Source organism: Trypanosoma melophagium, assembly GCF_022059095.1.
Source record: "Trypanosoma melophagium isolate St. Kilda chromosome Unknown ctg4segment1, whole genome shotgun sequence".
Lineage (NCBI taxonomy): Eukaryota > Euglenozoa > Kinetoplastea > Trypanosomatida > Trypanosomatidae > Trypanosoma > Trypanosoma melophagium.
In genome coordinates, this window is record NW_027125179.1 from 1 (window position 1) to 137,836 (window position 137,836).

The 137,836-nt window shown below is 42.5% G+C and overlaps 47 protein-coding genes across 51 annotated transcripts; 24 read left to right on the top strand and 23 right to left on the bottom strand.

Annotated features, from left to right (window-relative positions):
• Positions 1-10: 10 nt before the first annotated feature.
• LSM04_005917 (uncharacterized protein) lies at positions 11-1,840 on the top strand (the record flags this gene model as incomplete). Its single annotated transcript, XM_067338861.1, has 2 exons — positions 11-654; positions 829-1,840. The coding sequence occupies 2 exons, from the start codon at positions 11-13 to the stop codon at positions 1,838-1,840; spliced, it is 1,656 nt and encodes a 551-aa protein (XP_067187912.1).
• A 415-nt stretch (positions 1,841-2,255) lies between these two features.
• LSM04_008335 (uncharacterized protein) lies at positions 2,256-6,080 on the top strand (the record flags this gene model as incomplete). The annotated part of the gene is made up of 2 exons (XM_067338862.1): positions 2,256-3,525; positions 4,045-6,080. 2 exons carry the CDS (start codon positions 2,256-2,258, stop codon positions 6,078-6,080), a joined length of 3,306 nt encoding a protein of 1,101 aa, XP_067188025.1.
• Positions 6,081-6,607: 527 nt separating this feature from the next.
• On the top strand, positions 6,608-9,217 carry LSM04_001019 (Diacylglycerol kinase; the record flags this gene model as incomplete). Its single annotated transcript, XM_067338863.1, has 1 exon — positions 6,608-9,217. One exon carries the CDS (start codon positions 6,608-6,610, stop codon positions 9,215-9,217), a length of 2,610 nt encoding a protein of 869 aa, XP_067187715.1.
• A 628-nt stretch (positions 9,218-9,845) lies between these two features.
• LSM04_004310 (uncharacterized protein) lies at positions 9,846-10,145 on the top strand (the record flags this gene model as incomplete). The annotated part of the gene is made up of 1 exon (XM_067338864.1): positions 9,846-10,145. The coding sequence occupies one exon, from the start codon at positions 9,846-9,848 to the stop codon at positions 10,143-10,145; it is 300 nt and encodes a 99-aa protein (XP_067187853.1).
• Positions 10,146-11,864: 1,719 nt separating this feature from the next.
• LSM04_001842 (uncharacterized protein) lies at positions 11,865-16,715 on the top strand (the record flags this gene model as incomplete). Its single annotated transcript, XM_067338865.1, has 1 exon — positions 11,865-16,715. One exon carries the CDS (start codon positions 11,865-11,867, stop codon positions 16,713-16,715), a length of 4,851 nt encoding a protein of 1,616 aa, XP_067187756.1.
• An 893-nt stretch (positions 16,716-17,608) lies between these two features.
• Positions 17,609-19,798, top strand: LSM04_005034 (Glycosyltransferase 61; the record flags this gene model as incomplete). The annotated part of the gene is made up of 1 exon (XM_067338866.1): positions 17,609-19,798. One exon carries the CDS (start codon positions 17,609-17,611, stop codon positions 19,796-19,798), a length of 2,190 nt encoding a protein of 729 aa, XP_067187879.1.
• A 429-nt stretch (positions 19,799-20,227) lies between these two features.
• LSM04_006848 (uncharacterized protein) lies at positions 20,228-24,043 on the top strand (the record flags this gene model as incomplete). The annotated part of the gene is made up of 1 exon (XM_067338868.1): positions 20,228-24,043. One exon carries the CDS (start codon positions 20,228-20,230, stop codon positions 24,041-24,043), a length of 3,816 nt encoding a protein of 1,271 aa, XP_067187948.1.
• Positions 24,044-24,424: 381 nt separating this feature from the next.
• Positions 24,425-26,590, top strand: LSM04_004226 (Glycosyltransferase 61; the record flags this gene model as incomplete). Its single annotated transcript, XM_067338869.1, has 1 exon — positions 24,425-26,590. The coding sequence occupies one exon, from the start codon at positions 24,425-24,427 to the stop codon at positions 26,588-26,590; it is 2,166 nt and encodes a 721-aa protein (XP_067187849.1).
• A 1,483-nt stretch (positions 26,591-28,073) lies between these two features.
• LSM04_005331 (LSM domain) lies at positions 28,074-28,505 on the top strand (the record flags this gene model as incomplete). The annotated part of the gene is made up of 1 exon (XM_067338870.1): positions 28,074-28,505. One exon carries the CDS (start codon positions 28,074-28,076, stop codon positions 28,503-28,505), a length of 432 nt encoding a protein of 143 aa, XP_067187897.1.
• A 356-nt stretch (positions 28,506-28,861) lies between these two features.
• Positions 28,862-29,758, top strand: LSM04_009555 (protein of unknown function DUF218; the record flags this gene model as incomplete). The annotated part of the gene is made up of 1 exon (XM_067338871.1): positions 28,862-29,758. The coding sequence occupies one exon, from the start codon at positions 28,862-28,864 to the stop codon at positions 29,756-29,758; it is 897 nt and encodes a 298-aa protein (XP_067188082.1).
• Positions 29,759-30,160: 402 nt separating this feature from the next.
• On the top strand, positions 30,161-35,716 carry LSM04_001805 (uncharacterized protein; the record flags this gene model as incomplete). 5 transcript variants are annotated; one of them, XM_067338872.1, is made up of 2 exons in its annotated part: positions 30,161-34,528; positions 34,584-34,616. In XM_067338872.1, 2 exons carry the CDS (start codon positions 30,161-30,163, stop codon positions 34,614-34,616), a joined length of 4,401 nt encoding a protein of 1,466 aa, XP_067187748.1. The 5 variants fall into 5 exon arrangements, with proteins under 5 accessions (XP_067187748.1, XP_067187750.1, XP_067187749.1 ...); XM_067338874.1 differs by lacking the exon at positions 34,584-34,616 and having other exon boundaries at positions 30,161-33,287; positions 33,332-33,372; XM_067338873.1 differs by lacking the exon at positions 34,584-34,616 and having other exon boundaries at positions 30,161-31,307; positions 31,355-31,428.
• A 732-nt stretch (positions 35,717-36,448) lies between these two features.
• LSM04_000705 (Cullin protein) lies at positions 36,449-40,543 on the top strand (the record flags this gene model as incomplete). Its single annotated transcript, XM_067338877.1, has 1 exon — positions 36,449-40,543. One exon carries the CDS (start codon positions 36,449-36,451, stop codon positions 40,541-40,543), a length of 4,095 nt encoding a protein of 1,364 aa, XP_067187706.1.
• An 814-nt stretch (positions 40,544-41,357) lies between these two features.
• LSM04_006903 (uncharacterized protein) lies at positions 41,358-44,861 on the top strand (the record flags this gene model as incomplete). Its single annotated transcript, XM_067338878.1, has 1 exon — positions 41,358-44,861. One exon carries the CDS (start codon positions 41,358-41,360, stop codon positions 44,859-44,861), a length of 3,504 nt encoding a protein of 1,167 aa, XP_067187951.1.
• A 767-nt stretch (positions 44,862-45,628) lies between these two features.
• Positions 45,629-46,615, top strand: LSM04_004600 (Cyclophilin-type peptidyl-prolyl cis-trans isomerase domain; the record flags this gene model as incomplete). The annotated part of the gene is made up of 1 exon (XM_067338879.1): positions 45,629-46,615. The coding sequence occupies one exon, from the start codon at positions 45,629-45,631 to the stop codon at positions 46,613-46,615; it is 987 nt and encodes a 328-aa protein (XP_067187865.1).
• Positions 46,616-46,931: 316 nt separating this feature from the next.
• On the top strand, positions 46,932-50,438 carry LSM04_008384 (Calcium-dependent channel; the record flags this gene model as incomplete). Its single annotated transcript, XM_067338880.1, has 1 exon — positions 46,932-50,438. The coding sequence occupies one exon, from the start codon at positions 46,932-46,934 to the stop codon at positions 50,436-50,438; it is 3,507 nt and encodes a 1,168-aa protein (XP_067188030.1).
• Positions 50,439-51,470: 1,032 nt separating this feature from the next.
• Positions 51,471-53,120, top strand: LSM04_001683 (Mu homology domain; the record flags this gene model as incomplete). The annotated part of the gene is made up of 1 exon (XM_067338881.1): positions 51,471-53,120. The coding sequence occupies one exon, from the start codon at positions 51,471-51,473 to the stop codon at positions 53,118-53,120; it is 1,650 nt and encodes a 549-aa protein (XP_067187744.1).
• Positions 53,121-54,047: 927 nt separating this feature from the next.
• On the bottom strand, positions 54,048-54,296 carry LSM04_008665 (uncharacterized protein; the record flags this gene model as incomplete). The annotated part of the gene is made up of 1 exon (XM_067338883.1): positions 54,048-54,296. The coding sequence occupies one exon, from the start codon at positions 54,294-54,296 to the stop codon at positions 54,048-54,050; it is 249 nt and encodes an 82-aa protein (XP_067188049.1).
• Positions 54,297-54,842: 546 nt separating this feature from the next.
• Positions 54,843-55,748, top strand: LSM04_008513 (uncharacterized protein; the record flags this gene model as incomplete). The annotated part of the gene is made up of 1 exon (XM_067338884.1): positions 54,843-55,748. One exon carries the CDS (start codon positions 54,843-54,845, stop codon positions 55,746-55,748), a length of 906 nt encoding a protein of 301 aa, XP_067188040.1.
• Positions 55,749-56,434: 686 nt separating this feature from the next.
• LSM04_008528 (WW domain) lies at positions 56,435-58,453 on the top strand (the record flags this gene model as incomplete). The annotated part of the gene is made up of 1 exon (XM_067338885.1): positions 56,435-58,453. The coding sequence occupies one exon, from the start codon at positions 56,435-56,437 to the stop codon at positions 58,451-58,453; it is 2,019 nt and encodes a 672-aa protein (XP_067188041.1).
• A 539-nt stretch (positions 58,454-58,992) lies between these two features.
• Positions 58,993-60,549, top strand: LSM04_006942 (uncharacterized protein; the record flags this gene model as incomplete). The annotated part of the gene is made up of 1 exon (XM_067338886.1): positions 58,993-60,549. The coding sequence occupies one exon, from the start codon at positions 58,993-58,995 to the stop codon at positions 60,547-60,549; it is 1,557 nt and encodes a 518-aa protein (XP_067187954.1).
• Positions 60,550-61,761: 1,212 nt separating this feature from the next.
• Positions 61,762-63,018, top strand: LSM04_006124 (Coenzyme Q-binding protein COQ10; the record flags this gene model as incomplete). The annotated part of the gene is made up of 1 exon (XM_067338887.1): positions 61,762-63,018. The coding sequence occupies one exon, from the start codon at positions 61,762-61,764 to the stop codon at positions 63,016-63,018; it is 1,257 nt and encodes a 418-aa protein (XP_067187922.1).
• A 594-nt stretch (positions 63,019-63,612) lies between these two features.
• LSM04_006176 (uncharacterized protein) lies at positions 63,613-63,975 on the top strand (the record flags this gene model as incomplete). The annotated part of the gene is made up of 1 exon (XM_067338888.1): positions 63,613-63,975. One exon carries the CDS (start codon positions 63,613-63,615, stop codon positions 63,973-63,975), a length of 363 nt encoding a protein of 120 aa, XP_067187925.1.
• Positions 63,976-64,388: 413 nt separating this feature from the next.
• On the top strand, positions 64,389-65,117 carry LSM04_007610 (tRNA-binding domain; the record flags this gene model as incomplete). Its single annotated transcript, XM_067338889.1, has 1 exon — positions 64,389-65,117. The coding sequence occupies one exon, from the start codon at positions 64,389-64,391 to the stop codon at positions 65,115-65,117; it is 729 nt and encodes a 242-aa protein (XP_067187992.1).
• A 620-nt stretch (positions 65,118-65,737) lies between these two features.
• On the top strand, positions 65,738-66,907 carry LSM04_003290 (Glycosyl transferase 64 domain; the record flags this gene model as incomplete). Its single annotated transcript, XM_067338890.1, has 1 exon — positions 65,738-66,907. The coding sequence occupies one exon, from the start codon at positions 65,738-65,740 to the stop codon at positions 66,905-66,907; it is 1,170 nt and encodes a 389-aa protein (XP_067187821.1).
• A 799-nt stretch (positions 66,908-67,706) lies between these two features.
• LSM04_003854 (uncharacterized protein) lies at positions 67,707-68,477 on the top strand (the record flags this gene model as incomplete). The annotated part of the gene is made up of 1 exon (XM_067338891.1): positions 67,707-68,477. One exon carries the CDS (start codon positions 67,707-67,709, stop codon positions 68,475-68,477), a length of 771 nt encoding a protein of 256 aa, XP_067187836.1.
• Positions 68,478-73,770: 5,293 nt separating this feature from the next.
• Positions 73,771-75,726, bottom strand: LSM04_006847 (uncharacterized protein; the record flags this gene model as incomplete). Its single annotated transcript, XM_067338892.1, has 1 exon — positions 73,771-75,726. The coding sequence occupies one exon, from the start codon at positions 75,724-75,726 to the stop codon at positions 73,771-73,773; it is 1,956 nt and encodes a 651-aa protein (XP_067187947.1).
• A 1,328-nt stretch (positions 75,727-77,054) lies between these two features.
• Positions 77,055-78,236, bottom strand: LSM04_001235 (uncharacterized protein; the record flags this gene model as incomplete). Its single annotated transcript, XM_067338894.1, has 1 exon — positions 77,055-78,236. The coding sequence occupies one exon, from the start codon at positions 78,234-78,236 to the stop codon at positions 77,055-77,057; it is 1,182 nt and encodes a 393-aa protein (XP_067187725.1).
• A 1,115-nt stretch (positions 78,237-79,351) lies between these two features.
• LSM04_008618 (uncharacterized protein) lies at positions 79,352-79,879 on the bottom strand (the record flags this gene model as incomplete). The annotated part of the gene is made up of 1 exon (XM_067338895.1): positions 79,352-79,879. One exon carries the CDS (start codon positions 79,877-79,879, stop codon positions 79,352-79,354), a length of 528 nt encoding a protein of 175 aa, XP_067188045.1.
• Positions 79,880-80,848: 969 nt separating this feature from the next.
• Positions 80,849-82,306, bottom strand: LSM04_001248 (uncharacterized protein; the record flags this gene model as incomplete). Its single annotated transcript, XM_067338896.1, has 1 exon — positions 80,849-82,306. The coding sequence occupies one exon, from the start codon at positions 82,304-82,306 to the stop codon at positions 80,849-80,851; it is 1,458 nt and encodes a 485-aa protein (XP_067187726.1).
• Positions 82,307-82,887: 581 nt separating this feature from the next.
• LSM04_007537 (Ubiquitin-fold modifier 1) lies at positions 82,888-83,196 on the bottom strand (the record flags this gene model as incomplete). The annotated part of the gene is made up of 1 exon (XM_067338897.1): positions 82,888-83,196. One exon carries the CDS (start codon positions 83,194-83,196, stop codon positions 82,888-82,890), a length of 309 nt encoding a protein of 102 aa, XP_067187986.1.
• A 636-nt stretch (positions 83,197-83,832) lies between these two features.
• Positions 83,833-86,214, bottom strand: LSM04_000328 (Stealth protein CR3; the record flags this gene model as incomplete). The annotated part of the gene is made up of 1 exon (XM_067338898.1): positions 83,833-86,214. The coding sequence occupies one exon, from the start codon at positions 86,212-86,214 to the stop codon at positions 83,833-83,835; it is 2,382 nt and encodes a 793-aa protein (XP_067187695.1).
• Positions 86,215-88,476: 2,262 nt separating this feature from the next.
• LSM04_000722 (Protein kinase domain) lies at positions 88,477-89,985 on the bottom strand (the record flags this gene model as incomplete). The annotated part of the gene is made up of 1 exon (XM_067338899.1): positions 88,477-89,985. One exon carries the CDS (start codon positions 89,983-89,985, stop codon positions 88,477-88,479), a length of 1,509 nt encoding a protein of 502 aa, XP_067187707.1.
• A 914-nt stretch (positions 89,986-90,899) lies between these two features.
• Positions 90,900-93,269, bottom strand: LSM04_003602 (uncharacterized protein; the record flags this gene model as incomplete). Its single annotated transcript, XM_067338900.1, has 1 exon — positions 90,900-93,269. The coding sequence occupies one exon, from the start codon at positions 93,267-93,269 to the stop codon at positions 90,900-90,902; it is 2,370 nt and encodes a 789-aa protein (XP_067187831.1).
• Positions 93,270-93,758: 489 nt separating this feature from the next.
• On the bottom strand, positions 93,759-97,547 carry LSM04_006937 (uncharacterized protein; the record flags this gene model as incomplete). Its single annotated transcript, XM_067338901.1, has 1 exon — positions 93,759-97,547. One exon carries the CDS (start codon positions 97,545-97,547, stop codon positions 93,759-93,761), a length of 3,789 nt encoding a protein of 1,262 aa, XP_067187953.1.
• A 429-nt stretch (positions 97,548-97,976) lies between these two features.
• LSM04_006751 (uncharacterized protein) lies at positions 97,977-99,869 on the bottom strand (the record flags this gene model as incomplete). Its single annotated transcript, XM_067338902.1, has 1 exon — positions 97,977-99,869. One exon carries the CDS (start codon positions 99,867-99,869, stop codon positions 97,977-97,979), a length of 1,893 nt encoding a protein of 630 aa, XP_067187943.1.
• A 314-nt stretch (positions 99,870-100,183) lies between these two features.
• Positions 100,184-101,419, bottom strand: LSM04_001798 (uncharacterized protein; the record flags this gene model as incomplete). The annotated part of the gene is made up of 1 exon (XM_067338903.1): positions 100,184-101,419. One exon carries the CDS (start codon positions 101,417-101,419, stop codon positions 100,184-100,186), a length of 1,236 nt encoding a protein of 411 aa, XP_067187747.1.
• Positions 101,420-101,837: 418 nt separating this feature from the next.
• On the bottom strand, positions 101,838-102,494 carry LSM04_008971 (Snf7 family; the record flags this gene model as incomplete). The annotated part of the gene is made up of 1 exon (XM_067338905.1): positions 101,838-102,494. One exon carries the CDS (start codon positions 102,492-102,494, stop codon positions 101,838-101,840), a length of 657 nt encoding a protein of 218 aa, XP_067188062.1.
• A 7,861-nt stretch (positions 102,495-110,355) lies between these two features.
• Positions 110,356-110,872, bottom strand: LSM04_007414 (uncharacterized protein; the record flags this gene model as incomplete). Its single annotated transcript, XM_067338906.1, has 2 exons — positions 110,356-110,520; positions 110,660-110,872. The coding sequence occupies 2 exons, from the start codon at positions 110,870-110,872 to the stop codon at positions 110,356-110,358; spliced, it is 378 nt and encodes a 125-aa protein (XP_067187980.1).
• An 11,758-nt stretch (positions 110,873-122,630) lies between these two features.
• LSM04_003257 (3-hydroxyacyl-CoA dehydrogenase) lies at positions 122,631-123,464 on the bottom strand (the record flags this gene model as incomplete). The annotated part of the gene is made up of 1 exon (XM_067338907.1): positions 122,631-123,464. The coding sequence occupies one exon, from the start codon at positions 123,462-123,464 to the stop codon at positions 122,631-122,633; it is 834 nt and encodes a 277-aa protein (XP_067187819.1).
• Positions 123,465-123,747: 283 nt separating this feature from the next.
• LSM04_000007 (uncharacterized protein) lies at positions 123,748-125,322 on the bottom strand (the record flags this gene model as incomplete). Its single annotated transcript, XM_067338908.1, has 1 exon — positions 123,748-125,322. The coding sequence occupies one exon, from the start codon at positions 125,320-125,322 to the stop codon at positions 123,748-123,750; it is 1,575 nt and encodes a 524-aa protein (XP_067187679.1).
• A 668-nt stretch (positions 125,323-125,990) lies between these two features.
• Positions 125,991-127,547, bottom strand: LSM04_008413 (uncharacterized protein; the record flags this gene model as incomplete). The annotated part of the gene is made up of 1 exon (XM_067338909.1): positions 125,991-127,547. One exon carries the CDS (start codon positions 127,545-127,547, stop codon positions 125,991-125,993), a length of 1,557 nt encoding a protein of 518 aa, XP_067188032.1.
• Positions 127,548-128,216: 669 nt separating this feature from the next.
• On the bottom strand, positions 128,217-128,765 carry LSM04_007173 (uncharacterized protein; the record flags this gene model as incomplete). The annotated part of the gene is made up of 1 exon (XM_067338910.1): positions 128,217-128,765. One exon carries the CDS (start codon positions 128,763-128,765, stop codon positions 128,217-128,219), a length of 549 nt encoding a protein of 182 aa, XP_067187969.1.
• A 34-nt stretch (positions 128,766-128,799) lies between these two features.
• Positions 128,800-129,774, bottom strand: LSM04_003381 (uncharacterized protein; the record flags this gene model as incomplete). The annotated part of the gene is made up of 1 exon (XM_067338911.1): positions 128,800-129,774. The coding sequence occupies one exon, from the start codon at positions 129,772-129,774 to the stop codon at positions 128,800-128,802; it is 975 nt and encodes a 324-aa protein (XP_067187824.1).
• A 473-nt stretch (positions 129,775-130,247) lies between these two features.
• On the bottom strand, positions 130,248-131,183 carry LSM04_007033 (uncharacterized protein; the record flags this gene model as incomplete). The annotated part of the gene is made up of 2 exons (XM_067338912.1): positions 130,248-130,817; positions 130,893-131,183. The coding sequence occupies 2 exons, from the start codon at positions 131,181-131,183 to the stop codon at positions 130,248-130,250; spliced, it is 861 nt and encodes a 286-aa protein (XP_067187960.1).
• Positions 131,184-131,282: 99 nt separating this feature from the next.
• LSM04_006102 (uncharacterized protein) lies at positions 131,283-131,796 on the bottom strand (the record flags this gene model as incomplete). Its single annotated transcript, XM_067338913.1, has 2 exons — positions 131,283-131,546; positions 131,620-131,796. 2 exons carry the CDS (start codon positions 131,794-131,796, stop codon positions 131,283-131,285), a joined length of 441 nt encoding a protein of 146 aa, XP_067187920.1.
• A 1,515-nt stretch (positions 131,797-133,311) lies between these two features.
• On the bottom strand, positions 133,312-135,624 carry LSM04_006496 (uncharacterized protein; the record flags this gene model as incomplete). Its single annotated transcript, XM_067338914.1, has 1 exon — positions 133,312-135,624. The coding sequence occupies one exon, from the start codon at positions 135,622-135,624 to the stop codon at positions 133,312-133,314; it is 2,313 nt and encodes a 770-aa protein (XP_067187936.1).
• Positions 135,625-136,224: 600 nt separating this feature from the next.
• Positions 136,225-137,229, bottom strand: LSM04_003009 (uncharacterized protein; the record flags this gene model as incomplete). Its single annotated transcript, XM_067338916.1, has 1 exon — positions 136,225-137,229. One exon carries the CDS (start codon positions 137,227-137,229, stop codon positions 136,225-136,227), a length of 1,005 nt encoding a protein of 334 aa, XP_067187807.1.
• Between the last annotated feature and the right edge of the window lie 607 nt (positions 137,230-137,836).

Here is a 137,836-nt window from a genome sequence, read left to right on the forward strand (position 1 = left end):
CGAGTTTGAGATGCATCCGAAATTCAATCAGCCCACATACCGAGGCCTCTTCCAGAAGGCCATCAGCACCTACCCCTCCGCCAAGGCCGTCATGTACGCCAACATGGACATCCTCTTCACTTCCTCACTGGCGAGGACCGTTGACAAGGTGCGGCGCGTTTACGAGACGAAGAAGAAAACCAAGCCATCACTAAAGGGGTGGTTTGTTGTGGGTCAACGAAGAAATGTAGATGTCCCTGCAAACTGGTCCATGGATGGTGGGCGGTGGGAGTCCAGGATGGAAACTGAACTAATGAGATCTGGACGAATGTTTCCTTCATATGGTGAAGACTACTTCATCATGAACCCTGAGCTCTTTAATTGGACTGAGATCCCTCCCTTTGTCGTTGGTGGTATTGTGTTCGACAACTGGCTGACAACACAGGCAGTAAGGGCGTCCCTTGAAGGTGTGTCATTATCTGTTGACGGTACAAAAACACTTGCAGCAATCCATCAGAACCATGATCAGGACGTCTTTGCGAGTCGTCATAAGCCAAAATCTCGCTTTAACGTTCATGTGATGGAGCAAAATGGTGGCAGGGATTATTTTCGTACTAGCGATTGCCCGTGCTTCTCGTTTACACGTGATGGTGTAGGCATTGTTTGTCGTGCGCTGTAAGTATATTTTCTCTTTGGTTTGTAGCTGACGTGCAGGCGTGGGTGGGTGTTCTACACACTCCGTACCGATGCCACCCCTTCGGAGCTGTGGAGGCCCCAGTACTTCCCCGATGGGACGTTCGCTCTGCTGTCGCTGGCCACCAAGCGGTACCTTCGTGTCCGGAAGAACAGACTGTACTGTGACGCCGAGAGCAGTCGCGATGCCGCAAAGTTTGAAGGTCTCAATACCATGGCCGTGCAGAGTGTGTGTTCAACGGTTAATACAGTGAGTGTAACAGATGCTGTTGCTGCTGCCTGTTGGTCTGCTATGGGGGAAAGATCAGCCACAGACAAGGTGGTACTGTTTGGCACGCTGAAACCGTTGAAGCGACTTGGTCCCGCCAATGAATCAGACATGTACGACTCCTTCATCATCGCGAAGAGAACACTCACGAACTGGGCGAGGCTCCCTGGCGTGAAGCCTGTGGTGATGGCCGACGATCCGCTAAACCACCAACTGATTGAGGAAATAAACGCTGTCCACGCGGGACGACCCGACTATTCCCGCATCGACATCATCAGCGAGTTTGAGATGCATCCGAAATTCAATCAGCCCACATACCGAGGCCTCTTCCAGAAGGCCATCAGCACCTACCCCTCCGCCAAGGCCGTCATGTACGCCAACATGGACATCCTCTTCACTTCCTCACTGGCGAGGACCGTTGACAAGGTGCGGCGCGTTTACGAGACGAAGAAGAAAACCAAGCCATCACTAAAGGGGTGGTTTGTTGTGGGGCGGCGCACAAATGTAAGTGTCCCTGCAAACTGGTCCATGGATGGTGGGCGGTGGGAGTCCAGGATGGAAACTGAGCTTCAATCAGCCGGAACTCTGTACACCGCGACGGCGCAAGACTACTTCATCATGAACCCTGAGCTCTTTAATTGGACTGAGATCCCTCCCTTTGTCGTTGGTGGTGTTGTGTTCGACAACTGGCTGACATCGCTTGGGGTGGTCATGGGAGAGAAAGGTGAGGCCCTGACGGTGGATGGCACCAAATCGCTGACTGCGCTGCACCAGAAACACGCCGATAAGACACTTAGCAGCTCTAAGCCGAAGTCGTTCTACAATGTAAAACTCATGGTTGACATGTGGCGGGGGCATGGCCCGAATATTCACGACGTTCTGTCCATACTACACCGTTGAATGGCGTGGGGGAAGAGATGTTGCGTTGCTGCGCAGGAGCAGAATACCGGGAAAGTGGAAAATGCCCATAATACGACTACGGAGAGCTAATAGAACAAGAGTTAGCTGTGACCACAGAGATGTTGTGACACCGTCTTAATAATGGTAGTTTGTACTACTATATGTCATTTTTGTTTCTTTTTTCCGCACTACACTATATTGTATTTTTTGGTTAAGTTATTCTCTTTATTACGTTCAACTCTATTCTTGGAAGCATCCGCTCGTAGAACACAGTATTGCATTCTGCATCCTTCTTGTTTTGGCTGTTGCTCTTTTCAACATGTATTTTTCTTCCCTTTTTTCTTAATTGCATTTCCCCACTGCCACCCATAGTCTATATAAATACGCCTCGGTTGTTTAATATTACAGTATAAAGATGGGCTATTCAATGAGATATTGGTTCTTTTTTTTGGTGGTGGTGTCTATTATTGCTACTGCAGTGTTTCACGTCTCTCAACCAAGAAGTGAGGGCCATTTGGTGCAAAGGAAACCCACTGGATTCTTCCAGCTAAAGTTGTATGGCTCCACAGAGCAGTGGATGGGTGACACGGGCGATGTGGCACGTAGTGGACGGACACTGGCATTACAGTGGGATGATGCCTTTGACGCAATGTCGGTGCGGAGCGGACGCAACTCGTACCTGACGTGCAGGCGTGGGTGGGTGTTCTACACACTCCGTACCGATGCCACCCCTTCGGAGCTGTGGAGGCCCCAGTACTTCCCCGATGGGACGTTCGCTCTGCTGTCGCTGGCCACCAAGCGGTACCTTCGTGTCCGGAAGAACAGACTGTACTGTGACGCCGAGAGCAGTCGCGATGCCGCAAAGTTTGAAGGTCTCAATACCATGGCCGTGCAGAGTGTGTGTTCAACGGTTAATACAGTGAGTGTAACAGATGCTGTTGCTGCTGCCTGTTGGTCTGTTATGGGGGAAAGATCAACCACAGACAAGGTGGTACTGTTTGGCACGCTGAAACCGTTGAAGCGACTTGGTCCCGCCAATGAATCAGACATGTACGACTCCTTCATCATCGCGAAGAGAACACTCACGAACTGGGCGAGGCTCCCTGGCGTGAAGCCTGTGGTGATGGCCGACGATCCGCTAAACCACCAACTGATTGAGGAAATAAACGCTGTCCACGCGGGACGACCCGACTATTCCCGCATCGACATCATCAGCGAGTTTGAGATGCATCCGAAATTCAATCAGCCCACATACCGAGGCCTCTTCCAGAAGGCCATCAGCACCTACCCCTCCGCCAAGGCCGTCATGTACGCCAACATGGACATCCTCTTCACTTCCTCACTGGCGAGGACCGTTGACAAGGTGCGGCGTGTTTACGAGACGAAGAAGAAAACCAAGCCATCACTAAAGGGGTGGTTTGTTGTGGGGCGGCGCACAAATGTAAGTGTCCCTGCAAACTGGTCCATGGATGGTGGGCGGTGGGAGTCCAGGATGGAAACTGAACTAATGAGATCTGGACGAATGTTTCCTTCATATGGTGAAGACTACTTCATCATGAACCCTGAGCTCTTTAATTGGACTGAGATCCCTCCCTTTGTCTTTGTTGTTTTGTGTTCGACAACTGGCAGACATCGCTTGGGGTGGTCATGGGATGGGGCGATGGGGCGAGTGGATAACAATGAGAGTAAAAGTGTTGTTGGGTGGTTTTTGTCAAAATAACGGTGTGTTTATACTGTGCTTTGGTTTTGCATGGGATTTTTTCTCCTCTTTGAGTTTGTTGTTATGATTCTTTGTTTGTTTGTTTGTTTTCTATCTTTTGCTCTTCTTATTTTTTTTTTGTGTTTTTTGTCTATTTTCAAGCTTTTGTTGCTTGTATTGTGTGTATTTGTGTTTATTTTAGTGGTGTCGATTGTTTTCCAAACTGTATGTACATGCTGTAGAGCTTAAATTTGAATGCTTTTGTGTTTTTTTTGATTTTGTTCGATACTGTATATATTTTTTTTTTTTGTTTGATTGGTTGGTTTGTTTTTTTTTTTTTTTTTTTTTTTTTTTTTTATTGTAGTTTCACGGTTGATTTCGCATTTTGCGGTTTGTAGAAAAAACGTGGGGGTCAAAATATATTTTTCAATTTATTTCTTTCTTCACCTCAACTTTAATATTGAAATTCCACTCCCCTGTGGCAGCTTCTATCATTGATTGGCAGCCAACTTACGTAAAAGTTGCTCTGATGCTTCATCTGATTTTGCTTCCTCTGCAGAATGCATTTCTTCTGCTGTTGCTACTACTATTACTACTAGTGGTGGTGGTGTTGTAGTGGATAATTTCAGACAAGCATCTCGTAGTGAGCGAGAGGTGGGAGAGGGAGTGCGACGTCGTGCACAACTTTCTTCCTCTGGAAGTCAGTGTTTGTTGGATGGTTCTGTGGCACATTTGCCAGAAACTGTTGGGAATAGGGGTCGTAAAAATACTGGTGTTGATGTTGCGCTCTCTGATAGACGTATTGGAGCTTTGACAGAGAAGGGGTCTCATATTATCCCACGATTTCACATGAATAAACGTCAATTACTGTTGAACTCTTACGCATCTATGCCTCTTGTTTCCCGTGAAAGTCTTAGTATAAATGCAGGATTGTGTGCGGCTTTAGGTATGACAAATGATGTTTTCTCTTCATCTGCTGTGTCTTCTATTTGGCGTCCGCTATTTGATGCAAACGAGGTTCTTCAGTTAGAGTGTATTTACGGACAAATGCAGTGGGCTCTTGTGATAAATGTTGTTTTTTTCTCATGGAGAACTTCATCATTACCGCTTTGTGAAATTATCGGTATAACTCCAACCACAGATTGGTCAATGCAAGCAGATAAACTATTGATTAATTGGAGTGGGTTTTGGCGTCTCTACGTACGAGGTAATAGGTCGCGTAGCAACTCGCTTCTCTCTATGAACTCACCTGCGGAGCAATACACTCCAAGTGTAAATATAGACAAAAATGAAACTGAATATGCTCAAGGTTCACTGAATAGCGTTAAGAATAGTATCGGTACTACTAGTACTACTTCTACTGTTACTCTTGTTGCTTCTAGTGGTTCTTCTTCGGCTTTTGTAGGTGATATTGAGGCAGCTAGAAAAGATGAAGAGCAGAAAGGTGGAAACTCAAAGAAAAATCATAATGATTTTTCACGTGAAAATAACGATAATAACACCAGCAAAGGCAAGAATAATATTGACCGAAGCAGTATTGCTAATATTAAGAATCTAGTCGAGAATTCCGATATCGGAGATATCGCTTCCACTGGGGAAAGTATTAAACTATCTGGGAAAGGTGGAAATTCCACCAATATTACTTTTGACTATCGGGGAAATAAAGGTAAGGCAACTTCTACCATAGAGTCTATAAATACGCCTAAATGGTGGCGTCTTGAAGAACTTCGCTGTGGTGCCGGATTTGCTGTAAGAAATGATTTAGCTAGTGGTGTAAATGTGTACTTTGGTTGTAGTGGTCACTTTGGTCGGGCTTTAACGTTTTCCTCTCACGTTGATGCCCTTCGTCGTGCGTGTTGCTCTGTAACATCCACTACCGCGTCGTTAGACCTCGCCGCACGATTGCGGATGAATCTCATTACATGGCACCGCACAGAGTTGGACACTGGTGTTGGTTGGCGTCCATTTAAAAATGCCCCTGGTATAACGTGCAGACTCGCCCACTCTATGGGTCGTATCTCCATTGGTGTTAGTGTAAAGGATGTAGCGGCTCAGTGTAGTAATCTCCGTTGTTGGAAAGAAGGTTGTTGGTGGTGGCAACAACAAGAGCAACATGACGCCGATGGAGACAATTCAAGTGATAACAGTATAACGCATAAAGGGGTGGACACAAAAAAGAATGTTTCTGTTGCTCCAATAACACCACCACCAACAACAACAATAACAACATCATTAGCAGGAGAGTATTCTTCTTGGTATAGTCCATATGTCGGCTGGCTGAGTTGGTTAAGTAGTCCGTTTGGTGGTGGGGCTGCAGTGTCTGCCGTTCCTGTTTCAACGGCTTCTACTGCGGATGCGGCGAGAAACGTCTCGGTAGATAGACTTGGTTTCCGTGAGCGTCTCTCGCAGGCAGTGCGAATCGGACTTAATTACACCGGTAATATATTATCCCAGACAGAACTTGACCTCACGGTGGGTATGGCGGCTGATCGGCCACAGTCAGGAGCACTAAGAGCCTTTGTTAGTCTTTCATCCCATTAGACATACGCAAAAAAAAAAAAACTGGGACAGGTGGGGGAGAAAAAAAAGAGGGCGAAGTGTATGTGGGGGGGGGGGGGAAGTGCGAGTCAACGAGAGGAATATATATATATATATTTGTATGGTTTATTTATTTTATGTATAGGGGTGCTCGGAAGCCTTACTGAATTGGAAAAATCTTTGTCATTCATTCTATCACGTTTATCCCCTTGCTATTTGTTATGCTTTCTTTTTTTTTTGTTGTTTGTTTCTTTTGAAAATTATTTCCTTGTGTTTCTTCTGGTACTAAACCCCATAGTGAGTGTCGGATTCTCTTCGTTTAAGTGTTTGAATAATATATATATATATATATATATATATATATAGAGAGAGAGAGAGAGAGAAAGAGAAAGAGCCGCAAGCGAACAAAAGAAAAAAAAAAGATCAAAAAATTTGTTTAAGTACAAAAGATTCCAAATAAATCTAAAAAAAAGGTAAGCTACATTACAGAGCAAGTGAAAGAGAGATACATTATCTGCAAACCACTGAGAATGAATGCGGAGTTTCGCTCCCCTGACCTTCGCTCAAACGCTTCTAGACGAGCTAGCAGTGCTAGCCTCCACAACACTAACAGAACCACACAACCCATATCAGAGAGTATGTACTCACCACCAGAACCGGCGAGTACTGAAGGTACTCCATGTGGAGTTCCAACTAAACATGTTACTACGAATACGGTTTCTACAAGTAATTTTATTCATGGTATTGAAAAGGACGACAACTGCGAAGGGCAAAGGTCCGTATTATACCCCAGACGTAGTACTTGTCAAATTAATGGGTGCTTTAATGGCAGTAGTAGTAGTAATAATGGTCGCCGTGAGTTTATGACATTGCCTTCTGTTAAATCTGAAGAAGAGTTTGATTATGTACTTGGTGTGGTGAATCCCGCATCTGGTGAATGTGATGCGGCACAGTTTGTACTGCGTTCTATGCGGATGTTATTAGGTGGCGATCGTGTGGTGATATTAGATGGTGCACTCTTTGCAGATCCAGCACCACTGCATGAGGCGATACGCAATCACGCCGTGCGTTTTATTCGAGAAGGGAATACTAAAAGGGGAGACACAGCGACCTACACTAACGGAATTAGTAGTAGTAGTAATAATAATAATAATAATAATAATAATAATAATAATAATAATAATAATAATAATAATAATAATAATAATAATAATAATAATAATAATAATAATAATAATAATAATAATAATACTGATAATAATAATAATAATATAAGGAGTTCGAGGAGTGTCCTTAATGGCGTTGAGAGACGTGGCACTATCATTGTCTCTGGTGGTGATGGCACAGTATCTTTTATAATGGAACAGCTAGATGTTGTAAGTGACTTAATTAAAAAAAACATTGCCACTTCTAAAGCGTTTAATCCAGATAACACAGAATTAAATAATAATAGTAATAACAATAATAATATTGATAGTGATAGTGATAGTGATATTAATAATAGAGGGATGCGTTTCGTACTTCCTGCTGTGGCTGTTCTTGCACTTGGTACAGGCAACGACTATTCGAACTGTGTAGGCTTTGGGAGGGGATATACACAGTATAAAGCCTCTGGACTCTGCTGTTGTGCGGAAAACCCAATTGAGCCTCTCATTAGAGATGCCATTTGTGCACCTGCAGTTCCCTTTGATCGCTGGATGGCACAACTCGCCCCACTTGCATCCATCTGGGAACAACAAAGACAAAGAGAAGGAGAAGAAAAACAACAACAACAACAACAACAACAAAATCAACAAAATCAAAGGAAAAGAATAAATAAAGGTGATGAAGAAGAAGAGGAAGAAGAAGAAGGACTACTACATTCTACTCTTGAGGTGGCAACAGTTGTGGAAGAGACGAAACTAGATGCTTACTCTATTGATTGGGATGCTCTAGTGCGTTCAGGGAAATGTTCCAATTTCCACTTTATCAATTATTTTAGTATTGGCTTTGATGCATATGTGCTGCAGAAAGTTGATGCGTTTAGAAGAAAATACCCGAGTTTCTGTAGAACACGATGGAATAATAAACTTGTATATGGTGTGTATGGAATTAAGGCGGCTTTTAGGTGTGGATCACTGCGATCATCTATTCCAGCTATTTGTGTACCAACAATGCCAGAAAATACCAGAAATACAACACACGGAGGAACATCAGTGGAAGCAAAAACTGTAGAAAGACAAGAAAGATTAGGAAAAGGAGATATTGAGCAAACTAATATTACTTCTACTACATCCAATACTAGTAATAATAATAATAATAATAATAATAATAATAATAATAATAATAATAATAATAATAATAATAATAATAATAGTAATAATAATAATAATAACTCTAGTCACCGAATGGCGACTCTAACATTACCCCACGGGAGTAAGACAGTGTTGGTAACAAATGTCAATTCCTACGCGGCTGGTACAAGACCATGGAAAGAGAAAAAGGGAGAACTATACCGTGATAAGCCCAATACACATCCAATGCTTATTACCCCTGTGAGTGTAAATGATCATAAAATGGAATTACAGGCCATTGATGGTTTCGTTCAAATGGGAATGCTTCAGTTAGGTATAGGCAGCGGTGCATCTAAACTCGCACAGTCACGTGAACTATATATATTTATTCTCTGTAAACCTACAGATATCTCTCGCCGTCCATCTACACAAGAACAAGAAGAGGTAGACGAACGACATGGGGAAATAGGTGTAGAAGCGGATAATATAAATGGAATAAGAAGTAGAAAAGAAAAGAAACATGATACGACATCATCTCACACACCTCTTAGTGTTCAGATTGACGGTGAGGCAGTTCTGCGTATTGAGCGGCCTACAATAGTGCACATAACAGAACTGCGGCGAACTCGCGTGTATGTGCGATGTCGAAATCCTAAAGTTGTGCGGCACACGTTATATGAGGAAGAATTAGAAGAGGAGGAGGAAGATAGAATGGAAGTGAGAGAAAATGGTAAAAGGCATGGTAATAGTAATAGTAATAATAATAGTAACAATAGTAATATTAATAATAATAATAATAATAATAATAATAATAATAATAATAATAATAATAATAATAATAACAAACGTAGTGGTGGTAGTAGGTAGTATCCATGGGGGAGGTGGAGGTAGAGTAAAATAGGATAAAGACACACTTTTTGTTTGTTATGTAAAATAGCAGAAATAATGGAAAATAAGAGTGCAAGGGGCTTGTAAGCTTCTGAAAAAAGAGCTGCTAGTCCCTATATATATATATATTCATTTAGGGATGTTTGTTTTTCTCTTTCTGTCTCTGTGTGTGTGTGCGTGTATTCGTTTGTTTGTTGGTTTTCCTTCACTGTTGGACCCAGTTGTTGTTTTCTTTTTTGTCTTTTTTTTTTCCAGTGGAGGGAGATATTTCTTCCTCTTGGTACCGACAAATATATATATATATATATATATATATATATATTTTTCTTGCTTGCTGCTGCTAATACTATTGTCACAATTATTCCACTATATAAGGATGCCCGTATATATATATATATATATATATATATATAGTTTTCAATTTTCTCTGTGTACGTAATGTATTTGCAAAATATTGGTTTGCATGATATACTTATTTGACATTCTTTTTTTTTTTGTCTGTTGTTTGTTTTTTCCCTTTTATTCTCTTCTATTGTGAATGGAAATTGTTTCTCTTTTTCTTTCTTTCGTTCTACTATATATATATATATATATATAGCTTCGCTTCATGGCATTCCAGACGCCATGGATCTTCATCACAGTTGCGGGAGTGCCGCTCTTCATGATTTACACAAAAGCCAAGCGAATGGATGCGAAGGAAACACACGAAATTCAAATGCGTGTGAAGTACCGTGCAGAGTTTTGGGCTAAAGGCAACGAGTTTGTGCGTCTTCACAGTGAAAAGGTGCAAAAACAACTGCAGAACACAACAGATGCGATGATTGGGAAAGAAATTACGGCAGCAGAACAAACAACAAGAGATAATGGTAGTAATAATAATATACAGACATGGTGGCGTTTGTTGTAAAAGAAAGAAAGAAGGAATAAAAGAGAGAAGGAAAAAGAAAAAGCCTAAGAATGAATTATGATGATAATAAAAGAAGCAGAAGAGGAGTGAATCATAGGTGTAATACGGCGTTGTCTACGTTTCTCTTTTTTTCTTTGTTTGGTATGTTTGTTTTTCCTTATTCTTTGATGGGAAAAGAGAAAGGAATCAGCAGGGATTGTGTTTGTTTGGTCTAATAATTGCAGTTTTGCTTGTTTACCGCTTTGTTATGAATATATTGGTTGGGAGTGGTGCTGTATATATATTTTATATACATATATATATATATATATATATATATATATATATATTGAGAAGATGAGATAAGATTGGTGAAGAGAAGAGAAAAGTTGAGTTTCTCTGTTTTTGTGTGTGTATTTATTCTTCTATTTATTTATTTATTTATTTAATGCTGTTGAAACAAGAAGTAATTCCATCTCACTGCTTTTTCTCTCTGCGCATCCATTTACATGTACACATTCTTTCTTTTTCTTTTTTTTTTTCTTTCTCTTAATTCACATTATTTTACTTATTTGCGTACATACTAAATAGGAAGAGGAAAGGGGAAAAGGCGGTAGTACTGGTATATTATTATTATTATTATTTATATAGTAATAATAATAATAATAATAATAATAATAATAATAATAATAATATACTGTACGGAGCACATTGCCTCCCATTCGAAGAAGGAAAAGAAGAAAAAAGAAAGTTGATTAATTGCGATAGTTATTATTATTAAAGGGTGAGAAGAGGTGAAGGAAAGAAAGAAAATAAAAAAAAAGAGTGAATAAAAAAGGGAAAAAAGAGAAGAGAGAAAAAAGGGGAAAACCGTGTAAAAAAAAAGAAATAAGGAAAGGAAGAAGTAATTAAAAGGAAAGTGGTGTGAAGTACTTTTATTTTATTTTTTTTTTGCTTTTCACTTTTTTCTTCACTGACTATCTATTTATTTCTCTTTTTCTCTTGTGTGTGTGTGTTTTTTTTTTTTTTTGCTAAATTCCCTTGGTAGTATATATATATATATATATAATTTATTCTATAATTTACTATATAATAACATAGGGAGTTGGTTTAACATTTACAGGCAATTATTATTTCACACGAAGTGAAAATAATACTTAAAAAGAACAGGAAACAAAAAGACGGAAAAATTATTACTATTTATATTATAAGAAAAGAACAGAAAAGAAAAAGGCATCATCCCCATCCTGAAATCTGGTGGGAGAGACGTTTCGCTGAGAGGGTGCCTGTGTACAGTAATTATCGTATAATTCACATTATTACCATTATTATTATTATTATTATTATTATTATTATTATTATTATTATTATTATTATTATTATTATTATTATTATTATTGTGAATTTAAAAATTTATATTCACAAGTGTATCTATAACCACAAAACAGTGCGTTGTTGACAAGAATACAAACAAACGCCCCCTTTTTAAAAGAATAGCCAGAGGCGAGCGTGAGAAGAAAGAAGGAACACACACGCGCGAATAAGAAGAAATAGAAGACTTTTTTTAAGAAGAGAAAAGAAAGACTGAAATCTTGTAAGTGAGTATTTATAGAGTGGTTCTTCTGTTAATAATAATAATAATAATAATAATAATAATAACAGAGATACTAAAGAAAGCAAAGAATAATAATATCACAGGTAGCAATAGTAATAAGAAAAAATAAATAAATAAATAAATAAATGGGTTGCCGTAACTCCGTGGAAGCTCGACGTGGAAATGTAGAGAAATCTGAACAGCGAAGAAAAGGCGAAAAAGATCCCGCTTGTATGAATATGAATATGATCTCCACTCCAAAAGAATCCATTGCAGATCCACACTATAATGAACCACCATTAACACAAACACCATCAGGTGCGGCGGCGGCGAATGAATATACTTCCATTATTGCTGCAAAGGCCGCCCAACACCAGAATAATAATAATAATAATAATAATAATAATAACAATAATAATAATAATATAAATGAGCAAAAACCAGGGAAAACTGGAAAAAGTGTTCATAAGCCAAAAATAAATTTTGCCATTTCACACGCGGAGCTACTAGGGCGTTGCTGGGACTCACGTAGTGCGGAACGCCAATCCATTTCCCTTATGTACACCGTAACAAGTAATTTCCATGACGCTTTAACGAACCGCAGTTTTGGTCGAGTCTCTTCAACTCACGATAATGGACTGGCGGCCTCTACATTACTTCTTCCTCCAGTAATAACAACAACAACTATTACTAATACTGGTGGTGGTGGTGGATCTCCTTCAATGGGCGTTTCTTCGCCTGATATGGCTACAGCCGCTTCTGTGATTTCTTTTGAGGGACGGAAGAGGCAAACAGCACATGGAAATAATAAATATCCACGGCATGTGCGTTCGCATTGGGTATCACTTATTAGTATGTCGCAATTAGCCGCAGCGGCAGCGGCAAAACGAAAAGGAGGCATTAGTGTTGGTGATAGTGAACATAAACAACGCCTGAATGGTCGTAATAATTGTAATAGTAGTAGTATACAATGTCAAGGTAATCATGGAATCGTAAATGACTCGACGCTCTCGTGTAATAGGAACAGTGAAGCCGATCTTAATAAGGAAACTAAAAGAGAGGATGAGTTAGTATTACAACAGTACTTGCAAGATTTAAGTGCTGTGGGTGCAAAAGATGTTTTAGCCTTTCGTATATCACAGGAACCATCTGTTATGAAGAATGCATCATTTCTACGAAAATATGGAATGGATGTTGGTTTGGGTGTGGATGTACGTCGTTGGAATCGTGTGGAGTATTTTTGCCCAAATATTCATTCCGTAGCTCTCGCCGTGGTACGAGCACAATCAATGTCGGTTAATTCCTCTTTTTCAGGTGTATTAAGTTCTTCCTTTAATGTCCCACGAAATGAGAAGGTGGTGACCCCATCAGGTTGTGCCAATAGTAGTAACAATCATCACAATAATCATAATATTAATAATATTAATATTAATAATATTAATAATAATAATAATAATAATAATAATAATAATAATAATAATAATAATAATAATAATAATAATAATAATGGGCAAAGTAGTGTATATCATGGGAGTAGTAATTTTACGAGTCATTGCGTTGGTATGGAATCACCGACAGCTTTCCACTCTGAAAGTTTCTACTCAACAGCTGGACGTTCGTTATTACTATACAGTCAACCCGCTGTTTCTCCCACAACAAAAAAACCAACATCCATAACAGCCGGCGATGAGCCAAATTCACGGTTTCCAGAAAGTAGTATCTTCTGTCATTGTTTAGCTCTTCCCCCACATCGTATACAAGAAATGCAAGGAGTGCAGGAACTAATGTTATCTCCACTAAACTCACGTATGGCATCAACACCGGATGTGATGAATTTCTTTGATACACATATGGGAGGTGTAGAAACACAGTTAACCCGTCATCACTCGGCTCCAACAGACTCTTTAGCTGAAATGATATCAGGCGGAAATGTAAATAAAACACAAGTAGAAATGGTGCGTAATAAACAATTATCATATGATTATTCAGCATCTGTTACTACTCCTACTCCTGGTGCTTCTGTTGTGGGTCCATCTCCACATGTGCCATTATTTACGGGTTCATTACCATTAAGATCTTCCTATGTTGCCTCTATGGAGAATTCACCACCCAAGACTGTGGTTTCGGGTATTGTTGTTAGCTGTTTTGATGTTTCTATTAATCCATTTGAGTGGAAAGAGAACAAGTATCACCGCACGGCGATTAACTACAGAGACACGAAGTCATCCGTTCGTCAACGGTATGGAGAGGGAGTTGTAACAAGTGTTATGTATGGTGGTGTATGTGTGGTGGAGTGTTCTTCCATTGATGCAGCACGGGAGTTAGAACAGGCATTATGTGGTGTAAAGTGGAGTACATCAAAGAATAGTAAAGCATTAATGGCAGGAGTTAAAAAGGCTTTCCGTGATGTTGGCAACAATAGTAATAGTGGCAATAAAAATAAAAATAGTGGATTTGCTCTCTCTAGTATACGTGCTGCATCTTCTCCTACGGAACCTCTATCACCGACGTGTCCTTTCCCAAGTCCCACCTATCGTGTTGTTCACTGTGTAGGTGGAATGGGTATAGCTGCTACTATTTCTTCTTCCACAATTGATTCCGTAGGGAACAGACAAAAGAATGTATCTGTCGTTCAGGAATCTTTTAATAGTAATGTTACAGGTGTAACACCCCTCACACCTTGGGTTGATTTAAGTCGTATGACATCCGTTGTGCAGTTGTGGTCACTACACTTACTATCTAATTTAGACGCTAGTGTACCCATTGCGGTTCATGTGCAGCGGTTTCTTGGTATTCTCCCTGCATTGCGGTTAACTTCTACCGGAGATTATCTCTTAAGTCATACAGTCTCCGACGATGATGATGATTATGAAGAAGAAGAAGAAGAAGAATTTGATAGTTTCTTGTGGGTTCCAGATGGGAATGGTTATTATCGATGTATAATGGCAAAAGATGGTGCAGATCCCGCATTTCCTCATTATCATCACTCTTCTACACCGGAAGAGTGTCATTGCGACCAACAACGATGGCGAACATCACGTCTTGGTGGAAAAGCCTCTCCTAGTATGTGTGGTAGTTTATTAAGTTCAGCAGAAACAAGTACATTAGTGTATGCAAGTCCTGTTCCGCGTGTTTTAGATACTGGACGGGTATTTACATATTCATTCGAAGGGGAATGGGCCCCATCTAATCCGGATTGGCGTAGTTCATTACTGTCAGACTCTACGGAGTCGAATTTGTTTGAGAGTACAGGAACTGGCATAAAAGTACTGGATCAACAGAGAGAACAACAACGTCGAAGAGGAAGAAATGGAGAACTCTCAACTGGACGAATAAACAATGAATATGATGATAATATGAATAGGACAGGAAGAAGAAGCAGCGGCAGCAGCAGCAGAGGAAGAGGAAGAGGAGAAAGAACAGCATCTAGTTGTAGTGCTGGAGATGTGAGTCCGCGAATGCAGTTAAATCTACCAGCGTCTATTTCCGCTAGAAACACCCAAACAACCATAATTGATATACCAGAAAGTTATAAACATAACAATACTGCGCATCAAACAACAGATATGCTTCCACCATCACCACTTGCCGCAACGACAACAACAACCACTATTGCCACTACAGCCCCTCCGGCCACAGCCATCACGAATTTTCCACCACCAGCAGATGAAGAAATGGTGTGGGAGCGAACCATGTTGGAAGTATGTGCATTAGAGAGTGAATTGCAAGAGATACGTCTTGCCCGCCGTGCCGCAGATGAGGAACTCTTACATCTCAGTGGTATTGTACACCACTTACAACGGGCTTTTCTACCAAACTCCACTGTTGGGACATTGGAGCCACTCACGTTATATATACAAACCGCTATTGATGAACCGTGTGAACTGCCAGGGCGATGTGCTCGTTTTGATAATCCCGATTGGTTGCCATGTGTGGCGGCACTTCTCACACACCCACGATGTACATTGCGTGGAATCATGATATCGTATCCATCACATCTTTCATCTATGCCGCAACTCGGTGTTCTTGCGGGGTTGTTATTTCATCCAAATGCCACACGACATTTGCGGCAAATGACGATCCAGTGTGGGGGTTTATTTAGTCGTGGGGTGGGATTTGCAAAGATGGGGCAGCAGCAGCGGGAAACGCGGAGAGAGCGGCTGCAAATTGTACACATTCTAAAGAAACTTGGAAGAAAAAAGGAAATGAATGGTGGCAGAACAAAGAATGAACAAGATGTGATGCTGCAGCAATTTGCATTGGGGAAGGAATTTTCTCGAAGTCATCACATTCATCATCATTATGGTTCTATGGTATTTGTTACCCCGCCGCAGGCAAATGCATTATTTTTAACTCTTGTAGAAGCGGTTTTGCGTAATGCACGGGTGTCATCCTTTGTATTAGAATTAAAGGGTTTTTCGCATTTTCAGCTAGATACAATAGGCAAGAACAGTCAACCGTTTCTTCGCTTCCTTGCGGATTACAAAAACCCAGGTGTGTTAGATAAATCCACCGATAACGCCAAACTGCTTATGTGGGATACATTAGAAGCCAAATCCTTAAGTGGTGTGGGAACGGAAGTACAACGTGCACTTCAAGAGGCGGAACATCGTCCATATTGTATGATGCTGCGACATCGTGAACATCCCTCTGCGTGTTTTGCCCAACCACGATGGATTGCTGTTAACAGTAATACGAATATTAATAATTCTGTTAGTGATGTTGGTTCGTGTGAGGGGGGAAAGGAATGTGGTAGTAGGACAACGATGACGAAAGTAGATTCCTCTGAAATATATGATAAAGGACCACAGTGGGTATATGGACTTCGATCAACACATTTGGAGGATTCTGTACTTCTCTTGATGGAAGGTCAACTCAGTCAAGTGGCGCCGTATATGTTTAGTTCAATGCAGAAGCTTGTAAACGAGCATAATGTTAAGGTTGGTAATGGTGGTAGCAATATGTATGGGAATTCTGAGGTTGTGCTTGTGGGATAGTATTTGTGAGTTTTTGGTAAGATATATATATATATATATTAACCGGCAAAGAAAGAGTAAAGAATAAGTGGAATTACGATAAAGCAATATTATAACAACGAAAACTATTAAAGTTGTTATTTCATGATTATACTTACAATGTTTCTTTTTTTCTTATTTCTGATATTTCTTCTTTGTTTTTATGTGTTTCCTTTTTTCGTTTGTTTGTTTGTTGCTCCTTACTATTGTTTTACTATTTAATTTACACTTGTACTATTTGAAAACAAAGAAAGAGAGAGGGAGATAAAAATAAGAAATATATAAAGAGAGAGGATGATTTTCAAATTTATTCATTTGGGCTCTCTCCTTATTCTGTTCCATTTTTCACTCTTTCTCTTTTTCCCCACTCCTACTGGTGTGCCTTTGTCTTCTTTGTTCTATTTTTATTCACATATATATATATATATATATATATATATATATATATATATATATAAGGGTGTATTTATATTTATGTAGTTGTAGTAATGTTGATATAAGTATTCTTGTTCTTATTTGACTCGTTTCTACAAATACACTCCACAACTTTTTTTTCTTTGTTTCTGAAAGTAAGTAACTCTGTATATATATAAAACTATAAGTTTCCCTCTTGCTGGGTCTATGTATGTTTGGTTCATTGTTTGTTTGTTTTTATGCGGGGAAATCACTCTTTTTTATTTTTTTTCCCCTTCTTTCTCTGTTTTCGTAATACTACTTTGCCTTTTCTCACTTTTAAAAACGTAAATGTATATTCTTTTTCCTCTTATTTGTCTCTTCTCTTAGGAATCTGTACGCGTTGACTGCAGCACATATATATATATATATATATAGTCATTCCTATTTCTATCGTGGATTGACTGCGGCGGGTTGGGGAAATGAAAATAAAGCCGTTGGGTGCACGTCAAACTCAAGAACTATCATCATCTCAAGAACAACAACAACAACGTCGATCGCATGGAATTATGAGAAATATGATGCGGTCTGTAGTACGTCTGAATATTCCACTCTGCTCACTTTATTTTACATTGGTCTTGTTTCTTGTGTATATACTATTATGGAATCGGACGGGGTTTCTACCTGACAATGATGATGAGGACACCACAATGTGCAGAGTAAACAGAATGAGACCGAGGATACCGAGGAATAAGGTGCCGGATAGTTTTGGACTTTCGTATGGCCCTAGCGACATTTATAATAATAATAATAATAATAATAATAATAATAATAATAATAATAATAATAATAATAATAATAATAATAATAATAATAATAATAATAATAAACGTGGTGTGATGGTGGATGATGCACTAGATGTTGCAGGTGAAGTAGTGGAGGGAAGTGGTCATCGTATGGCGACTGATATTTGTTTTGTGGAAAATGAAACTCATCTCTTTTTTCGCGATGTCGAATCTGCGGGTGAAGAAGGAAAGGAGTTAACAGAATCCGTTTTTTTTGTACGCGGTGGATGTGATATGAGCACGTTAACGCGGGATATAGCCCAGTTCTTTGACTGGCGACAGCAGGAACGAGAATATATATTATCTAATAAACAAGATGATCACACCCCACCGCTATTTGTGCGTACTCTGCAGGGATATGAGATGCATCTCCCACGACTGACAAAACTTATTGTGGATGTCGGTAATAGAGATTGTGATGAGTGGAAACAAACCGCTTATGATCAACGTCATGTCTTGCATTGGATTCGTGTGGCCACAGGTCTTTTTCAACTCCAGCCATGGTGGGATGATGAGGATATAATTCATACGCATGGTGCCACTCTGAATGGTATTAATGGTAATAATGACATCCCTAATGTTAGCACTGCACTACGTTATGTAATGGTGGACTTGAGGGAAAATGCGAAACGATCAACAGCAGTTGCTGCAGGAGTAGAAAATGATGAAAGGGTCTTATTTCCACCATCATCATCATCGTATTTATTGCAACCACTAAGTTCCCTGAAGGAAATTGGTTGTGTAAATTATATGGTGCTGGCTGCTCGGCGTTCTTCACGTTGGTTTCATTCTGAGAAGGTCGCACATCTTTTCCGTCTGCGATGGATTCACTACATGCACTATAGTGATTTACAGAGAAGACAACAAGAAAAAGAAAAACAATATAAAAATGATTACTCTATTACGGCTATTACTGATACAGTTGTGGCTATGTGGGGAAGAGGACCACTCTCCCCAATACTACGCCGCGTCCTAATCGCTTCCGTTGCAGATGAAGTTATGAAGGGAACAAGTGCCAATCCTTATTCATATCGTCATCATCGTGCGGCTTCTACGAATAGTCATATGAATACTCCCTCAGAGAATATTGTAGCGATGGCAGTTGCTGATAAGTTAATAGAAGCCCCTCGTTTAGACGCGTTGAGTCCGCTAACTATTACCGTATTAGCCTCCCCAGGGGGTGGTGAACCCTTTGAGGAGGATGAAATGATGTCATACTTGTATGGAAAATTTGGTCAGGTGAGTCGAGTTCAACTCATCTACTTACCAGGTAGTAATAACAGTTATGATATGATTCGAAATAGAGGAGCAGGGAAGAAATATGGTCTTGTGCTTGTTCAAGACTACTTGGAATTACTACGTTTATTGGTATTAACGGATGTGTTAATTTCACCCCATGGCGTTGCACTGGCCTCCGCGGTGGTGATGCAGCCGGGAAGTGTTATGATTGAATTGTTCCCATCGGATTGTCGATCAGAAATGTATGCGGGATTAGCTACTGCCATGCATATTTCATACGCCAGCTATGAAGGAGTTAGCGATAAAGGAAGGAGAAGGGATAGTCGTATATGTAGCATCCTATATGATAACAAGGCATCTGTAATGGCATTACCTTTTTCTGGTACTACTACCACTATTTCTACTACTTCTGGGGTCGAAACTCCTATTTATGTACGTCACTCACGTCTATCCTTGTGTGATCGTGAATACGGTGTAATTGCTGTTACGCAAGTGCGCTTGTATCACTTGGTGAAAAACGCATTATCATCATTGTGGTTACAAAACAATCGTTTCTTCAATGTTATGGCATTCGATCGTCGAAGGTAGCACAAAAAAAAAAGAAAAGTAGCAAGAAGCATAAAGAGAACTGAATGCCCTGCGCCACCAATGCTTCAATGGTATCCGTAGCAAGACAATCATATACTTATAGGCTTTCACATTTGTCGTTTCTTGTTTCTTTTTTTCTTTTTTTGCTTGCTTCTTCTCCCAGATCGTTTATGGCCTCTCCTGTTTCTACCCTATGCTTATGTTTCTGTGTCTGTGTGTTTGTGTGTATCTTGTTATGGGAGTAATTCTGGTTTTTGTTGTTAATTTACAGTTTCTGTTCCCTTACCTTCTTCCTCTCGCACCATTTGGGAGTGGTACTGGGTTTTGAGACCTCAACGAGGAACACAACTCTCTCTCTCTTCTATTTATAACTACGTCTATATATCTATTTCTCTCTCTCTCTTTATATATATGTGGTGTAGTCTGGAGATGAGTGGGCCACACTCGCTGAAGCGGCCGCGGCAGCGCCTGCCGCCCATTGGCCATGGAAAGTACTTTGGAAAACAGCCGGACGGTGAGGAGAGAGGGGAAGGGACGCCGGGAAAGCGATCACCACGCACCTGCGTGGTCCCACCCAGCTCTCTTCCCCTCATCCTCACCCGGACCCGTCCCAACACCACCACCACCGCCAACAATAGTAATAACAAGAACAATATGAAACCCCTTGATCCCGATGAGAATGCGGACAAGACGTACAGGCATACAACGCATGAAGACATAACACACAACCCAGCGGATGTGATGAGTCACTGGACCGCCATGCACCCGCTGGGTTGGGCGGCCGGTTATCGGGCGGAACAGTCGGCGGCGGCGGGTCTCGTGGTGCTCGCCCGGTCGCTCTTCTACGCGGCGGTCCTCCGCCCCCCCGCCGCCCTCCCCGCCGCCGACGGCCCCACGCAACTCCGCCGCCTCGCCGTCCGCGCCGCCGTTGCCGGCCGCCTGCTGGAGGCGATCGCCGAGGCCCTCCCCCGCCACCGCAACACACTTGCCCCGTGCATCGCCCTCCTCCTGCGGGAAGTGTACGTGCCAGACACGGCAGAGATGCGGGCCGCACTCGGGGGCACCGTCGAGTACCCGCAGCTGTTGCAGGATCTACCACGTCTGCAGGAAAGAGGGGACGGCAGCAGTGCTGGTGGTGGTAATAACTATGCTATTACGATTGGTGGTAGTAGTCATAGTACGACATCAGCAATAGCTGCAGATCTGGTGGCGGCAGTTGAGACGGGTACATTGGATAAGGCGACACTCCCAGCCTTGCTTCTCTCTCGCTACGCACGAAAGACGTACTTCCTCGCCCATCATGAACTAACTCAAGTAGTAATTGCACTCGCACACTCCAACGCCGCGAGACAGCAACATTTTCAACGTCTACCACGAATCTTTGCCCTTCTTAACTCAAATTGGATTAAATCATTTCTTCGCATCACCCTTAAAGCATGGCACGATGTCTGTCATAATCGCCGTCAGCGTGAGCAGAAGTACCGAGCACGGTGGGCACGACGTTTCGCAGCGGAACGGATTAGTGTGGCAGTGCGTCTCTGGCGTGTTTTTGCCAACACCAAACTGCAAAGTGCAGCAACACTAGATACCGTACGAGCCCGTATTGCGGCACTAGAACTCAGCTCAAGAAACCTTGAACGTGAGATTGCAGAACTTACCAGCACGAGTGCACAGCTAAGTGAAGAGTTAGTGGCAGCAGACAATCATCGTGTAGAGGTTGAGGGACGTATTGCGGAGCGGGAGCAAGAGTATGAAAGTAAAATTGCGCAGGTACGTGAAATGGACCGTGTTGGTACAAGATTACTTGATTCACTCCTATTACGTACACCTTTTCCTACGATGGATGTAAAGCACCGTCATCATCATCATAACACACATCACCATCACCAGGAAAAGCAACAGAATGAGTGGATGGATACGTTATCACCGCTGGAGCTACTTGTATTGTGGGCGAATACAACATTGCTGGAAAGTCCGTTTGGATCCCTCTTTATGGCTACCACGGATGAAGATTTTGTAGAGAGTATTGATAGTTTTGACATTGAATCAAAGCTTAGGGAGTATAAGGAACAGCGTTCCCAAAATAAGCTACAATTGGGACAAAAGGTACGTATTGGAATACGTGATACTCCAGAGGAGGATCTCCCCTTTTCATCCCTACTAGCAGAGGCACCAACCGTGTTATTGCCTCTTCACCGCTTTCTCGCCCTCATGCGGGCGATGGACCTTGAAGGTGGCCCAACAAAATCCCAACTGAAAGAAATCTGTATTGCCGATATGCGTATACGATCGTTACGGGCAAAGCTTGAGAATGAACCCGTGACAGTGGAAGAGACAGATCTCAATAATACCATTGTAGTACAACTTGAGGCAACTGTAGGTCAAACACTTGTGGAGGCGTATAAAGCCGTTACAGGTATGGCATGTATCGTGACAGCGGAGCAACTCATGACACGCAGACGTGGTGTTCAACTCGTTTTTCTCGCTGGTCTTATGCGATATTTCGCTAATTGGTTGGAGTGTAATGTGAAACGGCAGCGTGCCACGGATGATACTCATGGAAATCCATCAGTGACTCCAACCTTAGTGATTCCTGCTCCTGCGGCGGAAGATTACCATCTTGGTAGGCGTGATAGACGGTGTTCTACATGGTATCGTCCTCCTGATACTCATCTACAATGGCCATTAATGGTAGAGAATCAACAACGATGGATTGCTGCCTCATTGAGTGCATTACATCATGCCGTGCATATTGCTGTTGAACCACAAACTGTTTTCTCTACAGAGGTACAAGAGGAAACGCCTAGGTTTATGGAAAATATTACTATTCTGCGTTTGTCAGATATTTTGCCACAGGAAGCATTTAGCTCTGGTAGCATTTATTTACGTATAGCACGTACGGTAGAAAATGCATTTCCAAAATTGCGTTCTCTCTTTCTACAGTACGCAGTGAACGGAAGTAGCAACAGTACGAACGTTAATGAAAAAAGCTTCGGTACTAGCAGTACTTATGGTAGTGCCCCAATGTACATTACAGCATTAGACTTCTGGAGACTTCTACGTGATTGCCGTGTGGCAGGTGGAAAAGGAAAATTACACCGTGTGGCTGTTCGCCATATTGTTGCACGAGTATGGGAATATGCCGCTCCTTCTCCTGTCTCTCATCGTGGGAGCCTTCATCGTTCAATGGAGAAGTCAAATTCCTTGCATAAACCATCAGCGCGAGCACGGGTTACAGGGCGAGAGACAACTGAGATTGATCTCAAAGACTCACACTACAAAATACGACTCGGTCCGGCAGAGTTTATGGAAGCCCTCCTGCGTTGTGCCCATGCGTGGGATGGTATACAGCAACAAGCTAAGATGGAGCTAGAACAACAACCACAACAAGGATCACAAGAAAAAGAACAACAACAACAACAACGGTCAGAGAGTCCCTTACGAGATGTGAAAAATACAGAGAATAAAGGAAAAGAAGAAGGGGCAACAACATCAACAGCAAAACCAATTAGTACGAATATTCCTGGAGCATCAAAAACAGATGTTATCCGCTATGAACCCTTTGATACAAAATGGACACTGCGGCCATTGGCGGTGCGTGAATTTCTCTGTGAGTGGATTATCACGCATGGATTTCGCGGTCCAACGCTTGATCCTTTCCGCCGGGCTGCACGTCATGTACAGGTACGTGTGTGTTTGACAAATAATCTTACTGCCCTTTATGCACTCTTTAGTTACTATGCGAAACCAAAGGAGGCGTATGGAATGCGTTCAGCCGCACCTGAAACAGATACTGCCCGGCATCGTTCCTTCACTGTGGAACGTCGTTTTTCTCAACAGCGTCGACGCAGCAGTAGTATTTACATTAATGATGAGTATAACGCAAGTCAGATTGGAATTATCGGTGGTGGTGACAGTAGCAGCAGTTGTAGTAACCTTCATAACAGCAGTGTTTCTGATGTTGGTATAGCGCGGGTAATGACACTCAGTGGATTACAGCAGATGGCGTCAGAGTTTGAGTGGTGTCGTATTCGTCGCGTAACGCCGCGTCTTTTGGCGGATTTCTTCTCTGCTGTGGCTGCAGATGATGTACGTGAACCACACGTTTTGTTTTTCCCTGAATGGCTCGATCTTCTCTGTGTGTTGGCGCAGTACTTTGACCCCAACCCGGCACGTCCTTTGTATGATAAGCTACCAGTGTTTCTAGAGGAGTGCGTGCTGAAGTACTACATGCAGGATGACTGAGGTCTACGTGAATAAGAAAAAAGAGAAAGAGAGGGAAGAAGAAGAAAAGCAACTGAAGAATTGCTAAAGGATGGAAAATGAAAATGAAAAAAAGGAAAGAAAATGACGTATGTAATAGATCTGAGTTATACACGTTCAAATGTACAGCATTACTTGTTTTGTTTTTATGCGGGGAAATCACTCTTTTTTATTTTTTTTTTCCCTTCTTTCTCTGTTTTCGTAATACTACTTTGCCTTTTCTCACTTTTAAAAACGTAAATGTATATTCTTTTTCCTCTTATTTGTCTCTTCTCTTAGGAATCTGTACGCGTTGACTGCAGCACATATATATATATAGTCATTCCTATTTCTATCGTGGATTGACTGCGGCGGGTTGAGGAAATGAAAATAAAGCCGTTGGGTGCACGTCAAACTCAAGAACTATCATCATCTCAAGAACAACAACAACAACATCGATCGCATGGAATTATGAGAAATATGATGCGGTCTGTAGTACGTCTGAATATTCCACTCTGCTCACTTTATTTTACATTGGTCTTGTTTCTTGTGTATATACTATTATGGAATCGGACGGGGTTTCTACCTGACAATGATGATGAGGACACCACAATGTGCAGAGTAAACAGAATGAGACCGAGGATACCGAGGAATAAGGTGCCGGATAGTTTTGGACTTTCGTATGGCCCTAGCGACATTTATAATAATAATAATAATAATAATAATAATAATAATAATAATAATAATAATAATAATAATAATAATAAACGTGGTGTGATGGTGGATGATGCACTAGATGTTGCAGGTGAAGTAGTGGAGGGAAGTGGTCATCGTATGGCGACTGATATTTGTTTTGTGGAAAATGAAACTCATCTCTTTTTTCGCGATGTCGAATCTGCGGGTGAAGAAGGAAAGGAGTTAACAGAATCCGTTTTTTTTGTACGCGGTGGATGTGATATGAGCACGTTAACGCGGGATATAGCCCAGTTCTTTGACTGGCGACAGCAGGAACGAGAATATATATTATCTAATAAACAAGATGATCACACCCCACCGCTATTTGTGCGTACTCTGCAGGGATATGAGATGCATCTCCCACGACTGACAAAACTTATTGTGGATGTCGGTAATAGAGATTGTGATGAGTGGAAACAAACCGCTTATGATCAACGTCATGTCTTGCATTGGATTCGTGTGGCCACAGGTCTTTTTCAACTCCAGCCATGGTGGGATGATGAGGATATAATTCATACGCATGGTGCCACTCTGAATGGTATTAATGGTAATAATGACATCCCTAATGTTAGCACTGCACTACGTTATGTAATGGTGGACTTGAGGGAAAATGCGAAACGATCAACAGCAGTTGCTGCAGGAGTAGAAAATGATGAAAGGGTCTTATTTCCACCATCATCATCATCGTATTTATTGCAACCACTAAGTTCCCTGAAGGAAATTGGTTGTGTAAATTATATGGTGCTGGCTGCTCGGCGTTCTTCACGTTGGTTTCATTCTGAGAAGGTCGCACATCTTTTCCGTCTGCGATGGATTCACTACATGCACTATAGTGATTTACAGAGAAGACAACAAGAAAAAGAAAAACAATATAAAAATGATTACTCTATTACGGCTATTACTGATACAGTTGTGGCTATGTGGGGAAGAGGACCACTCTCCCCAATACTACGCCGCGTCCTAATCGCTTCCGTTGCAGATGAAGTTATGAAGGGAACAAGTGCCAATCCTTATTCATATCGTCATCATCGTGCGGCTTCTACGAATAGTCATATGAATACTCCCTCAGAGAATATTGTAGCGATGGCAGTTGCTGATAAGTTAATAGAAGCCCCTCGTTTAGACGCGTTGAGTCCGCTAACTATTACCGTATTAGCCTCCCCAGGGGGTGGTGAACCCTTTGAGGAGGATGAAATGATGTCATACTTGTATGGAAAATTTGGTCAGGTGAGTCGAGTTCAACTCATCTACTTACCAGGTAGTAATAACAGTTATGATATGATTCGAAATAGAGGAGCAGGGAAGAAATATGGTCTTGTGCTTGTTCAAGACTACTTGGAATTACTACGTTTATTGGTATTAACGGATGTGTTAATTTCACCCCATGGCGTTGCACTGGCCTCCGCGGTGGTGATGCAGCCGGGAAGTGTTATGATTGAATTGTTCCCATCGGATTGTCGATCAGAAATGTATGCGGGATTAGCTACTGCCATGCATATTTCATACGCCAGCTATGAAGGAGTTAGCGATAAAGGAAGGAGAAGGGATAGTCGTATATGTAGCATCCTATATGATAACAAGGCATCTGTAATGGCATTACCTTTTTCTGGTACTACTACCACTATTTCTACTACTTCTGGGGTCGAAACTCCTATTTATGTACGTCACTCACGTCTATCCTTGTGTGATCGTGAATACGGTGTAATTGCTGTTACGCAAGTGCGCTTGTATCACTTGGTGAAAAACGCATTATCATCATTGTGGTTACAAAACAATCGTTTCTTCAATGTTATGGCATTCGATCGTCGAAGGTAGCACAAAAAAAAAAAGAAAAGTAGCAAGAAGCATAAAGAGAACTGAATGCCCTGCGCCACCAATGCTTCAATGGTATCCGTAGCAAGACAATCATATACTTATAGGCTTTCACATTTGTCGTTTCTTGTTTCTTTTTTTCTTTTTTTGCTTGCTTCTTCTCCCAGATCGTTTATGGCCTCTCCTGTTTCTACCCTATGCTTATGTTTCTGTGTCTGTGTGTTTGTGTGTATCTTGTTATGGGAGTAATTCTGGTTTTTGTTGTTAATTTACAGTTTCTGTTCCCTTACCTTCTTCCTCTCGCACCATTTGGGAGTGGTACTGGGTTTTGAGACCTCAACGAGGAACACAACTCTCTCTCTTCTATTTATAACTACGTCTATATATCTATTTCTCTCTCTCTTTATATATATATATATATATATATATGTTTTTTAACAGCTTGCGAAAAGAATGATGGAACTTCGCGTCTATTTTGTTTTTTTTTTTTTTCTTAATAGTATGTCGATAATAAGTTTTCTGAAACCCCCAGCTGAACCACCCTGAGCGAGGAGCGGGTTAAAAGGGCTTCTCGGTTTCAATTTCGTCAGTTCTGTTATTTACTAGGAAAACAATTATAGAGGAAAAATATTGGGATGCACTTGTGTTCTTGGGGGCGAAAAAAACTTGGTTCTTGCAGAAAATTATCATTTTACTCTTGTTTCCTTCTATTTTATTTATTATGCGTGAATGTGCAGTTTAGATTATTCTGATGCTCATAGTTCTATTAGTTGCCGTATACGTGACAGAAGTCACCGTCAGGGTGAATTAATACAGAATAATAGATGATGGTCTTTCTTATTTTATTTTTCGTTAATGTTTTCTTCTTTGTCAAAAGAAAATGTCTGCAATTGGCTTGAGACACACTGTCTACATGTAGTGGCAGAAAGAGCAGCAAGAACTGTTTCTGGTCTCTACTCAGATGTTGTCTGTACAAATGCATGTGGAATACCCAATAATTGCTGTTTTTACCCCCGTTGTTATGTCCCCTTTATTTATTTATTTATTTCTATAGACTCATTGGATTTATTGCGGCAGTTGTCGTAAAGAGAAATAAATAAAAGGGAGAAAAATAAATGAGAATCTCCCTTATAAATGTTGGGAAGGGCATTGCAATACATAAAACAATGTGCTGGAAGGTTCCGGAGATAAAACTAATGACGGTTATCGTTTTACATTGCCAATTCTACTACAACACTCATCCCAGTGAAAAAAAAAGAGAGGGAATTATTCAGAAGTATCCTTTTTTTTTTATTAACTTTCTTTGTTTTTTTTTTATGTATTGTATTATGCAATGAATATATATATATATATATATATATATAGATAGATATAGATATAGATATATATATAGATATAGATATATACGTATTCTCTTCTCTTGATGAATTTATTTTCTTGCCCAGTGTAGTTTAGGGGTCCCACAATTGCTGCAAGCCACCAATATATGGATTGTGTAGAGACAAACAGAATACCATCCGTGTTGGCGGCTGGTGGTGCTATATTACATGCACTTGTGCGTGTGGAGCTTACAAATGGCATTGTGTTAACGGGCCGCATTATTGAGTTTGATCCTGCCACAATGAATATGAAGTTGGATGCTATTTCAGATACGGCAGTACGACGACGTCGTTGTTGTTCACATAATAATAATAATAATAATAATAATAATAATAATAACAGTGGGAAGGGTACGGGTAAAAAGAATGATACGGTGGAGTTGGAGAGTGATCCAGTGGCGCTGCGGTGTATTAGTAGTATTGTCGTACGTGGATGTCATTTACGTTATTTGGATTTTGTTAACGAAGAGACCAGCGGGGGTCGTGGACTGCAGGAATTGATTGCCGCCGTGAAAGAAGTGCGACCCGCATTAGCTTAAGGAAATGGATTATTATTATTATTATTATTATTATTATTATTGCTATTGTTAATCATTTCCGTTGATGTTGTGGGGAGGCGTGTATTTCACATATATTTATAAATTTGTGTTAGTTTTATTGTTTTTTGTTATAATATACTATAAAAGTAAAACTTCTTGTTCTCGTTTTTTTATTTCTCAGTGTGAGATTGAACATTTACTCTCTTTTTTTTCCTTCGGTACTTCGTTCTCTGTTTAAAAAAAAAAACTTCTGTCTAATTATTATTATTATTATTATTATTATTATTATTATTATTATTATGATTATTATTAGTGTATCGTTATATATATATATATATATATATATATATATACATATGTCAGACATTGTGGATGCCATTGTTGTTCTTGGCGGTGGTTCACAACGTAATGAAGACCCATCTACTCTTCCATGGTTTGTATTAGAGCGATTAGACACCGCGTATGAACGTTTTCACAGTATATTATCTGCCCAACATGCATTACAAAAGAAAGGACAACGACCGAAACTTGTACTTCTCAGTGCGGGAACCACACACAAACCAAATTACATCAATCATGCTGGATGGCCTATTGGTGAAAGTACTAGTGGTGCCCTCTATCTCTTAAAAAAGTGCAAAGAAGCCGCCGTAGAGATGAAGAAAGTCTCTGATGAAAAAGAAGAAGAAGCGACGGCGTCGTTATTGTTACGGCTTGCACCTCATGATATTATTCGAGAAACAAGTAGTCTTGACACGATTGGAAATGCTTATTTTTTACGAACCGTGCATGCTGATCCAGCTGGATGGCGTCGTTTGCATGTTGTTACTTCAGACTTTCATTTACCACGTACTCGAGCCGTGTTTGAGTTTATATTTGCCTGTGATAAAGCCGTGTATGATATTACATATGAGGGTGTTCCATCTAAACAGGCGAATAGAGAGCAAGAGATGGCAGTACATGGACGCTCTTGTAGAGAAAAGAATGGGTTACGGGCATTTTACTCGGTTGTGCGTGATGTGTTTGGAGTTCCTTGTTCTTCTTATTTAGATAATGATGATAAGAACAATAATGATAATGATAATAATAATGATATGGCAGCACGTACACGTAATGCTGGTGTGACAATTCGGGCTGTGCATGAGTGGCTCTTTACGGAGCATCTCGCATACTCTACACATGAGGCAATGGTCCCTTTCTCATCCACAACAACAACATCAAATTCAGTGGATGCAGAAACACTACAGACGTATTGAATCTTTTTTCTTTGTGCTATTATTTTTGTTTTTATTATTTGTTGCTGTTCTCGTTGTTTTCATCTGATGGCGGTAGCACCGGCATTTGTAGGGGAGTGAGGGGAAAGGGGACTGTTCGGAATCTGAGTGACAAAAGTAAAAAGGCGTTGGGTGTGTTTAAACATATTGGAAGGAAAAGTACTAGTCTGTGTGTTTGCTTTTTTCGTTTTTTTACCTTAATTGTTATAGTTTATTTGCAAACAGGTGTGTAACCCCCTTCCTTCCTTGTTTTTTTCTTGCTTATTTCATTTATATATGTTTCTTTATATACCTTTTATTGAATTGCGGTGTCTTTGTGAACACCGTGATTACAGTTGCTTGGTTGGTTTGTCTGTATTAGTGTGTGTGTGTGTATAAGCAAAGATGCTGCGCCGTCGTCTCTACACCAATAGTAGTAGTAGTGGTTTCCCTTCTCATGTGGGTGAGGAACTGCAGGTGTTTTCTTCTGTTGCCGTACAGAAGCGTTTCTCATTTAAATATGCCACTAAACTACAACATGATGAGATGCGACAACCTTTTTACATTCATGAAAAGCGTTATGGTATTTTCAGTAATGAAAGAAATGTAGCGAAATCTCGTCGTGGTTTACCCTTTATTACGCCTCTCTACACTCGTCATATGAATCTATGGGAAACAGACACAGATGCGAAGACCAATCGCTTCTTTAGAGGATATGTATTTGGTCAACGTGAATTACATCAATTACTCGGCCGACCGCATGGCTTTGGGGCGGCAAACACTGATAGTAGTAACGATCTCTCCGCCTATGAAATGAATACGGATCAACGGTATAAAGGTATACCACGACCAGCTATTACTAATTTGCATTATGAACCGGAGTGGTGTCAGACACTTTACCGGGCTGGTGCCCATGGAGCACAGTTAACAAATCCACGTAGTCCTCTCACAGAGGAAGTACTTGGACCTGAATTGTTAAAGATACGTGATATTAAGAGTCTGGAACACTGTAAAGCCTGGTTTGCCCGTCTTGAGTATCTTATTAAACTCCACTACGATGCTGTGGGTGATATTGGCGAGTTTAAATCCCGCCACACCCAACACGTACACGAGTTCTTCGTTGCCTTTCACGATGCCCTTAGCAGTGTCGACTTCCGCGATACCTATTTGTTCGAGCAATTCCAATCCGCCCGTCCCGCTGCGTTAGCCGATCTCTTTGGTATCCTTCTTGAAATGGAGGGCAACTACGTGGATCCCGACCACTGTCCCCGCTGCAGTCTCCCGTACCGAAACACCCGCTACTGCGGGGAGGGGGACGCCAATACGCCATTCCGCCGGCACCGCGGCCGCTGGGCCCCGCACCCCCGCTGGGGAAATGAGTGGCACGCGGCGGTGGCGAGACGCGCGGAGGCGTTGTGGCACCGGGCGACGGAGGATCCATACTTTGGAACGAGCCAGCACACACAGAGGCAGGCGCAGGCGTTATTGCGAGTGTATGTACGTACCCAGCAGCGTGGGAAGGCGTTGGACTTTATACATGCCTTACGGGGGAGTAAAGAGTTTCTTACGGGGGATATTACAATCACGGCGGAGATGCAGGCATCACTGAATCACCTGCTGGATACCACACCACATCCACATTTGCTTACAAACAGTTTTGCACTCGAAAGTAATGCGGCACGATATACGGGGGAAGTACAAAAACCTCCCTTTTCGCCACTTCAATTTCGTATTGATATGGAAATGAACAAATACAGACGACAACAGAAGGAAGAGGGGGTTGTACGTGTACCACCCGCACTTTGGCGTCTTGATACTTCCGCCATTGTCCCATATAAGATGGATCCCAAGACCAAACATATTGTAAACTGGCGTGAGGTAAAGGAAGGTATTGAAAAATCTTTTCTCTCTACAGGTCTTCCAAGGGAAGCGTATACAGGGAATGAATGGCGTGAAATACTATACCTTAACAGTGTTATTGCCGGTCGTGCAGCAAAGGCGGAGCAATTACAAAAGCAATTAGAGGCAGACAAGATGAAAATGAAGACTGGAACACAAAAAACGAAACTAGATACCAACAACAACAACAACAATAGTAATAATAATCGTAGCAATAAGAATATTGGGGATAGTAGTGGCAGAAATAGTACTAGTACTAGAAGTAACGATAATAAGAATAGCAATAGTGGTACAACATCTACTACTAGTAGTATGAATAGTAGTATTGTTTTCCCAGATAAGGATGGTTATAGGGTATTTGATACCACTGCAGCAGCATTACAACCATTTCGTGTAAGTCAATCAGGTGCTCTATTTAAGGCTATTAAGCACGTTTTTCCATCACCTGAAGCGGTACCATATAGTGATCCTATTCATGGTAAAGAATTTCTCTTAGACACCACACCAGATACTTGTCGTCTCTTTGGAGACTTTGAATATGGTGACTGGCTTGCTATTCGTGCAAAGAATACAGATAGTAACAGTAATGCGGCAACACAAGCAGAAGCGGCACCAGAAGAAGAAGAAGTAATAGTAGTGGGAGTCACAAAGGAAGGAAGTGATTCCGAATGGCAATTGTGTGCAATGTATGTCGACCCAGCCCTACAACGTGAACGTGGACTTGTCTTTCTTGGGACAGATTGTGTCAATATTCGTGAACGATGGACCTCTATTCGTTATGTTTTAGCACCGCATGTAAAAGGGCGTGTCACTTTATTAGACTCCCAACGCACCGCACGTGAAGAATTTCTCGGTCAAGTTGTTGGAGTTCGAGATGGGGTTTTATTTGTACAATGGCGTCTTCTTAGAGGCGGAGGAAGTGTGATGGATCGCAGTGTGGCGGAGCCTATTGGTACAGCAGATCAGGTACGAGAGGCTTTTGTAAATATCACCGAGTTATCTGTGGAATCATTAGAACATCCCCCATCATGGCGAACACCATTTAGAAACGATTTTGCAGAAGAAAGATTGGAAGAATTGAAACGAGCTCCTTTTCAACGGGAGAAGTGGGTTTCTCTTATCCCGGGTAAATATACACCGAAGCGAAAACTTTTTGGTTATACCCAGCACACCACATTAGATGATTTTGAAACAAAAGAATATAAGGACCGATTACTTTCTAAACAATTTTTTCATAATCCACAAGCTTTTGAAGTTATACCAGATCGTCGGGATCGTGCGGTGCCATTTGGTGGAAAATGGGAATATCAACGTACACAAGGTCTTCCTACAGTAGATCGTAATGAACTTGAAAATGGTTGGAGTGAAGTGGAACCTGTGAGTGATGCTGAAATGCATGTAATTGAACAGGCATTACGAGACATTAGTGGACGTCGACCAGGAAATTTTATTAAATCCCCTTCCAAGGTAAGTTCTCTAAAGTTAAATGAGACTTGGTGGAAACCGTTTGAATTTGGATGGGAAGAACATAATAAAGAACAAAAGGCATTACTTGATCCAACTGAGCAGCGTCTTATTGATAGTGCAGGTCTTCCCTTTGGTGGAAAAATTCCTCCTTTTGGTACATCGTGTGGTATTGGTGAACGTATACGTGAAATTGTAGAGGATTACGCTAAGGGATTTGGTCTTGGACCACATGGTCATTCTCCCACACATGACACGAGTCATTATAATACACTTGGTAGTGAGGATGAACGTGTGCGAGACTTGGGTTATAAGAATGCTCTGGTACGATTGTTTGATGAGAAACTTGGGGATAAGGATATACATCAATGGGCATTGGAACAGTGTCCTAATGGAGAGGCAGATGTACGACAATTGTTACTTTCATTAAATGAATGGCGAGAACGTGGTCGTCCTCCATCACTGCTCTTATCACAGGTATTATCGAAATACTTGGAAGAGGAGATTGCAGCATTTAATACAGGTATTCCTGAGAATGTACCAAAGTTATCACTTCAAACAGTAGATGGTACATTATCACCTATTGGAACTGGTGGAGAACGGAGTGGAACGATATGGGCAGATGTGGATCCTACAGCATATGCACTTCAAAATGCTACTCAACGTGTTCATGGTGGTTCAGATGAACCATTTATTCTTAAACTTTTAAAACGTGCTCGATTACATTCTTCTGGTGCAAATTTTACAGATGTGCAATATAATTCATATCTTGAAAATACAGTTGTAAGTGAATTTCAACTAGGTCTTGCAGCATTAGTTGGTAAAGGTATTTCACCAAGTATTCTTGCTCAAAAAACAGGACAACTACATCGAGGATCAACCCGGTGGAGTGGAAATGTTATTCCATTTGTAAAAAGTCGTGAACTGGCTGGACTTTTAGCTCGAATGGGTGTTACATCAGAGAATATCTCACTCGTTATACGTGGTCTTGCTAATTGTCCTGAACAGGAATCTGTCGGTGATGACTTTGCCGTTCCTGCTTCTCTTATTCTCACCTGGGGAGGTACTGGTACTGGTACAGCCCTCGGTAATAATGGTAATGCGGGAGATCGAAAGAATAGCAGTAGTAGTAGTAATAATAATAATAATAATAATAATAATGTGCAATCTCGAAATGAACAGCAGCGTAAAAGTTCAATGGCACTTTCTAGTGCTATACGACAATTAGGACAACAACGATCTACGAATACGAATAGTAGAAATCGTCAAGGGGATGATAAAATGGTGGTACATGTACTTGAGGAGTTAGCATTACGTAATGATGGACTTGTAATGGATATTCAATATGCTATTAGAGAAAATAAACGAAATCCTACTTTACGACAAGAATTTTTTGCTACCTTAATGCCTGTATTTGCAAGAAATCATGATAAGGTGTCACAATTATATGATGATTATTGTGAAGGAAAATATGTGCCAAATATTTCAGTTGCCATAGAAGCTTTTATTGCATTTTTACACAATATCACACAACACCCAGATGTGTATCCCGGTAATAAATACTTTGAAATGGATGCTAGCGATGGTCCACAGGCTGGACAGTATACCGCATTGAAATTACTTGACCCTCTTGATGGTCCCTTTCTCTTTGACAATATAAAAGCTGAGCATATTGAAACTGTTGAACGTTTTAAGAAACATGGTATTCTTGCAGGTCCCACACGAGCCCCTGCCACTGGATTTATTATTGCAAATTCCAAGTCTTTAAATTACTTTACACGACGTCCAGAGGAAGTTGTGTATGTTACTACAGATGCTGATCAAGGATTGTGTCGAGCACTAGAGAAGTCTGCACACTATAAGACTATAAACGCTAACCCAGCCCTACAGTTTTTGTTAAATGCCAAACACGGGGCTGGTATTGTGGCCACATTTAACCGATTCTTCTACAGAACTATGCCAATGCTTAGCTTTTATCAAAAGGTATTGAAGCATTATACAAATATTGTACAACCACTGCGAGAAGAGGCGCAGAATAGCGCGAGGGGTTTGGCACGTGCTATGGAAAGTGAACGTTCCGCCGCCATTGAAGAGTTCCGTCGCAATAGTGAACGATACTGGCGAAATATTATTGATGGACGTAGTGCCGAACAAACAATGATTGGTGATAATAGAGGAAGTAGCAATAGTAATAGTAATAGTGGTGGACTTTCCTCTTCATCTACTATTACGACTACTACTTCTTCTACGGCGGGGACAAGTGCGGGTGGACGTGATATTCACAAGACACTCGGTTCTGCTAGTGGAACAAGCGGTGAGTACAGAAGAAGTGGACAGAGACAACAACAACAATACAGACAATCACAACAAAAACAGGGAGAAGGACAACAGAGTGACGGTAAACAACAACAACAACAACGTCGGAGTGAAGGAGTTCGTACGGTGTTTGGATCTCGTCAGGGCGGTTCACGGGGAATGACAGATTTACTCTCGAAGTTAAATACACCGAAGAGTGGTGCCTCAGCAAAGGGGCAAACAGGAAAAGGACCGGCCAAACCTTCCAATGACAACAAGAACCGTGGAGGAGGACAAGGTTGAAAATAAATAATAATAATAATAATAATAATAATAATTATTATTATTATTATTATTATTATTATTATTATTATTATTATTATTATTATTATTATTATTATTATTATTATCTGTGTATTTCTCAGTATATGAGATGGAGGCGATATAATTGATTGCGTTTGGTGTTTTTTTTTTATTCACATTTTTAGGAGGAATTGATGGAAATGACATGGATGGTGTTAGGTGAAGTGTTTATACACTCATTTAAGGAGGGGGAGACGAAGGTAAGCTTATTTTTTCTTTCGTTCTTTCTTCCTTTCCTATTGATTTGTTCTTTTCTCATTGAGTCTGCTTATTAGTTTGTTCCTTATTCTTCTTTTTTTTCCTTTTCTTTTTCTTACACAATAACGAAATAATAGAAAGAAAAAAAACCGGGGTCTCAACTGTATTCATTTTTTCTTTCGTTTATAGAAAATATAAAAGTCATATAAATAAAAAAGAACCATATATAAATATATATTAGAAGTATATTCATCTATTCATATAGGAAAAAATACTGATTTGCGTGAAAGTAGCCAACACACACATAGGTAGGGGTAAAAAGTTTTGAATAAATAAAACTGTAGGAGTTGACAGAGTTTGAAGAGCAGAGAGAAAGAAAGAAAGAAAAAGGTTTGGAATTCCAGAACAGTGTAAAAGGGAGTATTCGTTTTTCAGTGATAGCTCAAAAGGACGAAATAAAAAACAAAAAGAAATATGCTTTCCTTTTCATTTGGCTTCTCCAGCTGCAATACCAATAACAATAGTAATAGTAATAGTACTAATACTAATACCAATAGTCGAGCAGCGAGTGGAAGTGGTGTAATGGAGAACAGTCGTCATCGCCCTTCAGTGGGAGAAGTATGGCCCGATGTGGAGGCGTATCTTCTGCATGCCGCCCATGTCATACGAACCGGTAATGCTGAAATGAAGGAACGTTTGCAGAATGTTAGAACTCGCATGAGTTGGTACGCCGTGATTTACTCCACTTGCAGTGGAAATCCAAAGAGTGCACTGGAGATGTATCGTCATCTGGTACTCTTTTTGCTAAATGATTTGGAGGTTAATGTGCTGCGACCATTTCTACGTTATTGCTCCTCTTCCTCAACCACAAATAGTGGTAATAGTAATAGTAATAATAATAATAATAATGGTAATAATAGTAGTATTTGTCAAGAATTTGTTTTACAGTATAAATTGTTTATGAGTTTCCGTCGAGTGGTGCTCTCCTGCTTTGGTTATCTCGATCAATACTACACCACAAAGTTCTCTCTTGACCCGGTGACGGTGTTATGTGTGAAGATGTTCTACGTTGTCGTGTATAAACCCATTCGAATATTATTAGTGAAAGGCATCTTAACAGTCGCACATCAGGCACGTTTGGCGCATAAAGAAAGTAATTTAACCGCCTCACCCGCAAGTGTGGAAGTGCAAGAGACACTCGCCGCCATTACAGAGATTGTGAGTACGGTTAAGGCATTCTCCGCCGCTCGTGATGGAAATAATAATAATAATAATAATAATAATAATAATAATAATAATAATAATAATAATAATACACAGAGAGGTGGTGGATCTACAACTGGTAATGGGATAGAAATAGGAACTAGTGGTGGAAATGGAGAAGGTGGAAGGAATACGTTAGATCGTATTATTGCAGAAGTAGAGAAGTTGCAGAAGTCACTTGGAATAAATAAGGAAATTGGAACATACACAAGGGATGTAGTACCAACTCGGTCAGTCTTTGCAAGTGGTGAGAGTAATAATAATAGTACTGGCAGTAGTAGTAATAGTGGTAGTGATAGTGGTAGAAGCACTGGTAGTGGTTATGTTCAAAACAACAGTTCTCTAACACAAGGAAACGGAGATGTGGATTCCCTTTCATTAGATCATATTCGTATTCTGCGTGAAAAACTAGAGGGTCGCAATATTGCTGATCTCATCACTGGACATATGATAACAGGTAATAGTAATAGTAATAGTAATAGTAGTATTTACAATAACAATAGCACCAGCAGTGGTTGTGGATATCGTGGTGGTGGTAGTTTTGTTGGAAATCATGCGCCTCTCACTAATACTATGACATCTACCAATAATAATCATAATAATAATATTATTATTGGTAGTAATAGTAGTGATAATAGCCGCGAAACAAGATCTTTGGTAGATTTAGCTCAAGTAGTCATTGTAAATGCCCTACAGTCACTATATCTTCTTGTATTTGCAGACTTTGGGATTCAGTATGTATTAGAAGCGGAATCGTATTATCGTGATCAGCGAACACTTCATCTTGCCGAACCCACAGAACGATCTCATTATATGTCGTGGGTGGAGGAATGTTTTGAGTTTGAACGTTATATGGTCAGAGATGTGACATTGCCTTCTTTCCATGTTGTACTGCGGGAACGGCTTCAACACATATTATTAGTGGAAGTGCATAGACGTGTTATATTAGATGAGAAATTTGGTTTTCTAGCGCAGTTAGATGCGTGGAGTGGACGAAATGAAATTGTGTCTATTGATATGCTACAGAATACTACTACTACTACTACTACTACTACTACTACTAATAATAATAATAATAATAATAATAATAATAATAAGACTGTTTTTACGAAGCCTATGACTGTATCCAGTCCAAGTTCTTCAGTGAAATCATGGGAACAATTATCAGACGATGAACTTTTACGTCACATTCATACATTTGCTATGGCCTTTATCAATACACAGGATGAGTCGTGTTGGGAGTTACTTGCCAGTGAGTTTGCTAGTAAAATAATAACAGAAACGGCTACCATGTTTGCAAACTATATGACCTTTATGGGAGAAATATCAAAAAAACAACAACGATCTCTTGCAGCTAGCACACATGCAATCCAATTGGATGTAAATGCGATGCATAATAGCATGAGGAATTTATCAACTGGTAATAGTAAACGTATAAGTGAAAATACAATTCATATGCGAAGAATACCAGGAGACACTACTAATATAACAACACATGATCCAGCCATGATACTTATTGTTAAACTTGTAGATGCGACGATCAAATATAGTCGTCTTGTTCGTAAACAATTTGATAGTTATTTACCCATGCAATCTGCGATGCGGGATGCTTTTCATGAAATAATAAATCCTGAACAATGGGGAAAACTCGGTGTACGTATGCCACTACGTGGTGCTTCTTCCACAGCAGTCACAACATCTGATCTTCCAAGTGTTTTACTTAATCACGATGCCGCAAAGAAAACACTGGCGGTGTTAAATAAATTATCAACGATGCGAGGAGATGATGAGATACCAACAGCACAGTTTCTAGCAAGTTATTGTGATGTACTGTGTAGAAGTGAAATGATGAACTGCGATGTGGATAATAATGATGTTATTACTACACGTATGGATGCTGTGGCATTCCTTGTCACACTTATTGATGATAAGGATGTCTTTTTAGAACACTATAAACTTCATCTCGCCCATCGTCTCTTAATGCCACATTCACCTATTTCTTATTCCTCCTCTATATCCACATCCACATCTACCAGAGTGGAAAGAGGCAGTGGAACGAGTGCAAATATCTCTCAACTTAACGTGGATGGCGAACGTCTCTTACTAGATAAATTACAACAGGTACTTGGACGTACACTAACGTATAGTCTTGAGGCGATGTTGCGTGATTATGAATCCACGGTGTGTAATGGAGATCTATTCCGCACAATGGTAGAAGAAAAGAAATTACAATTACCAGCAACGATGCGAGTTCGGGTATTAACAGCTGTTCATTGGCCCACATATCGTGTAGTGCCGTTAATTCCATGTAAATCCCTCGCCGTTGGAATAGAGGCGTATGTGAATTATTATAAACAATTACATCCATCACGTACACTGCATTGGATTCATACATTAGGCTCTGCCACACTACATGCGGTGTTTCCGCGTGGAACGAAAGAAGTAGTGGCCAACACCCTCCAATCGCATATTCTTATTTTAGTCAGTAATGCCTATAATGCTGAAAAAGGTTTGGATACGATGAAAGAAGATAATCCTGCGCTTCTTCCTTCTTCATTATCATCATCATCTACTAATACTACTAGTAATACTACTAATAATACTACTAATACTATTCATAGGGATCGGAGTTTGACGATGGATAATGATAATGATGATAGCACTATGGTTAACACAAACATCACTCCTCAATGTTCTATTTCTGGTCAAGACATCGCTACTGCTATGGGAATGGATTTCAAGAACATTCGTGTACACCTCGCCCCTCTCGTACATCATAAAGTTTATAATTTACTCACTCGAGTAAAACCGTCGTCTCCTGCACTTCAACATTCCAATGGAATAATAAACTCTACTACTACTACTACTACTACTAATAATAAGAATAATAATAATAATACTGTGGCCGTGGATGTACCGTTATCACCAGAGGATGAATTCACGCTTAATGTTAATTACACACATAAATTACGCAAATTTAAACTTCCTGTAGCGCGTGTATTTCCAACTAATACCGCAGGAGGAAAAGTGCGTGCCTCTGTAGATGACGACAATGACGCCACTACATCACTCTCTTCCGCTATTGAAGACTCACGTCGATTGCAAATTGATGCCGCCATTATTCGTGTTATGAAGAGTCGACGTTCCTTGCGGTATTATGAGTTATTTGATGCGACGGTACAACAGTTATCGAAGCTCTTTGTCCCTCGTGCACGATCTGTAAAGACACAAGTGGAAGATCTCGTAGGACGTGGGTTTATTCAACGAAGTGAGAATGATGCTACTATCTTTGAATACATTGCGTGAAAGATGGTTAGGTTTTCTTTTTTATTATTATTTTTGTTTTTTATGTTTTTTTCTTTTTGGTATAATTTGTGTATCAAATGTAGATCTACTACTTTATATTGTGTTGAGAAGTGAAGGACAAATAAGGATGAATACAAAGGCATAAATGTGGCTGGAGTTGTTGGGATCAACTGTTGTTGTTTTCCTTTTCTTGGTTTGTTTGTTGTCCTTCGTGATATGTACGTGTTATTTTTTTTCGTCAGAAATGAAAGATAAAACTATCAATACAAAGCCCGTAGGTCCGCACGTGTTTAGACTTGTTTCCATTCATTTTTTTTTTTTTTGCTTGAGTGTGCATATATGTGATGTTTTTCTTTTATTTCCGCTTTTTCCATTTATTGCTTGCGGTCGACCTTGTTAAACTCTTTACGTTGAGTTTTTCATAAGGGATGCTCATTTTCTTTCTAGTTTTTTTTTTATTGTTTTCTTTGCTGTGCTTCCCCAGATAAATAAATACAGGTATACACCATATATGTATGCATATATATATATATATATATATATATATATATATATGTTGTTGTTTTTCCTTTCTTCGAACGTGTTTTTCGTTATTTCTATTGTTACAGTAGTTATTTTTGAACCCTACCAAAAAAAAAAAAAAAAAATGAACCCTTTAATGGGGAAACAGAAATGGCGTGCAATTCTATGTATAATCTATTCCTCTTACTTTCATCAAATGTTTGTATTTTCTCTATTTTTTTTTTTCTTTTTGTTTTTTGGGGGTTCTTTCAATAACAATAATTATAGTAATAGTAGGTAGTAGGAAGAGGAGATGCAGAGAATTCGAAGATTGGTGGTATTCAGCTCTCATTCTTTCCCATGTGCCTCGTACCGTTGTTTTATGATGAGAAGTGGTGTACTATTTAACACCTATCAAACCTCATCCTCATCCTGTTCTTCTTCATTACATTCCAGCAGTAATAGTAATAGCCATAATAGTGGTGGTGGTTCTGTTGTAAATGAGACGATTGCACCTGAAATGATAACGATAGAGATTCTCCCTGCGGCGGAGGAACATCATCACGATATCCATCATAGTGATGATAATGATGGTAGTGTTATTGCCGCTGATACTAATAATAATAATAATAATAATAATAATAATAATAATAATAATAATAATTGTAATAATAATGATCATCATCATCATCATAATCCGCATAGCAGCAGTAGTAGTATTCATCATAATAAACATCATCATAATAGTAGTAGTATTAGTAAAGCATCTCCCATGTCAGGTGCCTATTGTGATGTGACGTGTATTGATCCCTTTGCCAAGAGCCGCGTGGTGAATTACGTCCGTCGCACCAGCGGTGAAAGTGAGGGGGCCGCCGTCTTTGAAGTCACCGAAGAAATCCTCGAAGATGATCCACTCACCCCTAATAATCATATTAATAATAACAATAATAATGAAAGGCGGGTAACGGTGGTGTATCGAGCCCGTTGTCGATTGCGACTGCCGGCCCCGCACTTCTCGTACGTCGCGGAGGGACTCGCCGGCGGCCGGCGGGATGCGGAACTTCTCGCGGCGATGCATGCAGAGCGGGTGTGTGATGCCCTCGCCGTTCCGCTATTTAGATTGCCGGCGATGCAAACAAGACACGCCGCGGCTGCGAGAAGAGCCGGACGATACGCCCCAATGCCCGGGGATCCCGTAAAGCCCGAACACACACCCGTTCCACCGCCATTTCGCATGCTTACTTCACAACACACACACCATGATAGTACTAATAATACTAATAGTGATAATACTACTAATGAGATTACCGGAAGGGGGGCGAAGGAGGGGTCGGTGGTGGGAGTCTTTGGGAGGACGATTGCGGAGGCGGAGATTGTGGAAGAGAGGCATACGCGTGGAAAGAGCACCACAGGGCGATTGGAGTCTGTCGTATCCTCAACACCAGCTGTGAAATCCCATACCACAAATCCCGATATAGCCACAGATACTTCTACTACTAGTACTACTAGTGCTAGTACTACTATTATTTCTTATTCCTCTAATAATAAAAATAATAATACTATTAGTGATAATAATAATAATAATAATAATAATAATAATACTATTAGTGATGGTAATACGGCAACTGCAGTAGAGGGGAATGGTGAGGCAGCAGCGATGTATCACACTACGGTGCACTATCCATGGATTTCTTTCAGTATCTATGGAAGTAGTAATAATAGTAGTGGGGGTACTGCAGGATCAACATCAGGATCCACCACTAACACTAATATTAATGCTGGTGTTGTAAGTTTTGATCCAACAGAGGGAGGAATGTGGCAAATGGTAAATACCGCCTCCACAAGGTGTTCACCCTCGCCGGATGCACTTCTCCTTCCATGCGTGTATGAGGCAAACGCCTACGAACGCATCAAGGATCACTTCCTCCAACAGGGAATCGCACTAAAAGATCGTATGGTAGTTTCCCACGTGGCTGTACCAGGTCATTCGGCTCGAATGTATGTAGTGGAAATTCGTCTCTACGATGCTGTAGTGGCACGTGGTAAGGCACAAACACGTGAGTGTGCCGAGCATCTTGCCGCTATGCATGCGGAATTGTTATTAGATGCGCTTGCAAGGCCTTTATTTCCAAATAACGCTGAGCGGCAGGCGAAACATGCGGCGGCAACGGAACGTTTTGGTCGCTGGGCGCCAAATCCTCTCACACAAGAGATACAACACCCACGTCCACATGATCCACTTCCACTTCCACTAAAACAGCAAGTGGGGGGAGATGAGGTGTGGCTCGATCCTCAAATGCTGCGTCGCTGTAATAACTATAACTATCAACGTAGCAGCAGTGAACGAATTATCGCCGCCCATAATGAGGTGAATAATTACTGTGGGGATTACATTGAGGCTAATCCAGATCCACAACTTCTTCTAGAGGCGCGACAGGCGTTGGTGGTATGGCAACGTGAGATTGCACGTAATCCACACCCTGAACTATATGTCATTACACGTATGGGAGATCAATATCGTGCTAGTACATTACTTCCAGTACCGCGGGAATTTGGTGTTCGTGGGGGTAATGCTGTGGGAAAAACAATGGAACAGGCGATGGATTTGTGTGCATTACATGCCGTGGATACACTCTGTGCGTTGGGAATCCCACTTTATGCAGATGCTAAGAAACAGGAACAATTTGTGCGACAGCGACAACAACTTGGTCTCGTCACGCATGATGTTATGACAGGTGTACAATGGGGAAAAGGACTTGTGGCTATTTTAGCACCCTCCCTATCGGCAGGAACGACGAATAATATTAACGATTCCACTTCTACTAATACTACTAATACTAATACGATTGTAGGGGGAGGACAAGAAAAGAAAAAGCGTCCTCCTTATCTTCCTGGATATATAGTGGAAGGAAATCAACCACGTCCATTACCACACATACGTGACACAGTACGAGTACTGCAGTTACGTATTCCAGACGACTTTACGGTGTACGGTGAAAATCTCAGTGATGAGGCTATTATTGAGAATGGGAATGAGGCGAAAGTATGTGTGCAGAACTATCTACGACATCATTTACCCAAGAATGTGAATGTAAACGCCTCTGTGTATATTACTGGATATGGTAGACAAGTGAGTGTACATAACATTGCGTACCTACCACTTGTGTTGCCAAGGAAAAGTAAGCATATTCCAAATGATACGTCAAGTGGAAAAGGAAGGAAAAAGAAAAAGGCCAAAGACACTACAACAGATCAAGTGGAAAAATCTATTGAAGAGAAAGAAAGTGATGCGGTATCATCTACACAAGTAAGAGAAACTCCTGAAATGACATCATCATCATCATCATCGCAGAATGTAGTTGAGGAAGAGAATGGGGATCTAGGGAAGGGAACAGAGCGTCTATTGGCAGTGGGTATATCACTGAAGAAGAAGGATGCGGAGCGTGTCTGTTATCTTCATGCAGTCGATATACTTCGCATGTTCGATCAGGATGTTCTGACAAACTATCGTGCAGGACTTCCACGCCGCAAACAACAACAACAACAACAACCATCAACTACAACAACACAGTCTTCTTCTTCTGCATCTCCTTTACCGACGCCACCCGATACGACAAGCAATTTATCCACTACTAATAATACTAATAATAGGAACCAGCAGTCAGAAGAAGAGCAAGCATCTGATATGAAGTCTAATGCGTCTCCGAATCTACCGAAACCGTACATGCATAGACTTATGAAAAACTTTATGGAAAGTGGTCGACATTACACCTCGCCAAAGAAGCGACCCTCTCCTAGTCCCTATTCACCGTTTTGAGGAATACGTATGTTTCTAATTTTTGTCCCTTTTTTCTTTTATTGGTTTCTCGATACTTTTTTTGGTTGTTGTTGTTGTTGTTGTTGTTGTTTCTTTGGTGGTAAGTGGGAAAGAGCTGTTGCTCAAATTTTCCTTCACTCTATTCAGATGCAGGCGTACGAGGGTTTAAAAGAAGAAAGAAAAGAGAAAAGAAATCTATTGTGCCTTTAGGAGGCATTTGTTTATTCACATACGAATGGACACAAACTCACATATTAAATTCACATAATATACTCACAAAGAGAGAGATAGAAAAAAGGTGAAGTATAGTTAACGAAAAACAAAAGACCCCGAAATTTATAAATAGATCCTCTTGTTAGTGAAATATTTGCTCCCTATTACTTATTATTATTATTATTATTATTATTATTATTATTATTATTATTATTATTATTATTATTATTATTCATATATTTATTACTTTTCTACTTTTGTTTATTTATTTCTTTCCCTCTCTCTCTCTCTCTCAACTCTGCATTTTTATTATGATGGGTTGTTATTATTATTATTTTTACCATAGCCGTTTAGTTCTCTTTTTAATTTTCTCGACAGAAACTAACCCCACCTTCTTTTCAGGTGGTGTATGTATTTCTGTGTGACAACGAAAAAAAGCGAACCGTAAAACAATACGTAAAGAAGAAGAAGTTATTAATTAGTCAACCCCATACTATTATTATATATATATATATATATATATATATATATACAGTGAGCGATTGTAGTGATCCATGAAGCTTACGGCAGGTACACGCCCGGGATGTACACTCACGCCTGGAGCTTCTGCTTCTGGTACACACTATGCGAGTCATATGCAGCGACGCGAACACACAAGTTGTTGGATGGAACTTGCCTGCTTTAACAGTTTTCCATCTGTTCCTTCTCTCTCAGGGAGCATGTTGCAGAATCAAGGTGATCTTCTGGCCTCCACACGTGGTGCAGGTGACCCAGCGTGTGTTATTCGTGTAGAGTTTGAGTTATTTGATGATGAGGCCCCAAAGACGTGTGCGAATTTCCGCAATCTCTGCGCCGGGTCCTCCACCAGTCGACAAGGACAGACATATTTATATCAAGGTCTCACACCATGTTATCGAGGAACGTACTTTCACAAAATCATTCCTCAATTCTGTGCCCAAGGTGGGGATCTTACTATGCGTGTGGATAAGGGAGCGAATCACTTTTCCAGTTTTGGTCGGGGTTGGTTTGCGGATGAGAATAAGCGTCGTCGTGTAAATGAGGTTGGACTTCTCCTTATGGCTAATAATGGTCCCAACAGCAATGGCTTCCAGTTCTTTATTACCACTTCCGCAACAGAAGAAAAGGCGTTAAATGGACGACATGTTTGTTTTGGTCGAGTTGTGCGGGGACTTGAGGAGTTCATGCGGGAAGTTGGGCCGTACGGGGATGCCAACGGTTATCCATCGCGTTTTGTGGTGGTGGTGGAGTGTGGGGTGGGGCCACTGCCCGATACACTTCCCACTATGGAGAGTTGGGAAGAGACAAGGAAAGAAAAAGAAATAAAAGGTGAAGAAGCGAATGAAAAAGAAGAAGTAAAGGGTGTAGTATCGAAGGCACTGGAGGCAGCAGCTAAAGAAACAGCAGAAGCTGCAGCTACTACATCAACACTATCAACAACGGATAAAGAAGCTCAAATGAAGCAAATGTCCCTGCGTAGCGACAAGAGAGACCTACATGTCTCCTTTAAGGAGGGTCACTAGTCAGATGTATAGTTATGGCAATGGCAGAGTATGAGAGAATTGGAAAAGGCAAAGAAAACAAAAATGTAAAGATGAAGTATTGTGTGAATTTCTCTGTAGGTTGTTATTATTATTATTATTATTATTATTATTATTATTATTATTATTATTATTATTATTATTATTATTATTATTATTATTATTATTATTATTTCCCATTTATTATTGCTCATCTCCTTAATTGCTTGTCTGTGTTTGTTCGTATGTCTGTTATCATTAGTTGTGGCAAATAAGGTTATTTTTGGAAATAGAACCAAAAAAAAAGAAAAGGAACAAAATGGACGTTTCGCTTGGTCCAAGAGCAACATGGGATGATCAGGGATTGTGGTTTGCACTGGTATTTAACTCTATCGTATGCACAATTCTCGTGTGTGTCACAATCTTTTTTCGTCATTCCCCAATTTTATGGATTCGTCGACGCTATCGCGCCAACCACACTGTAGTCTTGCAGTTAACTTCCCTCTCTGTCTCAAGTGATGAAAATGCAGATTCTCCAAATAGATCGGCAACAGGAGCTGGATTATCTTCCTCATCTGCGTTCCGTATATCACGTGTGGGACGTGCACTACGTTATCCAAGTACACTTACAAATCTCCCAAAATGGCGCTGTTGGTTAAGTATTGAAGAGAAATTAGAACACATTGAGAATGTTTTTCCCAGCAGTGTCGCACGTTTTCCCTTTACTAAGGATGAAACTAGTTGCAGTAGCGGAGATGAATCATTATTTGAAGATGTTTACGATGGTAACGACCCTTATGTAGAGGTGCGAGCAACTTATTCTCCAGAAACTCCTGAAGGAGAAGGTATTGCTCCTGCTACAGAAAAAGAAGAAGGAGGAGGAAGAGAGAAACGAGTTAAGGAAGGCAAAGCTACTTGTAGCCTTCAATACTCTGCAGAAGAAATGGATATTAAAAGTTTAACAAAGGTTCCACTTAATCCACAAATTGCTCTTTATCTTTCGTTTCTTAAACTTTTTGCTACAATATTCCTTGCTGGTGGAATTTTCAATATCTGGATATGTGCAATATCTGGGACAGATGATTATCTAGAACGATATACGGTAAGTCGTGATATTCATAGTTGTCATCTACAAGATGATAATGAATCAGGTTGCATTGATAAGAAACCTTTCTGTCAGTACATAAATGGTACAGTATGTTTTCCTGTTCCTTTAAGGGGTCTTTATGACCTCTCCGCACAGAATATTGCACCACAGAGTTGGCGATTCTGGCTTGTGGCTTTTATTGATATGGCTTTTGGTATTGTTTATCTTATATCTATGTTATATTATCTTTGTCATGTTGATAAGTATATTTCAACTGTATTGCGGATACAGATGGAGAGTGCTCTTGGTCATCGTGTAGCTCTTGTTCGTAGTTTAAAAGGTTCATGGGCAAACGACACCGTATTCCGTGAACAATTTCTTGCAGAGAGCGCATACTTTGGGAGATCGAAGAAAAAAAATGAGGGAACCCCTCCGAAAGGTGTTAGTGGTAATGATAATGCTATGGATCTTACTTCTCTACATAATGCTTATTCTCGAAATCCCAAAGATGTTGATTATGATGATTTTGAATATGATGATAGTAAGGTGTATCACTACCTTCAATGTACAGGACTAAGTTGCCTCTTTTCTATATTTAGTGTGAACTATTACAAAACCTCACGTAAAGACGCGGTGTTTACTAGATATGGTAAAGTTCAACAATTGCTCTTTCCACGTGACGTACCTAAAGGTATGCATAAATACATTGATAATACAGAAGAAGCTATGGAAGCCTTGCAGGAAGCGGTGGCAGACATGAAGAATTATCAATTACAACAGGAACAAGAAGGGAATCATCAGCATCATCATGCAAAAGTTTTAATGATGCGTGCCCCATTTCCTTCTTGTTGTACAAAAGTACCGAGAGTAGAGTACTGGAGAAAATCCTTCGTTGAGAATGCGACTCAATTGAATAAATGTATTGATGCCGTTTCCAGTGGAGATGTGAAAGGTTATGCCTTTGTTATCTTTGCAGATGCTTTATCAGCGTATGAATTTGTTAATTTATTTGAGGCTCGTAATCAGGGAAGTTCCCATTCTCAAGCTACTATTGCTGGTCCACCAGAAGGTATTATTCAAATAAATGTTACAGCTGATCGTTATACCGGGTGGTTGAGAACCATATTAGTTTTGGGAGCCTATGTTTCTCTTATCATTTTTTGGTCTGTTCCTGTTGGATTTCTTGGATCACTTGATAATATTGCTCGTATTCCTGGTCTTGGTGGTCCAATATATGAGTTTTACTTGAGTATTCCTGAAGGAATTCGTAGTGTTATCACAGCATTCCTTCCTGTTTTGTTATTATACCTACTTAACGCATTATTACCCTTTATTATTAAATGGTTCATTATTTTTATGGGAGCTGTCAATCAGGACGAGCTTAATAGTGGTATGCTATATTTACAGTACATTTTTATGCTACTTACAGGTGTGATATTTCAAGCTGCACTACAGGGTGGTCTTTTCCAATTTGCCGATCTCGTTACGAACCCGTCTAGTGCTGCCATTGTTAACTTTTTTGTAGCGATGGTGAGTCCACAGGGTGGGTATTGGTATGCCAATGTGATTACTTCCGCTTTTGTAAACACATGGTTAGCCATTGTAGATCCTGTAACGTTATTCCTCATATTTTGCCGTCATCGCCTTGTAAGTTTGCAGCGGGTGTATGATCGCCTTTTCAAGCCAAGTAACTTCAACTGGGCCACTCTCTACAGTGCCGATCTCACCATACTGGCGATGGGCCTTCTCTTTCACATGACGGTTCCCCTGCTGGCGGCCTTTGTTGGGCTCTATTTACTTATCCGCTACGCCACGCAGCGGGCGCGATTGATGGATTCGCACCGCCCGTCGGAACACCCGCGGCGGGACGGCAGTGCGGCGGGACTTGCGGCCTCCGCTCAGGTCCTGCGGGCCGCCGCTTCTCTACACGCCGTTGGTGGAGTTGGCGGTGTTCTCTTTATGAGTTTACGTCGACATGTTGGGGGCGTTGTGGTCTGTTCCATCACACTAGCGGCGAGTATTTTATTGATGTGTTATGTGTTTGCGGTTTCCCGCCGCTGGGTGGCGTCGCTGGCGAATGCTAGACGTCTTTTAACGCATGGGGAAGAAGAGACATTTGGGCTTGGTGAGTATGTGGCCACGGCTCTTGATAAGATGCGAGAAAGAAAAGGAAAAGTGGGAGGAAAGGCAACAGATGTGGTGATGGAAAAATCTTCCATGCGGGAACTCAGTAAAAGACTCACGACAGATAAACAGCGTTCCGGTAATAGTGATAATAATGACAATAATAATAATAATAATAATAGTAATAATAATAAAGGTAAGAAGGATAGGCATTTTAGGGAGATCAGTGCGTATGGTGACAATAGTGATGATGATGATAAAGAGAAGAGGGAGAGGAAGGGGGAAGGGGGAGAAGAAGAAGAAGAAGCGGATGTGGATGAGTTTACAACCCGTGATGCCAGTGATAATAGGAGTACTATCAGAAGACCCTCGACGGAGTTATTACCGCGTAATTCACATATTTTTTCGAAGTATCATCCGAAACATCAACAGTTGGTGCATATTAACATTGATGAGGAGATAAATCGTATTGAAGAGACCGTGTATCGTGTGGAGCGGTATTGGGATGTTCCATTTGAATTTCTTAGTGAAGATGTGAAGTATACTGGAACAAAACCCCCAATTCTTCCACCTTCCAGAGCTGCTGTTGCCGTTGCTGCTGCTGATCCACAGTAATAGAAGATAGGTGATATAGTAATGCTGAAGGTGTGCAAATTATTGAGATTTCAACGCCAAAAAGAGAATAGTTTATATGGGTAAACCGTGTCTAAAAAGAGAGAAAAAAAAGGTGGGAAAAGAAAGGGGACGGGGAAAATGTTATTCTTGCATTTTTTTTTCGTTTCCTTCTCATATTTTTCCCACGCCACATATATATATATATATATATATATATATATGCACTGATGCAAGAAAAAAAATTCATAACAATGCGTATTTATTTGTATGTTTTTATATTCTTAGTGTTCTGTTTTCATACAAGCATATTGTCTAACCATGCGTATGTGTATGTGTATGTGTGCGTCTGTGCACAGTTACTTTTCTCAGTAAGTGTAATATGGTCCATTATATTGGGTATGTGACTGTTATCCATGGGGACACAGGTAGACACACACATACATATCACACATTGTTTTTTTTTTATTGTTTTTTAGTTCATTTTTTATTTTTGGTTTGTTTGTTTTTTCTTGCTTAAACAAATATGTGTGAAAAAAAAAGAAAGAAAAATAAACTCCGATGACTTCATATTTTAGACGTTTCCCCTTTCCCATCCACACATATTATTGTGATTACTACCAATACAAGAACAGGAATAACATCTAATAGTAACGAAAAAACTGCTAATGTTAATATCACTAATGCCTTCGACTAGCTATGTTGATAGTATATCATTATATTCTCTTTGGTTTACTTCTTTTTCTTCTTCTCTTTACTACTAATACTACTACCACTAGAGTGGTAGAGAAAGATATAGCCAAATTTTGTTTGAAAAAAGGAAAAGAAAGGAAGAACACGTCAAGAGGGAAGCAATATTGGAGAAATACGATATAAAATAGAAGAAGGAGAAGGGAAGAAAAAAAAAGAAGAGGACGAAGAAGAAAGGAAGGGCAATAATATTTTTAGTTAAAAAAAAAAGAAAAATAAAGAGAAATTAGGAACAAAGATAGTACAATCACACCTTTACTCCTTTTTGCCCCCCCCCCCCCAATTATGCCTGTTATTGCCGCTGGTGTGGTGAATAAACAAGGCCACATTATTCTCTCACGAAACTTCAATGAAATCTCACGTATCCGCATTGAAGGCCTTCTTTCCGCGTTCCCAAGGCTTCTTGAGTCATCTGTTAACAAACAAGTAACGTATATTGACGCTGGTGCTGTGCGCTATGTATACCAGCCACTAGAGGAACTCTTCCTTGTACTTATCACAACGAAGAGCAGCAATATTGTTGAGGATTTAGCCACATTACACCTTATGGGTAGACTTATTCCTGAATATGTGGATACTGTGAAGGAGGCAACACTGGAGGCGAAGGCTTTTCGTGTATTTTTTGCACTGGACGAAGTTATCGTTGGTGGTAAACGGGAAAACACAACGGTGGAACAAATCAAGACATATCTGGAGATGGAATCACATGAAGAAATGATGGTGCGAGAGGAGAAACGACTACAGATGGAGCGGGCAAAGAAAGACGCCTCACGTAAGGCGCATGAATTACGCGATAAACGACGTAAAGGCATGAATCCATACGGTGGAATTGGATCAGATGATCCGGGTTACGCCGGCTTTGGGAGTACAAGTGCCCCTGTGGTGGGCGGCGGATTAAATGATAATAACATCAGTTCTGCCTTTTCACCGCGGAGTATGGAAGCTGCCACTGCAGGTATTGGTGGTGTTTCAAACACGGATAATACAACAACAACAGCCGCAGCAAAGCCGGCCCGTGCAGGTGGACTTACATTGGGTCGAGCAAAGAAGGCAGATATTACTTCGCGTGTATTGAAAGAAGCGGGACTACCACCATCCACTCCGGTTGGTACGGCTCCATCCTCTTCTTCTACCACAACGGCAGCAGCGGCGGGAGGAGTAAACACAAAAATCAACACAACAACAGGAGGAGGATTTGCGCCTGAAGGGGCTGTGGGGGGATTACACATTATTGTGGAGGAGAAGATTAGCGCACAGCTTAATCGCGATGGAGAGGGCGGTACAGTGGATATCCGCGGTGAATTATCCGTACTTGTCTCAGATCCACAGTTGGCAAAGGTGAAACTTGTGCTTGCACCCATGAGCAATGAGTTTTCCTTCCGGGCCCATGCAAAGGTAAATAAGGAGATGTTCGCAGATGATCATGTAATTGCGATGCGGGAGAATAAACCATTTCCACTGCAACAGCCTGTGACAATACTTCGTTGGCGTGTACAGAACACAAATGGGATGCGGGCGCCTATTGTGCTCTCATGCTGGCCAAGTACGGGAAGTATTACGGTGGAGTATGAATTAGATAGCGCCATGGCAGAATCCCTACATGATGTTCGTATTTCACTTCCACTATACGGTGCTGAGGTGGCGGAAATGGAAACCTCTGTTGGTACTTGCAGTACGATTAATGGAGCGGCGGTGTGGGTTATTCCGCATGTGGATCATCGCAGTAACACAAGTGGGAATGTGGAGATTTCCCTCGTCGATGGTGATGCGGTGGCGTCGGCGTCTAATCTCTTTTTCCCTGTGGATGTTTCATTTACATCACTTGTCTCAGTTGCGCAGGTACGTGTGTGTGAGGCGGTGCAAACAGAGAACGGCACACCTGTGCGATTCAGCCAAGAGACACATGTGACCACAGAGAACTACACCGTTCCGTAATATATATATATATATATATATATATATATATATATATATATATATATATTTGTTTGTGTCTATGTATGGTAATATAGCTAGTTTTTCATTTGTGGGCATTATAAAATGGATAAGGGAGAGTGTGATGAAAAGATGAAAGAACAAGAAAAAAAAAGGAAGAAAAAGAAAAAGGTGGGGGAACGATCGAAGAAGAGAAAAAAAGGGAAAGAAAGGGAAAGAAAGAGAAAACGAATTAAAGGTAGAAAAAAGGAATAAAAAAAAGAAAAGGTTATAAAGTAAATACATAGTAAAAAAGAAAAAGAAAGAACAATGTGCCGTTCTTTTCTTTTTTTTTTCTTTTTGTCTCATCTGTCAGGGGTATATTCCCCAAGCAAATAAAGAGAAAAATAAAAGAATTATTTTCTTTATTCTCTTTTTTTTTATGTCCCTCCTTTTTTTGTTTTTGTTTTCTTGTTTTTATTGCTATTGTTTGCTTTTCGTTCGGATCTATCGCTCTTTCTTTTTCTTTCTTTGTTTATCGCTCAATATCGCCCCAGTGGGTGCTCTGGGCTGTTCTCACGGTGTGTGTACACAAATATGCTTTCTTAGTGGTGTGGGGAATTTATATATATATATATATATAATCACTCCATTCTCGATCACTTAGAATGTGTTTTGATTTGTTTGTGTTGATTTCCCCCTATTTGTGATTCAAAAAATTGAGTTTTCAATCTCCAAACTATACGCGGGCAGAGGTAGATACGGGTACTGTTCAGATATATATATATTTCTAGTATGTGTATACATTTCTCTGTATCCTTCTGTTTTTATCCAGGTTCATTTGTTTCCCGTTTTTGTGTATGGATACCACATTGCTAAATATATCTTCACTCTTTTTTTTCTTTTCTCTTTGCTCACACATAATAATATTATTAAATAGGAGGAATATTACATCCGAGTCACCACACGAGACCCCGCATTACAAACAAAAGAATGGGACGCTTTAAGCCACTTGCCGTTAAGAAGAAGTACGCCAAGAAGTTGAATCAGAACAAGCCCGTGCCGTACTGGATTCGCCTTCGCACAGGCAATCGCATTAAGTGGAATGAGAAGCGCCGTCACTGGCGTCGCACAAAGCTGCACTTCTAAGGAGTCAGCTTTATCAGCATTGGAGGAAGAAGAAAGGAAAAGAAACATTCACATAAAAAAAAACACACACAAATATATATATATATATATATATATATATATATATATTTCATTGTATTACGTATATACATGCATAATAAATGTTATTATTATTGCATCTGTCTGAGGTATCCGTGAGGATGGATCAATAAAAGTGAATGTATCTCTCTGTGTGTATTTGTTTATTTGTGGTTTCTATTGGTGCTTACGGTGATAGACCTCCATCGATGATTTTTTTCTCCGTTTTTTTTTTTGTTTTTTATGGATTTCTTTCCTCGGTGTTCTTTAATGAACATTGAGGATTGAATACATTAATATTTAAAAATAATAAAAGCCATATATATATTTTTTTTGAAATTCTATGAAAGACAAACTGCTCTCTAGTCATCTGTTCTTGCTGTTTTATGTTTCTATCCTGTTTTTTTTTCCTTTCTTTTCTCTTTAGACTTCTTTCTTCCTTTTAGTGCTTACTGTTTGTTAACCGTTGTCGGTACGGTTCTACTATCAGCATTAACAGAAGTTATTAAGATTTACACTTTTTTTTTCTTTTTTCTAATGCCAAGCCGTACAAAATCCCAATCCCTTCACTCTCACATCTCCCAACTCCTCCAACAACAATTGGCGATTGAGGAGAAACTAACGGCCCAACGTCAACTCATGCAGCACATAACAGAGGGATTTGCTCTTTTACGTGAATGGGCCGCCCGATCTGCAAATCGTGATCTTTCTCTGCATGATCTTCTTCTTGTGGCTACATACAATAATGAACCGCATATTAATCCAGATATAACAAGATGTGAAGATGAAGCGAATATTCATAATAATAATAATAATAATAATAATAATAATAATAATAATAATAATAATAATAATAATAATAATAATAATGGGGAGAGTAAGCGGGGGTGTGGTGAGGATGCTGCACTGGAGTTAATGCAAGATGCAAAACGAGCCTATCGAAGTTTTATTCGCACACGTATATTAGATGAAACAAGTCCACAGCCGGATAGTCCCACACAATTCCACACACTCACCGCAGACTCATTTTATATTCTTCTCCCGTATTTAGCAGAACTACTGCGGGAACTTGTTCTGGGAACGGCGGGAAGTTCTACTGGACAATTCAAAGATGTTGGATTTATTCCATCCTTATCTTCTCTCATCTCAATAACAACATCAACCTCAACAATAACAACAGCTGCTATAAGAGGAGATTGGTGTGCTGCACTTGCTCGTGTGCTGCGATTTCTTGAACTTGGCGTAAAACACTTTCCAGATGTAATGAGTGATATACAGCAGTGTTCTTGTATTTTAGATAGTTTGACATATCTACGCAGGATTGATATCGGTAATAATGCCGGAGAGGCGATATTAGTACTACGACACCGCGCAGATGCGTTGGGAGTGCATCTACAACGTCTTTGTGAAGTGCATAATGGTGAGAATATTCCCGTTATGTGATAAGGGGCAAAATAGAGGTCTCTCCTTTTTTTTCTTTTTATTTATCTTTTTTTTTTCCTTTGTTGCTTTGATTTATATACTTTTTTCTTATTACTAACAGATACGAAAAAAAAGACAGGAGAGAGAAAGGGGATGAATGGGTAGAGCTTTCATTTGTTCTAATACCACACAGAGTCTCCGTTCTTTTGTTATTGTTATTGTTTTTTTTTTATTTAAAATCATGATGGATGTGATATCTTTTGGGTGTATTTCACATATGCATCGCACTATTAACAGAGTTCAGATGATTCTTTTCTTTATTATTTGTTTTCTATACATGGGTACGTATATATTATACGACTATACTTGATAATGAAATGAAGGCATTCTTTCTTTCTCTATGAATCTTTTTGTTTCTTTGTCTCTGGATTTGCTACGGGTATTATTAATTGAGTATTGTTGCTTCTTGTGGATTGGACTCCGTTTTTTCTTTTCTTTTCTTTTTTCTCTATTGCCCATTCAAACACATATATACACATATGCATAGAACCAAATATATCTCTCTGTGTGTTTCTGACGTGTATTATATAATTTCCTTCTATAATAGTTAAATTATTACCTATTATTATTATTATTATTATTATTATTATTATTATTATTATTATTATTATTATTATTATTATTATTATTATTTATTGCTGCTTGTGATGATTCACCTGTTTGTTGATGGAGATTACTTTCTCACAGGTGTAACGCCGTCAACAGAGGCTGATGTACGTGAATGTGTGCAGCAGATACACGATGCCATTAACGAACAACTATTCCTTGGTACACCCACCCCAGTTGTGATTGAACAGCGTGTGGTATTCTTTTCCTCCGCTATACTTAAATCATTAGAAGAGCAACAACAACGAGAAGTCCTTATTGCCACATTACGGCGTTTGCGATTTCAAACAATGGTATTAGACACAATTGCAGGCCGTGCGGGATCACCAGTAGATTCTGCCATCTGTACAAAGACCATGTCAATGCTCACAAAGGCAACATCTGCTTCAAATAGTATGAATAATACTAACAACAATGATATAAAGTCCACTACGTTTGTGTATTTCTCATCTAATGCGTACATTTCCTCTGCACTGGAGTGGGCACAAAGTGTTGGATGTGGTGTTTGCTTTGTTAAATACAATGGCGACAGTGTGGCGGATGAACTTCTCGCATACGTCAGCTCTAAATATGGCCGTAATGGTGGTATCGCAACTATTCCAAAAGGACAGGGTGTGGAATTTGTCCCCAACACAGAGGCGGCAAGTGCGGTATTAGCTGCACTCCAGCATGAAGGGAAAGAACTCCCATTATCAGTATTGCTTCAGCTTAAACAACTACAACAACGACTCACAGAGGCTGATAAAGGAAGTGTAGATGGATTAAATCGACGAAAAGACAAAACAAATAATCCATCTATGGCGGTTGCTAGATCAGGAGTGAATTCATCCTTAGGGAATGAGGTACTACCGTTGTATGCCGTACACACACATGTTCCACCGCCTATTTCAGGCGTTCCAAACCCCTTTGAATCTGATGATCATGACAAACATGGTAATAGTGAATATAGTAATAGTAATATGATGCAGACGAAAATGGATAGTGGTAAGAATAACGGTAAGAAATCCCAGGTTGCGATGGCTCCAGTCTTTAGCAAAAGCGATGAGGATGAGGAGAAAGTACCAGATACAGATAAAATGGAACAACAACAGCAACAACAGGAACTATTACCGCAATGCGTGGGAGGAGGAGGAGGAGGAAAAGGAATAACGACTCCTGATAGTACTACAACGAATACCACTTCAACAACAACAACAACAACAACGACAACAACAGCAACAACTCCAGTGCCTAATATGACCCGTCATGAGAACACGGAATTTAATAGTTTTCCAGAACCTGAGGTCTCCACACGACTTCCACCTGGATGGGCACTCATGTATGACCGTCAACGTCGTCGACATTACTTTGTTCACACAGACACCACCACCGGCGCTGTGAAAACGACATGGACACATCCAAATGGTGCAGCCGATCAGATGGACTTGGAACAGCAAGTGGAAAATTGGTATAAACGACAACAAGAACGACGTCAAGGAACAGCAATAACTCCAACAACTACTACAACTACAACTACAGTACCAACAACTACACTAACAGGGTGGGAAGAGTGTATTGATCCCAAAAGTGGCCGCAAGTATTATGTAAATCGTCAAACCAAAGAAACCTCCTGGACACTGCCCTCAGCAACTCCCGCAGCTCCTCCTGTTGGTGTTAATGCCGCAGGAGTGGAAAGAACAACAGGAACGATGCCCATGGCCCCAATATCATCGACAACGACAACAACAACTACCCCTAATGTGGATGAGGTGAGTCCATTGCCACCATTTTGGGAAGAACGTGTAGATCCCAAGAGTGGGAAAAAGTTTTATCTGAATCATCAGACACGTGAGACAACGTGGACACGACCGGCGTTATTACCTCTCCAACAACAACAACAACAACAACAACCGCAGCATCAACAACAGCCTGTGGGGCCTGTGGCACCTCTGGGTGGTACTGCCGCAGTGTCTGGTGTAAGTGCACTACCACCATTCTGGGAGGAGCGTGTTGACCCAAAAAGTGGGCGAAAATTTTACGTGAACCACCAAACACGCGAGACAACTTGGACGAGGCCATAAAGACATTGAGGGGAAAGGCAAAAAAAAAAAAGAATGGTTCATTCCATCGAAGCGAGTCAATGATTTTTTCATAGTAGAGTTCTTTGAAGGTTGTAGTCATCTTACAAATACACATCGCAACTGAAACACCTCAATCTATTTTTTAAGTATGCATTTCTTCTTGATTGTTTTTTTTGTTTGTTTTCGCCCTCTCTATCTTACTTTATTTCTTTTCTTCTTTCTCTCTCTCTCTCTCCCTCTCTACCTTTTTCTTTCTTTCTCTCGCAGACTTTCTCAGGACCATACAGCAGCCCTAATAAGAATCCAATAGATAGAGAGTGGCCAAGGCCAAGGGAGACGGTTAAACAAAAAAAAGGAAAAGGATTAGGATTAGGACGTTGTAAGCAAAAAAAAGGAAGAAATTTGGTGTGTTGCGTTAACGCGTTTTTTCTTTGTTTATTTTTTGCTTCTTCTGGTCTCTCTTCATCTGGTTACTCCAGCGTGAGCTCTTGTCGACACCGCTATTATCAGCATTAAGAAAAACTATTTCACTTCTTTAAATGCAGACCGTGTACGAAGAAGAGAGTAAGAGTGTCGATAAGAAAACTGAAGATACTCCTGGTAACTCTGGAGCTGGGGTTTCTCTACCTCCTGTAACGAGTGGAACTCCCTCTGTGAAGACACCAAATGCCCCTCCTGATAATGTACAGAGTACGAATCAAAAAAATAACTCTAAAAATGACGTGGGTGAGGTAAGTTCTATGAAGGAAAATCAGTCTAATTATGATGGTAGCCTGGCCCCTCTGAAGAGTTCGGATGTAAATGATGATAACAGGAAAAATAATAGCAGTCAGAGACCTCTCGCTTCTTCCACTGCACCTGATACTACTTCCCACTCCAGAGCCAAAGCAGGAGAGAGTCGGACTGTTAGCAGTACTGTATATCCTTCTTCTTTCCCTTCTGGAAGGCGTCGTGGAAACATGCAACAAACAGCAAATAGCCACTGGAGGTTGCCAGTAAGGAAGCGAAGTATTGGACACGGGACAGTAGGTCTCTATCAGGGTGTTTCACATGATGCTGATGTACCGAATGGGGCAAGGGCGTGTGTTAATGGAACCTTAATAGTGGGACCCGCAACACATGTGCGTAAGGTGCAAGATTACATACAATGGCGAGAAAAGCATAGTGATTTATTTTCTACCATGAGACAGCAGGATGAAAAGGAACGGGTAGAATCACGCCGACGACGACTTATTGAAGCAGAAAGGCAGCGAGAGTTGAAAGAGGGAGAATATGCGGCTGCTATAACACGGCTGCGGCACCGCGGGTGGTCTGTTCTAGGTGATACTCCTCGACCGGTAGACCATGAACGTCGGATGCAAATACAGGCCCAACGTGAGGCTGTCCGTGCGGAATGTGAGGGGGTGACCGTTCGAAAACTACTGGAGGCGACGAAGCTACGTGAGAATATTGCCCATGATCTTGCCTTACGAAAAGAGACGCGACAGCAGGAGCAGAAACTTGTGCGTGATGCGGCGCGTGTGGAGCGAGAGCATTGGCATGCTTTCCGTGAACAGCGAGAAGCCCAACTTCGGAAACGGGCAGAGACGGCCCGGGCGGAGCGTGATGCGGCGCGGGAGTACAACCGTGCCTGTCTTACGGTTGATGCTGCCAGCTGGCGCCAATACGTCGCAGCGGCGCGTGACCGTGTACAGACGCGATCGACAACCCCTGACGCATCCGCCAAACCCAAAGACTGGCGCCGCACCTTCCGCTCCCCGCTGCGGATGCTGCCGAATGCCGGCGACGGCGCTGTGCGGCGGGCGTGGGCGGCGGAGTTCCTCGACGTGCGGCGGGCGGTCGCGGCGGCGGCGGTGGCGCGTGTGCGGGGCGGGCGGGCGGCGGCGGCGGCGGACGGCGGGGTGGGCGGCGCGGCATTCCGCGAGAAATGCGCCCGGGCGGAGGCGCTGCGGGCGGAGCGGGCGGAACTTCGGGCCCGGGCGGAGGCGCTGCGGGCGGAGCGGTGGGAGGCGGCGGAGGCCCTGCGGCAGGCCAGAACTTCACCCCACAGAGGAAGACAGAGCCCGGAGATGGAAGATCTGACACCAGAGTCATAACGCACTGAGAAACAGGAAAAGGGAATAGGAAGAAGAGGAGGAGGAGGAGATAGTGGTGATGGTGATGGAAAAGGTATCTATGTATGGAATAGACAAAATGATTCTTGAAGAGGAGAGGAACAGCAATATATATATATATATATATATATATATATATATGCCAGAGAAAATTGTTTTTTTTTTATATGTTGTTTTCTTTTTTGTGTCTTCCTTTTACCCCATCCCAACCTTCTGATGTAAGATAAGGAGATCTGAACATCATGGTCTTTTTTTTTACTTTGTTTTTCTTTTCATTCTATTGTGAAGGTTATATGCTCTGTACTCTGTTTTGGTCATTTCTCTCTTTTTTGTGTGTGTTTTGGGATGACCTTGTGTATGTTTGCTTTTTTTGCGTTTTAACTGGAACTTTAGGTATTCCATTCTACTACAGAATAAAAGATTCTCTTGGAATTGGATCAAATGGATGGAATAACAGGGAAAAAAAAGAAGGCAGAAAAGGAAAGAGAATCATTGCGGGCAAAGGAAAACAAGTAATAATGCCTAGCAATGAGTTAATACCAGATCAAAGTGGGAAAAAATGATGAGGCAGAGGTATTACAACTCATGTGAAGAATGACAATAATCATTATAGATCCCAACATCAAAATAAGTAACAGCATTCAGATTTTTGTATCGCATATACAGCGATGCCCCATGCTTTCTCTTTTGGAAATTAGTAACAAAGAAGGATCCTTTTTCCCCCTTTATTTCTTATTTTCAATATATATATATATATATATATATATATATTTATTCATTTATTTATTTATTTAGTTATTTATTTAGTTATTTATTTATTTATGTACTGCTCGGAACATTGGCAAGGAACTGAGATGAATATATTCCTGTTGACTTAAATATGAGTTATTACTATTGTTATTATTATTTCTATTGATGTTATTCGTTTTATTAATAATGTGTTCTTTCCCTCATTTGTTTTTTTTTTATATATACGCGGTGCTTCTTCAAGTAGTAGTGTATACTTATCTTGTGGTGGAGGTGGTGGTCGGAGAAGTATTAGTGGTACAGGTTATCGTCCCCGTTTTTTCTCTTAGACTGAACCGCGAGATTGGTTGATTTTTTTTTTGTTTCCATACTTGGTGTAAAAACAAAAAAAAATCAAATTTAAAACTAAAGTAAAACGAAAAACAAGGCGACTAGTTTTTAAAAAAAATGCGATCTTTGCTTTACTGTGGTATGCGTGGGCGTATCGGGAGATCTGCGCAAAGGTCGTTCTTCACACGCCCACCACTCCCACCAGGACTTTCTCCAGCACCTGCGGCCTCAGACGCCAAACCTTTCTTCAAGACCACAGCGGAGAAACACACTTCTGGGAGTTTGTCCTCCTTGAATTTGTCATCATCATCATCATCACAGACATTGTCATCAACGAGAGCAACGACAAGAAAAAGAACACTATTATCAGATGAGGCAAAGACTACACCACATGCTGAGAGGGAAGAGAATGTTTCCGAAAATAATCTTAAGAGTAATGATGATGATGATAATAATAATAATAATACTAGTGATGTTAATACCAATAACAAAAATATCTGCAGCAGAAGCAATCTTAGTAATAGTACCTCTTCCCAAAGTGTAGAGCAACCAAAAGAAGAAAAAAGTCATGCTGATGCTCAAAATCAGAATCAACACCATGATCATAATAATACCTCTCGACGGTCTTCTTTTCTTTCACCTGAGAAATTTGCAAAACACGTACCAACACCTGCGAAGTTTGCCGCTTCTCTGGTAGCTGATGCACTTAATTTGCCCACAAAGTGGAGCCCCACTCCTGAGTCAAGCGGTGAAATGCGACAAGAGTATAGAGAGCATTGTGTGCTTGGATGGTCTCCACACAATCTCTACCACGTTGTTGCTGATGTGGCACAGTACAGTACTTTTCTGCCATGGTGTCTGGACTCTATCGTCCACCACGTCAAACGTCTTGATAATGATGAAGCCCAACAATTCCTTCAAGGACAGCAAAATAATAATAATAATAATAATAATAATAATAATAATAATAATAATAATAATAATAATAGCGACGATATTATCAATTCCACTAGCGGTACTCCTATGGAAATGCTCGCCACACTCACTGTGGGATTCTCTTTCTTTAAAGAGAAGTACACATCTCGGGTATTTTTGGTACCTGATAAAAAAGTGCAGGCGGTGTTGAATGAAGGAGGCGATCAGCGACGCAATCCTGTGTTAAGTGATCTTCACTGCGTTTGGGAATTCAATGCAGTACCAGGGAATGACCAGCAGGTGGAAGTTCGGTTTGTTGTGAGTTTCGCCTTTAAGAATCCTCTACATTCAAAATTTATTATGTCGCACGTGGTCTCCCTTATGACGAGAAGTTTTGAGAAGCACTGCGAAAAGTTGTATGGACCACCAAGCTGCGAACGTGGGCGACTCACGTTGTAAGCTGATGCTTCTTTTTGATGTTGTTGCTGTTGTTGTTGTTGTTGCTGTTGTCGACTTTGTCTCTCTGCTTGCCTCCTCTTCCTTACCCAAGGTTAGTGCAAGTTTAATATCTCGAACAACAAGAATGCTGAAATAAAAAGAAAAGGGGTTCATTTGTAACGGGGAATGGGGATAAAAAAAGATAAGAGAGATGTAGTAGTAATGGTGTGTAATAATATAATTTGAAACATCAGGCGTCCTCTCCTCTTTTCTCTTGTTTTTTTTTTTTTTTCGTGGTTCCTTCACACAATACATTTGTGTGTCTTTGTGTGTTTTTTCATGGGAAGATGAAGATTGAAAGAGTCTGTTTCCATATCTCTATTTATTTGGAGGGATTTCAGTATGAAGAGCTGCAAGAAAAGAATAAAAAGGTCTCTAGAACCTACAAGAAAATAAAAAGTCATGGCACCAGCAGTGTACTGTTTCTGTCGTATATATACATTATATATATATATATATATATATAATGTATTTAAATGTCCTTCTTTCTCTTTCTCTCTATCTATGTACCTTTGTTTTTTTTCCCGCTCTTTCCTCTCCATTCCCAATGGAGAGATGCCCTCAGTTAGTGAAGGCTTAATACAGCAGGAACAGGGTAACACCCTTTCTGCGGTAGCACAATTAGAAGCAAATAGTGAGTTGATGACACTTTTCTTTCGTCACATTGCGGTATGTCCACCTCATGGACCATTTAAGTACTACAGTGCTCTCACTTTTGCTGAACGTGTGCGTACGTGGATTGCTGCACATGCTTCAGACGTAGATCCACCAATTATGGGTGATCTAACGCCCACAGCCGTTTTGCACCTTATGGAAAAGTACTATAATACTCAACATCTGCGAAGTTGGCCATTACTTTACGTTCCTGCAGAGATTCGTTTGAAGGATGTAGATGCCCTTATTAATGATCAAAAATAAGGAGAAAGTGGGGATAATTCTATCAGGTGTGGCAGATAGCGTTGCCTACACATCTCCTGAGATTCTTCTTGATTATTCTTCCTGCAGTCGTACGAAACTCTTCTTGTTTTCGTATCTTCTGAGAAGATAGAAAAATGAAAGAGTATCTGCTTGGTTTTCTTTATTGTGTTTTTACTTCATTTGACTGGAAGAAGTAAAAGAAAAGAAAAACTCTATTTACTCCTTTTTAGTTCACTACTACCGATTATTACTGTTGTTAACTGTTCATATATATATATATATATATATCGCTTTTGAGGGCTTTGTTGTTCCCCTTTAATGCTTGAATGGATTCCCCTCTGTTTTTTTTTTCTATTTATTCTAATTCTTATTGTTTTTTCTTTTTTTGTGTGTGTAAGAGAAACCAGAGCAACATGTCTTCACATCTGGAGGGTCCACTTCTCCGCCGGTCTATTCCATTCGTGGAACGCTGGATCTCAGAACTTGTGGCCACAAAAGAGCCAGCGGCGGCCGTCAAAACACCGACGACACAAGAGCGAAAAGACGCTAATGCGTCATCTGATGCAAGAGGAAAGAAAAAGGGTGGAAAGTCTAATGCTGTTGCGAACGCCGCTGATGCTGCGGTGAGCAATGCTAGTAGCATGTCTAAATGTCACTTTGTGGTTGGCAAGGTACTTGATGTGCGACCCCACCCGGAGAGTCAGAAACTCTATATTGAGGAAATTGATCTCGGTGAGGCTGCAGGTGGTCGTCGTACAATCCTTAGCGGCCTACAGGAGTATGTGAAACAGGATGACCTTATCAATCGTCTCGTGCTTGTTATTGCAAATCTGGAACCACGCAAGATTGGGGGTGTACTCTCGGAAGGAATGGTGTTGTGTGCGTCTAAAACGGAGGGCGATGCACGTGAGGTGGTGCTTCTGGATATACCAGCAGGAACCTCGGTTGGGGAGCGTGTGGTGTTTGAGGGTCATGAAGGGCCATATGAACCGGTTTTAAAGAAGAAGTTGGCGAAACACTTTGAAGAAGTTGCAGCGGATCTTAAAACAAATGAAAAGGGGGAAGTGGTGTGGCGTGATATGCAGTTCCGCACAAGTCAAGGTTTCATTACAGCATCAATTGCTAATGGTTCTGTCTCGTAAATGGGGCCTCATATATATATATATATAGTGTATATATAGTGTATGCAGGTTTCCTGGATTATTATTTTGTTTTTTTTTTCTTGTTTTCTTTAAAGGAATCGTACATATAACGTATACACAGTGTAGAAATACTATTTCGAGATAACATGTGGCGGAATTGAAGAAAGGAAGAGAGGGAGGGAAAAACTCCCGAGAACATGGTTTATCCTTCTCTTAACTCGCATACACGTCCACACACACATTCATGTACGTACTGGAAGAAAGATAATGGAAAAAAAATAATAGAAGCATGAAGAAAGAAAAAAAAAAAGAAACAGATGAACGATTGGAGTGCGTAAGTGGCCAGGTGAGAATGAATTGGGAAAAAGACATACTTTGTTGTTACCAAGTTGTGGTAATTTGAAGCTTAAATAAAGTAACTGATTGGTAGAATACATACAAAGAGTCAAATTTCTCTTTACATTGATACATTCTCATTTATTTATCTCACTCTTTCTATTTCTCTTTTCTCGTTTATTGATTTGTGTATCGGGGATTACTAATCGTTTTTCCCTGAAGCTAATTTATAAATGAATACATCTGTGAAGAATAATAAGTGTACTTGTTCTTGTACGTCATTAATGTTGAGCCAACAAACAAAATCTCGGCATCAATATCGATCGCGTCGTTTAAATATAGTGCTTGTGACATTGTTAATGTTAACTCAGATATCCTTTTTTTGGTTTTTCTTTATTATGGATGATAATACCATGATATTGAAACCTGATAAAGGGGATAAAACTTCAATTCTTGCTGGAAAATCTGGATTAATTGAAGACTCACTAACGGTGGTACTGATGTCTTATCCTATGACGAAACGATTACATCGTTTGATTCGGATTCTCAACAGAATTCTATATGAATGGCCTAGAGATGAACGTCTTATTCATGAAGTGGTTTTAGTTTGGAATGGTCCAGAAGAATCTATTCCATTAAAATTACGTGAACTGCAAAGCCTGTATGAAAATGAAACAGAAAAAAGTGATAGCCTTAATCAGCCACCACCTCTACGATTTTTACCTCAGAAAGGAAATATTTTGGCGAATCGCTGGTTAATTGCTCCTTTTCTTAGTACTGAAGCTGTGCTTAATATGGATGATGATGTCGACATTCCCTACTCTACTATAAGGTGTATTTTTGAAGTCTGGCAACGCTCGCCTTTGTCTCTTGTCGCGATAGATGTACGGGCAATCGTGGAATGCATCACCTTAACACCAGAATGTGGACCTTTTGGTCCTTTTGGCTACGCAGCACGAGAGCGATTGGAAGGAAAAAAAAATAAACTTGCCTATAATATTGCTTTACCACGTGTCCTCATCAGCTCCCGTATTTACTATAAGGCTTTCGCTGAATCTTATCAACGCGTTGTGCACGTGGCGTCGTATAATACTTCCACAGGGCCTGTACCAGCGCGTGAGGATTCACTAGAGCATATTGTTAAGGAACTACTTTGTGACGATATCGCCTTTAACTTTGCGGCAGCAAATACCTCTGTTTATACATGGTGGGATGATGAAATGGGACCGCCCCGGCGACGCCAATCTAAAGCTGCCGCACTTTTTGTTATGGGAGAAGTGAAATCATTCCCCGAGTATTCCAATGCTAATGCCCTTACATCGCGAACCGGTATGAAGGCTAAGCGGCGACTCTGCGCAAATCGTCTCGCAATGCTTTTTTCGCAAGATGGTGGACGGACACCTTTTAGACCTGAACTTCAAACTTGGCAAGGGGATTGCAGGGTTATACGGTAGCGTATTAAAACAGTATGGGGGATTGGGAGAGCAAAGCAGCTTTTCTCTATATATTTCTTTGTATTTGTGTACGTTTTCCTTATTTAGGGATCGGAAAGAGTGTATGAGTGGGATTGTTGGGCAAACGCTCCACTGGTTCCACTCACTAACCATGGCGGGAGGAATTACGATTTCCTTTTTCGTGTAAGTGTATGAAGTTGCAACTCCTGTTTTGCTTGTTTCTCTTTTTCCGTTGGCATTTTCGTATCTACTATATTTTGCTTTTTTTCATTCTTTTTGTTTTATTATTATTATTATTATTATTATTGCTATCATGATGACGATGATGATGTTTATTATTATTATTATTATTATTATTATTATTATTATTATTATTATTATTATTGCTATCATGATGACGATGATGATGTTTATTATTATTATTATTATTATTATTATTATTATTATTATTATTATTATTATTATTATTATTATTATTATTATTGCTATCATGATGACGATGATGATGTTTATTATTATTATTATTATTATTATTATTATTATTATTATTGCTATCATGATGACGATGATGATGTTTATTATTATTATTATTATTATTATTATTATTATTATTATTATTATTATTATTATTATTATTATTATTATTATTATTATTATTATTATTGCTATCATGATGACGATGATGATGTTTATTATTATTATTATTATTATTATTATTATTATTATTATTATTGGCATTATCTTTCTCTCTTTCTTTATCATTTTCTTTTTATGGGAAACAACAAAAAGAAAGGAAAAGATGCGCCATTCTCATTCCATTTTTGTAGAGCTACCGCCTGTAGATGAGTCTTTCATGACAGAGACCTCATTGGCACAGCAGGTACGGATGGAATTCACTGCGCTACGCCATGCTGGACGACCACGACAGTCTCATTGCTCAGTGTCTTCCGTACGATTACAACAGGCAATTCGTCGACGTTACCCTATTGCGTATGAAAGAATTATTAATGAAGGATCTTGGCGTGGGAAGTGGCACCGTTTTGTGGAAACGGTTGCGGGTCTACATTGCTTTCAGTACTCGACATCCGATTACACTGCGGAACCCACACTAGAGATTCATATTCCAACAACTGAACTGCGTTGTTCACTACAAGGGGAAGAAATTACTCTTGTTCGAAAGGCAGACTCCGTTCTTGGTGCGATTTTGTGGGAAACACTTCTACAGTTTGATGCGATGCGACAATGGTGCGAAACCGTGGCTGCAGCTGCGGCAGATGATAACAGTGAAAAGATTTGTAGACCTAGGTGGATGCCACCTATTGAAGCCCCTGCTCTCGCATACTTCCTTCGGCAACTTTCCTTGCCCAAGGGAAAGGGTTTTATCAGTCCATGTATTCGACGTAATGCTGTACGTGAAATCGTATCCATCTTGACAAGGGAAGACACTCTGGCACAACATGTCAGTATCTCGCAACTGCGTCGCTTTGTTGCTTATACACTTGGAGCTTGGAGGGCAAAAGATATTTCTATGCAAAAGGGAAATCCAGACACCCTCTCCACTTATGGATGAGAACTCCTCCTATTCATAACCTTTACCTGTGGTGGCTGTTTTTTATTTGTTCGATTTTTTTTTTATTTTGATTTTCACAGTTTCTATCATGTTTTTTTTTTTTTTACTTCACAGATTTCATCACATTTTCTCGTCCTTCAGTATTGGTTTTATTTATTTATGAAAGCTTGCGAAAAGCATGATTGAGCCTCACGTTTGCCAGGCGGCAAAATATTTTATGGGTTTCATAATGGATAATTTTATTTCTTTTCATCTTTACAGCCTGTCTAAACGTAAGTTTTCTGAAAACCCCGCCCAACCCAACCTCACACCGCCCGAGCGGGAGCAGGTCAAAAGGGGCTTCTCAGCACTTCCATTTCTTCAGTTCTGTCATTTATCAAAAAAAAAAAAAACAATTATAGAGGGAAAAAATATTGGGACACACCCATGTTGCCAAAGGGAAAAGAATTTGGTTCTTACACAAAATTATTATATTACCCTTTTTTTCTTCTATTTTATTTATTAAGCGGGAAAGCAAGGTTTAGATAATTCACCAAAAAAAAAAAAAACCACGCCGGCCCTTCTTTTCGAGAGGCGGGCCCAGAGGAAGGGGGATTTACTTTCGGAATTCCCTTTTTTCTTTCTTCGCCCCTCGGAGAGGAACGGCGGCTGTTGCAGATTTATGCTTTCCATCTGGAAGACAAGTTCTCCCTCGGCGTCCGTGTGGCTCAATGGAAGAGCATCTGACTACGGATCAGAGGGTTGCAGGTTCGAGTCCTGTCACGGATGTTTTCCTTGAAATTTTTTTGTTGTTTCGGGACGCGGTCCGGTTCCTCGAGACTTGGGGCCGCCAACGGCCGAGGGGATTCCTTCCCGGCAACGCCCCGAAAGCAAAAAAGAAAAGGGAACAATCCAAACCTTGCCCTTCCTCCCGAAGCAAGATATAGGGCAGAAGAAACAAAGTAACAACGGTTTTTTGCAAAAACCGACTTTTTCCGCCCCTGAGAACATAATTGCGTCAAGCGTTTTCCCTCTACCATTGTTTTACCCATAAATAAACGGCACCGAAGAAATGGAGGTGCTGAAAAGCCCTTTTAACCCGCCTCCCGCTCTCCCCATCGCAAGTTCCACCCCTTCGCTATGTCTAATTTTTGATGTTTTTCACCCCTAGATATTCCGTCCGCTGGATTTTGTTCTGAATCCACGCAACCTCAAGTAGCACGCATACCGTGTGAGCGCAAAACTTTTTCTATGGCGCCAACTTCTGCGACTAACTCCTGTGAATGCGAGTTTCCTTTTTGCATAATGTTCACAACCGTTGCGTTGCCAACGCGAATATCCGATGTTCCTGCCAAATGCATTTAACACCTCGCAATGCTAGATGGACAGCTCTCGCCTCTGCTTGGGAAATCATGCGAGGTGAGCGTTTCCAAGCCACACCTGCGGCTAAAACCCCCCTTTATCCTTGAACAATAACGCCCCCAATCCGCACATGGAGGCGTCTGCCAACAGCGTTGCCGTAGAGGGCAACTGCTCTGGCGGGTGAACCGACTCGCCCTTAACAGTGTTGAGCCAGTTTTGCCCAACGACCCTCGCGTTAGGCGATAAATTTGCCAGATCTTGTGGCCGGAATAAACCTCGATCTAAACGCGTCGAGCACCGACACGCTACTTTTAAGAAGAAATAATACGGGAAAAGGGATTCACCCCTTACCACCCCCGCCGCGCGCATCATGCGCGAAGCTGCGCTCTCCAATTCTTCAACCGTCGTCTTTTCTAGCGACGGCGCCTCTTTCAACCTTTCTATTGCCTTTTGGCTTAGGGATACCGTGCGGTTCCTATGGTTGGGCTGCGCCCCGATGCAATCTTATTCCTTCGTTTTAAACTGCTATTCCCCAATAGTGACTCCGCAACTTTGCATGTTATGTATGATTTGCTGTCCCCAAGATTGTACCGTTCCGTGTGGACCACTTATTCTAATATTATCAATCCAAACGTGTATTTTTAACCCTTTGGGCGCCGCGCACTGCGGCAATACCAATTCTGAATCTCCAGCCAAAACTCTTGTAATGGTATTTAAAATCTCAGGACTACATTTATGGCCCATGAAAAGGCGAGTGAACTCAACGAATTCACCGGATTCCGTGCGGCAACGGAAACTTGCGCGCATGTTAACTGGTAAGGCCACTTGGAAAAAAGATGCCTTTAAATCAAATAATGTTGCCGTTTCATCATAAACCACATCCAGATACTTTGAAATATGCGCGAGAGGAACATCGGCCTCATAATCATCCCTGTCATTCTTTTCTCTTGCCCACGCAATAAAACGTCTTCTTTGTCCGGAGGGTTTGCCCTCCACCACCGTAATAGGAACTACCCAACCTTTAGCTGGATGCGATGAAGCTGTACAAATAATTCCTGCTTCCTTCATACGCTGCGCATCAGCGTTATTAATTCGTAAATTGGATTCAAGCCGTTTGGCGTATAATTCGGGTTTCTGCATAATGCGCCACACCTCATCCCAATGCCTCCTGTCCTTATGGTTGAGGCGGTCGCTTATCCATTGGGTGGAAAGCGTGCCTACGTCTATTTGTTGCAGCGGTAATTGTGTTTCGTCTTCTTTTGTCGCCACACTGGTTCGGTGTGATCGTTGCGGTATATTATGCCCTTTGAAAGGGGCGCGAATGTGTTGCGTTGTTAATTCTGGTAATTCCCATTTTTCTGCAGCTCATTTTTCTAATTCTCTTACATCAATGATGTCAAGTGTGCGGACTTGTTTATTGTTGCGGCCCAATGGCCCAAGTATCGTACCGTGCTTCGTGGGAGTTCCATGAGATCTGAATGTTTCCCTAACTGTGTTAGTAATCGTGGATCGAGATCGTGTTCGATCACTGCTGCCGCGGCGTGTGCTAGCGCTCCTCTCTTTAAGGAGTGAGCTGCCATTCCGTACGGTCGAAGGATATTCTCCATGTCTTTTGTAGTTAGCGTCGTTAACTTTTCGTCGCTTGTCATTCCTTTTATGGTTTCCTTGACGCGTCGTGCGTCCGCACCTGCGATTACCACGTATCTTGCCGCTCTGTGAGGGTCGCTCGTGAATGTTTTTGGTAGTGCCGCCCAATCCACTATTATGGCATTGGGATCTTGATTGTGTGGCACGAAATTTTGTTTTTGAAGTTGTGCTATTTCTCCCCATCGGCTGTAACCCACGCCAGTCGTAATGCCACCCGATCTTTTTTCCAGTGGAAGCGTGTCGATTATCATATCCAATCCCCATATTAACATGGGGCGTGCCTGTTTTAACGGGTCCTGTGCCGCCGCCTTCTGTAAAACCATTAGAAACATTTGCGTGGGTGTTCTGGGCGATGCTAGCATGGTAATTAGGGTTCGCGTGTATTGGATCGCGCTGCTCTTTGCCAGTTGTAAACTTACTATAAAAAGTGGAAGGTTTTCCTCTTGTACCTCTAAATTGTGTGTCGTGGTAAATTCTATGAACCTTCTCATTATGGATCCCCGTTGTTCCCAGGTTGTGCGGGTCCACATGTGTTTTGCGATGCGGTTGGCCTCGGAAGCCAGCGCCGCGATGTACGGATTGTGGGAAGGTGCGGGTATTCCTCAACTTCATGGCTGCTTGTATGAATGGATCCTCTCTTTTTGCAAAGGCTGAGCAATGGCCTCCCTGACATCCTGCATCTTCACTCCTGAGACAATTCTTCAGACACAGAAATGGAGGAACACATTCCAAGGGTTAAACCATCAGATGTGCACTGCAACACTGGTTTGCCTTCGCTGCAGAACATGCGAGTGTGCTTCGTTAGTTCATCCTTGCTCCTTTTGCATGTTCTGAGAAGTAAATTACATCCAGGCTGATTCCCTCATCACATTGATTCTGCCATGGTGAAATTTGCTTTTTTTTTATTCCTCGTGCCTTTATGGATTTTACCCAAACGGTGTGGCTACCAGCGTCTCACCGTAGAGCACCAGGGTTGCTGTCTATGAATGGCGGTGCTTGAGAGAAAAATCTCTTCGTTTTGTGGGATCCTCAAGCTCTTGTAATATTTATTTTGTTATTTTGGGTTTTTATTATTTGAATTTTGTTATTTTCAAGTTTTGTTTTATTTTATTTTTATAACCAGCCCATGAACAGTAAACAGTCTGCGAGAGATTCCCTACTCCCACCATCCTTTCCCAGAGCCCGTCGGCCACTTTCCTTTTGTTATTAATTTTTGTTATTTTTGGTTTTTTTTAGTTAATGATTGGGCCTCAATGATCTCCTCTGTTTTCTTGTTGCTTGTTGGGGATCGCGACAAGCGTCTCTTGAGACTAATCCTGCCAGGGATTCCATAATCGAGCTCGTCGCTGGTCTTAGAGGGGTGTAGAGGCCTTACAGGGGTGGAGGAAGGAGGCGCAGGGGTTCTGGACCGCGAAGTCTGCGGTATCGCATAGTTCCGCTCCACTGCCAGAAGGAACTGGGCTAACTGTTTGGAAAAGCACAGTTTCTGGAGAGGGATATCTGTTATAGCATACTTTATTCGCAATGGGCGAAGGGCGGGGCAACTCAAGAGATGCAGTGCTGTTTCTTCGCAGCCGGTGCGTTGGCTAGTATGCGCGCGAATATGCTGATACCCGTGTTGAGACATGCGGTGTTGTGTGAGGCCTGATTTGCTCATGCATTGTCTGTTGCATGTGGGGTCTCTATTTATTAGAAACTAGTGGGAAAAAAATGCGCCTGTATATGCTCTGTAAAAAAAAGAATAATAAGGCAGATATTTCCTCTCACAAGCTTTCAGCTCCCTCACCTGCACTCCAACCAAAAGAAAAATAAAACAATGGATGTAGAAAAAAAAAATGATCTGAATACAAACTTTCTTGTTATTTACCTTGTGATGCGGTACCCTTTCTTGTCTTTCTCTGGAACGTCATAGAGGCAGACGACTTTAAAGAGTATCGAAAAACTTGAATGAATGAGTCATGATAAAATGATACAGTGAAAAAAAAAATAATGAAAAAATAGACAGGAGCATGCCTTCAAAGTCCCCCACGTTGAAATACTAGTAGGATGGGGAAACGTTCCCCATCACAAGATGGGGGTCACAAAAAGGAAAAAAACATCCGCATGAACAAGTCAATTTGTCACCAAACAATGATAAGGTTTATATTACCGTTTTTTTTTTTTTTTTTGAGAAAGGGTAAATGAAAAAATGGCAGTCATGAAACAATCATAAGAAAACTATCAATTTGAAGGAAATCGGGGGGATAGTGACTCAGGCCCCACACCTTCTCATTTTACTTCTCCCCGCTTACATACTAATTCCGTTCTAAGATTCTCTTGAATTGGGATTCACCATGTGAGCTGCCCACCAGAGAATCTGTTTAATGTATATTTCCTCTTCTAGTTGGGAAAATGTTTTATCATCACGTCCAGGAGATGCCCCATTTCCTAAAAACAATCTCCCTGATTTACTATGTCCTGCATCTTCTTTTCGAGCATCCCTTTTACCTGCATCACCAGGTAGCCAACGCCTAGAAAACAAATTTAACAGGTAGGGATCGTATGTTGGGGAGCTTTCCCGAGAGCCCCTTTCTCCGGTACTGGACCTTGACCGGGGTGATGAAGGTATGGAATCTGCATAACTCTGATTGTAGTCATTCCATATCCACCTTCTATCTATTTTATTTCCGTTTTCTGAAATAGCAGTGGGGAAACACTCTAAGTTTGAAGGACTATCGACGCTGAGAGGTTCAAAAAGCTCACTCCCATCATGTTCATTTGCAGAAATGGGGGTTTGCGGCACAAAATAACCTGAAAAACGTAGCATTGAATCGTAAAAAGTGCCAGAAGAGCTTCCTTTTTTTTTTGCATATATGTCTACTGGAAGCAAATACATGTTAGGGTCATCGCTCTCCAATGATATTTTAGGTAATACCACTTCATGAGGTGATCGTAACGCACCGTGCAAATTATGAAAGATGTATTCATTAGCGGAATTACTTTTGCTTGTTTTTTCTCCTTTATTATTATTATTATTATTATTATTATTATCTTCGTTTTTTAGTTTCTCTTTCACATGGGGTTCCCCAGGCAGAGAGAAACCCGTTAATGGGCTATCTAAAGGAAACATGGTATTTTCTTTCATAAAACCAGAGGGATTTTCAACAGATACATCATAACGAGACCAACGCCTCTGTTTGCTCACCTCGCTTGCTGAGTCATCAAAGTTAAAAATATCCAATGGGGTACCTTTTGCTTTTTCGTCTTCTTCATAATCATTATCATTATTATTATTATTATTATTATTATTATTATTATTATCAGTAGCTTCTCTCACAAAGATTACAATGGGTGTGGACTGCAACGCTGAACGAGACGTTGAAAATGGGAGTTCCCTATCGGTACCACATATTTCTTTCCGTTCGTCTGCAACACCTTGGATTTCAATGAAGGTGAATACATCCAACTTGTCAGTTCCTGACGGAGCATCCAATAAAAAAACCGGTTTTTGCAAATTTGGAGAAACATCAAACACAGAAGGATGTAGATCCCGTGCTTTGCAACTTATGCGATGTTCTCTCGTATATTCTTCGTTCTCTAAAAAAACGGTTTCTTCCATTTTTGGTCTTTGAACCAAATGATCTGAGGGTCCTGTTACAACCAATGATTCCTTTCTCTCTTCCCATGCACTTGTTGCTCTGCCCAGCTTAGCACGGGGAACAGAGACAGAACTTACTTTTCTGCTTCCTCCCAGAGACTCCACCATAGGCCCAAAACTTGTTGCCGCCTCTACTTTTCTCCAGAAGTCAAAAGTATTTGTAACTTCATCATTGTTAATAGGAATAGAAGTGCCAGGATTATCATTCTTAATAAGAATAGGTACGTCAGGATTATCATTCATAACATGGATAGGAACATCAGTACAATCATTGAGACCACCAATACTGATAGTACTTCCACTATTACCACTGAAATTGGTAGTGCCTTCTTTATTACCATCATTCTTGGTAGTGTATCCACTAATACTGGTAGAGCTTGCATCGTCGGATGAGTCTTGCCTATTCATTCCCTTTTGTAGAACATTAGAAGCAGCGAAATATTGAGGATCCATCCCATTATCATGATTGAACCCCTCAGTAGGAGCATCCAGGTCATCAACTCCTCCATGATTTCCTCCAGAAGACGATTTTCTCTTGAAGTAACAATACACTCCAACACATACAGCTATAACAAATACAACTGCGAGTACAACGACGAGAGCAATAATACCGTTGAGGTTCATTTATGTGTGTTTTAAACCCTTTTCAAACTTTTTTTAATTTTCCTATTAATGGAGCCTCAAAACGTAATTAACAAGCAAGGACACTAGGATTAAAAATTTATTCAATCCGATGAGAAAAATGGAAGAGGAAGAGACTTTTTTCTATATTAGTTTTACCTATACATCTAGAATATCAAAAGAAGAAAAAATAACGAAAAAACAAGAGAAAAAATACGTATTTCAAAGGAGAAAAAAAAAACAGACAATTCTACAAAACGCTGCCACTTTTTTTTTTAGAATATAATCATTATTGCATTTAAACTGTACTTGCATATCTCTGTCACCAACACAGAGCAAGAAATAGAGGTATGCAAAAGAAAAGGATCAGTACGTCCCACCCTTAAATAAGTTCTGCCTTCAGCGATCAAAAAATAAAAATAAAATCGCACGAAATGCATGCATTCATTAGATAAATAAGAGTAATTCTTTCCTTCGATTTTTTTCTTTTTCATCTTCGTTCTTTTTTTCTCTGTGTTCCTAATCTCCTGTAGTGATGATCACCATAGACTCTATTTGTTAATTCCCTCAGAACAGCAAGAGAGAAAATGGATGTAGAAAACCGTGAAGAAAGAAGTAAATAGTGTACACTATCTGTGTATTGCAATGACAATAGAAGAGTTTGTGTACGAGACAGAAGTACAGACAGAAAGAAAGAGAAAACAAGGGGTAGGTGTGGTGGAAATTGCCTTTATGCACATGCCAAAGAGCAACAAGGAAAAAATATATACTCCCACTGTTTTACTTCAACCCTCCCTAGATAGGCAGAGTAAATATATATATATATTGCTCTACCTCGTCGGAGAATGCAAAGAGTGGATCTGTTCGTATCTGATATCAAAAGAGAAAACAGTAAATGAAACCGTTAGGAATAAATATGACACGAGAAAAAAAAAGTGGGGAGGAACAGACAGAGGGTGAAACTGTCATTTCTTTTTTTTTTCTTCTCCTTCTTTCGTCATGGTATCCTCCCCCCTTTCAGCCCCCATACAATCTATTCACGAATTCAATCAGATTTTCTTGTCAAAATACAGTTAATCGTTCTTTTTTTTTTTTTCTTCCCTATCACGCTTTCCTTTATTTCCATTTCATTTGCTTAGCCCCCTTTTTTTCTTCCTTTTCAACTTCTTCCTCTTGAGGGTAAATATGAAGCGCAAGGGTAGAGGAAGAGAAAATATCAAATAAAAAGTAATGATACAGTCAAATAAACTATGAAATGGAGAAGAAAAATAATAATATATAAATATACCATAGATAAGTGAAATATATATATATATATATATATATATATACTACTCTACAGTATACCACTCCCTCTGGGTTTTTTCTTCATTTAATATCCATGGCTGCCGCAAGTTTTCACTTATCTTCTCATTAGCAGCTGAGTTAGGCATGCTGTGAAGACATTGTGAATGGGATGGAGTGTTGGTGTCATGCGGCTCCCCATATCCTTCTTGTCTATTATGACGTGCCTGTTCGTCTCGCAGTGGAATTGCAGTCCCGTTAACTGACAAATCTCGCTTCTCTTTTTTGTGAGTTCCGGAGACGGGAGGTAGGTGACGAGATACGGATGTTGTTTTACTAACGGTCTGATGATTAAACACCCAAGGTTGTTGTTGTTGTTGTGGAGGTGATGATTCGGTGTGTGGGAGCAATTCCCCTGATGTGAATGAGCCATTGCGGCCGTTGGAGGCATCTGAGGTCTGTGGAGAGTTACTGCTGTTTGGATTTGATGAATTCTGTCTGGGATGGCGACTGGCTTTTAACGGAATTCCATCAGAAACAGGTGCATTATTGGTGTCCCACTCTGGCCGTTCTTGTTGTTGCTCATCCTTACGTGGATAAACATGTCCATCACCGTTTCGGACCTGAGAACTCTCTAACGCATTACTATTCCCTAATTTGCGATCATCCCCACTCTTCTTGTCCTCAATGGCCATTAATATATTCTGTGGATGCATAGGGTTGCTAACATCCGATGAAATCACCTGACTCATGTGTGGAAGTACAATCTTCGTTACAGTGGTCGTTGTAATTGTCGTTGTTGTGTACTTTTTAAATCGACGATGTGTAGATGCAGAGCCGACACTGTGACTTCCCACAGTAGAAAGACTGCATAAATCAAATGGCACCCCCGGTGTTGTTCCCCGTTCCACAATGGGCAACGTGTTATTATCATTCGCAATTCCCGTTCGGGATCCCCGGGGGAAGTTTGCCATCACAACAGGTATTTCCATCTCCACCACACCCACTCGCGGTAATCGGTTTGGGTGGTACAGACTTCCTTCTCCCGTTTCTTGCTGCTGCCTCTGTTCTCTATATTGTTGATATTGATGTTGATAATGTGGTTCTTGTTCTTGTTGTGGTTCTTGCTGTTGATATTGATATTGTTCTCGATATCTCCCCTGCTGTTGTTGAGATGGAGAGAGTCTGGTGTTGAAAGAACCGCCTAGAGTTTGCCGCACCGAAGCCATTCCTCTATTCGCGAAATTCTTCTCGTTCTTACTGTTTTCTCGTTGTTATTTTCTTTTCTTTCGATTTTCTTTTATTTTTTGTCTTTCTCTACGTTTTTTAATTTGTAGTCCCTTTTACTCACGAGTCTTTGGCCTGTTTGATGTATTTAACACAATTCTTCCTCTGCGTGCTTTCTCTATTTCACTCTTTCTCTTTCTTTTTCCCTCCCTACGAGCGGGATGCACCTACGCTCTTATAAAAAAGAAGAAAGCCACCAGAAATAAAATAAAATAAATATAAAAAGGAAAAAAAACAATAGCGAGAACAGCAAAAGAAACTATAATATCTACGGCAGGAAAAGTGAAAGTTGTTCTTTTTTTTTTAATGTACGTACACAGTTCGTACAATACATATATAAATTAAAAGAAAATGCAACACCGATCGCAAGTTCACAGTAGCAAAAAGGTTACCTGATTCTCTGTCTACTCGAACAAATAGGCGAAACACGTCAAACACCATTGAAAGATACAACTACAATATAAGTAAAAGAAGAAACGGGAAATTAACGTGTAACTATGTAAAAAAGCAAATAGAGAGAGTATAAAAGGAAAATGTTCCTTTCAACCCCCCTCCCTCCCTCTCTCTCTCTCTCTCTCTTTTTTTTTTTCTTTTAATAGTAAAAATAATATAACCATGTAGCTATGGTAAAAGGCCACACGACCACAAAGACTCGTGAAGAAACGCACTTACAAGTCTTGTTTAGAGAAGCCTTTTTATCATTCTTTACATTAATACTTAATTGAACCAAGTAGAGATTAAATACCTCTCTTATTCTTTTTGACCCAATTTGGGACTGCGTTATTATTATTACAAGAGAAAAAGAAAGAGAATGAGGGAGAGAGAGAGAGAGAGTGTGTGTGTGTGTGTGTGAACAAGTCAAGAATATAAGTTCAATGGGATAAGAGAAGGTCTGAATCTTATTTTCCTCTCATCTTTTCCTACATATATATTGTATACCTCCTTATAGACTTGGTGCTTCTTTTTTATTTTTCATTCTCGATCATCTCTCCACTCGTTCCATTCCTTTGCCTCAGTCTACCTCACCTCCCCCTCACCAACATTATCAAAGGCACCATTATCTATTTGGAAGGAGTGTAAAAGAAGAAGCGCGGGCTTTTTTACCCTCCCCCTCATGAACTTGCGTCACACCCGTCATATGCCCAGATGTGAGTAGTGCAGATGAAGCCAACCGCGATCCCCCCATTCCGGAATCCTGATACTGCCGTTGCGGTTCTGGTGAGGAGGAGGGTGGTGGTGGTAGTTCCGGCACGCTTCTCACTTGCATCGTTGCGGATGGGAGAAACACCGTAGTCGATGTGGTGGTGCTGACCCAACTGGACATCTTTTTTGATTCAAAACCGCTGCGTTTTTTATGGTGCTTCTCTTTGGAATTTCCCTTTGTGGGTGATTGCCGCATTGGGGCGAGTGGGATTTGGCGGGGGTCTTGAGTTTCCTGCACTGGCATCTCTGGGTGATATACGGTGGGAATGTCTAACTCGACAACATCTACTTTTGGCTGTCGGCGAATAACATGTGCGGGGACGTATTGATAGGCAGCGGGCAACACCGGCACCCGCCGCTCCACTGCAGCTGTGGCAGGCATAAAGGAATATATTGATATATAAATAGATAGAAATATATAAGTGATGGATTGGAATATGAAAGATAGATATTATAGATAGATAGATAGGTGTTTGTATCTATCTAGCTATATATAAATATATATGTACAAATTTCTTTTTCTTTCGTTCGTTCTTTCTTTCTCTCTGTGTGTATGTGTGGGTCTGGGGGGTATCTTGTCGTAAGATTAATCTACTTTTACAGAAGGACTATGGAATAATTGTGTGTATGTGTGAAAGAAGAGAAGAGAAAAGAAAGGAAAGAATTAGAGATAACGAGGGTATAATATATATATATATATATATATACAGAGAGAGAGAGAGATAGATATACCCCTCTATTTTAGAGAGGGTTCATCTTATTTTTCTCCTCGATGTTGCATTTGTCACCCAGTGTAAGGGTGAAGTTCTTTTTTGGATAACTGTTTTCTTTTCTTTCTTTCTTTCTTTCTTTCTTTACGCAATCATTAACATCATTAACATCATCATCATCATCCTATATATATATATATATATATATATATATATATATGTGGTGAATAGAACAATGAAAGCATATCTACGCAACAAGGAAATCAAAGAAAACTGAGAAACAGCGGAAATAAGATATTCCATCACTACAGATATTGATTCCTTTTTCTATTTTAGAAGAACAAGTAAATAACTAATAATAATAATAATAATAATAATAATAATAATAATAATAATAATAATAAAGAATGAAGGAATTTTGAAAAGAGAAGAACATCACCTACAATAAAAAACAAATCCCACATTTCTTGTTACTTCTACCCTTCTCATATCTCATATCTCACCATCTCTTACACTCAAAGACAAATACGAACGCACACATTGGGACACACCAGTGCAAATAATCAAATATCCACAACTAACAGCACAACCAACAAAACAAAACACACGACAACAAAACAGAAAAGAAAAGAATGATTCCACTACTTTGTGGGGGCTAAAAGATAGTCAAAAACTTCCTTTGGGCCCAGTAGAACACTTCGAAAAAATCCACTAGGTGCAAATGCATCTTTAGAATCTTCATAGTAAGTGTTGTTTCGCCGACTTCTCTGTCCACCACGTCGATGATCTGCAGTTGTGGTGGAATCCTGCGGAATAGCACGCCGCACATATGACCACACTACATACATTCCCACCGCTAACACCGCACTTCGCACAACAAAACGTCCCAGTGCCTGATAATGCGATTGTAATTGATGATCGATTCGTTTCTTTATAGCCCCTGGTGTCCAATCCCACATACTGGGAGGAATATAAGTGTTGGCGTTGGCATTACGTCTTCTTTCTGCTTCTTCCGCTTCTTCACGACGGCGGCGTTGTTCTTCGCCCTCGACTCCCACTGCCCGCATTCCATCAGCGAGGATAACGCCAAGTGATCGAAATTGATCTTTACTTAGTGTGGCGTAATTGATATTGGGAATGGAACTCATACCGACATGTTCGAGTAACTGACGCTGGAGAATCTCCACCCCAAAGAGGAATTGGGCTTCTGTGATGGGAATAAGTTCACCAGGTTCTTTTCCCACGTGAACGGCAAAACACTGCTCTACATATTTTTTACCCCAGAAATGATCTTTTTTGGCAATTTCACTGTAGTGTTGTACGGCCCATGTACTGTAATCACGATATCGCACAAGGTAATATTCCTCCTCATGAAGAGAACGTAAACCATTCCGAAGTTGATCTTTAAAAACTTTACCAGAAATACCACCCTGACGAGGACGTGCTTGATTTCCACTAACACTATTATTATGATCGTAATTTCCACTCGCACCATGAGAATCGGTGGTACCCACCCGCAGGAGAACTTCTGCCTCATCAGACAAGTGACGTTCCATCTGCAATATAGCCATAGATGTCTTGGAGAGACGGAATGCCTCATGGGAAAGATCAATATTATCACCTGTGCAAGTAGAGAAGTTAAATTGCAATTCAGGCAATGGTCGACTTTGTAGTAATACATATGTGCGATTCGCCGCCGTACGACGATACATAGACTCTAACAGTCCCATCTCATTTCGTTTGGGATCGGGAATCCAAAAAGTGTCCACCACATCTCGCCCAACAAGCAGGGATGCCAGAAATGGGGCTCCGCCTCTATTGCTATTACTGTTATAACTGCTGCCGGATATTCCCACCGTATCTCCACCAATATTATTATTATTATTATTATTATTATTATTATTATTATTATTATTGGAGGATACTGCTGTAAAGATATGTGGATCACGAGGCCGTACAATAATAGGTCGTGGTCCTGCAGAAGAAGTTAACGAAGACGAAGACGTGTGCCCCGCTGTGCGTCTCTGTTGCGTTTGCAACACCTTTCCATCATCCGAGCGCACCACAACGGAGTTAGACCATTGTGGAGATAGAGTCATTTTTATGGGAAAAGAAACAAGAAAAAAAAAAGCAAACAAAAAAAAAAATAAATCAAAAAAGAGTACCAGCAGATGTTAACCTCCTTTGTGTAAATGTGTATATACAATTTGTGCAAATAATAATAGGAAATAATGAAATAGAGCTTCCTTTTTTCTCTTTCTTTCTTTCTTTCTTTCTTTCTTTGCTTGTTTGTTTCTTTTTCTGCTGTAGAAAAGGGATAGAGAAAGAAAAAATAAAATAAAAAAGACGCCAGGAATTTTACTCGAATACAAATAAGACTAGATACATATATCGAATGTAATGTCAACGATGCATATTCTCAAAGGAAGGAAATCACAAAAACGAAACGGAAAAAAAAACAGTACACACAGGAGGAATATTGCAGTGTATAAAGAGAAAGAAGAGTTAGCCTACCTGTCATTGGATGGAAGAATGAATTTTTTCCCTAAAGACCCACCCCACAGATAAACAAACAAACAAGGAAATATAAATAATAATAATAATAATAATAATAATAATAATAATAATATTAATGGTTGTTACTATTATTATTATTATTATTATTATTATTATTATATGATCAAGCACATCCCACACGATCACGGGGGATTAAACGAATCTCCTGTCCATACTTCATAAACACACTCCCTGCTGTTTGTGCAGGATTAATCCCAGTTCCATCTTTTGTTGTGGCTGCCATGGAGTCCACAGAGGCGATGCCAAACTCCTCCGCGGCAAATCGCAGTGCGGCGGTGAGAGGGGCCTCTTCTGCAATACTGATCACACGGTACGGTTGACTCCGCTCAGAGGTGAGAATAATGCGAAATGTCACCTTTCCTCCACCTGTACTAGTAGTAGTAGGATTAGTAGTTTGTTCTCCCTGTGACATCTTTTCTGTTTGTTTTTCCTTCTTTCTTGTCGGTGTTCTTGTTGTGGAGCTTTTCTATTTTTGTTTTTTTTTTTTTTTTGCTTTGTTTTGGTTACAACACTTGTTCCTCTCTTCTCCTACGGTCACGCTTTCCAGCTGTGGAAATACGCATATAAATACATATAATATTATGCAAAGAAAGAAAAGTCAATGAAAAAAAGTGGTAATACGAAATAAAAGCAAAGAAAGGTGGTCAAGGCAGAACATTACATAAATAATAAAGAGGAATGATAAAACAAAAAGAAAGGAAGAAAAAAGTCTTGGCACCTATGACGAAAAAAGAAAGGAAAGATGAAAATAAAGAAAGAACAAGGGAATATTAGCCATAATAACAGAGGAGAAAAAAAAAACCAAACACATACACATACACAATTTCAACCACATATAAAGCTTTTCTTTCTTACTTTCTCTGAGTAGTGGGAGTTCCCAATCTTCTTCCCTTTTCCCTTCTCTCGCCTTCAACCATTTCTTTTTTTATTTATATTCCTTCTCCATATTTCCTCCCTCCCTCTCTCTCTCTCTCTCTCTCTATATATATATATATATTCACATTCAAATAAGCACATAGACTGGTGTTAGGCACTATTCACCCCACACTCACATGGACCACTTCACCTCCGCGTTCATATCCTCATACGCCTCCACTGGCAGGGGAAACGTCAAGAGCAGATCTGTCTCCGCTGCCCCATGCACCCAATGCACGACTTTCCTATTCGCATCTTCGAGTGAAAGTAATAATACCGATTCGCCCGTCTCCGTGAGTGGATGCGGCACAAAGTCCTCAAGGGCAAGAGTCTGCCCAGGCACTTCAATGGCGTGGGTGATGGCCTGCAGACTCTCAAGTGGGTGTTGAGTGCGGGCATCCAGCGCCATAGCAGCCACACGCACTTCCGCACCACCAATGTAATCGCCAGGTAATGAGACAGATAGATCTTTACTAGATTTAATGGAATCCATGGCGTCTAGGACTTCTTCCCCGATTGTTCTCCACCCGCCCAGTGTGATATGATGTACTCTTGAATTATAGGTGCAGTATGTAACAGGTACAGCACTCATGACGCGATGATTGAGACGTTTTCGCACCGCAGCAAGATCATCGCTTTCACCTTCGTTATCCAAATGAGAGTCGCGGACTAACAGTACCACTCCCTCGTGATCAGGTAGGGCAAGTTTCAAACTACGTACAAGAGGGCAGAATGCCTCACTGTAGGATGCAAATATTACAATAGGCAACTTCATTAGAGACTTGTAGAGTTCATGATAGCGTTCTCGAACATTGGCGTTCGTCATCTGCTCCACTCGTCCAGGTTCAAAAAATAGTTTTGCAAGAAATTCATGCAGTTGGTCAGTACTATTAGAAGCGCTAAAACCATCATTTATATTAAAGAATAAGGGATTCCTTTCTTTTAAACTCTGTATTAACCTTTTATTACTTTCTAAATCGTCAACAAATTTTGCATATGCCGCTTCAGATGCTGGTCTTCGCAAAAGTGTAGCAGGGGCACATGCATCAATGTTATCCAAAGCAATATTAAGAGGAGATGGTGGTTCCTTTTTCTGTTTTTGACTCATTATTAATGCATTGAGATAGGGTAAAAATCGTGGTGAACTTTGCCACGGACGTGCCATAATAAAAGCATTATATACAAAAGGTGTGAATAAATCACTTGCTTTTCGACCACGATTCTTAAGGGTGTTGTACGCAATCTCCCGCTCATACCGTGTATTAAGGTATTCAAACATTCTTGTACAATACACAAAAGGGGCGTGAGTGGCAAAGAAACGTGAACGTTTTGGTACAGCCTTCGCTGGAAGTGACTCTGGTGGGTATTTATGTGCGGTATGTATATATGTATCGATGTCTGGAACAGGAATATCTTCATTCATATCATATCCGGCGTCTTTCCAGTGTGCGGTGAGATTGTGAGGAAGGTAGTTGTATGCACGTAGATCCAATTCAACTACGTTGAAGAGATTCGTGTTCCATACACCACCAACCCATGAAGCGGAATTATCTGCACGAACGGCTTTCTTCAGCATTCCACGCTCTGTACGTACATAAGTACCACCAAACTCATTTAAAAGATCTTCGACTTTTACATCGCGATTGATAAAGTAATCATCATTGAGAAAAACGTGAATAGGCGTCATATTACGTACACGGAATAATTGCATTTCAATGGTATGAGAGTCCATTGTGAGATGGAGACCATATGGCATAATAACATCTTGATGTACTGTAGTAATACGATTATGACGACCACGCAGTTCTTCCTTATTATGATTAGATGTAAATGCACTAAGCATAAAATTCTTTGCTCTGTCAATCCAATACGGGTTATGACCAGGAGAAACAATAAGAAGACGACCTGTATGCCACCGCATGTGTTGTTCCACACTTCGAACACTATACCGTAGTTCATCACGTTCGCGATCACGGGTAGATGTCGATCTAGCAACAGTTTCTCTTGCTACTTGCAAAACATCAGCGTTTGTTGTTGCTCCAGGTATCATGCCAGCACCTGTACAAACAGGTCCTGTGATAGTTCCATTTACATAATATTCCTCTTCCAACCGTTTAATCGTATCACCGCACTTCCGCAGTGCGGCACGACGAAATGCGTGATTTGGCTCTGTACCATTAACAAAAGTGTATACAAAATCCATCCCTGAGTATTTCTCCTCTAATTCTTCTGGAGTGTGTGTTTGCACAGATGTGGTGAGATCCCCAAGAGCACCGGGAGTTCGTGGTTCGGTTTCACCCGCAAATACGATGCGTTCACCAGTACTGTCCACAACAGGACCTTCTCTTCCATACGGAATGGAACTTGAGTACCACGAGTAGATGAGAAAACAAGTCAATTGTAGTAGGAGTACAATGGCAATAATAAAAGCCTTTCGGCCTTTCATAAAGCGTAACTTCCAACGGTGTTTTAGTTGCTTCCAACTGCGGCGAGATAGACCTCGTTGATCACGCATCTTAGTAATTTTACTATTTTCGCTTGCCCGCCTTCTTTGATTCTTATTATTATTATTCTTTTATTTTTCTTTCTTTTTGGTGTCTTTATATGCAATGGTATGAGACCCTTCTTTATATTGCTGTTCAAATCTATATTTTTTTCTCTAAAAAACAAAACAAAACGCCGGTTTTGTTTTGTTTTTTCTCGTATTTATTTTGCTCTCGATTCTATCTACCAAGCCACTCGGTCTGTTTCCCTAGATTAGTCTTTCCTTATATTTCTTGTATTTTTTTGTTGTTGTTTATTGCTGTCAAACAACCTATTCAAAAAATACACAATGTTGAGATATTATTCCTCCCACCCTCCTGACGTTTCAGAGAGTATTGGGTTGTAATTCTCCTTCGTTCTTCTTACTGTTATTTCTTATTATTATTATTATTATTATTATTATTATTGTTATTATTATTACCGTGTGCTCTTCTTCACAGTTTGTAGGGTTCTTCTTTCTTATTCTATTTCCCTTACTGTGTGTCTTTGTGTGTGTGATTCACAGAAGCAGATGAATCCTACAAATGTATAGCGGGGCAAGACGGTGCTGTCACTAGGAATGATGAAAGTGTAGCAATAGAGATGAACCAGCCAGAGGTGAGAAGATAAAACAAATAAAGGAAAAGAAGAAAGTAAAATAAATAAATAAACACTGAGGGAAAGAGTATACAGCACAGGGTGGGATTCGCACTAGTGATAGTAAAAGTACGAAGAGAAGAAGGAATAATACTAATAACAATAATAATAGTAATAACCATACTAATAATAATAATAATAATAATAATAATAATAATAATAATAATAATAATAATAATAATAATAATAATAATAATAATAATAATAATAATAATAATAATAATAATAATAATAAACGTGATAGTAATAGTAATAATAAAACATCATCAAAAAGAGATTGGGTGAACATACAAACTTAGATGCGCGCCGAAAGAAGAAAAGAAAAAGAAAAAAATACATTTGCTAACCAATTATATACCTATCCATAGGTATATACTCCATGTCTCTCTCATTTAATTGGTTTGATTCATTGATTGAGTGTCCTGTGGGGAATCTCTCATGTGACAAGCAACCCAGGTGATACACATACAGAAAGAGAGTCATATATAATCACAGACAGAAGAAAACACAAAAAAAGAGAGAAAGCAAAGCGCGAAAAAAGAAGAAAAAAAACATAGGAAAAATAAGAAACATTTTTCTGGTTTTCTTTGTTTTCTTTTTAACTGAATACAGGTAGAAGGGTTTCAAGCAGGAGGAGGAGTAACACCACAATAAGAGATATCCATATACTTAGTTGTAGCCATGATTCCTGGTTTTCTGCAGTCCTTGTTTTATTTTTTACGTTCTACTTTATTTTATTTTTATTTTGTCTCTTTTTTTTTTTTTTAGTATGTGGCTGTTCAATCATTACCATTTCTAAACGTAGCACAAAAACACACACAACAAAGAAAAAAATAAAGCTATTCTTTCTTAAATGTAAATGTCTCAACCCCATTAATTTTTTATTCACTCAACAATTCCTTCTGGTAGCAGCGGCCGCCGTAGTAGCAAGGTTGTGTGTTATCAAAGAAGAAAAATAAAACAATGGGGTCGTGATTGATTTACATAAGTGATAATAAAAGAATGAGGGAGGAATGAGGAAATAAAATAAAATAAATAAATAAACATGAGGGATCCACAAAAAACAAAAAGGAAATACAACAGTACATATATACACACTAAAGGGAGGGGATGTGCTGCTGTTGCTCTTTAGTTAAGTGCCACAGATGGACACAAGAAAAGGATCAATTCAACAGTGGGATAAGAAGAGAAAGAAATACTGACAGAGAAGGATTGATCACCCCAGAGAAACCAATACATTAACGGTAAGGTTACTTTCGCAACCACACATACAGACACAACATATATATATATATATATATATATATATATATTCTTTCTCTTTCTCCTCTTAATGGCAGTGCATAAACTTAAAATTAAAAAAAGTTTAGGAAATCCCTCTGGAAATAATCAATAGGGCTTGGTTGCAAATAATAATAAAAATGCCAACAGAAGAAAATCAACATCAAATGTACATTTTTATTTGTTTCTATTTTCATCACGTCAACATCTATCCTCACATTGCATCATCATTATCATCATAGGCACAAAAACTAAGATATATATATAGTTTTTTTTAGCATTGACATTATGGTATATGTACATATGTACATGTGAATTATTCACTTCTCTCTGACATCCCCAATAAACCATTTTCCTCCAGTGCCTGCTTAAGCAAAGCGGCCATTGCATCTACTGGGCGCCGCGTTGGGGCCGTCACATTTCTCATAAATGGATGGCACAACGCCTCATGTGCGGTTAGTCGCTGTGATGGTTCATAACGAACTAACTTCTGTAGTAAATCCACACCGTCATCACCGGCACGCTCGTGAAAGTGCGATACCTCTACATACTCACTAAAGGTTGACGGGAAACACAACTCAGGGGGGAATTTGTAGAAACCCCTCTGAACCGCGTCCATATCACACGTGGTGCTTTTATTACCATCTTCATCTGTAACCTGAACGTTGGAACGAGATGGTTGATTTACGGTATTACCTCGTGTCGTATCTTGTTGACGTTCTTTTGGTTTCTGCGATACAGTAGGACGTTGTTGTTGTGATTGTGATAGTACAGACTGTTGTTTTTGGGCAGATGTAGCCGCCTGTTTTCGTACGAGTTCTTGTGCAGCTCCCAAGATTTGTGTAGTCTTTGGGTACGTCATCATTGATGGCCAAGTCTCTGGTGTGGGAGTACCAAGAAGGTGAAATATCTTTACAAGTTGATCTACATCTGTACGTCCACTTAATAATGGTTTTCCAGTAACCATCTCTGCAAAGATACATCCAACAGACCACATATCTACAGCGAAACCATAGAGTGCGGACCCCATCATAACATCAGGACTACGGTACCAGAGTGATACGACGTCATGTGAATACTTTTTCACTGGGATGTTTTCTACCCTTGCTAATCCATAATCTCCAAGTTTCACCACCAACTGAGAAGAACCACTGTTAACATTATTTTCACTAGTCTCATTAATATTTGAATGATCATTTTCAAGAGAAGATCTATCCTTATTATTGTTATGCATACTATTATGATCAAAAATAGTATTATTAAGAGGCTGGTTGGGTTCGTTTCCATTATTGGATTTTTGCGGTGTATTATCTGGGATAACGGCTTCTATAGTTTTTGTTTTCCTATTTATTACCCCTGCGGAATCCGTGGTCTTACTCGCTCCTTGTGGTAAATTATTGACATTAAGAAATATGTTCTCTGGTTTTAAGTCACGGTGTACAACACTTTTCCGATGCATGTAACGTAATCCAACGAGTACTTGCTTTAAAATTTGCTGAACTTCTTTCATTAACTCTGGTACTGGTTTATGGCGATTGCGCTCCATGTACTTTTTGAGGTCATACTCACAGTACTCAAAGACAAGTGTCATTTTAGGTGGTTCAAATAGTACGTCACGTAGAGAAACAATGTTATCATGTTTTAGCGCTCGCAATAGACATACTTCACGTATCGCAGTTGCGGGAACACCCTCATCCTCACCGTTGATAATCATGCGTTTAAAGGCCACAATCTGCCCAGTTGTAAGTTCCCTCGCTTTGTACACCACGCCATAAGTGCCTTCACCAAGCTTTTCAAGGCACTTCAACCGATTCAATGTAGACATCTGAAAATCACAGAAAGAAAGAGGAAAAGAAAGAAAATAATCCAATCATTCATAGAAAATAAGAAAATAAAAACATCAAAGTAAGAGTGCAGAAACATCCCATAAGCAACTGCTACTAAAAAAGAAAGAGAAAAAAAAAGAGAGGTAAAGAGAAAGAGGATAATTCCGAGAAGTGTAATATGGCTGTTTTTTGTTTCTTTTCTTTTCGGTTATATTGAGGGTAAAGAAGAAAAGCAAGCAAGGAAATGGTGTGTATGCGTGTACACCTCCCTCACCCAATCCACGCACTTATTCTAACCATTTCTTCCTCACCCCCTCCTCCCCATCTCACTATTTTGTTAAATATTTTTACTCGTTCTCTATTTCACTTGATGAAAGAATGTTTCCAAAAAATGACCCCACACCCACATATTGCTTCTCTAAATATGAAAGTCTTTCTGTATACATCGGGGAGTTGCAGGCAGTGGCTAATGACTCTTCAACTTCTCTCTCTCTCTCCCACCTCTTCTTTTCACCTTCCTATGCTTTTCCCAATGATTTTGATTCTTTTGGTTTTCTATTTGTTGCCTTTTTTTGCAAGACACTCTACCTCTATGCCATCTTTCTCTCTCTCTCTCGCTCTCTCTCTCTCTTTTACTATCCATATACCTCTCCTCAGGTGTGTGGGAAAAGAAAAGAAACGTGAAGCCCGTGGGGGGCTACCACGGAGGATGGTGTGGGAGAAATAAATATATATCAAACGAAGAACAGGGAACAAGTATAGACAAAAAAAAAGAGAGAAAGTGTGTTTGTGTATTATGTGTAGGAGTGGTGGTGGTGGTGGTGGTGGTGGGAGAGATCGAAATAAACAAACAAACACAGACAAAAAATAAATACAATGTACTTAAAACAAAAAAAAAGCGTTAGAGCTTTTTTCAGAGGGAGGTTGAACCTGTCCTCGACTCATAGGCACGGATTCGGGCATTCAACTGCCCAATGGCGGCATCCTTTCTACCTAGGAGGGTGTGTGCGTCATGGAGTCGCGTGTTTACGTCAGCGAGTTCTTCCTGTAGACGTCGTGTGTCATCCTCGTGGGCTGCAAGTTTTGAGGCTAGGAGTCGCACGGTTCCCTGGAGTTCATTATTCAATTGTTCCCGGTAGTGTGCGTCATCCTGAAGTTTTGTTCGGGCGTCCTCTGCGAGTGTGAGTGCGTCCTCCAGCTGCGATCGCTGTCGCTGTGCCTCTCGCTGCGCCGCTGCCATCTCCTTCTGCCCCTCTGCCTTTGCGGCTATGGCGCGTGTCAGGTCGGCGCGGAGTGTGTGGAGTACTTTATCCATCCGGCGCACATCCTCCTCGTGTGTCTCTCTCGCCTCAGCGAGTTCATCCTGCCACGCCGCCTCCCGCATGGCCGTGTCGCGGTGGAGCTGTCCAATCTCCGCCCGCAGTCGCTCGAGTTCCGCCGCCGACGCCGCGAGTTCCCGCCCCGCCCGCTCCCGTTCGCCCTCCGCCGCCCGTCGGCCCTCCGTCCGGACCCGCTCGAGTTCCGCCGCCGCCGCCGTGAGGTCCCGCCGGGCCGCCTCCTCCCGCTGGGCGAGTTCCCCCCGCAGGGCCGCCAGCTCCCCATCCCGCTCCTGCAGTTGGGCGCGGAGGTCCTCCACGCAACTCTCACGCTCCGCCGCCGCCGCCCGCTCACGGGCCCGGTGCTCCACCTGCAGCGACTCCAGCTCCCCAGCAAGGCGGCTCACAGTACCTTGAAGACCATTCGCCCGTGCCGTGAGGAGGTCACGCTCAGACTCCGCATCCTTGCGTGCCGCACTCTCATCCGCGACCTGTCGTCGTAGGCCTTCAATAGTCGTTTGAAGTTGGTTTACTTTTGCCCAATGTTTTTCTTGCATTTCTTCCCGCTGCCGTACCGCCTCTTCCGCTACCGCTTCCTTTTCTTGACGTAATTGTTCTACAGACTGTCGCAAAGATTGTGTGACCTTCTCTTCATTTTTCAACATTTTTTGTTTTACTTTATCATGCTGTTCCAACAATTGCTCACGCTGGGCATTCGCAATCCGCAACTCCTCACGAAGTCCCTCTACTTCACGTCGGTACGTTTCCTTTAGGGTTTGCTGCTCCATCGCATGAGACTCCTCTAATACACGCAACCGTTCTCCTACACTGCGGAGCTGATCCTCTAATTCCTGTCGCCGCTCCTGTTGCTTGACAGCCTCACGTTCCGTTCGGGCGGCGATCTCTTCATTCTGAGTTGTTAATTCGTCTATTTTTCGTGTATGTCGTTGATTTACCTCTTGGAACCGTTTTTCTGCATCCGTGCGCTCTTTTGCCAGCGTACTTTCAAGCTGGGTAACTTGTTCTTCTAGAGTTTGTACCTTTTCTTCAAGTTCTTGACGCTCGGCCTGAAGTCGTTCTTGTTCTTCACGAGTTAACTGAAGGGCACTTCGCATCGACGTGATTTCTCGACCCTGTTCTGCTATAAGGGCCTCAGTTTGTTGTCTATAATCAGCCATAATATGACTTTTTTCATCTCGTTCTCGTTCCAGCAATGCGAGAAGCTGCTGCTTGCGTTGTGCCGTCTCCTCAGTCAGTTTCGCTTTTTCATCCATTACATTTTCAGAGAGTCGTTTTAGAACTGAAATTTGATCTAATAGACATTGTGTCTGCTCTGCGTGCTCATCCCTCAGCTCTTGTATTGCGTCATCGTATCGAACTTGTGAATTCCGGTTAACATCCCGTTCTCGTTCAAGTTCTGAACGGAGTTTGTCAATTTCGGCTCCTCGAAAAGAGCACTCTTCACGTACTTCCGCTAATTCCCTTTCAGCGGTCACAAGCATCTCGCGTAACTCCGCATGCCGCGCAGGAGTACTCTCCCTCCCCAGCGAGTTGGTGCGATTATTTCCAGTACGTTCAACTGGGGTGGGCGGAGCCTTAAGTTGCATTGAATAAAAGTATTGAGGTTGGTCATTATAATATGGCTCACAAGCAATATCATTTCCACGGAGCAGTTGGAGACCAGGGCGACGGCGAACTTGATGCTCCTCCCCTTCCCTTTCTCCCTCCTCATCCCTTTGTGTAAGTTCTGCAGCCGCTGTTCGTGCAGATATTGCCGCCGCATCGGCTTCCCCTTCTACTACTAACTTGGTGAAACCACCATTCATCGATGAAGACGATGGTGGTGGTGGTGGCGCAGTGCGGCTTCGCATGGCGTCCTCCACACTAAAAGCATATGAGCCATCAGGACAGGAAGAAGTATGGAGACCAGAACTATTGTTCTCAATCGCACTGGTATTCACAGACATTTATCTCTCTAGTACACCAGCACAAACGCACGAACACACACAGGCAGTTCTTCTATGGGGTTATTTCTTATTTTCTTTTTTTTTTTTTTTCTTTTCTACTCTTTTCGCTTTCCCTTAATTGATGCAGACTACTCTTTACTGAAACAGCGACTCTTACCTTCCTATGTGGTACGCACGAATACATATTTAAGTAAATCAAGCAAGAAGAAAAGGGAATAGAATTCAGTAAACAGTAAAGTAAAAGAAGCCAACGCGGTAAAAAGGGCAAAAAAAAAGGAAAAAAAAACAAGAATATTAAAACACTCTCCAGAATCATATTGACAGACATGAACACAGAGAAGAAAAAACAAAACATGCTTTGAAAGAGATATATTCTCTTTCACTAAAAGTACTGCTCATTTCTTTTTTTTTTCCACTTTCTCGTTTTTTCTTTCTTTTCTTCATCCTCACTCTCTTTACTTACTTGCGCAGTTTCCCGATCAAAACATCTCACTTCATTAAAAGCTTCGTTAGGAGATGACGACACGTCTGACGCTGCCCTGGATCCGGTGCAAACTGGGCCAGTCCCCAAAGTGTCCATGTATTCTTTGCATTGAGAACAAATGCACGCTGGAGCAATTCCACACCTCTCTCCCGTTGCGCGATGGTGTTGCCGTCAACGTGGCCGTACTGATACCCCGTGTAAAACAGACCCAAAGATGTGAGTGCCCAGTCATTTTCTGGGCACCGTCTCACTGCGAACTCCCACAACTGCTTAGGAATAATTGCAGTACTTTTCTCTTTGTTAACTATCACAGGGTCTGTAGGAATGTTGAATTTCACAATCTCCCCTAGCCAGTAGGCAGCACGAGACTCCCATAGTCTATTATTCACTGTCACCATGTTGCTCCCCTCGTCCCATCGGATTTTCGTTCCTTTTGTATTGGTATCTCTGAGTACAGCTGCAAAATAGCGACTAGCATCAGGAAACTCAAGAGATGCGTTTCCAGTTATTAACATTTTCACACGCCCCATACCACAGAGAGCACCCTTGTTACAAGGATCAAAGGATAAAACTAATTTAAAAAGTTCAGAGGCTCTCTCCAGGTGATTTGACTTATCATTGCACCTGACTCCTCGAAAAGAGACCTCCTCTATTTTCCTCTCTCTAGGAAATTTTTCGAGTCGCCACCATTCTTTTAACCCTTCTGGGGCAGTATAAAAAGAAAGGGTATCCACACCAATATCACCACCACTATTATTATTACTACCACTGTTTCCAGGGACACAAAAAGAATCATGATGATTCTCCCGATGTAGATGCACCCAGCCAAGACCCACAGCAGCGGCACGATATATTGGGTTAAAAAGGAAACATGTAGACTCCAAGACAGCAATGTAAGCATCGGCAGCTTCTTTCAGCTCTTTCCGCATAAAAAGATTTTCTCCCCTCAGGTACTGTGCCGGGGTATTGTATGGATATAACTGCAATGCATCTGTCAAGAATTTAAAATCTTCATCGTTTGTCTTATTATGTTCTTTATCTGCATACTTACATTCAATATATCGCCACGTAAGCCAGTGACTCTTTAGCTGGGGATGGGCTGTTTCCCACACCCAATTCCCATGGCTTCGCAAGTCATATATACCCTGAGTTTGATTTTTTTTCTTCGAAATCATACTGTCCAGCGGTGCGTGAAACTCCACACGTCTTTCCATAATCCACCAGAATAGTATTACACTAGCTAAGAAACGATCTCCCATCTTTTCGATACTTTCCTCCCTACAACTTGCACCTTCAAATATAAAGGGAAAACTTCGTAAAGGTATACTACTTTTTACAAGACCAACTTCAGTGGGAGAGGGTCGCATTACTTGCTCTTCCGCTTTATTCTCATGTATTTCTTCTCTACTGCAGGAATTAGATGAAGAAGTTGTACCCTTTGCAGAAAAAAATGGACGATTTGTGATGCTATTGATATCAAGAGATCGCTCCAATACATTATATTGTTGACGTCCTTCCGTCAAAAGTCGATGAAGGGCTATTTGCTGCGTCGATACATCTGAGAAATCAAGAGGTAGCAAAACCTCAATGCGTTGGTTAAGGCGGATCTGACACCAACAGAGAGAAGCATATGCAAGTAATTCGAACGCATGTAAAAAGAGAGTACTCCTTTTTTCATCAAATGTATTTATCTTATCACCATTTTTCTTTCCCTCCCACCATGAGATAAAAGGTTTTTCCTGTTTTTTAATAGATAACTTTTCTTTAGGACTACTTTTAAGTGGTGTCGTAGAGTATGAATCCTGCCGCAGCAACGCAACATCACGTGCAAAGCGTCGGAATGCAATGGCAGCATCTTCATACTTTTTAGTAACGCTACAACAGAACCACCCTGTAAGGAACGATATCATTGCAGAAGCAGATGGTGAAATTCCGGTAGATGTTTCCCGCACTGCCCATGAAATACCTACATTACGTTGCCAGCCGAAAGTCTCTTGTATACAACCCATGGCTAGCGTAATGAGAGAACCGCAATCATCCACCATGGTATCAGCAACTACAACAGTAATAGAATGTGGAAAGAATAACACAGCTGGGTAAATGTTATTGGTGAAGGAAGTATTACCTAACTGAGTGTGGTAACATTCCCATTCACACCGTAGTTCTACTACAGCGTAGTCAATCTCATCCAGTGCACGCCTTTCCGAGTTGGATAGATTGCAGAGAGGAGGAATGCCCTCCGCTTGGCGCAACAAAACACTCTCTAGAGTACATAGAGTCCGTTCTAACCAGTATCTTAGGAGGTATAACGGCGTAAGAAGTAGAACAATAATCTCTTTCTGTAAGAATGAAGAAGATAGAGTGGGATAATTGGATACATCTATTACTAAGGAGAGAAATTTTTCCAATTGCATAGGCATCATACACCCAAATAGTGATACAGAATGTGCTCGTACCTTTTGTGTCAACTGCTCAAGTGATGTAAGTAATAAGTGTATCTCAACAAATACATCATTCACGTTGTTGTTAGTAACTGTACTATTAAAGAGTACTTCATCCATTGTAAAATGACTATCAACAACAGTTTCCTCATTTTTTTCCGACATCAAACTTTCTCTTGATAGATATTTTTTATCTTTCACTGTTCCAGAACGCAGTAACCCATTTCTCCTCATACGTTCGAGGAAAGCAAACAATATGGTATAATTTGGTTGATCCTTTGATACAGGACAATTTACCTCTAAGTGGTCATAGTCAAGAAGAAAAAAAGGGAATCGTTCATCATCTGCTGTGGGGTTTGCAGACTCCGGCTCCACAATACGAATTATGCCATTTACTCGTCGTGTCTCACCAAAGGAAAGAATGTTAACGGATCCACCCTCACCACAGTGTTTAATCACACGGAGAAATTCTTCATTTAACTTTGACAGATGATCCTTCTTGTAGTCACCAAGGGTGGCAATAACTTCTGAGGGTCCTATACCACCTAATCTTTGATAGTAATTTTTCAAAACTGTTACGACACTCGCAATTGGTGTACCAAAATGCGGTGTTGCATAAAACACTATACCTCGGAGAGAACTCAGCAGCAAGTTCGCCGATGATACATCTTCGTTATTATGTTCTTTCTCCGAGGGTGATGAAACTAATGATGCCAAGGAAAGAATCATCTGTTTAACAACTAACCCACCAAGAGAATGGGTAATAAATACGACAGGTCGTCTACCTACACCTACTGAATTAGAAAGAATTCGTTTTGCAAGATCCTTTGCGCAGCGCTCCAATGTCTCTTCCTCCTTTTCCTTCGGAGGTGGAGTTGGATCTGGTAGGCAGGCTTCATGAACTGAAGATCCCTCTAAGATTTTGGCTGCCTTTTTTAAATTCTCGTTAGATATCCCATGTCCCGAAGAGGAATTTATGTCACCTTGCGTAACTGCAGTCCACCAGTGAGTGAGACTACTATCCCCTTTCCCTCCTTTTTCTTCTTGTTGCTTCCTTTCTTCCTCCACGTTCGCCGAGGATGACCAATGCCATAGAGTATGCGAGTACCCTACAGAAAGAATTCGACAACGCTGGAAATCCTGCGGAAGAAATACGGCAGGCCAGAGAAGACCACGCTTATTTGTCCAGCACTGGAACTCTCCACTCCCAAGTCCATGAACTAGCACAATATCAAAGTCAGCATCGCCGGCGATGCCATTGTAAAGTAGAAAGACTTTTTCCGTAAGGGAAGGATACGTATCATGGTAGGGAGGTGAAACGACATTTTTCCGTCGTTTAGCAGAAGCTTTCATATCTGCAGGAAAAGGATAAAAAGTAATTAAATATCCACCAAAATAATAATAATAATTATTATTATTATTATTATTATTATTATTATTATTATTATTATTATTCTTGTAGCAATAACACACCTTTGGTGTGTCTTTTTGTTTACACTACACGAGTCCCATCTTTGAGCGATATCATGTGTTTGGGTATGGTTTAGTAAGTGGCGAAACAAACAAATAAAAAATAAAGGTAAAAAAAAGCACATATACATATATATATATATATCAAACAATACAAAGAATCAGATAATAGTTGAAGAAAGGCAATTATATACTAATATTTAACCTATTGAAATTAAAGAAAAACAGAGTTCCGCCGAAGAAACAAAAAAACATGGAGAAAAAAGCAAAGGAAAAACTTGCAAAGCAATTAAGAAAATGCTAAAACATCTTTTATCCAGGACGTGAAAACACAACACTTACTGACTCCATGTAGTGCATTACCCCACTAGCACGTTTTGCCCACATGGCCTTCGCGTCCCTGAAAAATGTGCCTGGGAAGTCCCTCTCAAGAGTTGTTGCCTGTGCCTCAACTGCCCTCGTTAATCGCTGTACGAGGTACAATAACTCTGCTTTGGATTTATACATTGGGGAGGTTGTAGAGAGTAGAAACCCCTCATTATCTCGCTCTGCTGGAGATATCATCCCTGAAGTCTCAGGAGTGCAAGTGAAAAGCTGTACCCAAGAGCGCAATGCCGAAAGTGCCCACTGTGATATGGTGCCACTTTTATTTCTATTGCTAACGTTTGTATCAATATGTGAGGGCGCTGATACTCTATACCGATGTGTGCGATTCTTTTTTTCAATATCTCTAGTAAGTGAATCGCGTAACTCCAGTACACGCTCTCTAAGACGCCAAAAACTTTCAAATCCTGCCTCAATTGCAAGGCGTTCTTCAGTTATAGGCACCCAAACGGCAGAGCTAGCAGCATTACTTGCTGGTGGACGACGTAATTGTTTTAGCATTTCCATTACTTCTCCTGCCTCCAATACACACTTGTTGTACTGCATACGGTGATACTGAAAAGATGTAAGATCATCCTCAGTCACACACCAGCTCCAGTACAAACGAAGAGAGTCATGTAAGTAAGAAAACTCGCAAATTGGAGGACGAAAAGCTATCGTAATAGCGTTCAAACGTTCACGAGTTAATGTTACCCCAAGTCGTTCAAGACGTTCAATCTCACTACTTATGTCATTAATTGTGTCGCGTAATGCTTGATAGTAAGAGGGAAGCAATAAACGACGTTGTACACGGGGATCATAAAAAGTGTACTCAGGAAGGTAGAAGAGATTGGCCTGGTTCTGATAGTATTGAAAGATACTACTAACGTCATGAACTTCATAAGTTGTCACACTTACCGTCCGATATCGTCGAACTGGGGTGGATGAATCTTTGGTACTAGCTGAGGGAGTTTCAGTGGAATTAACATCTCCTTCATGCAATACTTGCTGCGTAGAGGAGGGATCTTGAACTATAGGCAAAGATGCGGCGTTACTTGCAGATGCTGTTTTGGTTTGTTTCTCAATACTTTTTCTTCGTTCTCCTTCCTCTAAAGGTTGTTCCTGCACAATGCGCCTCCCAGACGATGGGATACAACCTTCCCCGTCTAGCACAGCAAGAACATCAGATAACCACAAAATGAGTGAATCAAAAGTTTGCATAAATTTAGCATATGCTGATTGCACACGGCTTGTATCCAAAATATTTACTTCAATACTATCCGTTTCTGAGGCACCATTTTCCTGAGACGCTTCCCCTGAACTTTTATTTGGCGCCATTCCTTGCACAGAACTCTCTCTTCCCTCCGCAAGAGTTTCACCCTTAACACTACCTCTCTTTTGTGACCTCCCAAAAGTCACTACAGTGAAGGCGTAATTGTATTTCTCGTTAAGGCTATTCAACACAGATCTTCCCCGTCGAAGTCGGAACTGTATAGAACGAAGCGAAGCCTCATGAGAACGAAAAAGAGATCGTGTGTCAGAAAACGGACCAGAGAGGGTTAAAGTGGATACCGATGATGGCACAGAACTTAATGGCATATCACTATGGTAATAATGAATGGGAAACTGTCTAGCATCCAAGCTTGACTGTGTTTGTTGCACATTACTGGCCGAAGAAGATGCTGCCCCAAAGACAAAGCCTCTGACGACATAGGCATCATCGATAAGGGCGGTACATGTGGTATTTAGGAGTTCAACATCTTCACTGGCGAACCTAAATCGACTCGTCGCAAACTCAATGAGCAGCTGTTGATCCTCCACTATGGGATACGCAATAGCCATATGAATTCCCTTCCACAATTAGACAAAAAACGGCAAAAAATTTTTATTCTTTTAAGTACTTGAATCCGCTATCACCTCTGCCAGGAGAAAAAAAAAACAGCAAGAATTTCGGCAAGAAAGAATAAAAAAAAACCATCACTGCAAAGTTTCAAAAGAGGTAGAAAAAAAAACTGACAAATAAACTCCTTATATACGTCTTTTTTTTTTTACTCTGAAATTTCAAAGAGAATTCTCCACTGTCTTGCACAAATCCCTCTTTTCTGATACCAATAGGGTCAAAAAAAAAATAATTGGGGATATACCCCTTTCCAAAATCAATCCTTCATGGAAGTTGAACGATACGCATCCCATTCATCCATTGACTTGAATGGCTTTGCCACAATGTATTGTGACGTCCCAAAATGTTTTTCTTCAGTTTTAACAACTCTAAGGCCAGCAAGTCGCAGGTATCTCCTTATATCACGATTCCACCAACAGCCCCACTTCCTTGCATGGTTTGGTGCCCACTTGTCAAGATAATCGTTCATGCGCGACCAACGTCCTTTACCATGTTCAAGCAAAAGAAGGTTTCCACTCGGTTTACAAACTCTAGACATCTCCCGAAGTGCACGAACGGGATCATCAAAACTGCAAAGTCCAAACATGTCTATAACAGTATCAAAACTGTTATCGGCAAAGGGCAACTGCTCAGCAGCATAGTTTGCAACGGCAAAAATTTGTTTATCTTGTTCATCCCCTAACCTTGTTCGGTCTAATGACCCTTTCTCAGCATCGCGCCGCTTCAGTTCTCTCCAGCCATCACTAGAGAGGAGAGGTAAAGCGTTACCAGGCAAAGTGCCTTGCAGAATGGGGGCCACTGTCCCCTTCACCAATTCAGTGTTATCGTCATTCAATGGTGTGGAGAGCACTTCTACAACAGTACCATCACCGTGAAGAATCTTGCGTTTTACTACGCCACCCCCTGTAGGACGCTGGTGTTCCCCACGTTGGCTCCCTACTCCCGAAACACCCAAATCAGTGGCTTCCCCATCCGCTGTACGTGAGCTTTTCACTGCATCAAGAATGCCATCAATGTCATAATCGGGATAACGGTAGGGCCAATATCCATAACGTCGATGAATCTGTAGGGCAGCAGACTCTACCATACCCGGTGACCTATCACTTAATACTACTTCTACTAGCCCTTTATTGCTATTATCAGTAGGTTTTTCATCTTTAGTCGTCTTAGATGTTGTATTTGGAGTTTGCAGAAGTGCATCATAGTATGATACAATTCCACCACATCCTGCCCCAACCTCTAAGACACGACCATAAACCAATCCCTCCTCTCGCAGCAGCCGTCGTCGCCAACGACTGATGCCCAGATAAAACTCCTGCCCACGCGTTTTCTTATCGTACATATTTTCATGCGAGAGATCATTATACCGCTCGATTCGATGTTGATTACCTACAGTATAGGAGGGAGGAGGACTAAGGGCGATACCAACAACATAAGCTGTTCCTGAGAATATAGTGGCACATGACGTGAAGAATACAACGCGACCAAACATCAGTTGTTGTTTTTTTTTTTGTTGTTGTTGTTGTTTCCTTATCTTTCTTTCAATTGGAAGCAAGAAAAACAGTTAGATTAAACACACATACACATACGCGCACACATACACGCAGAGAAAAATGTACAGTAAGGGGGAAGGAAGAGAGAGAAGAGGCAATAAAAAGAAAAAAGAGTGGGAAAAACAAACAAACAGGCTATGCAAAAGCATAAAAAAGAACATTAAAAAGCAAATGAAGTTGACCAGGGAACATACCCAAAGAACAGAAAAAAAAACAGAAGAAACAAAGAGACATCGCAATAAATACTTCGCATGTTCCACCTTTTCCACAACTCTATTCCTCTCTCAAATATCTGGGAAAAGTTGAGGCGTAATTTATCACAGCCTCAACCCAAAAAGGGATTAGAACCAAGTGGTGTCACGACGCTGGCAGCATTGGTTCATCTAACCTATTATCAGAGACATGGCTTTCCTGTTTTTCAGTTAAGGGAAGTTCATGGGTCGGAACAACAGCATCTTTCAACCCAAGCTTAGTTTCAGGAAGAACATTAGGATCTTCAGACATCAATTCATTAAGAAGAGCATCTTCATCACATCCATCCAGAGGTTGGGCCAAAATAGCATCAATACGATGTGCTTCCCCTATTGTCTCCGCTGTACCATCCATAAGCTCAGCAATATCATCTACATTCAACATGGAATTCAATTTTGAGAGCTCTTCTTTGCCATTTTTCAGAGCATGAAAAACTTCTACTTCAATCTGACTAAATTCAACGGTATCAAGTAGACTCTGAACATTGTTTAGCAAGTCCGTGATACTTGTGACCTGAGATCGTTGGACCCGTTCCCGTTTCAAACAATACAGCGCCTTACGTCGATTACCAGAACGAAGGAACTCACTAGCCTTTGCCCTCTCCTCTTTTGCATTAATTTCGTATTTTCTTATGGCTGCCGTTAGCTTGTCACGCTGTAATTTAAGCTCAAGCTGAGCTCTATCTGATGAAGTGATCATAACCTTCTCTAACACGGGTGGTGCCGTTGTCTGATTGTTTGGCTTGCTCTCTCGGGAACCCATTTTTATCTGACACTAATCTTTAAAAGCGGGGAAAGGAGAAAACAAGAATGATAGTTATTAAACGGAAACATATCAAGGCGAAACGAGGGGAATGGGTGTATTAAATAAAAAGAACGCGTGAGTCACAAATAACCAGAAAAAAAAGAATTCGCATCCACATAAAAAAATAAAAATAAACTGAGAAAAGTTAAATAGGGGAAATAAAAAAGAATGGGTTCCCTTACAACCAACACTCAAACAAACAAGAAATAGTAATCGGTATAAAGGGGCGAAAAAGAACAGAATCAAACAAAACTTGAGAGAAAAAGGAATACCAGTAGAAAATACCGTGAAACTGCAACAAAATACATAATGAAAGATCATGTAATCCTAGAAAAAACCTTTCCACTATGTTACAGGAACTACGTGCAACTAATATAATCAAAGAAGGCATAAAACAAAAAAAAAGAGAGAAACATGACTCCTTCATCCACACTGCGCACTCAACGTGTATTAAAAGGCAAGAAAAAAAAAAGCGTCGGCCAGAAAATCCGCTTCCTAGTCCCCCGAAACTAAGAAGAACACAGCAAGAGCAAAGGAAGGAGAAACAATTGTGCTCACAAAGGGGGAACCCCATTACAGAATGTAAATAATTAATACCTACAAAACAACTGACCCCGTTAAAAATCAAAAAAAAATTACATCTTCTGACTCCCCTTTCAGAAGATCCAAATCCAGATGATGTTATTTCCCTTTTTTTTTACGGCAGAACTACCCGATTTGCAGAAAAAGAAAACCACACTCAATAAAATGAATCCATTAACTATAAGAAAAGCAGAATCAATAAAGAACATCCCGAAAAGTCATTTGGGTACACCCACAGGAGCGATACTCGGTAAATTGATCAAATGACTCCTCAAACCATATTAGGGTTATATCCCTCACTTATTATTTCATACAAAATAAACCAGAGTATTCATTCATAAGATATCATTTCACATAACAGTTGAGAAACAACTGAAATTGAAAAGGGTTGTGAATCCGCCATTCTAAAAAACAATTTATAGGAGGCTCGTGATAGTCTTGAGATACAAATATCAGTAGAAGCAAACAAGCAATTATGGAGTGTCTTAACTTTTTGTTTTGGCTACCAAAGAATCATTCACTAAATATGGTACCCAGACCCCAACATATGAAGCAGAAGAAAAGGTATGACGAAGCTGAAAGGCATCAACGCCAAAAGTAAGTAAAACTTCAATGTTGAGATACTTCAATCATCCATTGAGACAAATAGACATCAGTTTATTTGTCTCAATGAAAGCAACCAACAACGTAAATAAGTATACAAACGCTGTCCAGAAGAACTCTTCATTACGTCAAAAAAGTCACCGCGATAAGAGAGAATAAAAAGAGGAACTACATTGCAAACACAGACGGTCACACAGAGAAAAGAGAAAGTCATGGGAACGAAAAAAAAAAGAATCCCTTGGTTCCTCTTCATATCCCAGAGAACTCAAAAAACAGCTCCTTTCTGCACGAATGCTCCATATAAATTCCTTTTTTTTCACATTATGGTTATCACAACGAAAACATGTTAAAACTATCAAAAGAGATATTCATGACAGAATTATTGTTCATCACACTACTTTCAGAAGACCCAGCTTTGTCCTTTTTGATTCCCTTTCAAAGGGGATCAGGGAAACCCCCGGAATTAAAAGTGTTGCTTAAATAAAGAACGAGAGATTCGAAAAAAAGAGTAAAAAAAAGCCATCACAGCAAATATCTTTAATACCTTACCACATGTATACAACCTCTTTTTTTCTTCTTCTGCACCGCAGAATATGCCACAGAGCACCGCCATCAACAGACTTTTTCTAATACTTTCTGGGGAATGACAAAACCAGAAATGTGAAATATTGTAAGCAGGCTCCCAAAGAAAAATTGCATGTGTTGTAATCTTATTCTGTGCGATACTGCGGGTTTGTTTTATAAAAAGAAAAAACCCAATCGTCACCTCATACGACCATTGTGAGTGAAAAACGAAAAAATTATTTAGTAAAAATTGAATTGTAATAGAAGGGGATAGTTAATTCGATCGTTCAGTTTTTTTTCGGGATAATCTATGCCTTACTTTTCATGGAAAGAAGGAAAAAAAAGAAAAAATATTATTTTCCCTATCTATCTCTGCATTCCCAATAATTTGGATAATTTTTTATTTATTTATTTATTTATTTATTTATTTATTTATTTATTTATTTATTTATTTATTTACTCCTCGCGTCTTTATGGATTTTACCCCAACGGTACGGCTATCAGCTTCTCACCGTAGAGCACCAGGGTTGCTGTCTATGAATGGCGGTGCTTGAGAGAAAAATCTCTTTGTTTTGTGGGATCCTCAAGCTCTTGTAATATTTATTTTGTTATTTTTGAGGTTTTTATTATTTGAATTTTGTTATTTTCAAGTTTTGTTTTATTTTATTTTTATAACCAGCCCAGGAACAGCAAAACAGTCTACGAGAGATTCTCTACTCCCACCATCCTTTCCCAGAGCCCGTCGGCCACTCTCCTTTTGCTATTAATTTTTGTTATTTTTGGTTTTTTAGTTAATCATTGGGCCCAAATGATCTCCTCTGTTTTTTGTTGCTTGTTGGGGATCGCGACAAGCGTCTCTTGAGACTAATCCTGCCAGGGATTCCATAATCGAGCTCGTCGCTGGTCTTAGAGGGGTGTAGGGGCCTTACAGGGGCGGAGGAAGGAGGCGTAGGGGTCCTGGACCGCGAAGTCTGCGGTATCGCATAGTTCCGCTCCACTGCCAGAAGGAACTGGGCTAACTGTTTGGAAAAGCACAGCTTCTGGAGAGGGATATCTGTTATAGCATGCTGCATTCGCAATGGGCGAAGGGCGGGGCAACTCAAGAGATGCAGTGCTGTTTCTTCGCAGTCGGCGTGTTGGCTAGTATGCGCGCGAATACGCTGATGCCCGTGTTGGGACATGCGGTGTTGTGTGAGGCCTGATTTGCTCATGCATTGTCCGTTGCATGTGGGGCAAATCAGGGTCGCAAGGTCTCTTATGTTCTCGCCCTTGCTTCGGGAGGATTCGGTTGCCCCTTTGGCAGGCATGCCTTCGCCATGGTGAAAATTTCTGCAGTGAATGGCGAGTGAAGGCATGTTGGCGTAGAACTTCTTACACACATACCGCAATGAACCTTGCCGTGGTCCTCACGTTCCGGTGGCGACGAGTCTCGCTGACGTTTTTTATTTCTGGGAAAGGTTACCTTTATCGTAATCGGCAATATCGGAGTTCCAGGTGGGCGTTTAAATTTTTTATGGCACGATAGAGCTCCCACGTTACCGAAATCCCTCAGACAAAATTCACAGCGCAGCGATGCTGGCTGTGGGATTAACTGCGTGCCGGGTGCGTCTTTGCTGGGGTCCTCAGGATGGCGCGCTCTAATGTGGGCTTTGGGGCCTGTTTTAGAGCGCGCTACCATGCCACATTTGTCACATGGAAATGCCGATCCCTCTGGTATTGGTTCATCTGCTCTTGGGCGCTTTCTTTCAGTGGGAGGGCATTCTGCGTTGTGCATGCGCCTGAGGTGGCGAGTTGATCCATTTTTCTGGGGGAAGGTTCGGTGACATAAATTGCATGCAAAGGGATGTTTTTTCTCTGCATGTGCTGATTGGCGAGGTAACGTATTTACCGGAGATGGGGGTCTGGGCGGCGGTGGCTCAGGCGGTATGTCCGGCGGAGGTGGTGCATGGGGAACTTGGGTTTCCAAAGCGCATCGGCCTTCTTAAAACCATGCCTGTTAACCATGTGGGGCGCTGCGTTGTTCCTGCATGAGTATTGTGCTCCGCACTCTGTGCATGCTGCTGGCTCGGATGCTTTACTCATGGGGTGGTGTCTCTGCGTTGCTTGCGGCTTCGGTGGGGCTGAGTCGTTTGCCTCTTGGGGGTTCCACCATCGACAACCAGGGGGATATGGGGTTGGATTTTTCCCAGCAACCACCCATATCGATGCGAGACTCCTTTGCGGAATCTTGCAAGTGCTGTTTCTTCTTCTCGTGTTAGTTCTGGGTTGTCTTTGGTGGGGTTCCAGTTCCCTGTGATTTGCCATCTATGAGAAGGACGAGGTGTGTCCTCCCCCTTGAGGATGCGTTTGGCGTAGGCAATAACATCGGGAATCCAGGCACCATCCCTCTGGGCATGCTCCGCAGCTTTTTTGGCCTCAGCGTCACATTTTTCGTTCTTCTCTACTCCGCAATGGCCGAAAATAAATTGCAGTCGAATGCGGGCTTTGCGACGTTGCACTTGGAGGATCAGGTTCCATAGTTTACGGAGCATAGGATCCGTAACAGTTAGGGGAGCAGTCCGGAGCGCTTTCAGTAGAGACAGCGAATCTGAGAATACGGAAACTCTGCAGGGTGTTGGGTTTTCTGCCGGTAGTATCGTGGGTAGTTTCCGCAATCCTTCATATAGTGCTATGGTTTCAGCCGTGTAGCTGCAGGCTAGGGGGCCAGCTCCTCTTTGCGTGGTGCTAAGCAGTTCACCATCCTTGTAAATCATCGCCGCTGCCCCAGATTTAACACCCAGGCATACCGAGCCATCAGGCCAAATTTCATAATGTGTACGGGGTGGTGGTGTTTCTCCCATGCGGCGGAAATGTCGGGCTATCCAACGCTCAGATGCTTCCTTTTTGCGTTCTTCAGAGTTTTCAGCGGAGACGTTATCCATTGATGTGAAGAAGCGAGCGCGCCTACCGAAACGCAGTGTCGGTGTTAATAGCGGCAACTCGCGTGGCTCTATAAGGAGCGTTGGGTATGCCTTCATTAGGCGCACATAGAAGTTTCGGACTGGGTGGTTCAAGTGGTAAACCTGATCAGCGCTATCTTTCAGGGATCCACCTCTTGTCTGGCATAGTAAGAAGTGTTTGAGGCTCCGTATCATGGCTGTCGTTTCTAGTGGTAGAAGACGGGCTTCTCGTAGTGCGTCGTCGGAGCGGCATCCAAATGGGATTCCTGCTATGGTTCGACAAGCTTTGTTTTGGCCTGCTGCTAATTGTTGGCGGCGTGTGGGTGATGCATCCCAGTAACAGACCTCAAATCCATATATTGCCTGGGCTTGAACTAGGGCCAGATAGAAAGCGCGCAAAACATCCCGTTTTGGGCCCCATGCGGCGAACGAGATTGCAGCGAGCTGCAACAAACGAAAATTCATGCGTTGCCTCGTCTGCATTAAATGGGAGGACACTCCGCGATGGTGTTGGAATGTAATTCCGAGAAGTTTTGGAGCTTTCTCTAGACCGACAGGGGTGCCGCATAGTTCAAGGGAAAGGGGGTTTGGGTCTAATGATCCAAAGAGGGTGTATTTCGTTTTGTCTGCGTTTACTTCCATGAAGTGGCTCTTGGACCATCCATCAACCACATTTATTCCGCTTTGTAGCACACTGTTGATGACGTCTCTGTTCTCATGTCGTGCTGCTGGCGTGGGATCATCAGCAAAAAAGCCGTGGTACAGAAGAGGAACTTGAGATAATCGTTCGCTTAGAGTGTCCATTGCTGTAATGAGCATAAGCGGGCCTAGAACCGTTCCTTGCGGTACGCCGCGGTGGAAATAGCATTAGTGGTGAGGATTTTCCTTGGACTCGTACTTTAGCCTGGCGTCCTTTTAAAAATGAGGCTGGCCATCGGATGATGTGGAGTGGGAGCTCCATCTCTCGCATCGTACTAACAATTCGGTCGTGATCTACAGTATTGAAGGCCTTGGCGTAATCAACGAATACGGCCCCTTTGCGCGAGTCATATGAAGGTCTCTGAGGGCTGCGCGCAGGTGTAGTAATTGGTCCAGTGTGGGGTGGCCAGGCCTGAACCCGGATTGTTGTGGGGTCAGCTTGGGTTCAATAACATCCCGAATACGGGCTGCCATAATCCTTTCCATTAGTTTGGACATACGGCTAGTTAATGTGACTGGTCTAAACGAGTCTAGGTCTGTTGCCTTCTTCCCTGGTTTGGGGAGGGGCGCAATAACACTTACTTTCCAAGCAGCTGGGAAAATGCCAGTGCGGAGACTCCCATTGAAAAGTTATGGGGTTTCTGCTTTCGCTCTGGGCCAAAAATGTTGGAGAGCCTCGCTGTAAATCCCATCCGGACCAGCCGCCGTTCCTTTCGGGAGAAGGCGCTGGGCCCGTTCCAGTTCCGCTTCTGTAATGGGTGCAAATTCCTCGTCGACAACTGGGATGGGTGGCGGAGGGTGGGTGTGTGGGTGCCGTCTGGCTCGTTTGGAGTAAAAACGGATAAAGTGCTTGGCCTTCTGATTTTCCGTGAGCACCGTGTTGTTAATCTTTATCGCCGGGGTTCTCAGTGGGCGTGGGGCGTAAATCCTCTTTACAATGTTCCAACGGCAGCCGTCTGCTACGGCCATCTTGCCGCAGAGGGCTTTCCATCTTTTATGGGGGGCTTGTCTCAGCATCTCTCTGCGGCGTACTGCCAACCTGTCTCTATAGACGGAGGCTTTGCATTGTTGGATCTCCGGCTCGATCTCACTGAGTTCTGGAGTCCAAAAGGGGGCAGTGTCTCGTCCTCCGCGGGGGACCGCTGCAGCTGTTGCGATGCGGATCGCGGAGGCGAGTAAACGTTCTCGTTTGTGAACGCTCATCTTCTGTGTCGGTAGTTTTCGGCATTGGGCATTTGACATTTGTCTAAAACGAGACCATTTCGCCTTCTTCCATGCATAGAGTGGGGCACGGGGGCGAGGGAACCGCAGTGGTTCATCATCATCTACTGCTACTACGTCGAAGAGGGTGATATAATGGTCACTATCCGGAGAGAACTTGGCTGTCCAAGACTCTATGCGACACTCTCGGGATAGTGCCACGTCCGGCGCGGACAGACCGTGACGTGTAGTGTGGCGGGTGCTTTCCCCATTTTTCTTTATGACGCAATCGTTATCTAGGCACCATTTCACTAGCACATCGCCACGTGTATCAGGTGGAATCGCGCGATTCCAGGCCAACGCATGCGTTTCAGCATCTGCACCAATGAGGTGGGGTCCGCTGGTCGTCAAGAGCGTGCCCAGTTGCGATGCTGTAAATGATTTCCCTGAAGTGAAGTATGCTGACGTCACTGAGAGCGCAAGCCCTTCTGTCAAGTGGATCGTTGCGTGAGTATACCCAATGCTCGCCACAACAGACGATCCTACTTCCGCCGGCAGGTCTTCACGGACCAGAATCGAAACGCCGCCACCTTTAGAGGGGCGGGACACTCCATGATGTTGATAACCAGCGATTGTGAAACTCGACGCTTCCGCACAAGACATTTTCATCTCGATTAGAAGGCCGAATGGCACGTTTTCCTCAACAAGGGTTTTGTGGAGAGCAAGCCCCTTGGCCTGGGTAAGTCCAGCTGGGTTCCACTGCATACCTCGCAGAGAAGGGCCGGGATTTTCCTCCACACCACCGCTCAGCAGTAACTTGGTACAGGTGATACTGCTGACAGCACTTCGACAAGTGCCCCAGGACCTTCTTGGATTCAGTTCTGCCCCAGCAAGACACGGCTGGTCCCGGTGCTGTGCGACGCCGTAGTTTAAGAGCCAGCGAGTTTTCCAGAAGAAAAACATTGCTGGCTCCAGGCTTCCTCCGGCAATGCGGGGCGCCGGGCCTTGGCAACACGTTGGGGTGGCCGGCGTCAACAGGGGGAGTCTCTAATATTATTCTGTTTCTGCGGGGCAGAGAAATAGAAGCCTTCATGCAAAGACCTTTTTACCGTTCTTAACCGATGGCGGAGGGCGTCAAATTGTTTTTCAGCGGAGTCCCTTTCGCATTACAACTGAAAAGGCACTTATTTCCCATGGGAGGGTTGCCCTTTGCTACTTGCAGAATTCTCTTTCTATAAAAGCCATTGGTGGCATTTGGTTTTCTTGCGTGAATCCAATCGGTGCCCGACCAGATCGGCGCCAAACCCTTTTAAAGCCAATGGGCCCTTTGCCATGTCAAAAAGAATATGGTACAACAATCGCCTGCTACACATTTTTACCATTACCAAAAGGTTTAGCTTCAGTTCTTTTCGGCGCGAGGTTATCTCAAATGCATTGGGGGGCCCCGACCCCGGTTGCCAACGAATTGGCCGATCATTTTTTTTTTAAAAAAGCGGCCGCCCAGCTGCAGAAGAACCAACCCTTTAAATAAGAGACTTTCGACATGCTGAAGTTGCACAAACCCCGCCCGTTCTTGCTGGGCTTGGGTGAAAACGTGCCGCATTCGAGACTCGCGTGCCGAAGGGCGGTTTCGTCGCTATTCTCTGAAGGGCTCTCCGGTTGTGGGCGCGGATCCCCTTGGCCCTTCTGCGCCTTTTTCAGGGCCACCGCGGCAAGGCAATACGAAACGTATTCTCCCAAAATACCCATCCTTTCCTGCGTTCCTGCTTTGGCACTTTTTTTCTCATTCTTGGCGGCGCGGGGGTCCGCCCTGCCACGGGCTTTCGGGGCCCAGTTTCGCCACGGCCGCGGGAACCCCCACAGAAGAACAACAACCCGAGGAGCGAGGCAAGAAAACCCCACCCCCACGGATTCTTTTCTTTTGCGGGGGTTGCTCTGGCGTTTCCTCTTCGCTTTTGTTTTTCTTTGCGGGGGGGGGGGGCGCCCCCGTTTTGCTTGGCGTTGGGGCAGGCCGGTTCTTGTGTGAATAGTTTTTTCGTTTTGTGGATCCCATTTGGTTTTCTCTCAAATAATTCTTCCGATGGCCTTTTTGAACTGGAGCGGGTGTTGGCGGTCGCACCTCATCCGCGTCAATCTCCTTTATGGTTTTCTTAACTCCGGTGTGAAAGATTATGGGCAAGATAAAATTCTCTGATGGAAAACGGCCCCCGTGTATTTTAAAGAATGGATTGGTGGCGCGTAAAAGTTTCCCGAGAGCACCCGTCTCCTACCGCTTGCGGGGTGTTCTCCTTGGCCTATTCTTATTCGCTTCCTTTGTTTCGCAATCTTGCGAAAACAATGATGGAGCCTTACGTTTATCACATATCAAAAATATTGAATGTCTTCAGAATAAATAAAATTCTATTTCTTTTCTTCCATACAGCCTGTCTAACCGTAAGTTCTCTGAAAAAGTAAGTTTGCAAGCGAGTAAAAATGTGAAGTACTTTTAGTCAGTTTTATTCCGCAGCGGAATGGATGACCAGTACCCAGGCTTTCTTGGATTTCGTGCGCCAGAATGGCCATACGGCCTTTACTTGAATTTCGTCTACCCACGGCTCTGCATTTAAGTTATCATTTTGATGGTATGCTAACGTTGGACAACGGCATACTCATTGTCAATCTGGGCCAAAATCGATCTATGAATCGGGGAGTTTTACGTTCCCCCACTATAAACTCTATGATGCCACGGAATACAAATTTCCTGCAGGCATTTGAAGAGGCACGCGCGCGTTTCAGTGCTGAACGGGCGCCGCTGGAAGAAAGAGAATCCCGCCTTTACCAGGAATTTCAAAGCGTTCAAGCGCAACTACAAGATGAGCAGTGCCGTTTTCTTCAATATGCCAGTGTGCAATTCCAGGAATCGCATAACCAAATGGCACAAGCATAACAGGAGGCAACAAGAGTAAAGGGCAACTGGCAGATATTCAGGCGCAGCTGGGTCACGCAAATGCGCAACTGACAACAGCTCACGAACAAGTTACACATTTGCAGGCCCAACTGCAAGAGGAGCAGCGGCGATTAACGCAAGCACTGGCGCAGACCTCAACCACACATGAAGAATGGGTAAAGGGAAAAAGGAAACTGGCAGAATTTCGGGCGCAAGGGTCCCAGTTTCAGGTGGAGAAGGCTGAAATGTTGGCACAACTCGCGTCAGCAAGGGAAAAACTCAGCCAAAGAGAAAAGCGAAACGAAGAGTTACTATGCCAATCAGGGAAGGAGACCCCACAGAAAATGGGAAGGAAAGAAACACACACCATTGACCCAACAACGGCCCATACATCCACAAAGGAAGTACGCAAAGAATGGCCTGAGTGGGCGACACCGATGGGTCAAGAGGAACGGCCACACGATGGTTATTGCTCCGAGACAAAAGAACCCAAGCCACCAGCATCGTTTGCCGTTGCCGACCAGAAGAGCGAATACGCACCTTTGACGGTATGCTGCAATTAATTATTGACACTTCACCTGCCAAAATGTTGACCGTTTACAGAGTAACTTTTCCTATGCCGGTAAATTCTGGCCCGGCCTATAATGATGCATGTGGGAATTTCGTAAAATGGATGTATACAGTTCGCGACAAGGGGCTATCGTTTCAACAGGTGCAAATGGGAGGAGGATTATATACACAACTGCGAATTATTCAAACTGTAAAGGATCATCCGGGAGTGAAGATGCAGGACATCAGGGAGGCGAAAGTCAAGCCATTAAAAAGAGAGGACCCATTCATACAAGCAGCTATGAAGTCTCAGAAGAAACATTCGGCACCATCACTCAGCAAGGCACAATGTTTCAGATCCGGTCGCATCGGGCATTATAGCTCTACGTGCCGGGTGCAATTGCAACGAGAGACTTTTAAACCAAAAAACAATGCTCGGCCCCGGAAACAGCGATCCACACGGAGCAGCGGGGTACGTAGCAATTGGGGGAGAAGATGCACGACGGATCAACGCAGTTGTGAAAGAAATGAAGGGCGACGAAAAGTTAACGATATTTACCACAAAAGACATGGAGAATATCCTTCGAACGTACGGAATGACGGCTCACTCCATAAAGAGAGGAGCGCTAGCACACGCCGCAGCAGCAGTGATTGAACACGATCCCGATCCACGATTAATAACACAGTTAGGGAAACATTCAGATTTCATGGAACTCCCACGAAGCACGGTACGATACTTGGGCCATTGGGCCGCAACAATAAACAAGTCCGCACACTTGACATCATTGATGTAAGAGAATTAGAAAAATGAGCTGCAGAAAAATGGGAATTACCAGAATTGACAACGCAATACATTCGCGCCCCTTTCAAAGGGCATAATATACCGCAACGATCACACCGAACCAGTGTGGCGACAAAAGAAGACGAAACACAATTACCGCTGCAACAAATAGGCGTAGGCACGCTTTCCACCTAATGGATAAGCGACCGCCTCAACCATAAGGACAGGAGGCATTGGGATGAGGTGTGGCGCATTATGCAGAAACCCGAATTATACGCCAAACGGCTTGAATCCAATTTAAGAATTAATAACGCTGATGCGCAGCGTATGAAGGAAGCAGGCGTTATTTGCACAGCTTCACCGCATCCAGCTAAAGGATGGGTAGTTCCTATTACGGTGGTGGAGGGCAAACCCTCCGGACAAAGAAGACGTTTTATTGCGTGGGCAAGAGAAAAGAATGACAGGGATGATTATGAGGCCGATGTTCCTCTCGCGCATATTTCAAAGTATCTGGATGTGGTTTATGATGAAACGGCAACATTATTTGATTTAAAGGCATCTTTTTTCCAAGTGGCCTTACCAGTTAACATGCGCGCAAGTTTCCGTTGCCGCACGGAATCCGGTGAATTCGTTGAGTTCACTCGCCTTTTCATGGGCCATAAATGTAGTCCTGAGATTTTAAATACCATTACAAGAGTTTTGGCTGGAGATTCAGAATTGGTATTGCCGCAGTGCGCGGCGCCCAAAGGGTTAAGAATACACGTTTGGATTGATAATATTAGAATAAGTGGTCCACACGGAACGGTACAATCTTGGGGACAGCAAATCATACATAACATGCAAAGTTGCGGAGTCACTATTGGGGAATAGCAGTTTAAAACGAAGGAATAAGATTGCATCGGGGCGCAGCCCAACCATAGGAACCGCACGGTATCCCTAAGCCAAAAGGCAATAGAAAGGTTGAAAGAGGCGCCGTCACTAGAAAAGACGACGGTTGAAGAATTGGAGAGCGCAGCTTCGCGCATGATGCGCGCGGCGGGGGGTGGTAAGGGGTGAATCCCTTTTCCCGTATTATTTCTTCTTAAAAGTAGCGTGTCGGTGCTCGACGCGTTTAGATCGAGGTTTATTCCGGCCACAAGATCTGGCAAATTTATCGCCTAACGCGAGGGTCGTTGGGCAAAACTGGCTCAACACTGTTAAGGGCGAGTCGGTTCACCCGCCAGAGCAGTTGCCCTCTACGGCAACGCTGTTGGCAGACGCCTCCATGTGCGGATTGGGGGCGTTATTGTTCAAGGATAAAGGGGGGTTTTAGCCGCAGGTGTGGCTTGGAAACGCTCACCTCGCATGATTTCCCAAGCAGAGGCGAGAGCTGTCCATCTAGCATTGCGAGGTGTTAAATGCATTTGGCAGGAGCATCGGATATTCGCGTTGGCAACGCAACGGTTGTGAACATTATGCAAAAAGGAAACTCGCATTCACAGGAGTTAGTCGCAGAAGTTGGCGCCATAGAAAAAGTTTTGCGCTCACACGGTATGCGTGCTACTTGAGGTTGCGTGGATTCAGAACAAAATCCAGCGGACGGAATATCTAGGGGTGAAAAACATCAAAAATTAGACATAGCGAAGGGGTGGAACTTGCGATGGGGAGAGCGGGAGGCGGGTTAAAAGGGCTTTTCAGCACCTCCATTTCTTCGGTGCCGTTTATTTATGGGTAAAACAATGGTAGAGGGAAAACGCTTGATGCAATTATGTTCTCAGGGGCGAAAAAACTTGGTTATTACAGAAAATTATAATGTTGCTATTTATTTCTCCTATTTTATTTAATTGTCATGTCTCTAAATTTGTACTTGAAAGGCCTAAGATCGAGAGAAGAAGAAAGGGAGAGAAAGAACTGAAGATCCGGTGTGACGGAGAGGTTCCTTCATACTTCAAAACAAATGCGGCACATCCTCCGCGGGGCGTCGTTGATGTTTCTTTTTGTTGTGAAATTTTACTGTGGACTAAGATTAGTCATTTTAGACAGTTCCCCGTAGTGATTCGTGGCAACATGGCGCCACCTAGTAACCTTTGTCTGTAGAAGCAGTGTCGTCAAACAGTGGGCAGTACGTTTGCGACAGACTAGGCATACCTCTGGGCAAAGTCGTTGCATCAAAGTGCTCCATTCGTACGACAGTGCTGTTTCTCTTATCATTTCCCTCTTGATCGTTTGATGTTCTTACCCCAAAGTGCCGCGATAAAGAATCCGCTGGATTCATTTCGCCCTTCAGTTAGTAAAAGATAACCTCAATGTCGTAATCGTACCAGAGATTGTAGGTGGTCTCGAAGAGCTTGTTTAACGAGAAGCCCCTGCCAATGCCGCCAAAGCCGTTCAGGCGTTTCTGTGCAGCCGCAATCGCGTAGTGATCCGTCACCACCGCGATGCGCATACCAGGTCTCAGCGTTCCCTCCTTGTGCAATAACAAAAGCAAAGCCTGAACTGCCCTCGGTTCCGCGTGAGCCGAATGCCGTGCCCTGAAGAGGCCGGTAGCGTTGTGCACCGGGATAGAGGCACGTAGTCCACGGATGTCGCGTAGTGCGCGATCCTCCGGGTCTTCCACAAACACGTCCTCGTTTTCTTCGTCTTCCTCTTCTTCATCTTCAACGCCATAGGCGTCATCGTACAAACGGTCGTGGTTGCCTCCGTCGTCTCCACCTGTTGGTTCTCCCTTGTAAAAAGGAAGCTGGTGGTGGGTGACAAAGCGCTGCTGGAACGTGGTGACTTCGCCCGTGAACTGAAAGTGCACCACGGCTCCCCATCCTTCGCGGGAGGCATCCGTATAGGCAACGATATCGTACGAGCCGTCGTTGTAATCAACATGCCGTGGTGGGTCAATGCGCCACCATTGGTTCTTGATCAATTCATTCGAGATGCGGCTCAATTCATCGGTCACCTTCGGATGAATGTACGGCACCGGTGCGTCCCAGTCCGCACCACCGGAGACCTGTCGGTAGAAATATCTGTAGGTCCGCAAGAGTCGGAACATCTTTGCCGGGTTCAGGCGCGTCGTGTGAATCGCATAACACACCAAGGACACCACAGAAACGAACGTCCGTATGGAGTGCTGCCGGTCTGGTGCCGAACTCAGCATCAACTTCGCGACCGTCTTGACTGAGTTTCGTACCACCCTCTCGGTTCCGTTCCACATGTACTCTTCGCCAAGAAATACGTTGTTCTGCTCAGCGAGACGTAATAATTCCTCCTCCGTATACTGAAGTAGTTCCTCGCGGTCCGGCGAGGTCAGCAGATTTGCAGCACGAATGCGCAGCAACACCTGCCGTACCGCGCTCACAAACTCCTCCTCCTGTCCCTCCTTGGCCGCAATCAAAATATTATCAATCATCGTATGTATGATGACGGGGGTATCAATGTCGACAAGCACCCACGTGGTCGCCTGGCCCACTGCCACGCTCCACCGCGCGCCGGTGGGCAGCGTGCACAAACGGTAGTAACTGCCACCACACCGGAACACAAACTTGTTGCGCAGTGCCGCTGGAAGTGGGATCGCATCGTAGAATGCCTCAAAGTCAAGTTGCAACATGTACTTGGCATAACGCAGTGATTGCCGTCTCCCAAGCCGCGTCGGGTAGTTTACTTGCGGCATGTCCGCCTTGGCCATGACAGCGTTTAGGTGAGGTTCCGTGGTGAGTCGTCTGCGTCCCTTCATCTCCGGGACGGTGAACACATTGACACCGTAGTAGCCCGTCGGGATCATGCCAGTGCGGTTGTCGAAATGAGCGATCGGCTGGCCGTGTTCGTCACGGCACAGTTCGAACTTGCCCATGCTCACGGCTTTCTGGAGGTCCTCCTTCATCATCTTGGTCGTCTTGATGGTGCGTGAGGTCTGCACGAGGTGCGGTATAGGGCATGGGTCGGGCGAGGCATCAACCGTGATGTAGCGGTATGCTTCTTCTAGAAACGCTTTCGTGTGTGGGTGGGCGGTCGCCATCTGCCGCACCGCCTCCGTGTCGAGTGGAGTGGTATGCTTGAGGTGCAGGGGCCACTCCTTTACATTGTCACCCGCGACGTCTACAGCTACGTCGCTTGCGTCTGGTGCTTGCTGTTGCCGTTTGAGATCCAGCATCAGCCGGTACACGTCACGGTCGCAAATGCCCGGGTCTGCTGCCTTGGGTGCCTTCACTCCGAGGTATTTGGCGCTGACAAGAGGTGGTGCTCCTCGACGTTGGCCTGTGTTTGCGCGACGTCCATAGTTGTCTGCTGGCCACGTCCGAGATAGATGTTGAGCGTCGAGTCCTGGGTGTGGCCCGTCATGCGCCGCAGCTCCTCCATTGTCATGCCCAGCTTGGCGCAGTACCTGATCGCGCCCTTGCGCACTGACGGCAGTGCCATTGTCGGATCGATGGACTTGAGTACGTTGGACAACATCCTGCGCACCATGCTGGAGTCTTCGCTTGTGAAGAGCCGAGACCCCTTCTTCTTGATTCAGTTCAGGTGCTTGAACAGGATGAGCGCTTCGTCCTCGGCGAGCGTGGCCGTCACCTCGTAGGGGGTCCGAAAGTGGGACGCCTTGCCGCGGGCCATCCACACCAGAACTGGGTAGCGCTGTGGGACGCCCTCGGCGTTCGACACCACGCGCAGCTGCGGTAGCGGATTCCTGTTTTTTCTGTTGTTGTTGCTGTTGTCGCCGCCTTCGCTGGTCGGCAGCCGCAGAAATAGCTTTACAACTTGCTTCAGTAGGGTAGTGATATCGCCCGCTCGGGCCGTGCAGTTCCACATAAGGGCGAGGAAAAGTGCCGCCAGCGGGGAGAAGTGACTTTGTCGCAAGAGCATCGCCCTCGCTTTGCAGTAGTTCTCGGCGGAGAGTGGTGTCGGCGCCTTGGTGGGCTTTATCTGCTTGAACCAACGCACGCAGGCCACCGCCGACCGCCATTCCACGTCGTTGCTTAGGTTGATACCCTCCCTCACGTTTGTGTAAAGGGGGAGATCCTGCAGGGCACCAGCAATCTGCGCCATGCTGCTGTGTATCGTCGACCACGTAGCGTGACCGTCCTTGTACAACCGAAACACAAATTCCAGTATCGCCGAGGCGAGGCTGTGGTACCGCAGGAGATCGTCCGGCATTGCCTGCAGGTCGCGCACCCAGTTTAAGTGGCGCTGGCGCGTCTGTTGCGTCTTGCTCCTCCATGTCACCTCGTGGATGTGTTTTGGCTTCTCTGGAAAGATTATCCATTTTCTTGGGCAGAGCGGGCCCTTTCCGAGGCACGCCCTGCCCGGCACGTTTAAACAAGGGACCGTGACGCTACGGAGCACTTGCCCCGGCATGTCACACAGTGCCTGGTCGATCTCGTCCGCGTTGCTGTCGTTCAGGCGGTGTTGGCGCGGTAATATCCGGCGTTCGTCGTCGTTTTTCTCTCCAACGTCGTCTTGCACCTCCGTCGTCGACTCCTTCGTAGCGATATCATCGGCATCGATCCCATCGGCTTTATGATATCTTGCCTCAACGTCCTCAGCGTCCAAGTCTGGCTCAATGTGTCGTCGAGTCGCCACCTTTTTCTTGTTCGTTTTCTTGTGCTTCTTCGCCGGCTGGTTGTCGACAGCCATGCTGCTCTGCTGCTTACTTGCCGTCCGCTTGGCGGTTCGCCCGGACCCCATGTCCGCCAACGCCCCGTAGGTGCGCCAGCGTGAGGGAAGATAGACGCCCCATAACGCCTGCGACGCATCCTCTGCCAGCGAGAATTCCCACGATCCGTCTGCCTCAGAGGAGGCGGTCTCCTCGTCCGCGTTCGGCGTCTTCTTCTTCTTTGTGCCCTTATTCTTTTCGGGGTAGTGGCGGCATGGGGCTGCGCCCAGGCGGAAGGTGTAGTTGGTCTGGTTGAACTGCAGCGTGGTGGGCATGCCAAGCCCCTCCTGCCCGCGGGCGTAGAGCGCTGCCAGCGAGTTGCGAGCCTCCTTCGTCTCGAGCAGGTGCGGCGTCGACGGCACCAGAATTAACCCGTGGGCTCTCAGATTGCCGTCCGTCTTGTTTGAGCGCTTCTGCTGGGCCCGTGGACGATCGTCGTTGAACTGAAGGGAAAAATAGGGCAGCTGTAATGCGCTAAAGACGGTAGATAGGTCAAACTCGGTCAAATTCTCCAAATGGTGTTTGGTGCGAAAATTGGTGATCGACTGGGGTCTTGGCTCCTTATCATCGCCCTTGCCAACCGAGATGAGCGCGAGGCCGGACAGAATGTAAGTAACCTTGCGACGCTGATTCACTTCCCAGTTGAGTTGCGCGCGAAGCAGCGCGCGACGTGCCTGGCACGCAATCGACCGCCGCTTGGGTTCAGCGGGAAACTTGGTTTCCGCTCTTACTGTCTCCACAACTCCCAGTTCTGTCACGTCTTCCTCTTCTCCTTCTCGCGATGACCCTTCAACCTCACCCTGGGGTTGGGACCACTCCATGGGCTCCATCGTCTCCCCGTTCGCAGTGGTCAATCGCACCGCGCTGTCATCCGCTTCCTCCTCGTTTACATTGGTCCCTCTTAGACGTCGTTGCTGTGATGGTGGTGAGGCGCCTGCCCCTCCGTAAAAGCAACGTTCCCTCATCACGATGTCGCGTTGGGTTCTTCTTCAGCTGATGCGTGTGTCGCTGTTGATGTTGCTGTTGCAGCCACTTATTCATGGTGGCGTGAAAAATGAGTTGACGTTCGTCGTCAGTTTGTAGCTCAAGAAGACATTTGAGTCTCGACAAGAAAAAACGCGCGTGCCGGCGGCTTCTCGCAGTGGCGCAACACTGCGTCGAATAAACGTCTGACCATCTTGGTCAGACCTGGCGTAATGCGGACATTCACGTTAACCGCAAACGCAAAAAAACATATGGACATGAAAATGCCACAATCTTCGCTGAAACGCACTTGTCGTGGGGTTGGGACAAATTCGACCGTGATGCTGTCATCGAACGGTCTGAAGGCACGCCGTACGTCCCGCTCCACTGGCGGTGACGGTGCCGAGTCGTAAACACGGAGCACGTACTTTTGACGTTGTTGACTTCCCAGTTGCTTACTGTGTATGTTGTTTGATGTTGCTGTTATGGAGGATAATGAAAATACCCCCGCGATCCAATGGGATCGTGTAAAGAGCGGGATGTAGATCAATCCGGTGGTGTTTTGGCTGCATTGCTTGTCACTTACAGCTTCTTCTTCTCCTCCGTCGTGGCGCCCCTCGCCTCTTGTTGCACCTGCCACCCTCTTCTTTTGCATTGCCGCCATGTCTGCCATACGTTTCAGGACTTGAATCGAGCAGTCATCGATTTCGCCCACTTCCATGCATGGAAGGACAGACTTGAGAGGCATGTACAACCCGTAGATGAGGTCGAGGTCAGAGTTCGTGGTTTTTTCCTTAATCATGGTGCCGCCACTCAATACTACGCTCTTGAGTGGCGAGCACCGCTTCAGTTTTTTGTGCACTTCATTGTCTCGTGTGTGTTGTACATTTCTTCGCCGTGGTCTTCAGCTTCGCCACCGCACATTGGGTAGTTATAACCACCCCCGCGTCCAACACGGCGTCCACCGCGCTGGGCATTTCCACCAACTCGGCCTCGGCGGTTGCTTCCGCTGCTCCTTCCAGCGTAGGTGCCACTTCCGTTGTTGGCAGAAGAAAATCTTTGCACCGCGGATTGGAGATTTTGTATCTGTTTCTGCAGTTGGTCAAATCTATCTTTGACCGGTGCTCCGTCCCAGTATCCCGCTTGATTATTGTTTCCATCAAATACCGGTATGCAGGGCTCACCTCCGCTCAGGACATTGGTTGCAGGAGGAGATTGGGCAAAAAAGGCGCGGCTTTTCGGGTAAAGGAACTGTAGTGCTTCCATGGTTGTAGCCCCTGTATCTGCCGGTCGTTTAACTTCTACAGCTTCCTCCATCATGCAACGGTTCTGGGTGTCCATTTGTTTTCCCGGAAAGAGAGGGAATATAAGGTTGCCGGAGGCGACGGCTGTTGACATGGAATCCTGTATAAGCTCATTTGCATTCTGATATACCCACCAATTGTGCGTAGCGAGGCGCTCCCCAGCGGACATGTTGAGTAGCATGTCGGCCAGCATAATGTGCGGATGGCTCGATCCGCTGTACAGGAGCGTCATGAGAAGGAAACTCACCTCTTGTAAAAATGGACTGTTAGATTTCATCCTTTCTACGAACGCCTGCTGTAACAAGGCCCGTATCTCTGGTTTTTTCGCACGGGCTTTTAAAACGTCGCGCCGTTCAATATATTTGTCAGCTAGTTGTCTCCACGGATGTGTTTTATATAGGCTGTCGCGTTGCAATGTGGTGAGTATTTCTGCACTGAACCCGCTGGAGTCAGCTGGTGGTTGTACGACGCGCTTCTCCGTGTTCGGCATTCGCGAAAAGAACGATCTCGATTGAATAAAGAACGAAAACAACCTAAGCAAACACTTAGACTATCAGTTTGTGTGTAGAAAACAGAAAACATGAAAGTAAGAGATAGTCATTAGTGTTGCAGTAATTAAATATAATGATATGTGCTTGAGCTTGAATAGCTTATATATATAATAAAAATAGACTAACCGTTTCATATTTCACCCTACAAATCCACATTACCCTCAATATAAAACCAATACTCTTCTGACACTCTTGTTCCCATGAGCCAAGCTCGCGGGAAAGCCCGCATAATAAGCGGGCGGGCAAGGTTTAGATTATTCTTGAAAAAAAAAATCCGAGTGGGGGTTTGGCGTGGGAGTCTCGTTCCCGCCGCCCGCTTCGGATTGAAAAGAAAAAAAAAACACGGAGGAAGGCCCGGGCCCGTGGCTTTTCTTGGGCCCCCGCCCGCCGGTTCCCGGCGCCTCGGCGTCCAAATCCCCCTTCGCCATTTTTGTTGGGCTTTTTTGATGCTCTTTTCCTCTCGTCCCGCAGTTCCCTTTTTTTTCTGCATCGTGGCCTTTGGCAACGCTAGTTAAAAACGAAAAAAAGTAAGCAAAAGGAGGAAAAACAAAACAAAACAACAACAACAACAACAACAAAAAAAAAAAAAAAAAAAAAAAAAACGTTCCGCCAGGCAGTGCTCCGTGGGCCCCTTGTTGCCCCACAAAACCGCGTCCGCAGTTCCGCTCATTTGGGTCCACCCCCCATTTCGCAAAACCAAAGAGAAAAAAAAACAACAACCGTACCCCAACCCATCCCCCGCTAGCATTCCTTACTCATGCGTGCCTTCGTTTCCATTTGCCGCACGCGATTTTCCCCTTGAACTTCACACGGTTTCTATTTGTATTTGTAGAATCCTTCGCCAGTTTTCCGCCCGAGTTTCCCTTCGGCAACTTTTTCTTCAACGAGTTTTGAAGGGACAAACAAGGGATTCTGTGGCTCCCCCTTATGCCAAGTATCGGTGATGTGCTTCAATACATCGATCCCGACGCTGTCGGCCAGCGCAAATGGTCCCATCGGATGTCCACATCCTAGTTTCATTGCCAGGTCAACGTCTTCAACACTGGCCACTCCTCGTTCTACAAGTCGACACGCTTCCAGTTGATAAGGAATGAGAAGACGATTAACAATAAATCCTTTTGTGTCCAAGGCCAAAACAGGTTGTTTCCCAACTTTTCTGGCGTACTCAATTAGCTTGTCCACCGTTGCCTGTGAAGTTTTCTCGGTCTTGATTACTTCAACAAGTTTCATCATTGGCACCGGATAAAAGAAGTGAAGACCCGCGAAACGATCGGGCCTTCCTGTTACGGCAGCCTGATCCATCACGCCTAGAGAAGATGTATTTGTACAAAATACACATTCTTTGGGTGCCATTCCATCAACCTTTTTCCACAGCTCCTTCTTCGCATCGATTGACTCCGTAACTGCCTCAACTATAAGGCTCGCGTTCGACGCCGCCAACCGTTCATCCGTGGTGAAGGTAATCTGAGAAATAGCTTCATCAACAAAAATTTTTACTTTGTTATGATCATCAGGAGATTGCTTCCTGCCCAACCGCGTTAATGACGACTCAATGGATTTTCGAGAAACATCCAATCTCTCCTGCGAAACATCCACAATAGTTGCGGGAATCCCAGCTTGAGCAGCCACTTGCGCAATCCCACTACCCATCGTTCCTCCACCCCAAACAACGATCGACCTGAAAAGAAGCACAGGGACGTTCCGTAACATTATATTTCTGTAAATATACGAAAAAAAATAATAACACTAGCTTCAGCAAATAAAAAGAAAACTCAAGAGAACTCACCAGCATAAAATAATCCCAGATCCAAACCAATGCCACAAACAAAATGCAGAAGTACAAGAGAAAAACCGTTGAAAAACAAATACAATAAACAAAATCAAAAAAAAAAACAATAGCATAGAACTTCACACAAAAAATCAACAAAAAATACTAACACTGCTCCAACTCCAACGCACTGTCAACTAAACTTTTCCAACTATCTCCCTTCTTACATAAAACTAAAACAATTGCAGTCAGCGCACTACCCAACACAAAAGAAACAGAGGAAATCCAAACTGTCGCAGCTACACTCACGCTCGACCCGTTACTTGCACCACCACTGTTGCCGTTGCCGTTGCCGTTGCCTTCACTGCGGCTCATGCAGGATGCAGAACTGCACACACACTGCAACGTCACCTGGTTCAGGATGTGGCCATCACCGCAGGATGACGCCGGACATACCCTCCGATAGTCCTGGCAGTTGCTGTTGGGCGATTGCCCTTCCTCTGTGGGGCAGTCAAAAAGGCTCTTGTACTCGTCGTCAAGGTAGCACAGCCCAGCAGGGTCCTTCGGCTTTGTGGAGTCGACGAGGCGCTGGAAGTCATAGTAGGGGCAGGTGTTGTTCGTCGCATTGTAGACAGTGCCGTCGCTGCTCATGCATTTCAGCTGGAAGTCGTCCCAGGCAAAGGCGTAGTTACTCTCGGGCGTCTGTCCAGGTTTGCCGCGCCGCACCCGCATGCTGTAGGCATTGGCAGAGTCATCGTACAGCAGCTCAAACGCGTACAGCTGACCAAAGGGAGGCAGTGCAGCATCCGGTGTGGTGTCACGGAGTGTTGCTGCCACCGGACTGAGTGTTGTATCGTGTGCACTATAGTGGTACAGTTTGTAGGTAGACTGCCCCTGCATGTGCAGCTGGGCATTCGATAGTACTTGCTGCACAAAGTTCTGACCCTGACTTCCCATCTTTACGTTCCTATCGTTCGACGCATTGTACCCAAACTTTACACCAAAGGAGAACTGCACCAAGGCGCTCAGTTTCTCCAGGTTCGCCTTAAGGAGCGGGAAGGCACTGATCCGTCCGTCCGCATCGAGTGCAGCACCAATGTCGAACAGCTGCGCTGCGCAGTCACAGCGCTCCTCCTGGTTTGCACAGTAGCCCTCACTGAATGCCTCTTTAGCAACGCTCTGAAGGGTGGCAAAGTCGATGAGGCTGTCAACCATGGGGTTGCAGGCGTTCCGTTTCCACTGCTTATCCAAACTTCCAAAGGCGATATTGTGCGGTATTACATCACTTCGCAGTAGCCAATCAGTTCCCCTGTCCACAGTGTGAACGGCTGGAAAGAAAGCGGACATGTTGGGGAACAGCCCGCGTAGGAGACCCTCGGCACTCTGGAGGGTACGCGGCACATCGGTGGAGCGGGTGTAGGCGACATCCAGGTCGTAGCTCTCTGACGGGAAGAACTGATTTGCAGGGTCACTGTTGTAGTGCTCTCGCAGAAACGTTCCCGCATTGATCAACATGTTCTGACCAGGCACGTTCAAATAGCCGCATGGAACATCACCGCACAACTGACTCTCGTTGTACGACACAGTTGTCGACCGCGCACCGTGGCGGTGCAACACCTGCACGAGGCGCAGTGTCACGGCGGCGTCACCACCACCGAGGTGCACTGTCCCGAGTAGCAGCAGGACCAGAAATACTGCACCCACATGGCGGGCACGGCACTGCGTCCTTCCTCCTGTCATCATTCCTGCGTTTCAACCTTCTTGCAACCCACAGAGAAAAAAAGATAAATAGTGGCTTTCGCGTTACTTGCAACTTATTCTGCGCGAGACCACCGTGGGGGAAAGAGAGCAAAGAAAGAAGGCATACAAACACCACACCACGGCACAGCCACAACAGCATGGGGGTCCAACCCCTGGCAGCTCTCTCAGCTGAGCGGTGCCAGTTGAACCGCGGGGGAAGGGAAGAAGTCAACGTCCCACAGGGAGTTTTGTCTTTCCGCCATCACCACTCTCTTTGGCCATCGGTTTATCATTCAACTCTCTTTAAGGTAACTATGTCGTGTGCCCATTTCACTTAATTTTCTTGTATTTTCCCTTTATACCATTAACATTGCATTTTCCTTTTGTTTCCCAGTTCACTCGAAGGCCTTCACTCATCGACAGCCGGGCCGGGGTGCTTAAAGACACTGATGCATCGGCGTCCACTCGCCGTGATACACTCCTGCACCCGGTCGATGGGAGCGACAGAAATTTAAATCAACAACAAAAAAAAGAAGTCCTTAATAAACAAAAAAAAATGTCCATGTGGCGGCGCTCCACCGTCCCGCGACATGGGTGGGTACAGAAAATATTATTGACAAAGGAAAAGTAAACAAAAATATATTTATTGCGATATGGTAATGCCATGATCAGACTTCGTTCTTGTACGCGTCCTTCCTGCTCCAGTGCACGACCAGCAATACCACACACGCAGCGAGTATCGCCCCAACGGCGAAGGTGGCAATTGCAATGCCAGCTGTGGCACCTGCACTCACGCTTGACCCGTTACTTGCACCACCACTGTTGCCGTTGCCGTTGCCGTTGCCTTCACTGCGGCTCATGCAGGATGCAGAACTGCACACACACTGCAACGTCACCTGGTTCAGGATGTGGCCATCACCGCAGGATGACGCCGGACATACCCTCCGATAGTCCTGGCAGTTGCTGTTGGGCGATTGCCCTTCCTCTGTGGGGCAGTCAAAAAGGCTCTTGTACTCGTCGTCAAGGTAGCACAGCCCAGCAGGGTCCTTCGGCTTTGTGGAGTCGACGAGGCGCTGGAAGTCATAGTAGGGGCAGGTGTTGTTCGTCGCATTGTAGACAGTGCCGTCGCTGCTCATGCATTTCAGCTGGAAGTCGTCCCAGGCAAAGGCGTAGTTACTCTCGGGCGTCTGTCCAGGTTTGCCGCGCCGCACCCGCATGCTGTAGGCATTGGCAGAGTCATCGTACAGCAGCTCAAACGCGTACAGCTGACCAAAGGGAGGCAGTGCAGCATCCGGTGTGGTGTCACGGAGTGTTGCTGCCACCGGACTGAGTGTTGTATCGTGTGCACTATAGTGGTACAGTTTGTAGGTAGACTGCCCCTGCATGTGCAGCTGGGCATTCGATAGTACTTGCTGCACAAAGTTCTGACCCTGACTTCCCATCTTTACGTCCCTATCGCTCGACGCATTGTACCCAAACTCTGAAAGTAAGTAGAACTGCACCAAGGCGCTCAGTTTCTCCAGGTTCGCCTTAAGGAGCGGGAAGGCACTGATCCGTCCGTCCGCATCGAGTGCAGCACCAATGTCGAACAGCTGCGCTGCGCAGTCACAGCGCTCCTCCTGGTTTGCACAGTAGCCCTCACTGAATGCCTCTTTAGCAACGCTCTGAAGGGTGGCAAAGTCGATGAGGCTGTCAACCATGGGGTTGCAGGCGTTCCGTTTCCACTGCTTGTCCAATCTATAGAATGCCTGCACATAAGGTGCTATCTCACTTCGCAGTAGCCAATCAGTTCCCCTGTCCACAGTGTGAACGGCTGGAAAGAAAGCGGACATGTTGGGGAACAGCCCGCGTAGGAGACCCTCGGCACTCTGGAGGGTACGCAGCACATCGGTGGAGCGGGTGTAGGCGACATCCAGGTCGTAGCTCTCTGACGGGAAGAACTGATTTGCAGGGTCACTGTTGTAGTGCTCTCGCAGAAACGTTCCCGCATTGATCAACATGTTCTGACCAGGCACGTTCAAATAGCCGCATGGAACATCACCGCACAACTGACTCTCGTTGTACGACACAGTTGTCGACCGCGCACCGTGGCGGTGCAACACCTGCACGAGGCGCAGTGTCACGGCGGCGTCACCACCACCGAGGTGCACTGTCCCGAGTAGCAGCAGGACCAGAAATACTGCACCCACAGGGCGGGCACGGCACTGCGTCCTCCCTCCTGTCATCATTCCTGCGTTTCAACCTTCTTGCAACCCACAGAGAAAAAAAGATAAATAGTGGCTTTCGCGTTACTTGCAACTTATTCTGCGCGAGACCATCGTGGGGAAAGAGAGCAAAGAAAGAAGGCATACAAACACCACACCACGGCACAGCCACAACAGCATGGGGTCCAACCCTGGCAGCTCTCTCAGCTGAGCGGTGCCAGTTGAACCGCGGGGGAAGGGAAGAAGTCAACGTCCCACAGGGAGTTTTGTCTTTCCGCCATCACCACTCTCTTTGGCCATCGGTTTATCATTCAACTCTCTTTAAGGTAACTATGTCGTGTGCCCATTTCACTTAATTTTCTTGTATTTTCCCTTTATACCATTAACATTGCATTTTCCTTTTGTTTCCCAGTTCACTCGAAGGCCTTCACTCATCGACAGCCGGGCCGGGGTGCTTAAAGACACTGATGCATCGGCGTCCACTCGCCGTGATACACTCCTGCACCCGGTCGATGGGAGCGACAGAAATTTAAATCAACAACAAAAAAAAGAAGTCCTTAATAAACAAAAAAAAAAAATGTCCATGTGGCGGCGCTCCACCGTCCCGCGACATGGGTGGGTACAGAAAATATTATTGACAAAGGAAAAGTAAACAAAAAATATATTTATTGCGATATGGTAATGCCATGATCAGACTTCGTTCTTGTACGCGTCCTTCCTGCTCCAGTGCACGACCAGCAATACCACACACGCAGCGAGTATCGCCCCAACGGCGAAGGTGGCAATTGCAATGCCAGCTGTGGCACCTGCACTCACGCTTGACCCGTTACTTGCACCACCACTGTTGCCGTTGCCGTTGCCGTTGCCTTCACTGCGGCTCATGCAGGATGCAGAACTGCACACACACTGCAACGTCACCTGGTTCAGGATGTGGCCATCACCGCAGGATGACGCCGGACATACCCTCCGATAGTCCTGGCAGTTGCTGTTGGGCGATTGCCCTTCCTCTGTGGGGCAGTCAAAAAGGCTCTTGTACTCGTCGTCAAGGTAGCACAGCCCAGCAGGGTCCTTCGGCTTTGTGGAGTCGACGAGGCGCTGGAAGTCATAGTAGGGGCAGGTGTTGTTCGTCGCATTGTAGACAGTGCCGTCGCTGCTCATGCATTTCAGCTGGAAGTCGTCCCAGGCAAAGGCGTAGTTACTCTCGGGCGTCTGTCCAGGTTTGCCGCGCCGCACCCGCATGCTGTAGGCATTGGCAGAGTCATCGTACAGCAGCTCAAACGCGTACAGCTGACCAAAGGGGAGGCAGTGCAGCATCCGGTGTGGTGTCACGGAGTGTTGCTGCCACCGGACTGAGTGTTGTATCGTGTGCACTATAGTGGTACAGTTTGTAGGTAGACTGCCCCTGCATGTGCAGCTGGGCATTCGATAGTACTTGCTGCACAAAGTTCTGACCCTGACTTCCCATCTTTACGTCCCTATCGCTCGACGCATTGTACCCAAACTCTGAAAGTAAGTAGAACTGCACCAAGGCGCTCAGTTTCTCCAGGTTCGCCTTAAGGAGCGGGAAGGCACTGATCCGTCCGTCCGCATCGAGTGCAGCACCAATGTCGAACAGCTGCGCTGCGCAGTCACAGCGCTCCTCCTGGTTTGCACAGTAGCCCTCACTGAATGCCTCTTTAGCAACGCTCTGAAGGGTGGCAAAGTCGATGAGGCTGTCAACCATGGGGTTGCAGGCGTTCCGTTTCCACTGCTTGTCCAATCTATAGAATGCCTGCACATAAGGTGCTATCTCACTTCGCAGTAGCCAATCAGTTCCCCTGTCCACAGTGTGAACGGCTGGAAAGAAAGCGGACATGTTGGGGAACAGCCCGCGTAGGAGACCCTCGGCACTCTGGAGGGTACGCAGCACATCGGTGGAGCGGGTGTAGGCGACATCCAGGTCGTAGCTCTCTGACGGGAAGAACTGATTTGCAGGGTCACTGTTGTAGTGCTCTCGCAGAAACGTTCCCGCATTGATCAACATGTTCTGACCAGGCACGTTCAAATAGCCGCATGGAACATCACCGCACAACTGACTCTCGTTGTACGACACAGTTGTCGACCGCGCACCGTGGCGGTGCAACACCTGCACGAGGCGCAGTGTCACGGCGGCGTCACCACCACCGAGGTGCACTGTCCCGAGTAGCAGCAGGACCAGAAATACTGCACCCACAGGGCGGGCACGGCACTGCGTCCTCCCTCCTGTCATCATTCCTGCGTTTCAACCTTCTTGCAACCCACAGAGAAAAAAAGATAAATAGTGGCTTTCGCGTTACTTGCAACTTATTCTGCGCGAGACCATCGTGGGGGAAAGAGAGCAAAGAAAGAAGGCATACAATTATTTTGTTGATTATGGTGTTTATATGTTCGATGTGAAAGTTAGTAGTACAGGGTAGCGGAGTAGTGGCATATCCCATGGGTTTTTTTTCTAAATATTAAGTTGGAATACGTTAATATAGGTTTTTACTATAGACAGATGAATTGGTTGTTGAGGGGATATGGCATTTACTATCCTGTACCTTCTCGGTCGTATTGCTTTATAAGTGTTTGTTGTTTAAGAAGTAAATTGATTGCGTTGGTGTATTGAATATGTCAGTGGTTATTTTATCGTATGGAAACTTTTTAGTTTTTATTATTTTACAGTTTGTCTGTGTTTCTTTACAGTTAGATGACCTACGAAAGTTAGATTAGTGCAGAAAATGCGCCTTGTGAGACGACATTGTAGGCTTTCTGGTTGAATGATATGGAAGTACTAACTAAACTTGTTCGTTTCTTGTGAGTTTTGGGAGAACCGTGTTTGAAGGTGTTTCTTGTTTGTAAAGTTCCACGTTGTCTTATTGTCATATTTGTTCCGTTACTTGGTGCGCAGAAGCTATTCTTCCGATTCCCCATGGATTCTTGGGTTCTGAAACTAGTGACGCCAGAGGGTTTCCATACTGAGTGATGATGAACTGAATCACTTGTCTTTCTTTCACCCAGCGTTTTTGGTGTGTTCTGCCGCATTGGCTTTTCAGTAGACTGCGTAATTGGTGGATAGATGCTATCTTCCCACCGCTCTGAAACCCGTCGTGTTCCTTCTCTTTTCCCACGTGGAGACGATCTTCTTGTTTTGCAGAACGTGTATCGTAGTGTGCGGCGTTCAGTTGGCTGTGGTTCTGCGCTGTCCCATTTCACTAGAAGATTCACATGATGACGTTGTTGTATAAACCAAGACCTGAGCGCCTCCTTTTTACATATTTCATCGTTAACTAGCTTCTCTCGCAGTTCTGTCTCCACTAAAGGAAGGCAGCAAAGTGCTTCCTGAAGAATTACAGCTTTTTATTGTACAACATCCACTGCTGCTTGGAAGTGCCGCCGGAGAACATTTCCCACTGCTGACTCTTGTTCCTGGAGCTGGTGGAAGCTAGAAAGAAAGGCAAGATATGTGCGTCGATAGACGAGGATATGCTCAAAAGCAAAGTGATCAATCCCACTCGGTGTTACCCCTGTAACTCGTTCAAGCTGGTGGTAGGGGAAAACTATACCCCGCTTTTCATCAGGGTCAAAGAGAGCACTGCCAATAAGTGTTACCAAAAGAGCAGCTGAAGCAGCATATTGTTCCCGCCCATAACCATACATTGATAGTGTTGAAAGAGCTTGATTACGTGGAAATCCAACCTCTAGTAATGCTGCTGATAAGTCGTAGGACGAAATCGAGTGGATATTCCGCAACTCTATTTAAATTCTTGCATATTCATCTATATTTCTTTTATCACCACTATAACATATAGGGCAAAAAGCACTTGGCTCTGGTCCGTACTTCTGTTGGAGCAAACTAAACAATACGTTTTCACGTCCTTCATATGCTGCTAGGGTTAAATCTACACTCTCCAAAAGATTTGGAGCATAAAAAGGATAAATACGTTCTAAACGATTTCTTATTGTGTCAAAATGCGGTACCGACGGCAAGGCGATACTATTTCTACTATCGTCTCCAGAACTCTTTACCCCAGTATTAAAATCTTCATTTGCAACGGGATAAAAAAAAAGGTAATGATGATGCAGTTTTAGGTACAGGAGCCCTCTTTGAAAGTTCTGTGGGAATATTTGCTTCTGGGCCATACTTGCGTTCCAACGCTTTAAACATGGCCTCTTCCTGGCCAACATAGACCTCAAGAGCAAGTTCTGCAGTGGCTACCTTACTTGGAGCATAATGTCTGTAGAAACGTTGGAGACGTTCAAGATTTCCCATGCAAAGGATTAATATTTTCCAGTGAAAGAAAATAATTGTTTTTCACCGCTACTTGAAGCGTATCTCACGCAAGAAAAAACAACAACATCAACAACAACGACACGAGAAAGTGAAAACGAAAGCAGGAAATGAATATGTAATGTTATTGCAACCCTAAACATAACTTTTCTTTACGACGGTACATAACATTAAACCCATATGTAGGTCAAAACGCATTTATAATAAAACTCCTCAAACAGAAGTAATAGGATCATCCAGTAAAAAAAAAAATAATAAGAAAGAAAGTTAAAAGATGAATTCCATTTTATCCTGAAACTATCGTTATAGTATAAATTGTTTCCTTTCTATTTTTAGATTAATTTTAACTTTATCAATATTCCACTTACAGCTGGATATCAAATACTGAAATGTATTTGGCTTAACCATTGTAACACGTGCACACAACTCTTGTCTAAATCCACAAGTTCGTAGATGATTGACATATGGATGAGCTTCTACGCTTAACATTAAACAGAAAATGCATAAAAAGGAAGCTCTATTCTCCAAACACTCATTAGCACTGAAGATATAGAAAACGATAGATACATAAATAAAAATATAAGAGAATTCTTCAACGGAGACACACTAGAGTTTCCAAATACTTCGATAGGGAATCAAGAATAAGGGAATGAAACGATGAAAACATATGCGCAGTCCGGGAATCGAACCCGGGCCTCCCGCGTGGCAGGCGAGAATTCTACCACTAGACCAACTGCGCCTGTATTGAAATGGGGATCTGTAAAGACTTTTTCAATAATTATGTAAATAAATCCACCTCTTGCCCTAAACCCTTTATTTTTTATTTATTTTTGTATGAATGTAATTTCAACCACTATTAATCAGCCATTCTATTGATATAGAGATGTGCCCCCCCCATCCCCATTAACTTTGCTGCTGTCTTGAATAATCTCATGGTAGAAGAGAATACTCTTTGAAATCTGGACTTCTCATTTAAAAGGATTCACACTGAAAAAAAAAGGGAATCAGGGTACCAATTACCTGACCCCTCCTAAAGTTAGAGAAAGAAACGATTATTCCAACTGCTGCCATGTTCTTCCATTTCTAATTAAAAGAGAATTTGCCTGATTATTTCCCTTATCTCTCTTTCTCTCTCTCTCTCTCTCTTTTTTTTTTGTCCCCTTCTCCCGTTTACAGGCGTCTACCCAAAGCAACTGTTGGGTTACGGGCAAAAACAACAATAGGAAAAGAAGAGAAAAAAAAGGAAAAAAAGAAAAACCTTGAAAGTCACTGTGAGTTAAACATTCCAGTAATAAAATATCATGGCGGAGAAAAGAAAATATGACAAAAACATATTCTTTTCCCTAATATATAACCAGATGCTTGGGTTCCCCACCTACCCCATGCCTGCTCAAAAGCAAATAACGAGAGTTGGATTGCAAATATCAATAAATAAATTAATTTAAAATGAGAAAAATAAAACGGAGAAGAATATCCATTAGTAAAACTCAGATGATATCAGATTCCACAAAGCAAACGAATTCCCTCTCCAAGATCTTTGGGCCACGCAAACCCCAAGATCTTTCCTTGATCTCCAGCGAAACAGATGCGGGCAATAGCCGCCAAATGGGTTCTGGCTTCCTTAATTTCTTCCTCTACCGCAATAGCTCCTACACCTGAATCACTATCAGATTCGTCCCAATCACTGTAACCATCATCACTATTGACGTCACAAGAGTTGATGGTATCCAAACTATTATTTTTCTCACTATTTGATGTTGACAATGTGTCCCGCCAATTCGGAGCCACACTTTCCAGACGGGAAATTATAGCAGACACTATAGAGACAATTGTCTTTTCTCTAGGATCCACTTCACATTCAACTAACATTACAGAGCGGATTATATGCAAAACAGAAGGTTCTGCACCTTTTGAAATGAATACCTTATTATATACCACTGTATGAAGATCTACCGGAATATTAGATAAATTACTATCATTATTAATTAACACAGTAGAAGAAATTTCAGGCAACAAATATTCCGAAGGGTAACATTCTTTAAGCCAATGAAATCCACGAGAAACTTCCTCTCCACCATCTTGCATTGTCGGAGCATCAAATGCTGAACGGTAAGCAAAGGAAAAAAGTTTACGGGATATCCAATGCTTTTTCGCACCAATTGCAATTTTAACTGCTTCAAGTATCAAACATTGTTGATGTGTACATGCATTAGAGATCCACTGAATCCACTTCGGAACAAGATGCATTACTGTTCCTCCACTGTGCCGCACAACAAGGGAAAAATCAACTGCGTATTTTACATTATTTGCATCCTCTTTAAATACTCTCTCCCACAGTTCCTCATTTAACGCAATATTCTTAACACTATTATTATTATTATTATTATTATTATTATTATTATTATTATTATTATTATTATTATTATCATCATCATCATCGACAGATTCATTGCAGCATTCAGGAAAATAAGTGCAAAGTAACAAAATCGAAAGTGAGACACCAGAACGCGTTGACGGTAATATTTTTTCTTTTCCTGATTCTAATTCTGCGAGGGTACTAGAATTCTTTTTAAATAGAGTTAACACATACTGACCCACCACATTTTTTATTTCATCCACCTCTGTCTTGGGTTGGGTATAGCTTCGAAGTGTTAGAAACCAAATAAGTTCAGGTAAAAATAAAACCGAAAAATACTCACATTCCTGGAACCGTACCGCCGATTTACTACAACATTCTTTTAGAAAAGAAAGTGAAGGTGCAAAACGAACCCAAAACTGTATGAGTAAAGGTAAAACTTGTTTTCCCATTCGTGCCACTTCAAATTGTTTTGCTTCAGCGAAGACTAGAATCGCATAAAGGGAGTCAGAAATGTGAAGTTTAGCTTGAATTCCTAATTTTGTTACCTCTGTTGGAAAAGACAAATAACGTTCTAATTGTTTTTGAAGTGCCATAAGAAGCGTTTCCACCATTCGCCACCATTCATCATCCTGAGAAGAAGTTTGAACCATTTTAATTATACTGTCTCGTAACATTATAAAAGATTCTTCTGATTGTATGGCCCACACTTCTGCAACCCTCTGACGAACGCTAGCAGCAGAATGAGCAGCAAATCGTTGAAGAATTGGCTGCATCTTGACCCAAAATAATGTAATAATTGAATCAGAACGTACCACTAAAAGTTTTGCAAAACAGTCAAGAAGTCCATCTATTTGCATTATTGTCTCAGATTCTTCCGCCCTTTCAACAAAAACTCTCAACTTTGCAAAAATGTAATCCATTATAAAAGAAGCGAGTTCTTTATTCTGCTGTGCTATTTGAACCGTAATGTCAACAGCGATTTCACGTACTGGAAGCTGAGGGTCCGAGAATGACTGTAATACCACATTCAGTAAGAGATGCGATAACACACCTTCCTGTATATTTACAGATGGTGTTGTACACAACACCAATCCCTCCCAAACTTTTAACATTCCCTCTCTTTCATACCAATGCTTTAGTCTAGGCCACTTGTCAAATAGGAGTCCCACAAGACGACAGATAACGCCTTTATTTGATGAGACCGCTGCGGCCTTTACTTCGACAAGTAGATTCTCTCGTCCAAGTTTGCGGATGCGAGACCAGGGATCCTGCGCGGCTTTTAGCATTGCCAACATCCAGAGATCGGAGCACAGTTTGTTCCCATCATATGGAACACTGGAGAGCCATGTGTACACCTTAAGTCGTTCATCAGGGGAATCGTTAAAGCTTTTCGTCAGCATATGTCGCCAACAGGTGTATAACTGCCCTGCCGTTTGTGATTCTCTTGCCATGGTATATATATATATATAACGTAATTAATAATAATAATAATAATAATAATAATAATAATAATAATAATAATAATAATAATAATAATAATGGTACTATTATTTTACCTCCCTTAAACAAGACGGAAAAAAACTCCTATGTGAATAAGAAACAAAATTCACAAGAAGAAATTCCAAAGGAATTCGAAAGAAAAAAAAAGAGGGGTAAAAAAAAGGGGAAAAATATTCAACTCATATAGAGCAAGTGAGAGACATACACATCAGTAAATAAGTAATAAAAATAAAAATAAAAGAAGAGAACGATATAGCAAATGTTCAGTGTATATTTATTCATGTACATATAAGCTGGTTCGTATTGTTCTCTTCGTTCTGTTCAATTCTCTAGCAGATCCCATGCTCATTTAGTATAAAACTTCTTTCCACATCTTTGTATATCTTCGTATATATGTATAAAGACATAAGTAAAACCATGTGTATATGGGTTCTACGTATCATTCTCATTCTTGAAGTTGTCAATTTGCTTTCGTTCATGCATACAAGTGAATATGCTTGTTTAGGGGAGAGAAAGAACGAAAGAAGAAACCAAATAAAGAGAAATAAGGACTAATAATCATATACTACCTGATGACAGAAGTAATCTCGAGGAAGATGAATGTAATCTTCTCCTTCTCTTGGCGCCTGGCGGTATCCCATACCTCGCATTCCAGGCAAAACAATCTTTCTCGGTGTTTTCCCATCACCTTCTGAAGCTTTACCTGAAGACTCAGTAGCATTACTCAGCTGCGACACCTGAGCACGACGTAATTCACGCAACCGTTGTAATTCTTCTGCTGCGGATTCTGACAATTTTGCCTTCTCCATAAAGGAGTCACGTGGACTGTATGTTTTCCACAGAAGACAACGAGGATTATGACAGGATGCGACGGCTCTATCATACTTTATTATACGTGCAGGATCACCTTCCGTGTATGCGGAGTAGGCGAAGGAGGTACCAAGTTCTTGTAGGTTTGTTTTGTACGACACCGTACGATAATCCTCTCGAGTTGCTGCTGGAATATAGTCATGTCGATACACAGTTGGACGCTGTCTCAGCAAACTCCCGGGTATCGTCAGGAATGGAAACTTCTTTGCCTCTTCAATGTTTGACTTGTCTGTATCCGTCCAATCCTTCATGTAGTCTGGTATACCCCGCACCCGTGCGTGAAACCCCGGTAGATTCTTATTACAGTAATCCAATCGGTATGTAGAACTGCGATCAAATCCCACTCCATGCTTCACAACACGTCCTTCAGGCGCAGATAACGGTTTCTTCTCTGTCGATGTTGCATTCTTGTGTGACTCTTCTCGCGCCATTTCCGCCATACGTGCGACGAGTTGATTGGTTGTCATTACTGCGACGGCGCGTTCCTGCATTTCCACTTTTGGTTTTTCTGCCGTATCGCTCTTCTCTGCGGTGGCCGGTGGGACATTCATGCAGTCGGCGTTGACGACGTTTGGAAAGGCGGTGAGGTGGAGCTCCTCCAGTCGTCGTTCCCGCGCCGGCCGCGAGACAATTTGTTTGGCCCGCACATCCCGCGGGTAGCGGGGGTAGTCCGCACGCATTGGCATGATTTTCTGATTGCTTGTATAAAAAATATATATATATATATATATATTTGTATATTGTATGCTTGTATAGGTATACTTTGTTTTCTCTTTTTCTTTCTTTCCTTTTTTTTGTTTTTGAATTCTTAATTCTTATTCTTCCGATTTCAGTTATCTAGATACAGGGTGTGGTTTGTTCTATTATTTGCTGCAGCTGCGCCACCACACTGCTTGGAAGAAATCAAGTACGTCTCACACTACACCACGCGGGGAATATCACCTCATGAGAAAAAGAAAAAGAAAAGAAACAGCAATAAAAAGAGAAATAAAGATAAATATACGATTAAGTGGAAAATAAAAATAAAATACCTCTTACAATGTGCAAGTAAACAGATGAGAGCTATAACGAATACAAAAAGGAAACACACAACATTTAAAGACCAAAGCATTGAAGATAATCCAAAGTTGAGAAACGCAAGGTTACATACCACATCCACCGTGATATGATTAAAGTACTTTGTGATAAAAGTATTATAAATTTATTTCTTTTTTTTTATTATTTTCCTTTTCAACGTAGTTTCCGATATCCTAAACCTCTTTTATCGCATTTCTTCTGACCCTCACCTTCATT